A 134,457-nucleotide genomic window follows, 5' to 3' on the forward strand; every position below is an offset into this window, starting at 1 on the left:
CTCCAGCTCTGGGGGATCCAGTGCTTTCTTCTGGCTTCTGAGTGGATTCCCAAGTGTGCTCCCCTGGAAGGAACTCATGTTTGGAGCTGAAAAGCAGGGCAGGTCACAGGCACAGAGGGTGACCACTGCTCTGATTTTGTGATGGGCCTGTACAACTGCCCTCTGAAGTGTTTATTCCAAAGATGACTGGTGAGCTCCAGCCAGACAAGCTCCTGAGAGACTTGCTGAGGCACAGTGGAACAACGTCCAGTCATAAACCAACATCCACAGAGCCCTGGAAGGCTCAAGAAACACCAGGAAAGGGGTGTGGAAAGAATGAGAGTTGGTAAAGGGGTGGAGCACTGTGTAGCCTCTTCCTCTGAACTCCAGCTTCCTAGAGGAAGCTCCCGTGTAACCTGCTGTGCTCGGAGGCCCCTCCTCAAGGTTACACAGCAGCAACAACAGCTGGAACAGGGGGCTGGCCAGCTGGGCTGCCTCTAAGTTATGCAGGGGCTCCAGAGATGCAGCTTTTGACAGTCACTACTGGGGAGTGAGGGTGGGGGTGGGTGGGCTTTTTAGCATCTTTGGGTATCCATGCTCCAGTGGGTGAGCCCCCAAAACTCACACATTCTATAAGTTAAGTCTCAGGTAAGACCATTTGGTCTGTCATCCCCAGGAAATAACACAAAGTACTTTCCACTTTATTACAGAAATGAAGAGACAGTAGTTTTGTTGTGTGCCACAGACATTTTGTTTATGTTGTTATGGGGGAGCCCAGGCTCTCAGCATGTGAGGCACAAATTGAGCCCTGCTGCATCCCACAGTTGTGTATCCTGCCTTTAAAATGAGTGTTTTCACATGAACTAGGAAAGCTGGGTGCCCTAAACCATTTTCAGGTCCTTCACATTTTGCAAAGTAGACAAAGCGTACAAGTGTTGAGCCACTCTGCCCTCCAGGCACACAGAACACATAGATGCTGTGCCAGCCTGTGACGCTTCTTGCCCAGCTGTGTTCTGAGTGAGCTGAGTAGGCAGCGTGATGCTTTGGTTTAGGATATGGAGGAAGGAAGACAATGATAGTGAGAACAGGCAATATTATACACCAGCCAAGTATTCAGAAGTGACAAAGGAGCAGTTAACGTCCATGAACAAACCAAAGAACCCAGGTTCTTGTGTTTCCTGTTTCTGAATGCCAGGCATATAGCCCACCTCCACCAACAGGCAGTGTTGTGGAACTGCATGGTAGGCCGGTCAGTGGGTCTGAGACTAGCCCAGCCTAAGGCATGTTCCTGCACACCCATCAAGTGCTTTTACTGATCCACCTTCTCAAGTGTCTACAGAGTACAGAGACCTGGAGGGAACTAGGCCAGCTTCAGGCACTGTGTGTTGAAGCTGTCCCCTTCTTTGCTGGCAACGGCCTCAAGTAGGCTCTGCTTCTTCTGCATGCTCCTTGAGGATTCCAGCTCATACATGGTGGTCAGGTTGAAGAGCACGCTCTCGTGCAGGTAGTGCCTGGGGTCCTGCTGCACCATGGCCTCCAGCTGCCGCAGGGAGTCCTTGAGCTTCCCCAGGTAAAGCAGACACACAGCAGCATTGTTGTTGGCCTGGAGCAAAGGACATGGGCTCAGGGTGCCACAGACACAAGCCTGCCTGCTCTCTGTCCCTGGTCCCCATGTTTCACCAGACCCTTTGCAGACCTCTTTAGCTGCTGCAGACCAGGCAGGCCAGGCCAGAGCAGGAATCTGGGTTTACTGGTCTGCAAGAGGTAGAGGGGCCTGGGGGTACCCAGTCTGCATATCTTACCACTGCATTTGTCGGGTCCATCCTCAAAATCTCTGTGAAGAACTTGTGAGCTTCTGCAAAGTTATTCTGGCCAAGGTACAGAAAGGCTCTGCAATGTACACAACAGATAAAGCAGTGAGCACAGGAAAGCCAAGGGTACCCAGCAGCCAGGATAAGGTTCACCATGCACCATGGACATATCAGAGTGAGTCGTGTGCTCTCAGATGGAGCCAGTGGCTTTATTGCTGACTGAAACATCAGAGTCATTGGCAAGTCTGCCATCTAGGTTCCAGTCCAGACACAGTAGCTCCAACCAAGGTTACTTCCTGTCTTATAAACTGACCCCTGTACCATGTTCACTTTCTGGTGTGGTTAGAGGGGGTAGCAGGTTTGTCCTGATGGCCACACACTCATGTTCTTGAGATATGCGACCCAGGAAAGCTAATCGGAGACCAGCACTACCGGGAGCCCCTGACGGCAGGTCTGACATCCTGGTGTACGTCTATACTGAAAACAAGCTCATGTTCTGAAGATTGCGTCTTAGGCGTGAGGAGTAGGGCTGTGATTCTAGAAGAACAGCATGCTCCCTGGCCTGAGGGTCTGGGTCTCAGACTTGAGGACAGGGACAGTCAGACAAACTGTGGGCCAATGAGATGGCTCAGCAGGTTGGGTCTTCTGCTGTCCCTGGAACCCTGAGTTCAGCTGCTGGAGCTCATGCGTGTCGGACCGAGTCGGAGCCAACTCTCCACAGTGGTTGTGTGAGCTCAGCATGCATGTTAATATGCACACACACAAATAATTCGAAGATATTTACCTGTTCATTAAAACCATTATTTTACCCTGTAGTCCATCCAACTTCTGAGTTACTTTCTCAACGTCTTGAAAATATTTTTCAGCTGTTTTTATGTCTCCAATCTGCTTTAACAAAGTTATTCAGTCAGTTTAGCTAGCAGGTTAAAAGAGATGTCAATGTAAAATCACAGTTGTTTCCAGTATCATATCCGAATAGGAAGTGCCTTGTATGTCATACGGGAGATCCCAGAGCCCACCCGGTGAGCAGGAGACATTTAAGGACAGTCTCAAGTTAACATCCAGCAATAAAATCAAAACGACCCACCCAAAGTACCTGGTGCTTCTGTCTCTGACAGGGAATTATGTTAACATGAATGCCTGGCTCGTCTTACAACTTAGTGGCTGTGCCCCCAAGTATAAACTCCCGGTGTAGTGCTCAGTAAAAACAAACTCTGATAAAGCACAACAGGCCTGAGTCAATTTCTGAGACGTTTCTGGCTGAGGTCAGAGTAGATACCACCAGCTTGCTAACTTCAAAGTAATAAATACAGAGTCCTACTATAAAAATAAGTGAACAGACCTACTGCTATCCTTCGTGAGGATACCAGGGCCCCTTGGGATAGGCACCCAGGGAGAGGAAGGGAACTCCTATTCTGAGGTAAGTGAAGTTGGACTCTTACAACTCTATCAGTGATGGGGAAGTGTCAGGAAGACATGGAGCCGACTGAGATGGGTGTCTGTGCTCTTCTGCTGCCTTGGAGTAGGGAGGGAACCCAGTGCTCTAAGTTAGGCTTGCAATGAGAAGTGGAAGACAAAGGGTCCTGTATACAGCAACTTCACACACCAGTAGAGGCTGACCAATGACCCATGTGTTTACGGCCTGCCTGAAGGACACCCTAACAAAAGCCACACAAAACACCATCTTTTGAGTGTATTGTACCTTATAATAAGCACCCCGTTTGCCTCCTACTCCCTGGAGGATCTCTGAGGGATGGAGCTATATGAGTTACTGATTTTGGTAAAGTCACTTTATGTATTGGGAGGCTTGTTGTGGCTTTCTCAGCCTGGTGGCACTCCCCTTTGGCAGCCCCTTGTCACTGGGAACGCTCTTGGGTTGACTTCCGCCTTATGCTGTATGTAGGGAGTCAGTGCTCAGGGAAGCAGATCACCAGCTATTTATCTGAGGTCTGTTTTTGGAACTAGAGCGATTCTAGAGTAGACGGGAGAACAGCACAGTGGAGACAGAGCCTGAGGTCCTATACTGTTTTACTAAGCATCAGGGGGTAAAGGGCAATTAGTGTGACCACTATCCTAGCCTGAGGAGGCAGAGTCCCTTGGCTGTCTACACTGACCTGGACTCCACTCAGCAACGGGCATGGGGGAGGAGCTAAGTGGAAGTGGAAAGAGCTCTCCCTAGCTTGGGCTCATCACACTGGCTGAGTTGGGGATGGGTGCCAGCCCTGGTTGATACTTCAGCCTTCTCACGGATGTTCTTGAATAGACATCTCCCCTTTGCTATTTGTCCTTATCACTTCTAGCTACTCAGTGGCTCAGAAAATAAACGAAAGTTTTGTATTTCCTGGGGAGGGGTTGACATCTTTGCAAGCTGGAAGCCAATCCCTTCTAAGCAGTTTTCTTGAGGTCTGACTGCTGGTTAACAAGCTGCATGTATATAATACAGGTATTTAAGATGTATCAGGGTGTACAGCGCCATCTGTCAGGTATCCTTGGGCCACTGTGTGCCACTATGCCCCACCTGCTGCTATTCATGGCTGCACTTTGAATGGGCCACCCCCATCTGCCATGTTCAGGCCTCCGCTGCTCCTCCCCATTGTGTTCCAGTAGTCACTCCCTTGCTCCCTGCAGTCCCCTGCGGTCTGCCACCTTCCTGGCTCTCCAGTGAACTCTGACAGCCATGGGTCTCTGGCTCTGAAGGTACGTGGTCACGAGTATCTTCTTTTCCTGCCCTGGACAGCAGAGCTGCTCTCACACAGCGGCTTCCATGGGCTACTGCACTTCCATGGTGGTTCAAAAGCTATCTTGCTAGTGTGAGTGATGACCTCCCAAGACCCATGTGAAAAGATCTGGAGGGGCAGAGTCTGAGCCAGAGAGAAGTGACTTCAAAGGACGAATGCTCCAGGTGTCCAGACTGGATTACTCGGCTCTGCCTTGGGACTGTCTGAGAAGCTCCCGGATACAGGCACCTCCAGCCTTCTGTGAACAGGCTTCCTCAATGTGGAAACGTCATGTCCACTTCCCTCCCCTAAGCCACTGTCCACCTGCTTTCTGAGCAGAAGGCACACATGGTCTGCAGGATGCTGTGTGTGACGGTGACATCCGCAGGCCTGAGAGTTTCAAATACGCAGATGCCACCTAGCACCTCTGAAGGCTGGTAGGGAGTGTGGGGAGGAGGTAGTCAAGCCTGTGGGGACAGGCAAAGGCATTAAGAGTTCCTGAATAAAACGTAGTAAGAACTAGCCCTTTACTGTGCTGCATTCCCGAGTTGGGCTCCCAGCTGTCACGTGAATGGCACAGTCAACACAGGTGACCCTGCTCACAGCCAGACTTGCTCTATGTCCATCTCAGAAAGAATGAAGACTGCTCTTCAGAATAAAACACCCTGAAGAATGACAACAGGGGGTTTGTGGCCAGGAGATGTAGCATAGGCTGGGGAGGGCCATGTGCCTCTGTGGCACTCATTTGTCAAAGCTGTCTCCCTCTGTTGTCCAGCCATTGCAGGGGTGATAAAATGACCCCTATTCTTAGGTCACATGGCATTTTAGAAAACAAAAACCTTAAAAACAAATGTAAATACAAGTGAAGCCCACAGAGAAGGGGCGTGGCAGTATTCAAATCCACCTGTGTGAGGTCATCTAGGAACCCACTGTCGGTCATTTACTTCATCCTGGTTGGTGTAGTCCATCCGTGACGTCACCAGACTTCCCACAGCCCCCTGCACTTTGTCTGCAGTAAAGCACTTCTAGTCCCCCACTTTAGCACTGTATTCAAAGTGCCTCGCTCTGTTTGATCAGTGTCTACTTTTCAGCGTGTAGGTATCCTTTCCCAGACAGAAGCCAGTTACAGCCACCGACAATGTGGTGTTCATTCACATTTGGCTTCACTCACTCAGAGTGACTGAAATGGCCGCAGAGGGGCTCACTCTTCTGACTCATCAGAGTGGGATGACCATGTCATGCTGGGATGGCTGCAGAGGGAGGCTGCTCCTCTTTCTCACTGAAGACTGGCCAGTTACTCTCGTCACTGAGGGCGAGAGAACAGGTGCAACTTGCTGATGCCAGCACCACACTGCTCACAGGCCAAACTCAGCAGTGCCCAGGACTCTTGGCCTTGAAGATCTGCTTTCCTTGGGCTGGTTCCTTGGCCCGGTGGGTACTACATCTCTCGTTTGGAGCAGTATGACCCGAGGATTGTACCTCTCCTTTGCACTGGACCCTGAGATGGAGCACTGACCTGTAGCAGTCCCCGAGGATGAACAGCCCACAGCAAGGAGGCCAACATACTAGTCTTGTGTTTTGCCCTTTCTCTAGCTACCGAGGACACTCCCGGGGGCAGCAGTGGTGGAAACCTGCCATGCCCCGGCATTAATGAGCCAGGGGCCTCCTCTGATTTGTAGATCACATTCAAGATGGAGCCAGGCACCGTTTCCTAAGATCTTCCCATGCACTCAGCATTAAACAGCTTCAGTTCAGTAATGAAGTCAGTCTCCTCCCATAAGCATTCCTTATGTAGTGTGGCTTTCACTGTGGAAATGTGCTCTGTGTGGGACACTTACCCTTGGGGCCACTTTGGCCTCCAAAATATCAGATTTCCCACTCTGCATTGTAGCTTCAGTGTTCCTAGATATGTATGCAGATGGCCTCCTCCTGTGTTCTGTCTGGGTTCTCCAAGCAGGAAAGCCCCGCTATGGAGTCAGGGAATATAGGACCCCAGTACCCATAAGTTCCAGATTCCCACATGCTAGGAAGGCATTCTAGCTACAAGTGCTATTAAGGCGTGGTGGCCAAGCAGGCTGCAGAGCACTGGGAAGTGTAGCAGTGCTTGACTTCTGTGGCCATGTGCCTGTGTGGGTGGGCTCATTCTCCTCCTACCATTAGCTGTTCTTCACCCACCCACTTCTCCCATATTTAAAGCCTCTCAAGGGACAAGGCCTGTCCTGGGCAGCCTGCAGTGGGAGATCATGATCCTGGGTGACAAGAAGATGTACCAAATATTAGAGAGCCTTGCTGAGGGTGGCCAGGCCTCGGCATTACTGCAGCCCCTGTGTCAGGGTCCACTTGAGTGTTCCGTCAACACAGCAGCTGCAGTTAGCAGATGACCCTAACTGCCACAGGACAGCACACAACAGAAACATTGCAGAGAACACCTTAGCAGCCACATTAATTTGAACTGAAATATTCCTTACTACTGCCCATTTGTGTAAGTTCTGAGGGACAGAATTCCCAGGCAACCTTGCTGGGTTGCAGCTGCTGCACTCAGCTGTTGGTTTCTATGCAGTGTGGCCAGTACCTGGAGGAGAATGCGGCCAATTCCACTCAGCAGCTGTGGCTCCTGCTCCGGGTAGTACTTGATTACTGTGAGGTAAGCGTCTACAGCCAGCACATAGTCCTGTGGTAAGAGAACAAAAGCATGCAGTGAGCTGGAGAAGCTATGCAGCTGTTCGCAGTGCATTATGGACCAAGGATACACACACAGAGCGGTGGATACAACAGACCAGCGTAGGACCTCCCAGCAACCGTGGTGGGACTGAAGACTCCAACTTCTGGGACATATATCCTTTTGTTAGCACGGGCCTCGGGACCTAGATTCAGGCCTGAAGGCTGCTTTTTGCTCCTGCTTCCTAAGCAGACACCAGAGGTCCCCACACTTGGTGCCCGCCTCCCTCTTTTCCGGCAGCGTTGTTGTAAGGACTTGTACTTCTGTACCATCTCATCCTCCAAACACATAAGCCACACTTTGAAAGCGTCTCAAACATTTTTCTGTGCCCCATATCGAGGTGAAATACCTGTATTGAAACAACCCACCAATCAACTTTGCTATGACAGTGAAGGCATAGGATGTCACCACATCCTATAATGTCACACGGTTACTGCTGCTCTACAGAGACAAGTGTACAGAGGTGCTGAAGGTGCTGTGGGCTTGGTGTCCACATCCTGCAGAGCTGTCTTCAGTGACCAGCTCTGTGCACCTTCCTAGTGGTAGCCTCGCACCACCCCTGCCTGCAGCCCCTTCTCGAGGCAGTCTGTCTACTCCCCACCTAGTGTCCATTTCCCATTTGTGGTCCATAGTATAAAAAGGCATGGGAGTTGGTGTCAGTGAGATGTGTATTGTCTGTCACAGGGTTCAGAGGTCAGCTCCTCCTACATCCTCTGTAGCGAGTAGGTGAGCAAGCTTTGTGGCAAGAGCCAGGCCAAGGCTTGTTACTTCTCAGTTACAGCACATGGTGACCAGTCCAGGGCCAGCACTGCTGATTTCCTCCTAACCATAAAATTCTGGAAGGTATTTCATTTCTCTTTGCTAAACTTTCAGTTTCCTCCAAACTGGGACTACAGCTACTGAGCTTGCTAATTGGGAGGTTATAAAGACAGACGACAAGTAAAATTCCAGTTTGGCAGGGGAAAAAAAATGAAGACTCTCCAGTCTGGTACCTTCAAGTGCAGCTCGTTAAAACTAATTTTATTCAAGGCCTGATGCTCACAAGGAGCCAGACCACACATGCCTTGATTTCCTCTCCCACCACGTTTTGCTGCCTGTCACTGCTGCCCCAGGCCAGCCTGCCGTATTTCTCATTGTGCCAGCAGGTGCACGTGTGAGTGTGTGCAGGTGCACGTGTGTATGTTGTGCATGTACTGTGAGGTGTCAGAAGAGAAGGCTTTTGACAGCTCCTCTGCCTTTGGGAAGTCAGGGTCATGGCTGAGAGGACACAGGATCCCAGTGCAGCTTGTGGACCTGCTCTCAGACCACTGTCCTGGGGTCAAGGTCGCTGCACAGAGGAGCAGCAGCCAGTCTTACTTCCCTCCAAAAGGTCATGGCCCCTAAGATCCATCCTGGTATCCCCTCTAACCTGGTATGTACCCTTACATTTGACTTCAGTGAGCAAAGGGCAGACTGCCACACCCCAGTGCTGTACCTGAGTACAGGCCATCTTGACCTGGGCTCCGTTCTGTTCACGATGCTTCTGACAGACAGCTGTGGACAGAGCCAGGGTAGGAGCATGGGGGCCGGTATGCCTCAGTAGAAGCCTGCTAGGATCCTAGGCTTTTTGATTGGCACTTTTGCCTTTCAAACTTGCCCAGGGTCAGGGGTACTTGCTACTGAGGATAGCCCAACAGAAAAGAAACAGGCCATAAATATACCCATTACATATAATTTTTTTTTGAGACTGAGTCTTACTGTATAGTTCTGTACTAACTATAATTATACAGACTCAGTTGGTCTTGAACTCCAAGAGATCCATCTGCTTCGGTCTCCCATATTGGGATTAAAGGTGGGTACCACCATGCCCAGCTTTGATAGGATTTTACAGCTCTCCTAGGAGGCAGGTTAGATCCATAGGGTTCAGACTGATCAGAGAAAGCAGCAGCAGAGAAGGGATTGTCACGTAGGTGCCAGCAGCATCTGCACTAGCATTTATCAACAAGCTTGAGAGGTCGGGGTGAGCTTGTTAGAAGGCATATTTAGGGCTGCTGAGGACTTCTAGTTGGTTACTATTCAGTGAAATCATTCATTCTGGGAACCTGGAGGGCAGCTGACAACAGCTTCTTGGGGAGTGCCACTCTACTCTTCTGACTACACCCACCTGCCCTACAGACACTCATATGTGGGCAAGAGCATCCTTGCCTGACTTGTACCTAAAAACTGCATTGGCTGAGTGACTGCTAAATCACATTAATGGCTGCTTTGTTGCCAACAAAGGCTTTATGAGGTGTGACCTAAGCAAACAGGAGGCACCCTGTGTGTGGCAGGTTCTTTCCCACAGAACAGAAGCCACAGCAGTCAGAATGTTGTGTGGGAGGTCAGGGGATGTGAAGCTGAAGAGTGTCCTGGTTCACTCTAGTGGCACAGGTATCTTAAGGCTCCTGTGAGACCCAAGGATATCACATGCAAGAACAGAGGGCTTTGTCTTGCAAGTGAGTATTCCTGGAAATATATTGTGGGACACTCAGAACTGGAACACATGAGCAGCTTTCTTATCATTAAAAGACTGATTAATTAGGTCATTGTTAGCTAGCACAGGCCCCGCTATGCAGCCCAGCGACTGTGGTAATACTGATTATGTCCACTAGATGGCAGCAGAACGCATGTGCTCGCATCCACTTTACTCAGAACATTTCTTTCACTCCTTTAACTCATGAAAAATCAAGATTAAACCAAACTTTTAATTTAAATTACATCCACTGTGGAAGTATTTTTGAGACATGATAATCTGTCCCGTACTGAGTCTTGGGTGACAGGATGCCACAGGCAGACGTTTGGTGCCTGCCTGTGCCTACACTGCTGATGGTATCACTACTGCAGTAAAACAAAGAAACGCATTTTTATTACACTACTTTCTAACATAGCATCTCAGAAATGCAAGCTGAGTGCCCTGCAGCAGAGCAGTGACTTCCTCCCTGAGGAGCTTCAGCTTGTGGTTGGGTACCACCAGTGCTGTAAGCCTAAGCAGGCTTGGCAACCAAGACTCAGAGGTGCCCAGGAGACACTGGATGCTCACTGTGTTTTCTAAGGTTGCCACTGGCCACAGCAGTGCTGAGAGGCAGGCCTGTACAGGGGGCAGTGGGACAGAAAAAAGCAGGCCCCTCTTGGCTGAGGGCGGCAGCACATGGGGAGGTGGGGCAGGCTCTGCAATGATGTCACCAGGGAGGCAGAGGAGAGAAGAGACCAGAACAAAGTGGCCCTGCAGGCAACAGACCATGTGCAAATGTCTCAGGCACAGAACTCCAAAATCTGTAATGTGTTCAGAAGTGGGAAAGAGCTATGAGGACGAGAGCTGGGAGAGATGCTAGGAAACCTGTTCTTCCTGTGTCAAGGTCACCTATCAGATGAGCCTGTCTACACCCAATGTCACACATCACACGTCTGCAGAGGTGCAGAGGATGCACACTGTCCTATGGCTGGGCTGTGTCCACCCACACACTTTCCTGCCAAATGCAAGGAGATGGCCGCGTGGAGGGCTGCCAGTCGGGCGAAAGCGAGGGGCACGTCTTTCCACTTGGTAAGCTGCCCGCTGGCGGACGCTCAGTCAGAGCAGGATGACCTTGGCTGTGGGAGGAGTGATGAGCTGTCTCACCACAGCTCGGAAGGTGTTAAAGGCACTGCTCTGGGCGTCTGCTGCTGACAGATTCTGTGGCGGCTTCAGTGCCTGCAGCTGGCAGCAAGGCCGCCAGCTCTGTGGCAGGCCCCCCGTGCCCAGGGCGGGAGGCAAGCCAGGCATGGGACGTATTCAAAATGAGAGAGAAGCCTGAAGACACGGCTGCCTGCGCTGGCAGGGCCTGTGTGGAGAATAGACTGGAAATACAGTGACTGACAGCCCGGCTGGGCTCCCTGATTCACACTGGCTCCTCAGGTGCAAAGCTCAGAGTGAGCTTCTCACAAGTGGGTCTGGTGGGAAAGCCTGCCGTCAGATGTCAAAGCCATCAATCATTAAAAAAAAAAATGACCCTCACACTAAAACAAGCAGAACAGAGGACACTTTTCTGGATGGAGTTCAGAGGAAAAGGGGGTGGAATGAGCAGTTTTAATTAGACCACTCAGACCTGGGCCCGTGCAATTAAATTCAGTAACATAAACTGTTTTCTGTGGAAATTTTAAAATGACAAGTTGGGCCCCCAAGTGAGAGTTAACTCTACTGAGCAATCTAGGCCACGGTGAGCACTGCCGAGGCCCACGGCTCACTTCCTTGTCAGGCCTGTCGGAACACACAGCACCCCTTGCAGCCTCCAGCTGACACTGTCTGCTAGAACAAGGTGCGCTACAGCTCAGCCGCCCACATACCTTCATCAGGAGCAGACAGTTTGCCATGGAGTACAGCACGCGGCCCAGACGAGACCTCCACAGCTGAACAGAGGCTGCAGGAGAGAGAGGTGTGAGTGTGCACAAGCAGGCGTGCTCCTGCGAGCGAGCTGGCAACTGCCGCACCCCATGTGCTGGAACGAAGCCCCCGCCTCCCAGCCTATCCTCACCACGTCTCACCGTATGCTTCTCTGGACACAGGAGACAGTGTTCTCAGTGGGATGCCCAGAGTGGGCTCCCATAAGAGACCGTCTGCACAGACGCAGCAGGAAATACAGCCCAGCTTAGACAGAGGCCAAGCAATAATCGGGAGCCCACAGCCCTAACCCTGTGAGCATGTCTGATGCAGACACAGCATGTCTGCTGCCCAGGGTCGAGGCTGACCCATGCACACAGCCCGCCTGTGTCCAGCAGCTGCATGGAAGCTGGGTTTAGTGGCAGTTTTGTCCCTGCAGCCTGGAACAGACTACTTTCCTAGTTTCAGATGGGAACGACATTGGTCTGCCTTTTTCACAGGCTTTACTGAGGATGGACACCGGTAGTGGCCACAAAAATGCTCCATGGGTAGAAGGATAGAAGCACTCCCACTCGAAGACAGGATATGTCTGGTAGCCACAGTTATGGATGCAGCAGACAGTGCACCTCTCTGCTCAGGTCTGATACCAGCCATCTCCTGGTTCAGAATCTTCTCTGACCATCTCTTCTTTGGTTCTCAAACTGGCTCTGTGAACTTACTGTGCTTGGAATGATCCCTTCACAGACATTTGATGTGAGGGGGATCATCAGGAGTAAGAGCTGAGGTGCACTGCCTGCATCAACTCGGGCAAACAGATACGTCTCAGGGTCTAGTTATCAGCAGGACATACTCATGTAAATGCACACGCACACGCACGCACGCACGCACACACACCCACACCCATGCCCACATGCATACATTACATATCAATTACCCACGCAGTACACATACACACCTGACCCTTCACACCCAGGGAATCATAAACTGAAAGGGACTGGCTGGCTCCTTGCTGGGGTATTCAGCATACTGTAGCCAGAATAACTGCTATGGTAGAAATGTACTGGGGACATAATCCCTAAAGCCACATGTTGATGGTTTATTTATGTATTAATTATCACTATTACTACTATTGTTGTTGTTTCTGGAGATGGGGTTTGTCTGTGTAGCCCTGCCTGTCCTGGAACTCGCTTTGTAGACCAGGCTGGCCTTAAACTTACAGAAATCTGCTTACCTCTGTCTCTCAAGTGCTGGGATTAAAAATGTGTGGCACCATGCCTGGCCTCACTGGTTTTATAACAGAGCTAAGAAGATGCTTCCTTGTCTCATCGTGTGCTGCCTACTTCCTGTTACAATGCAGAAGACCTCCCCACATGCCAGCACCACCTCATGGGCATCCCAGACTCCAGAACTGTAAGCCAGATACAACTCTCTTCTTTATAAATTAACCAGAGCTGGGTACTTCATTACAGCAAACGGAATCCTCTTAGCGGCTGATCTGCCCCTGCAGTCCACCATGTGTCCACAGGGACTGTCAGTCAAGGTACCATGACAGATTGGGATGTTCAGCCACTGACATTCACACTGTGGCTCCCTTCCCCTCCTGTCATGCAGATCTGCCCAGACAAATGGAAAGTCCCAGTGCACCAAGGAGCTGGGCTGGGCCATCCTCAGCCTGTTTGTATTTCTCATCATTAGGTAAAACCCCTCGTTCTTCCTTTCGTCTACCCAGAGTAGATGCTACCTGGGAAACGGGGGAAGGGATCATTCACTGTTGGGTAAGAGTGGGAACCAATTGTACTGTTGAGCCTTGCAAACCTGAGTGATCAGTGTTCAGCTACCAGAAGGGCAATGCTCACCTTGCCTGCTTTCCTGGGTGACACTGCTCAGACCACCGTCTTCAGCTAAGCCTTGCTCCAAGTTGGCCAGGATCTGCAGTCATTTCAAACAAGGACAACAAAACTGTAAGTGGATTTGTGGCTGCACTGTCATCATAAGTTTCAGACACAGCAAATTTCTCTGGGTGAAAACCAATCAGGCAGGGAATGTTCGCAGAGACTCGTCTTTTGCGTTGTGATGTCGCCCAGTTACCAGGAGGTGACGAGAAGAGTGGAGCCCTATTCTCTGGTGGAATTTAGGCTTGTGAGACTCGCAGAGCCTTCTCGGACATGGAACACAGTGGGCGTCCAGCTTTTCTTTTCATGAAAAGCATCACATGTGCTGCACACAAGAGTGGATAACTTCTGTGGGAACATCAGCCCCGCCCTCCTCCAGGGTGCCACCCGGCCTCCAGCCTTTCCTTTAGCACTGGGTCCATTCTGTGAAGTCGTCACTTTGCATAGTTTTTATTGTTTGGTTAAAACCTTCCATTGTTTCATCTGTATTTGGGTTTTCCCTGAAAGAAAAGCTGCTATGGTCCCTGTGGTGTGAGGAAAAGATTTATTATTATTGTTATTGTTATTATTATTACTTTGAAGGGTAGAGTGAGAATATGTGTTAAGAATAGTCTATGTGTAGGAGAACCCTGCTTCCCTCCCCCACCTGCTTGGTGACATCACACCAGCGGTTACCCCAGGAGGCAGGTAGGCAGTGGCAGACACCACTGAGTGTCATCTTTCCATTCATGCTGCCACATTGGGCACCTCCTTTGTAAAATCATTATTCTGTATGAGCAAGAGAACAATTAGCTGTGGACTGTGACTTGGGAAACACGTGGGGCTCAGGACTGTGACCTCTGAGAGATTCAGGAAACAGACACGGGGTTAAAGACTGTGACCTTGGAGAGAAGGAAGCCAGATCCAACCAGGTCAAATGACTTTTCCATCTAATTTGTCTTCTGATGAGTAATCATGACGGCAGAAACTGACAAGGGAATAAAGCCTTAATCCCCCTAGGCTGGAGTGGAGAGAGCCAGGAAGAAAGGGAAGGGATCCGGGACAGCAGAGGGCACCACTATTCAGGACTGAGTCTGAGAGCTCAGTGAACTAGGACAAAGGCTGGCATTTACATCTAGGGAAACACACTTTGCACACACACACACACACACACACACACACACACACACACACACACACACACACACACACACACACACACACCAGGAAAGGGGACAGTTCTCTGGGTCTCAGGGCTGTAGAGGATCTATGTGCACAACTGTGTTCCAGGCTACCACACCATGTATCTCAGAACATACTCTTTCTCTGTACTAGGCCTTCAGGGCTGGGGGAAGGCGGCATCCGCATCCGTGGAGCCCTGGAGAGCTTAGCCAGCACCCACTGGGAGGGTGGAACCTGCCTGCTGTTCTGGCTCTGAGAAGTGGGGCACTTCAGAGGATCAGCAGCAGAGAATCAGGGAACATGGAGGGGCTTCCCACTGCCGTGTATGAGGCGGTGCAAATGGAAGCTACTGGCAGTGGAGGTGGGAAAGGCAGAGCCACCGAGGATCTACTGCTTGCTCTGGGCTCTCCTGGCCTTGTGACAGTCTGGGGAATCCCCCCCCCCCAATATGGTTATGGCTTGGATGTGAAATGATACCTCCCCACCCCCGCGCTTAATGCCCATGTCCTAAACTGGTGGCACTACTGGGAGGTTCTAGAAATCTCACAAAGTGAGTCTTAGCTGGTGGAAGCAGGTACCAGGAAAAGGTCCTTGGGACCATATGGTTCCCCAGCATTTATGTTAAGTGCCTGCTTGTGCCATACAATCTTCCTGTGATGTTCTGCCAATGCACATGAGGTCCAGTGACTAGTGTGAAACCACGAATCAAAATGACCTCTGTACCTTAAAGTGGTTTGTGTTGGGCATGGGTCGCAGCACTTTTTAAGAATAGTAGCAACTAACACAGTGGTGTCCACACAGCACGAGGGGCTCGAGCAGATTACCGCCTTTCTCAACCCTTGTAAGTTGGGTATGGAGTATGTGCAGAGCTCCAGGGTCTGCAGTGTCCCAGGCCACTAAGGGCTTGAGCACCAGTGGGAAGGACACCCACCCAAGGTTCTGAACACAGACGTGAGAAAGGCATGTCCAGTGCAGGTTTCTGACCCTTAGTGGCTGTATCTGCATCATTAAGAAAATGTAGATATTGCAGGGAAAGGCTGAGCTTGTGAATACGGTGTGCCTGCACCTCCACTCATGGGTCCATCTTGCTCTGGAAACAAGAACCAGAGATCAAGTATCAGCTAGACCCCACTCAGCAGGCACAACGTGCCACGGTGTTCTGGAACATGCGCTGAAGGCAGAGGCCCCACTAAGCACAGACGGCAGAATGATATTGCCTTGAATCAGGTCTACAGGAGGATGGCTGGCACTTCTGTGTTTTGGATAAAGGATCTCTTTCACCTCTACCAGATTTAGATAAAGAGTGTATTGTATATTGTAGTGTATTGTAGCCAACACCCCCTTAGCGGGGATGAGACAGGAGGGTCTGCAGTTGTGTGGCTCTCACTTGCTCCTTCACCTCCCACTTTCCCTGCTCCCCTGCCCCCAGAATCAGGTGATGACACTGAGGCTTTGGTTCAGCCAAGGCGCTGGCAAGCACTACCACAGAAGCAGGCAATCTGCTAACCAGGTCATGGCTCTCCAGTGGGAGACTGAAGCTATGACCACAGGTCAGTAGATAGCTTATTCTGTAATAAGAAAGGGGGGATAGCACCCGCAACCCCCGAGTTGGTCTCACGACATGTCTTAGGCTGGTTTTGAATTCATGGGTTCAAGTGTTCCTCTTCCTTTGGTCACCCAAGTAGTTAGGACTTTGTAGCATACCACATATGGCCCAAATCTGTTCTGAGACAACACCTTATAAAGAGCAAAATGCAGGGTGAAATGACAACACGGGACAGTGACCTCACAGCACTAGGCACTGCCCAGTGCAGAGTGACTACATGAGACTGAGTGACCCCACAGGCCACACAAAGCACACTGCCGAGTGAACACCAAGGAGAGCCTGTGTTCCCATGATGACTGGGGTATCTGTGCACAAAGGGCTGCACACCTCACCCTCACCTCGGGGAGCTGTCCTGTAAATACAGGAATCACGGATATGACACTGTCAATCCAGAACACAGATGGCTCCTCCTTCCCCAGCCCTTGCCCTTGGTGGGCTGAGGCACAGCCACAGTGGTAACTCCAGGCTCTGAGATGCTGCTTCAGGTCCAGGATGCCTTGAGCTTATCCTCTCTAATGTCTACTTCTCACCTGGACGCCCCGACACTGTTCTCGTCTGTATTACAGACTTTGGGGCTCCATGGAGAATGTGCTTAGAGTGTTTTGTAAACTTTAAAAGTGCTGAGGGAAAATTAATTACACGGAGCAGCAACAAGAAATTAAAAAAAATTAAAACTGCTCCACTGCCTCAGATTTTTCCTGTGGTCTTTTTCTCTGCCTCCATCCCTGTAACAAATATAAAAGGTTTGGAAATGCGTGATCTGGGAGCAATGAGGCTAATGCTTGCTGCCTGCTAAATAGTGAGTGGGTCTCGGAAACCTCCGGGAGCTCTCTCAGCAGGCTGCGCAGGATGCTGTGCGGGAAGGTGAGGGCTGCAACCTACACTGAGCCACAGGGAGCGGTTCCTCCTGGAGTCATGGGCTCGCACCAGGGTTTGAGGCACAAACTGGAGAAGGAATGGATGGCAGGTTTCCTCTGAAGCAGGCCAATGAAATACTCATCCTGGCCAACTAGGCAGGGTGTAACACTTAAAAACACCTTCTCAAACACGTGGAGGTGACACTGGGACCTCCAAGACAGGCCATGCTCTGGGCTTCTTCCTCTCTTTTGGTAGGGAGTTGGGTGCCACATGAGGACTTGCGAGCAGGGAATGGGGGCTTCTTTTGAACAAACGGCAGTACTCGGCGGATGTGAGGGAGCTGCCTGGTAGCCCATTCTAGGTGCGGTGGAGCCGGTGGAAAACCTGAGGGTGCAGTGACACCTCAGGGCTGTTACCGTCTTACAGACCAGGAGGGAACGGAGTGACACATTCCCAGCTCTGAGAGAAAAGAGCCACCACCAACAGATGCTGTTGACAAACTTCAGACAAAGGACAAAGATTCCCCTTTGACAGGGAACGTCTCGGTGCCCAGCCATACACGGGACACTGACCCCAGGTGATACCAAGAGGGCCACCGACCACTGACCACATGGGCTGACGCTATGGAATCACAGTGCTTGCCTTGGCTTCTCTATGCTGCTAACAGGGGCCACTTGAGGACAGACTTGAGGACATGAACCCTGCTCCTCCTGGGATGGTCACAGTGTTAATAAGGCTCCATTTCTGACTTTATCACTAGTTTCTTTGAGTGGCTTTCCAGGAAGGGTGTCTGAGCCCAGTCCCTTGGCAGTGCCTGCCCTAAACCCATTATCATGACGACTGAAAAACAAGAGTTTAAGTCCTTTAAAACCCTGACAACAGAACCATGGCGCTGAACGTCACAGGTGGAAATGCCTAGAATGACAAGCTTGTTCTGCAGGAGACACCCTTCCGGGGGCACTGGTTTCACTTCTGTCCTCCATCTTTCTCCTCGTTTGCCTTACTTTTGCTTCTCTCCACATCCAATCTCTTCTTTTCTAAGGGCTCTGTAAGGCTCTCAGTTCGCAGGATCATCTCACAGAGAAATGACTGCTTTGACCTGAGTGGAAAATGCAGACTCTGGCCTTAGATCAAGACCCAGGAGAACTTTCAGGATCAAAGGTCTCTGGAGAGGCCACAGCATGGGCAGTGGGATCTCAAAGTTGGCTCTAGGTACCCAAGACCAAGTTCTCTGTATCAAGGAAATTTATTTACTCCTGAGGGAAAGAGAGCAGGGATAAGGGAGATAGAGGACAAGGGAGAAGGGGAAGAAACAGGGGAGACAGGATAAAAGAGGCAAGGGAGAGGGGGGAGGGGTGTTTGTCCTGGAGGACGAAGGACTGCCTCTGGATAGAGGACATAGTTGTGGCCCACAGGCAAATGGTAGTTTATAAAGGGAAAAGGGAAAACTCCATGTTAGGATGAGGTGTTTAATTTTAATTGGTCATGTTAATCAAGGTGGCCAAAAGGGAGTTTGATTGCTGGACTTCAGTACTTTGATAGCTAGACCCTTGGTAGTCAGTCTTAGGAGAAGGAAGTGGCCAAAAAAGGGAACAGACCTTGGTGGCCGGGTTTTAGGAATGTAGCCTAAGGTTTTTAGCAAGGCAGAGGGGATGGAGGAAGGGCAAAGCCTGCCAGAGACAAGCGCCTCATGCCCTAGATGCCTGAGTCCCTTAAGGCTCTTGCAACCCACTGGCTTCTCCCTATGGCCCTTCCCACCTATTGAGAGACCTGAAGTCTCTGTCTCCTTCGGGCCTACCCTGAACAAGCTGGTTTCCTCTCAACAATTTCTGTCTCCTGTGTTTTCATGGTAACACACAATCCAGCAATTCTACAGCCAAAGGGAAGGAGATCTGTCTGCCCCACAGGGGCCATGTTGCTGCAGCGCTGCCTACTCAAAGATGGGTGGACAGGGGATACTGTGGCAGCTGCACACAGCTGAGTGGTGTGGGGGAGGAGAGAACGGAGTCCCGTCACCCGTGGCAACGTCAGTGGAATTGGGGGGCAGGATGACCTGTCTGCTCCCCAGGTGGAAGTCAGAAGCCGATCTGAATGCAGAGGTGTTAGAGGAGGGGAAGGGTTGGTAAAGGAGGCTGCATTCGCATGCATCAAAATACAGTGCCCAGACCCAGCAACAGGTGCAATTAACCCACTAATCAAAACGAAAGAAACTGCTTTAAGCCATGGACTAATTTGCTCGGCAGCAGATGATCACAGACGTGCAGAGGAGTCAAGGTTACCTTGTACCGCTTTCAATTTAGAGCTTCCCATGAGGAGCAGTGAGCTGAAACACTTTAGAATTTCAGTTCATTCAATCTGCACAGCCTGAAATGTATCCCTCATTGGGTGTCTTACGAGCTTGCCAATGTAATCATGTTCAGTCGTGGAGAGAGGTACTTGGAACTGAGTGGGCAGGCCTTGGGAGCAAACAATGAAGGGGAAGCATGGGGCTGGAAGAGAGGGCTCCTAACTTGGCAGTTTCTTTGCGAAGAGGCTCCCTAAAGCAGAGGGGTTGGTTCTTCCCTGGGCACAGACTGGATTGGATCAGAATAACAGACTCCACTCCTAAAATGCAGACAATTCTCACTACACACCCACAGCACAGGAAGGCTATGTGTCCAATGATGTCTGAAGTGACTTTGGCACCTCGCTTCACTGTGTACAGTCACTATGACTGGCTTGGCATGGTATTTCAAAAGGCCCGGATGCCTGCTGTGAGTTTTACAGTTACCAGAGGAGGTCCTAACTCACTGAAGTGTCCTAGCACACTTCTCTGGGCTAGGGCCTTGGCCTGCAGGAGCTGTCATGGGCGAGCCATCATGTGGTTCATGATGAGGCTTCAGCACACACATGTGAGACTGACACAGACTCAAGGACCTTCTTTGGTTCTGATCAACTGGTTTGATTCTGACCAACAAGTAGGCCTTCCTGTCTTTACCATTGCCACCTGGGGGCCTTCTGGAAGGTCGGCTTCCCACAGGGAAGAGGGTTTCAGAGGGTGTTCTTGGGCACTTGAAGAATTATTAACACCCACACTGCTCTAGCACTGAGTGGTCACTAGCGTGGGTCACTAGCAGTGTGCTGGGCAGAGCAGGCCACATCTGGTCAGGATGTATAGCTGGGTGTTTGCACCAGTTGGTGTGACTCCAGATTCCTTATATCAATGCCTCTAAAACCTCCGCACCTTGAAAAGGGGTGTATGTGTGCTTTTCTTTCCACTCAGTCTGAGGGGCAAAGAGGACTGAACGGAAGACATTTTTAGTACCCAGAAAGTCTGGTTTTCTCTGGACTCTCATATGTTCCTCTTTAGCCCCTTGGTACCAAGATTCTGCACTGCTGCGGCAGTGCCCAATGGCTTTATTGTCCATGCTCTGGGATTTATAATGGTGCCAGTCAGAGGCTTCTGCCTGTGAGCCCCACCAGTCACAGGGCAGGTGTGTGAGCCTGAAGGGCAGGGTGCAAGTCTGCAGCCCGGAGGAATGAAGCGGTCCTCATTCCCTTTTCTACTTCTTTAAGTGGCTTACTGAATGCCCCATCTTCTCTGATTAAGTCACAATTAATTTGTTCTCTGCAGGAGCAGTAGGAAAGTGGAGCGAGTGAAGCATCTGGATCAGGGGAGCGCCAGCAGCAGGCAGAAGCCATCAGGGGGTTGACGGCTGGCCTGCCTGAGCCCACAATGAGAGGATGGTGTGGCTGTTGTCCTGTATTTCTAACTTTGTCTACCGTAAAGCAGCAGACCCAAGTGCGCCCATCTGTCAGAAACCCCTTTTAGCAAAGACACCAACCCTCCCTGGAACAGAGCTCTCACGCTGTCTTGTCAGCCATCAGCAGAGAAGCGGGCCACATTCACAGCCCACGCACCTCTTTTTCTGAGTGCATGAGACAGAGCCTCATGGTGCAGCAGAGGCTCTAAGGAAACCTCTCTACCTGGCACCCCAAAGCCAAATCTACCTGGGACTGCAGAGTAGGGGCGGTTCATCTGCATCGGCAGACGAAATTAACCTCAAGCTGACTGTAGCTGACTGTTTCTGGGTTACACCTATTTAGAAGTGTCTCTGCTGTGTGGGTTCTTTCCCAATCAGTTTACAAGACTCTGGTGAGACCCGGGGAACAGACAGCCTGCAGAGCCAGGAAGGGAGGCGTAGAAGGCAGAAGACAGGCATCTGCAGACAGTGACAGACAAGGACTTCAGTGTCATGGCAGCATGGCGCACACGATTCCGTTTAAACCAGACACAAGGAGTCACCAAATGATTCAAAGGCAATGAACAAAGCCAACATTGAACTCCTCGATGAAAAGTAAGTGATGTCGTGGTATAAGAGGATGCTGCAAAAGCATCCTGATCTGAGCCAGGCATGTGGAACACACACAGCCTGCCCACCCTGTGAGTCTTCCAGATAGGAAAGGTTCATCTGGGCAAACTGGCTTACAGATGCTCTGCCCCAAACCAGTCTCTAGCCTTTGGAAAAAAAAAAACAAAACCTTGGTGTGAATACCATGGTGACACTGCTTCAGAACCTTGTGTGTGAGGAAGTGAGACACTCTCCCTGGGGGACAGTGTGAATGCTGAGAGGAAGAGGACTGAATACCATGACAGTTACCTTGCTGCAGACGGTCTTGACCCTGTGTAATCGGTCCAGGGACTCCTGTGGGTTCCCCAGATACTGCTGCAGTTCTGCATGCAGAATACGCATCGAAAAGGGGACCATGGAGCCTAGAGTAGAAACCAGAGTTAATGAGCTTGCAGTAGATGTGTGTGTTTTCTGACTGTGTAGAGGAAGGAGGCATACAGGGTGTCTTAGTTATGGTTTCTATGGCTGTGATGAAACACCATGACCAAAAACTAGGGAAAAAGCTTATTACACCTTATAGCTCACAGCCCATCATCCAGGGAAGTCAGAACAGGAACTCAAGCAGGAACTTGGAGGCAGGCACTGATGCAGAGGCCATGGACGAGTGCTACTTACTGGCTTGCTTCTTACATCATCCAGGACCACCTGCCCAGGGGTGGCACAGGCCCCAACAACCTGGGTCCTCCCAAATCAAGTATCAATCCAGAAAGTGCTTCACAGACTTGCTCACAGGCTGGCCTGGTAGGATCATTTCTAGGTTGTATATCTGAGGAACCGCTAGCCAGCACGCAGGTGTTATAGCGGAAGCAAGAACAGAAGAAACCTTTGCCGTTTGGTTAGCTGTAGAACACGAGCTAGTTCTCTCTGCTAACCCACACCTTACATGTCCAGCCAGCTACCAGAGGAGGCAGATGTCACCACTATTGCCACAGCTCTGCAGCAACCACAGAGGTTCTCAGGGGTGAACTCATAGCATATCTGACCCCAACGAAAGCTGCAACAGAGTTCTTTACAGCAGCAGGCTAGACTGAGTGTGAGCAGAGAGTGAATGTGGTGGTCTGAGTGAGAATGTCCCCCACAGGCTCCTACATTTGAATGTTAGTCACCAGGGAGTGACTTTAAAGGATTACAAGGATGAGGGCATGTGGCCTTGTTGGAGGAAGGGTGGACTTTGATGTTTCAAGAGCTCAGTCAGGCCCATCTCCCCCTCCCCCGAATCAGGATGAGGTTCTCAGTCTTCCCACATGGCCATGGTCCTCTCCATGAGAATGAATTAACCCTCTGGAACTGTAAGCCAGCCCCCAATTGAGTGCTTTTATAAGAGTTGCCTTGGTCATGGTATCAAACATTGACCAAGACAGTGGGTCAGCTTGTGTCTCCCAGAAGGGAAGACTGCAAAGAAAGCAACTGGCTCTGGAGGTGCTCCTGCCGATGCCAGAGAGGGGCAGGTAGCTCAGTGAGAGGACCTCTGTGTCCTGGGCTCAGAGTACAGGGTTTAAGAGGTGTTCCTGAGGATGCCAGAGAGGGGCCAGACATCTCAGCAAGGCCATCTCTCCATCTTGGGCTCCTGCCAGCTTGGCTGGAGGAGCTGGAGCAGGAAAGCTCATGGGTTTGCTTGCACAGAGGAGGGCTCTCCAGGTTAGAGTCTTCAGGGTTGCCAATCAGGAGAATGGCATGTGGCTGCATGTGAAAGAAGAAACTGATGGGAACTAACCAGGAGAACAGGAGGTTCTAGAACAGAGTTAGGACAAGAACAGCTGGGGGACTACCATGCTATGCACATGGATTTAACTTACAAGTTACGTGGGAAGTTGTAAGAGCTAAGTAGAGGCCAGGCCCTGGTCATAGCATGAGACAGACATAGCCTTCTGTCTCTTCAAGTGTGGCACAGTTCCCTCAAAAAGGCCACACCCCCTAGCAGCACCACTACCTGAGCACCAGGCGTTCAAATGCCCAGATCAAACCACCATACTCCCCAAGTATGGATGAGCATGCCTGCCTGAGCTGCTGGGAGTTTTGTGTTCTTCATGTGCAGTTTGGCTAACCGGTACAACAAAGCATGGCCAGTCAAAATCTGTAAGAAGACACGTTTCCTAGTCAGCCTGTGTGTGTATGTGACTCCCATATATGGTCGGGACCTGTCTAAATCTAGGTTGACATGACTACTATAGAAGTATTCTCATTAATTGTTTAGAAAATATTAAATGAGGCTGGGGTGGTGGTGGTGGAAAAAGAAAGAAGAAAACATTAAATAAAAATACCACTTCACAATGTATTTTGGACAGTTCCCTGCAGTGCTGAAGATCTACACCACCATTGTGGAAAGGCAGAGAGGAATGTGCTAGAAATCTGCCAGGCCGTGATGTGTGCACTGAAAAATGAAAGCAGAGAGCCACCTCGGCGTGACCTCCACAGGTCACTGCTGTTCTCAGAGGGAGGCAGCTCCTGGCAGCGTGAGGCAGAGGCACAGCTGGACTTGGGGCCATGTACTCAATGCTATGTGTATGGTTGCCACTGGCAACAGAGAACATGTGGGGAAAGTCCCACTGTAGCTTCTTCCCTAAGGCACAGGCCCAGAGGTTGGTCTCCGTCTTCCTCTTTCATTCTCGTAACTGCGACACTTGACTAGACTCAGTGGTCCATCACTTGACCCTGGACACCCTCTCCTGGTATCCTCCTCACCATCACCACAGGGAGCTGATGGGGACATTGATCATTCCATCTGTCTCCTTGAGATGAGACACTGCTGAGACACTGCTGGGTGTGAGTGTTCAAGGACACACGCTACTCTCAACCCTATGAAGACATCTTCCGCCTAACTCATACACAAACAAAAATACCCTAGATCAAATATTCAGTATTTAAGTGGTCAACTTGATCAAGGTTTTTAGATGGAGGTAGGGTGATAAAAAAACATGGACTAGGTCGCCCAGCCCAGGCAGCGCTCCAGCTGGCTTCTCAACTGTAGCAAGGGCTGGGGAAACAGAAGAGTGCATCCTTCCTCCTCTAGCTGCAGGAAGCAGGAGGAGGACATCCTTCTGGGTGCTCAGGAGTTCAGGCAGAGTAACGTGAACTGCAAATCTAAATCTAATGCCAGTGTAACACGCTAGCTGTGGGAGGTGAACTGATTTCGCAGTAAAGAATGAAGTTCCAGATGTTTGCAGTATTATGCTGCACATTTAACTGAGCAGCCATGTCAGGTTTTGCGTGGATATAAAAGAGATTCAGAATTTAGCTTGAGAAGGAGACCTGTGAGCTGCAGACACTGGAGGGAGCAGAGGAAGACTGAAGACTGGGTGAGAATTTCAAGGAGCAGATGGCTGCAGGGAGGACAGAAACTTAGCACTCAGTTAATTCAAGAGTCTGTACATCTGGCTCGATGATGTGAGGGTGGTCCGTCCTCAGGACTAAGTTCGGAAGTGAGTTTCCACAGCAACACTGCAGCTACTGCAACCCTAACCAAACACACAGACCACAGCCTGTCAGGGGTGCTATTGGCAGGGTGCACTGAGGATAATCAAAAACGTGGATTCTTTCCAGTGTGAGCTCTTTTACCTCATCCTCCCAAGCACTGAAAGGGAAGGGACTGTGCAAACATAAGCAGTGCCATGAAACCCCAAACTCAAGCCGTGGCGAGTCTTTCCTTCCCATGGAGGGTCCTGAACTGGCTGGAAGTGGTGGTGTACAGGCATCTGCTTGGAAGACAGAACACAGCAAATGCACACAGCAGGGTGAGCTCACCGGAGATCGTGACTGACTGTTAATCACGAGCCAGTGGCAGGTCATCAGTTACAACTGTGCCACATACACTACACCACACCAGCACGCAGTGTTAATTCAAGAATGCAGTGAGCAAGCTACTGATATTATCTAGGGACACAGCTCCTGTCAACACCTGAACACAAACCCTGTGTTTGAAGAAACAGCCTGCTTTAGTGTATCACAAAACAAAAACCAAGTTAATTAAAAGAACTAAAACCCAGAAGGTCGCCAGAAGGTACCAGGAAGGTTCTTAAAAGCCACAGAGAACGGGGTTGGAAAGGAGCTTAAGTCCCTATGAGCAGTTGTTCTGTCCTGAACATTACAGACAAATGGACAAAATTAAACTAATCCCTACTGTCCAGTATATAACTTGACCCCGTTGTTTCATCCTTCCAAGCTGGGCGTGGGGTGACAGATGTCTCTTGGGGTGGGTAGGACACCCCTGGGAGTACAGAAGCAGCAATGGATGGCTGAGACATATCTGGGGTCACAGAGTTGTCTGACTCTGGGCTCACAACATTCTGAAGCAGAAGATTCCATGGGAACATGTGCCAAGCTAATTGTACTTCCTGCTTCCTTTTGTTGGAGAAGGAAAAAGTGGTAAGTGGACCTGAGGGAGGGAGAACAGCAGAGCTCCACAGAGAACAGGGCACCTGGGCAGCTGTCAACAGCTGTCTGTAGCTGTTAGGGAATACTATTCATGTACTTAGAGCTATGTATGTCACTGTCTGGTTGACAGCCAGGGCAGCAGGGTGCTGTGGCTTAGTTAAGAACATATTCCAGAAAGTTCTCTGGTACATGTCTCCATGTGACTCAATTCCTAGTCTGATCCCAACAATGAGCCAGTTTGTCTGTGGTTATGATTTGGGTAGAGTGTACATGAGGTTACCAGGAGTTGCTACCAAATAAAACGGCTAGGTTGGGCCTCTGAAATCAGAGAGCTTCTTCAGGCTTAGGAATTCTCCTTCCTCGAATGGGAGAGGCTACCTTTAAATTACTAACAGAGGATTAAATGCCCATCACACGGAAAGAACAAGCCTGTGTGAGAGTGAGCCCGGGGAGGAAGCCCGCAGAGCAGGAGACAGAAGGAGAGAGTAAGACTAACGGGGGCTGCAGGCCCAGAGGCTGCTGACTCGAGTAAGGAAAGAAAACCACATATTGCTGCTGGGAGGGAAAGGAGGGCACAGGGCTGTTTTGACAGCAATCTGGCTTCTGACTAAACTGAGAACTCTGGCATAACAGGCTTTAGTAAAACCACTTTTAACTCAGACTTTGGAGAATACCATGGATGTTCACTCAGAGAAACGTGCAACGATGCCGACACCAGCCTTGGTAGGAACCCACACTGAAAGGCTGAACTGCGCTTGAGGCAGGGCTATGCTGTGGCTATGCCCTTATCGCCATCTTGGGAGAGTTTCAGAAGGATCGTCCTGTTGGACTTGTTGACTGTTTACATCCCACCATGAAGGGTGAGGTCAGGAGACCCTTCCTGAATATCCAGACAATCACTCCCCACCACCCGTTAAATAAACTCCCGGCTGAGGAAAGGCTTTCTGTGCAGCCTGTTGGGCAGGGGAGCATCTGTGCCCTTGTAAGTAACCCTCACCTATGCTCTGAGAACTGCAGTAAACTCACTGGTTCCCCAGGGAGAACTGTGGTGTGTCCTTGGGACCTTAGGAGGAGGGACACATAGTTACATCTCCTCCTGGGAAGGAACTTAAGCAACCCAGGGAAAGTGGTTTTCCCAAACCAAGGAGACAAACTCCTGACACAGACAGCAAGTATGTTCACTGAATACTTGTTAACATGTAACACTTGGATCTGGAAGTACAGGAGCTCCTGGTTGGAATGGGTTTTAGGAGGGGGCAGGAGCTGAATTCATGGGTCCTCAGTGCAGGGGAGGGACCTGCAGCCTTAGCAGGGAAAGGGCAATGAGTGTGATGGGAGAGCAGGCTCAGAAGGCAGAGGGCAAAGGGCAGAGGGCAAAGAACAGAAGGTGGGACAATGTGAATACTTGGGGCTGTTTGCCTGTCCTTCTTGCTGCTCCCATGAGCAAGAGGACTCTGCACAGAGGACCAGGTAGGGCTGAGGGTCAGTAGACGACCCTAACTGTGCTTGCAGAGCAATTGAACATTGGATAGAAACTGCTTAAACATCCTAGAAATTTATCAAACACAGCACTGTTCCTTTTATGAATGAAAGACAAACAAACAAACAAACAAAAAACACCCTCAACCTCATTACCTCCATACACAGTTCAAGTCTTGTTATGAATATCATGAACTGCTACAAATTATACCCAATCTTAAATGAAATATATTAAAGCTTGTTCATAAAAGTTATTTATTTGTCTGTATTACTATAACCTCCTTTTAAATGCATATTTTAATGGTTTGCTTTGCTTATATATTGTGAGCTAAAATGAAATGAATGAATCAAATCCTTACATTTATGCTTGTAATGCCATAGAATGATAAGCAGCATTAGCCAGCATCCAGCCTATCACTGTGAATGCATGCTAACACTTGAGCATGCATGATATATGCCCATTTCATTATTCGAATTAGCTGCTTAATGATGCACAGCTCCTGTCTTCTCTTCATCCACATCCAGGTGCCATTAATTTCAGACAGAAGTAGAATATAGGCTGCACACTTGCATGTACATGCTCTACAGGCTGCAGATCTGCATGCTCTTCAGGCTGCAGATCTGCATGCTCTACAGGCTGCACATCTGCCTGATCTTCAGGCAGCTGCACATCTGCATGCTCTACAGGCTGCACATCTGCCTGATCTTCAGGCAGCTGCACACCTGCCTGATATTCAGGCAGCTGCACATCTGCATGCTGTGTGTCCGCTAGGGAGATAAGGCCTCAGACTGTACAGTGACAATAGGTCCCTCTGCGCCTATTTTCCAAGGAAGCTTCTCCTCTGGTGCAGAGGCCTCTGCGTTACTGACTAGGAGACCTGATGACACCGAGCAGCAGGACAGTGGTGGCCAAAACCCTAGGGGAGCTGAGCTTTCGATCACTCCCACAGGAAACGGCTCATTTTTAGACTGTCCCCAACAGCTGCCAAGTGCTCAGAAGCCACTGGTATGAAATAGTAATTTTGCATCCACATTTCTCATGAATGTCACCAGGAAGAGCCCAGAGTGCACACCCTTTGTGCAGCTATGTGCTCATTGGTAGCCTGGTGCCCGTGAGGAATGAGCCTCTGTGGTTTGCATTCTATGCTTTGTTTGGTCACAGACAAAGCCTCATTGAAACTAGATGCGAACCTTGAGGCTAAGGCAGAGAGTGGCAGAGATGGACCAAGGAAATGTTTCTTATGCTTTAAGAGAATAGCTATTCTTCATGAGAACAATCAGTTGTCTCCTGATATCTCAGCAATCAAGCAAAAGAGACTAGCTAGAACTTGTCTTCCCAGTCCCCTTACATAGTGAAGCCTTTAACCTGTCAGACCTCTCTGCATATGACAGGGGTCATTACTCTTCATTAACCACTTGACTGGATTTGGAATCATCTAGGAGATACACCTCTGGGCCTGTTTGTAAAGATATCTCAGAAATGCTTAACTGACACAGGAGGACCTACCTATGGGCTGGCGTTCAGGAATGAATTCAGAGACTGAGTGGAGCACCAGCAATCTGTTCCTCTCTTTGCATGCAACTGCGGATGAGCTGTGACCAGCTGCCTCACCCTCCTCACCACCATACTTCCCATCCGTGATGGACGGTGTCCCTTCTGATACCGTGAATCAAAATAACCTGTCCTTCCTTAAGTTAACTTCTCAGGGATTTTAACACAGTAATTAGTGAAGTACGGTGTGCTGGTTTGAATGAGAATGGCCTCAAGTCTCATATGTTTGAATGTTTGGTCCCAAGTTGGTGGAACTGTTTGGGAAGGATTAAGAGGTGTGACCTTATTGGAGGAGATGTATCACTAGGGATGGGCTTTGACGTTTCAAAAGCCCTCTATGCTTTGGGCTGTGGATCAAGATGTGAGTTCTCAGTGGCTGTTCCAGTTGCCTACTTTGGTGCTCTCACTATGCCATCATCAACTAACCCTCTGGAACCTTATGCCCAAACTCTTTATAAGTTGCTTTAGTTGCAGTGTTTTGTCAAAGTGACAGAAAATTAACTGATACATATGGTGAAAAAAATAGCATTACTAGTGATTAAATGCAAGATGTCACATATGCTGAGGCACTGAAGTCTAACCTCCAGCGCTTACTACCCAGGACCTCACATGTTCTACTATTGATGACGTCTCCAGTGCTCTCCGCCTTACATGGAGAGACCCTCAAGTGGTGCAGACCTATGGATGACATAGGGAAGACATGGGTGATGTAGTCACAGAGAAAGCAAACTAACAGCTCTGATGGCGCTCAGGACACAGCAGGTAACTCTCTAGCTGCAGTGTAGGGGTGGGACATCAGTGTGTGGTGTTCCAGGATAGTCTCATATAGGGGAGCATCTGTCCTATCTCCTTCAGCTGCTGATAGGGTGAGGGAGGGACATGGCTTCTAGATGCCACCTTGAAGAGCCAGGCTGTGGTTCTTCTCCTGGCTGCGCTGCTTGTGCAGAGGCTAACAGGGCTCGAATGGCCCTGGCTGAATGAACAGTTACCCATTAAGGACTGGAGAGTCCCTACCTCTGAGGCCAGTCTATCTGATATGAAGTCTGTCTGGCATGCTGGTTCACCTCCTCTGACTCGTAAGCCTATTTCTGAATAAGGGCTTGGATTTATGCTCTATTTTAGGTATTTTCCTGATAAGCTGATTCCTCTCGTCAGAAAAAATACTACCAGTGCAGATGAAGCTCAACACTCACCGTGAACCACATGGTTAGGAGCCTGTCTTGGGTTAGGAAGGATGAGCTCCTCCCGGCTATTTGTGAAGTCAAGGGGACAGAACAAGCAAACCCAGAGCCACCTTTTCCATTCATCTCACATCCCTCTCAAGCCTCGGGATCTGAGCTTAAGAACAACTCAGAGTAGTGAAACACTTTCTTAGTGTATTTGATAACAACTAGAATGCAGACATGAATGTAAGGTTCTGTCACTTGTCACCAGTCTGGTCTTTACATCCTTGGTTCTTTCTCACACCTCAAGCTGCATTTCCTGACACCCAGGGCCTCTTTATGTAGAGCTTCTAAGGACAACAGATGCTGGCCACAAATTTTCAGGAACATAGCATACGTCACTAATGAACTCAAAATAGCGTAGAATGGAAGATTTACTACCTGCTGTGCTAGCTGCAGTAAAGCCACTTACACAAATGTCAAAGTCTCTACACACCAGGTGAGGATTTCCCACCCTGGTTGGCTAATGAGGGTGTTGGAGCACACAGACACCAGTGAGCTTGCCCAGGGAACTGGCTACCATTGGAAGTCAGCCTTGGTCAGGTATGTACAAATAAAGGGTCCAGCTCCCGGCAGCCAGTTCCAAGCTGCTCAGGGGATGTCCTTCTAAGACAGCTTTCTCATGTGACACAGAGTTGATGTCTCCATAAGGCCCCCCACCTGTGTTTAGCTCTCTATTGCTGTGATAAAGCACCACGACCAAAGCAACTTACAAAAGAAAGGGGTTAACTTAATTTGGCTTACGGTTTCAGAGGGTTAGAGTCCATGATGGTGGAGCAAAGGAACAGCAAAGAGCTCATATCCTGATCCACAACCACAAGGCAGAGCAAGTGCTGAGAGGCATTGAGGCTTTTGAAACCTAGAAGCCCACTTCCAGTGACACACCTTCTCCAACAAGGCCATACCCCTTACCTCTTCCCAGTCAGCCCCACCAAACGGGGACTAAGCCTTCTCATCCAAACCACTGCGCTTAGACAAAAGGCTCTACGGTTTTCATCGCCTTTTCTTGAGCTTTGATTTTGCCCTGTCCTACAACAGTTCATGCTATGGCCTTGTGTTTCCAAACAGTGGCAGAGACTGTGATGCTCTCTGTTGCTATAACCACAATTTTAAAACAAATTAAGAAGAGACTCCCAGCAGCTGCCAACATAGACATTTCAGCGACATACACTTTAGCTAGGCCGTGGCGTGATGGCAGTGTTCACTTGAAGAACACTGGGTAACAGGTTCTGGCAGGTGCTGGCCAGCCTCTAAGAGACCCAGAAAACACCAGGTACTTCCAAGTGAGCATGTTCACAAAACTGCATGAATGTTCGTAGCTTTAGGCTTTGTGCTCGGCCACTGATTTTTGGTAGGTAAAGAAAGGCCAGTGTTTCGAAGTTTGTGTAAACCACAGAAAAGCAGAGTAGAACACACACAATTATTGGCGTGAAGCAGCACTGCCTTACCCCTGCGTCCTGGGTACACGTGTGGGTAGTATTCATAATAGAGGTCTGGCTGATCCAGATTTCCAAAGGGTTCAAATTCCATCTCGGCATTCTGGAAAAGGCCCAACTTCACCAGCAGCGCCAGCCTCACAAACCAGAGCTGAAATGCAGGATTGGACACCCCATGTTAGCCCGACTTGTCCTAGTGGCCTTGTGTGGGCTCTACCTCTAATACGGGAAAGCCAGGGCTCAGGGCTACGATTACTGCTGCCCTCCCAAGTTTACACAGTTCCACATTTACAAACACTGCCGAGTTCCACAGCAGCAGTGTGAAGAATTTCATTAACTGAACCTAATCCAATAACACAAGGTATGTGCCTAAGCAGCACATCAGCTAATGAAGAGGACACATTCCCTCTCACTGCAGGGACCAGTGTGGACAGCAGAGAGCAGGGCCAGGTGGGGTACTCAGGCTGTGTGAGGACGGCCCTTCAGAATGGAAGGGCTGACTGTGGGAGGACCTGCAAGCTTGGGAAGGGTTCAAACACAGGCTTGGAGGGTTGTCTGTGAGATGTGAGCAAGGTGAGCGCCTAAGGCTATACTGCTGAAGGCCTAGCAGAGACAGGGCTCAGGTTAGAATGACGTCCTAACTGAAGGCTGGTCTTCTCTTACTGACAGGACAGGGAGGTGCTTACTGGTGTGTGAGGCAAACACAGTGTATGGGCTTTGGTGGAACACTTGTCACACTAAGAACAGAAAATCCTGTTGTGAGACCACCTGGGGGACATTATGCCAAGTGAGATACTGGAGGCACAAAGAGGCAAACACTGCAGGATCTCACTTGTGCAAGCATCATACATTGAGTATGAGATGACATCCATGTTAGAATGCTCTGCTCATCCCACAATGGATGTGCATGCCAAAAATTTTTGTTGTATGTCAAAACAAAACACCCAAGACAAGGAAAATGAGGCCTCCAGGAAGCACTGCCAGGGTCAGTGGGCAATGGGCTTTACCCTGACCCCCTCCTCCTGCCTTCCTGAGAATGCTGACCCACAGATGGGGAGAGTCCCTGAGCATGGTGTGGGAGGAAGCTGTCATGGTCAGGACAGTGAGAGGACTCTTATCTGAGAAGAGCACATTGGTCATGACTTTACAAATGAGAGCACAGGCATGAAAGGGTGCTAGGCACCATTCCCATGAGTATGGCTCTAGACGTAGAGGCAGAAGGCACGAGGACAGTGGGGCTCACAGTACCCCTGCTCTCCAAGTGTGTAAGCCCTTGGTAGGAAGGCACCTGAGATCAAGGAGTCCACCATAGGCTGCTCCACAGATAGGCCTCTGGAAGCGCTTCTCAGTGGTGCAGAGTGTTGGGGGCATGGACCATTCTGGGACTCCTGGGGACATTAGAATTGAACTTAAAAACTCCACAGGGAAGGGTGAGTCCTGAAGGATTCCCAAGGCTGTTCCTCATTAGAGGAGGTGCCTTCCATGCACATCTCTCTTTCCACATGCCTCGTTTTAGAACAGGTGAGCTCTACGCTTGCTGGAGACAGATTCTCAAGTCTTTCAGGAAGGACTAAACAGGAGGTTAATTTGGGAAGCACCAGTGGAAATCCTTGTTCAAGTCACCTTACATAAAAGGCCACAGTCCCTATATGTCCCCAAGTGGTGATGAACCAGGTAACAACACAACAGGAGTGCTCACCTGCAAGGAGTCTGTGGTGTGGTTGGTAGGCAGCCCACTCTTGCCATAGCCTTGTCCGTGGGCTGTGAGCAGGCGTCCACACAGGTCGACTGCCGCCCTCCAGTTCCTGCAGCTCTGTAAGAATAGGAGCAGGCAGTGTTAGCTGCACACACACTTTGCTTTGTGGGAGTAGCACCATCCAGATCTTAGCTAACAGGGCGAGGGCATCTGACTGGCTGGCACAGAGGCTAGTTTTTACTTGACAACATGGCCACTGTGACTTGGCAGTAAAAGTTCAAGGAACAGGTGTGTCAGGACATTCAGACCCCAACATTAGAAGTGAATGATACCTACAACATGGGGAGGTCCTACTGGACAGCTCCCGAACCCCTAATAAGACCGACTTCCTCTGTACCAGAAAGGGCTAGACTATGATTTCTGTCAATGCATAATCAGTTCAATGTTGTGCTAATGTGTCTGTAGGAGCAGCCCATGAAGAGTCAGTGAACTAGGCGAAGGCAGGACTGCCCACCAACACATAGCACATTTCCTTCATGCTACATCCAGTCAAAACCTGAGGCATGCAAAGGCTGGTAACAAGGGCAAATGACTCGTTTGCTCGGGCTCCTTCCTGTACAGTAACAAAGGAATCATGAAGGAGAACTGCAGGACATCAGTGCTTCAACCTTTGTAGGAACTAAAAGATCCTCAAACATGGTTTCTCAACACAACTGGAACTATACTGTGTCTGAGGCCGCCTGAGTCAGTCAGCAAACAGGCTGCAACAGCTGCAATGGACAAAGTGGTGTGTGACCTCCTTACTGCTAGGACCTCACAAGGACAGGCATTCAGTGCCTTTCGGGGATGGATGGAATGACCATGTGCATGGTGAGTGGCTCTCCAACAAGAAGTTTAGTGTGCGGGTGAGGTGGGTGTGCACAGCTGGGTGGCCAGACTGAACCTCAGATGTGATGCAGAGAAGAGGAAGGACAAGGAGGGAAGGGACAGGACACTTAGGGATCAGGCAGGGAAAGAAAAGGGAGGGAAGCCTTTAGGCACAGCAAGCACCAGAAACCATGTGTGGGTTCCACCAGAAAGGGCTGCTTGAGGAAGAAGAGTCAGGCCAGCAGGGACAGGCAAGTGAGCATGGAAAGGCCTTCTGGGCCTAATCTAACGGGCTATAGGAAGTCTCTGAGGAATTCGAAGTAGGAGTGATTTGACCTGCTTTTAAAGACATTTGAGTCTAGCGTACATTTTTTCTATGCATGAACTTGTGTACCTAACCCTCTTCTGGTACCCAAAACCAGTGAGGAAGCAGAACATCAGGCCGTGCTCATGGGAAGCGCCTGCATGGACAGTAGGTCTCAGTTTTCACCTGGGATTCCTAGTAATGTGCATGCTCCAGCTTCACGAGGTAGCTGAGGCAGGGGGCTGAGACAGAGGCCTCACTGCTGAAGGCTAAAGCATGCATTTAACCTCTCAGGTTCAGGGTTGGTGTGAATTACAAGCCGAGGCCATGGAGTGTGCCTCATGGATGAAGTATTAACTGAGAGGCTGTTATGGAGTCTTTCCATGGGGAGACCGACACAGTACCCCTCTTTATAGTCACCATGACAAAGTCCAACCTGGGGAGCCCATGAGTTTACTGTTTTCCTTAGAGAGCATCGGGGGGCTCAGGGAACCTCAAAGCAGTCACACCATCAGAACACCCCACCCTGGCATGGGTGACAACTTCTCCACAGCTGCACAGATGGGGCGCTCCTTTCAGTAAACCTTCAACAGTCTGTGTGCTCTACCACCTCCCTGATATTAAGAGGCTGCTTGCAAGCGGCCACGGCTGTTCTGACGAAGATGCTGAGAGGTAGTGGTTGATAACAGCATACAGGGAAATACCCTGAGTGTCTGGCAGCACTCTAGCCAGCCCCACCCGCTGGGAGCCCTTTCCTTCCATTTTGGATGACAGTGTGCACACCAACTAAGCTTTCTCAGCTTCAATTCCTCCTTTTTGCGACAGCAGAGGTGACAGACTGTTCTGGCCCAAACATCCAGGAAACTCCAAGTGCTAGCTGGAGGATCAGAACACCCTGGAGCTTTGCCTCTTTCTGGTGAGAAGGACACTGTTCAGCCAGGATTCTAGACACTGGGAGGAGTCTATGGCTTTCCTCAGAGCAGGTCACACACAGTCCTTCAGTCTGAGAAGCAGCAGTCAGCTGCTTGGATGAACCTGGTGCTGTATTTCTCTGTCCTATCTAAACCCCATCACCAGTTTCTATGTGGGACTTCTGCTCTGACTCATAGCTCAGAGATATCTTTAGATTAGTTACAATAATTTACCCAAATGCTCTCTCCAAACTCGGCAATGCTCACACCATGCAACAAGAGCCGATGTATACTTGCTCTGAATTACAAACAGGAGAGAGTAAGAGGGGGAATGAGCTGTCAAGCAGGAGCCAGCTCTGGTCTGTGTTGGAGAAGACCCCAGTGCTCCCTTCCTATGCTCCGGCTCAGGCATACTGGCCCTGCCTACTAGTGGCACTTGATGTAAGCAGTTGGGCAGTCTTCCCTCAGGAAGTGACCTGTCTTGTAGGCAGGTAAGAGCATCCTAGTGAGCAGGAGAGGTAGGGACTCCAGAGGAAGACACACGCAAAGCTGTGGAGAGTGGTGGGAGTAAGGGGATGGGGTGAGTGAGGGTGAGGGCACAAAGGCTCCTGAGGGTGGGCTGCAAAGGTGAGGCTGAGGTAGGGTGAGACAGGGAGGCAGACTGGGAGGCAGGTGAGGCCACGCCTCGGCAGTATCTACAAACTTCCAAGAGTGTTGGCTTAAAGGCTTCTTGAGTGCAATTATAAGGCCTGAGTAGATGCAATGAGGTAATGAGGAGAACTTTACAGCCAAGGCTGGCACCGATCTGTGTGCACTTGACTGGGGTGTGTGGAGAGGCTCCCAGCCTTCTCTGAGTATTGTCACAGTGAAATCGTGGATTGTGCTTAGCTGTTAGAGAGATGCGTAGCTGCAACAGATACGGCATAGCCGCAAAGCCTTGTCAATCCACCCTGTGGCTGTCTATAGCAAATCCTGCTGTTATTTCAGGGCGGCTGTGACACGAAGGCAGACCTGACTGGACTGGCACAGAGAATAAGACAGGCATCTTATTGGGCTAAGGCAACGATGACGAAAGAGACCTGAATGTCTACACTTTCTGCTTCTTCTCCCTTATCACCAACTCACAGTGATTACCAAACAGCTGCAGTATGGCAGAGGTGAGGAGTGAAACATTAAAAATCCAACCATCAGCCAGGTGGTGGTAGTGCATGCCTCTAATCTCAATACTCAGGAGGCAGAGGCAGGTGGATCTGAGTTCGAGGCCAGTCTGGTTCAGAGTGAGTTCCTGGACAGCCAGGGCTATACTGTTTCAAAAAACAAAAAAACCCAACCTAACCCAACCCAACCCAAACCGAAAAAAGAGAGAAAAACACAACAACAACAAAACAAAAATATCCCTTTCATGAAAACTTGTGGAATCTGAGGGAAGAGGGCTTGTGTCACAGGACTGTACAGAAGGGTGGGGAACCAGGCCAGTGATGACACACTAGGGGGTTGGGTGCAATGAATTTTAGTTCAGAATGTGGATCCAGGGAAATAGGAGGGAGAGACAGGGAGAAGGGAAGGGGCATGATTCAACAACGTGACATTTGGTTCAGCTTAACTCTAGATAACGGAAGAATCTGTTGGATATGCATCAAGTGTGCACATGTGTAGGAAGAAGTGAGAAGATACACACTTGCTCACATGCATTATTTCCAAGACCAGTCCCTCAGATGGGAAAAACCGCCCCAGGCTGCTGGGACCATGGTGCATGAAGTCTCAGGAGATAGCAAGCAGCCAGAGTGGATGGTGAACCCAGCCATTGTGGTCGGGAAACCTGTGGAGCTTGGGAACACACTGAGCTCAGGAAGCTACAAAGCAACAGGGAGGCAGGATAGGAGTCAGAGGATGACCAGGGTGTTGGGCACCCTGGTGACAGTGGGGACTCAGAGCTGACCAGAGTGCAGCAATAGCTGCAGGCCCAAACTGGCCTGTGCATCCAGATTCCAAGCAGGGGTGTGGAGCTGGGTGAGGTGGCCTATGCCTGCAGCCTTACACAGTTTGAGGTTACATACTGAACATGAGGCATGGTGGCTTGAAAGAAAATGGCTCCTGTAGGCCCAATAGAGAGTGGTACCATTAGGAGGTGTGACCTTGCTGCAGTAGGTGTGGCCTTGTTGGAAGAAGTGTGTCACTCGGGGTGGACATTGAAGCCAGTCCCACTGTATCTTACTCTCTTCCGGCTGCCTGCCGATCTGGATGCAGAACTCCCAGCTACCTCTCCAGCACCATATCTGCCACCATGGGAGCATATATGCTCCCATGCTCACCATGACAACAACGGACTGTCCTCTGAACTGTAAGCCCGCCCCAATTAAATGTTTTCCTTTATAAGAGTTGCTGTGATCATGGTTTCTCTTCACAGCGATAGAAACCCTAACTGAAAAAAACAGAACAAACCAGAAACAACAAAAAAGTTCCATGAACAAACAAATAACAACAATAAAATTCTAAACTCCAATATAAAATGGTGTGGTGGTGCTAAGATAATGTGTACCTGAGTAAGGCTTAGTTGTTCTTGGATAAAAAATTATCCACATCTTTCTCCATTGAGGACAAGGATTCAACTTCTCATCGTGACAAATGGAGGAAGGGTGAAAAAAACTGAAAATGTTTTGAGATGGACACACAGGTTAGAGGCCGCAGACCACTTATTTGCTCATGAAACTGAGAATGGGAGTTAACGATTGTTGCAGAGTGGCCTGGGGCAGCCCCAGGGGATGTGGGTGCCACAGACAGCTATGGGTGTCTTGTGGACCAGTTCTGGTGCAACGGTGATTGCTTACTTGGTAATGACGCACAGTACCCTCCTCTGTACACAGCAGGCACTAAGTACGTGTCTCATACACTTTCCTTATTCTTGTCATTCTTTAATTGTCGGGAGCCCACAGCTGGGTAGGGCCCTTTCCCTCGTCTGCCTCTGTAAGCACACACCTGCATCAGCAGTGAGCTGCCCTGGGCTAATGCAACCCTTAGGGGACACATAATTATATCAATTATTCAAAAGAGTGTCACCTGACTCCTACTGGCCACCTCTGAGAACTGCCATTGTCTGTCCTGGTCTCTAACCCCTCCCAGCCTGCTCTAGTGCTGACTCACCTGTGGCATCTTCCTCTAATCGAGCCGACAGAGCTGGGGTGCGGGCTCACCTTCCAGCCCTTGGTAAACTTCCTGTTCTTCATTGCCTCGTGCACATGCTCAGCATGGCTGCACTGAGAGAGTGGGACTCCACTCTTGGGGATCAAAGTATCTTGGGTCTCAATGGTCAGTGGCCACCAAAGACCAACAGTGTCTAACAGTTTCATTCCTTAGCACTTAACTTCACATGGTGCTAAGGTGGAAATGAGTTTGGTGCGTTGGTACAAGCTGTGGAAGTCAGAGGACAACCTTGGCTATCATTCCTCAGATGTGCTCCATCTTGTTTTCTTGAGACAGGGTCTCTCGCTAACCAAGTACTCCAGACTGGCTGAGCAGTGAGTCCTGAAGGTCCATCGCCCTGTTTCCTCAGTGTGAGGATTACATGTGTGTGATGACAAAGGTGTAAAAGTGTGCCTGGTGTTTTAACACACGTTCTGGTGATCAAACTCAGGACCACCTAGTTGCACAGTTAAGTGATTTATTAGCTGACCCATCGCCCAGCCTAGAAAAGTATTATTTATTGTAGCATTTCTGATAAACAGACATTCAAAGAATTGGGAGCAGACAGTAAACTCACTGCAAAATAAAATGACAAAAGTGTTTACTTATACTAACAAAGAAACACAAATTATAAAAAAAAAAGCAGATGCCTTTGTTTGCCTAAGAAATCAGGAAAAAGTTTCAAAAGCCAGAAGTGGGGTCAAATAAGCAGGTACTGAAGTGACAGGGAGATAAAGGAAACAGAGCCACCGACAGGTCTTCATGTTCTGCCTCTGTAAGGGCGCTGTGATGAGGACCTCCCACTGGCTGCTATGTATGCCAGGGCTTTAAAAGTCCACGGTGGCGTTCCTGGGAGAAATGCTCAGCACATTTCCATGCCTGGCCTGCTCAGCTTGCTGCTCACCTGACCCCACCATGGCCACCACTCGCAGGCTGGAAGGATTGTGGTAACTACTGGAGAACCAAGCAAGACTGTGGTGGCCAGCCGCTGGAAGCAGAGAGGAGCAGGAGCAGCTCCATGGAAAGTGCACTTGAGAGCCAGCCCACTGTGTCATCACTCAGGCAGGCCACCACCGCCTTTCCTATACTCTGGGAGAGAAGGCTGAGCAACCTAGTTGTTGGTGGAGACACAGACTGCTTCACACTGGTTCTGCACCAGGGAAGGAGAGCAGAATAACAGGAAAACTGAAGGGTGGAGGTGGTGGAGGTGTGGTGGCAACGTCATTGAGTTCCAGTGAAAGCTCCACCATTACCCAGCACAGGGACAACGGGGTGGGGTCAACAAGCAGCCTCCAAATATATTCTTTCAATGCCGCCCAGTTTTCTTAGCATCAACGTTTCACATGTAGCTACTTCAAGGGTTAGATTAAGTAGGGCCACACTTGGGTCAGTAAATATGGCTGCTAAAACAGGGACTCTCTAATGTAAGGAAAACATACCTTATATATAAAACTATAGAGAAGTATCATGTGAAATTTGAGTAGCATTTTGTAAATACACCTAAAATTACCTTCATATGTGTGTGTGTGTGTGTGTGTGTGTGTGTGTGTGTGTGTGTGTGTGTGTGTGTGTAATATGGAGGAGGCCTTGTACGTATCCAGATCTACACTAATACAAACACCCATTTGCAAGCTCAGGCACATTGGGAATGAAAGCCTCCCTGCACCCTCTCTGGGACGGCTCCCCCTTTCTGGCCCTCTAGAAATGGGCATGTCCATTACTCTCCTCCCACTGCAGTGGTGGCTCCAACCACACCCTACCCAGTGATGGCCTTTCAATCAGTCCTTCAGAACCAGAGAATACAGGAGCTGCAGGTGACTAATGAGCTCTCCTGTTTGCTTCCTGTGACCACACAGCCTGCCTGACTCTTCAGCAGTCACACCACTCCTTCCAGCTGCCACATGGTGGCCATGGTAGGAACCACAGGCAGCAAGCTGAGGTCAGGTGTGGGGGTGTGTTGAAAAGTTTAAGGATTTAGACCCAGGAGCTCTCTGTACCCTCGCTATCAGCAGGCGCAAATCTAGCCAATGGACACTGTTAGAAAACCACATGTAGGCTGTTTTCATGCCAGACTTCCTCCAACGCAGCCTACAGCTGCACACACACAGTTGAGGGCACTGGAGTTAGAATGCAGTGAGGACAACTACATTGGAGGTTGTGTAAGAAAGAAAGACCCCGTGATGGTAAACAAAGGATCTGAAAACCTACAGCTTTTGGTAACCCCCTGGGTTCCTGAAAACCATCTCCTTGGATACCAAGGGATGACTGTAATAGATACTGAATCTCCTAATGTTAAGTTTTATGATGCCACATTGTATGTTGGTATCTGTTTAACACATTAGAAAGTCAATTAGAATTTGTATGTAGGCAAAAATACGTAATGAGAAAAATCTGTGCACATATTTTAGAAACAATTCTTATACAGTAAAGGCTATTTTATAACCACTCTGTATAGATATCTACCACAAGTAAAACACTTAAATGTGCAATAAAATTATTTGTAAGGAATTTACAGATATGAAGTGATCCATAAATGATTAAAAATAATAAATGTCCCCTTCCAATTTCCATCTGTGCCCAGAACTGACCCTGTGCCAGCGCTCTTTGTACCCAGATCCTGCCGGGAGAGAGCTGGACTCCCAGGAGTGCTGACATTCCTGAGAGCACAGGTGAGACCACCATTTCTGCTCTGAGGGACCAGCCTGGAGCCCTCAAGACACAGGCACCTAGGAGCAGTTTGGGATAGGATCCTTTTGGTTTCCATCTGTGCTTGGAGCTGACCATGTGCCATAGCTCTAAGTACCCAAGTCCCAATGGGAGAGAGCTGGTCTCCTAGGAGGGTTGACACACAGGCTTATAGGAGGGTCAAACCACTGTCAGAGACAGCAAGACCAGCTAACAGCAGAGATAACCAGATCGTGAGAGGCAAGTGCAAGAACCTAAGCAACAGAAACTAAGGCAACTTTGCATCATCAGAACCCAGTTCTCCTACCACAGCAAGTTCTGGGTACCCCAACATACCAGAAAAGCAAGATTCTGATTTAAAATCATATCTCATAATGATATTAGAGGTCTTTAAGAAGGACATAAATAACTCCCTTAAAGAAATACAGGACAACACAGGTAAACAAACTGAAGCCCTTAAAGAGAAAAAACAAAAACAAAAACAAAATCCCTAAAAGAATTACAGGAAACCAATCAAACGGGTGAAGGAATTGAGCAAAACCATCCAGGATTTAAAAATGGAAATAGAAACAAGAAAGAAATCACAAAGGGAGACAATCAAGGAGGTAGAAAACCTAGGAAAGAGATCAGGAGTCATAGATATAAGCATCACCAATAGAATACAAGAGATAGAAGAGAGAATCTCAGGGGCAGAAGATACCAAAGAAAACACTGACACAACCTTCAAAGATAATGTAAAACACAAAAAGTTCCTAACCCCAAACATCCAGGAAATTCAGGACACAATGAGAAGATCAAATCTAAGAATAAAAGGTATAGAAGAAAAGAAAGCTTCCCAACTTAAAGGGTCAGTAAATATAGTCAACAAAATTATAGAAGAAAACTTCTCTAACCTAAAGAAAGAGATACCCATAAGCATAAAAGAAGCCTACAGAACTCCAAATAGATTGGACCAGAAAAGAAATTCCTCCCATCACGTAATAGTCAAAACACCAAAGGCAAAGAACAAAGAAAGAACATTAAAAGCAGTAAGGGAAAAAGGTCAAGTAACATATAAAGGCAGATCTATCATAATTACAACAGACTTCTCACCAGAGACTATGAAAGCCAGAAGATCCTGGACAGATGTTATATAGACACCAAGAGAACACAAATGCTAGGCCAGGCTACTATATCCAGCAAAATTTTCAATTAACATAGAAGGAAAAAACAAGATATTCCATGACAAAACCAAATTTACACAATTATCTTTCCACAAATCCAGCCCTGCAAAGGATAATAGATAGAAAACTCCAACACGAGGAGGGAAACTACACCCTAGAAAAAGCAAGAAAGTAATCTTCTTTCAACTAACCCAAAAGAAGATAGCCAAACAAACATAATTCCACCTCTAACAACAAAAATAATAGGAAACAACAATCATTGGTCTCTGACATCACTCAACATTAATTAATTAATTAATTAATTAATTAAGGGACTCAATTCCCCAATAAAAAGACACAGACTAACAGACTGGATACATAAACAGGACCTACCATTTTGCTGCATACAGGAAATGCACCTCTATGACAGAGACACACATTTCCTCAGAGTAAAAGGGTGGAAAAATTTTTCCAAGCAAAAGGTCCCAAGAAACAAGCTGGAGTAGTCATTCTAATATCAAATAAAATAGACTTTCAACCAAAAGTCATCAAAAAAGATAAGGCAGCATATTTCACACTTGTCAAAGGAAAAATGAACCAAGATGAACTCTCAATCTTATCAATGCTCCAAATGCAAGAGCACCTACATTCATAAAAGAAACAAAGCACTTGTTGCACCTCACACGATAATAGTAGGAGACTTCAACACCCCACTTTCATCAATAGACAGATCATGGAAACAGAAACTAAACAGAGACACAGTGAAACTAACAAAAGTTATGAAAGAAATGGATTTAACAGACATCTATAAAACATTTCATTCTAAAACAAAAGAGTATACCTTCTGCTCAGCACCTCATGGTACCTTCTCTAAAACTAACCATATAATCGGCCACAAAACAAACCTCAACAGATAAAAGAAGGTAGAAATGATCCCATGCATCCTATCAGATCACCATGGACTAAGGCTGGTCTTCAAAACCAACAAAAACAACAGAAAGCCCACATATACATGGAAGCTGAACAATGCTCTACTCAATGATAATTTGGTCAAGGAAGAAATAAACAAAAAATTAAAGACATTTTAGAATTTAATGAAAATGAAGGCACAACATACTCAACTTATGGGACACAATGAAAGCAGTGCTAAAAGGCAAACTCATAGCTCTGAGTGCTTCCAAAAAGAAACTGGAGAGAGCATACACTAACAGCTGGACAGCACACCTGAAAGCTCTAGAACAAAAAGAAGCAAATACACCCAAGAGGAGTGGACAGCAGAAAATAATCAAACTCAGGGCTGAAATCAACCAAGTAGAGACAAAGAATCAACAAAACCAGAATCTGGTTCTTTGAGAAAAATCAACTAGATAAACCCTTAGCCAGAGTAACCAGTGGGCACAGAGAGCGTATCCAAATTAACAAAATCAGAAATGAAAAGGGAGATATAACAGAAACTGAGGAAATTCAAAAAAATCATCAGATCCTACTACAAAAGCCTAGACTCAACAAAACTGGAAAATCTGGAGGAAATGGACAATTTTCTAGACAAATACCAGGTACCAAAGTTAAGTCAGGATCAGATAAACCATCTACACAGTCCCATAACCCCTAAAGAAATAGAAGCAGTCATTAAAAGTCTCCCAACCAAAAAGCCCAGGATGAAATGGGTTTAGTGCAGAATTCTATCAGATCTTCATAGATGTCCTCATACCAATACTCTCCAAACTATTCCACAAAACAAAAAAAAGGAAGGAGCACTACCCAATTTATTCTACAAATCCACAATTATGCTTATACCTAAACCACACAAAGACCCAACAAAGAATGAGAACTTCAGACCAATTTCCCTTAAGAATATTGATGCCAAAATACTCAATAAAATTCTCTCAAACCGAATCCAAGAACATATCAAAACGATCATCTATCATGATCAAGTAGGCTTTATCCCAGGGATGCAGGGATGTTTCAAAATACAGAAATCCATCAATGTAATCCACTATATGAACAAACTCAAAGAAAAAAAAACCCCACACGATCATCTCATTAAATGCTGAGAAAGCATTTGACAAAATTCAACACTCCTTCATGATAAAAGTCCTGTAAAGAATAGGAATCAAGGCCCATACCTAAACATAGCAAAAGCAATATAAAGAAAACAGTAGCCATCATCAAACTAAATGGAGAGAAACTGGAAGCAATCCCACTAAAACCAGGGACTAGACAAGGCTGCCCACTCTCTCCCTACCTATTCAATATAGTACTCAAAGTCCTAGCCAGAGTAATCAGACAACAAAAGGAGGTCAAAGGGATACAAATTGGAAAGGAAGAAATCAAAATATCATTATTTGCAGATGATGATAGTATAGTTAAGTGACCCCAAAAATTCCACCACAGAACTCATACAGCTGATAAACACCTTCAGCTGGATATAAAATTAATTCAAACAAATCAGTAGCCTTCCTCTATTCAAAGGATAAACAGGCTGAGTAAAAAATTAGGGAAATGACATCGTTCACAATAGTCATGAATAACATAAAATACCTTGGTGTGACCCTGACAAAGCAAGTGAAAGATCTGTATGACAAGAACTTCAAGTCTTTGAAGAAAGATGTTGAAGAAGATCTCAGAAGAGGGAAAGACCTCCCATGCTCACGGCAGGGATTAATATAGTAAAAATGGTGATCTTGCTGAAAGCAATCTATAGATTCAACGCAATCTCCATCAAAATTCCAACTCAATTCTTTACTGAGTTAGAAAGAGCAATTTGCAAATTCATTTGGAATAATAAAAAACCCAGGATAGTGGAACTATTCTCAAAAATAAAAGAACTTCTGGGGGAAATCACTGTATGGTATTGGTACAAAGACAGGCAGGTAAATCAATGGAATAGAATTGAAGACCCAGGGGCTGTAGAGATGGCTCAGTGGTTAAGAGCACTGACTGCTCTTCCTGAGTTCAAATCCCAGCAACCACATGGTGGCTCACAACCATCTGTAATGAGGTCTGATGCCCTCTTCTGGTGTGTCTGAAGACAGCTGCAGTGTACTCACATATAATAAATAAATAAATCTTAAAAAAAAAAAAAAGAATTGAAGACCCAGAGATGAACCCACACATCTATGGTCACTTGATCTTTGACAAAGGAGCTAAAACCGTCCAGTGGAAAAAAGACAGCATTTTTAACACATGGTGCTGGTTCAACTGGAGGTCAGCATGTAGAAGAATGCAAATTGACCCACTCTTATCTCCTTGTATAAAGCTCAAGTCCAAGTGGATCAAGGACCTCCACATAAAACCAGATACACTCAACCTATTAGAAGAAAAAGTAGGGAAGAGTCTAAGGGCTAATATCCAATACATACAAAGAACTCAAGAAGTTAGACTCCAGAGAGCCAAATAGCCCTATTAAAAATGGGGTACAGAGCCAAACAAAGATTTCTCAACTGAGGAATATCAAGTGTCCGAGAATCACCTAAAGAAATGTTCAACATCCTTACTCAGCAGGGAAATACAAAACAAAACAACCCTGAGACTCCACTTCACATCAGCCAGAATGGCTAAGATCAAAAACTCAGGTGACAGCAGATGCTGGCATGTATATAGAGACCAGAGGAGAAAGCTGAGCGTCTTCCTTTCTTGTTCTCTGCTTTATTCCTGGAAACAGCATCTCTCACTGTACCAGAGCCTTGCTCTTTTGGTTTTGCTGGCTGGCCAGTGAGGTTCTGGGGCTCATCTGTTTCTTCCCCAATGCTACAATGACAGGAGTAAATATGCAACCAGGCCTGCCTTTTATGTGGGTGCTGGGGATTTGAACCCAGGTCCCATGCATAAGCACTCTTATCCAGTGTTCCATCGATCAGCTGTCAGCCCTTGTAATGTTTTAGCCTTGACTGCCCTGAAACTTGATTTGCAAACCTGGCTGTAGACTCAGAGGTGTGCCTGCCTCTGCCTCCCCAGTACTGAGATTGAAGACGTTCCTCACCATACCTGGTTGTAAGCGATATTTTTGGCATATCTTTCTATACCTGCACACAGGAGGTTTTTACTGTTGGCTGATTTCTTGTTTTGAGGTATTTCTGAGAGCGCAGCTCAGGCCTAGAAGCAATCCTCCTGCTTCTCCTAGGGCTGTGTGTTCTTTTCTTTTTGTCTTGCCTTTTTTGAAATCCTGTCTTTACTGTCAATCAAAATCCCGTTGGCCTCTGCTCTCCCTTTTCTGTGGTGTTGAAAACAAGCTCAGGGCCTTGTGCATACTAAACCAGTGCTCTGCTACTAAGCTATGACCTTATCCTTTCTGCAGGAACTTCTGGAGTGTATTTTGGATCTCTAAGTCAGGATCTGACATAGATTAGACTGGCCTTAACCTTCTTCACAGCTGAGGCTGGCCTAGAACTTGGGATCCTTCTGCTTCCCTCTCCCAATCTCCTGCTGGGGTTGCAGGTGTGGGCCACCACAACTGGTCTTCCAAGAAGTTTTGCAAAGCCTAACATTGGAAGTGGGGTCAAAGGTTATCAAGCATCCATGTGAAGGATGATTTTTATGTAAACTTGATACCTACTATAGTCATTTAGAAAGAGGCGACTTTAATTGAGAAAATGGTCCTTTCCATTATATTGGCCAGGGGGAAAACCTGTAGTGCATTTTCTTGACTGATGATTGTGTGGGTGAACTCAGCTCAAACTGGAGAAATGCCACCTCTGGGCTGGTGGGCCTGGGGCCTATAAGAAAGCAGGCTGAGCAAGCCAGAGGGAGCAAGCCAGGAAGCAGCACTCCTCCATGGCCTCTGCATCAGCTCCTGCCTCCAGGTTCCTGCTTGAGTTCCTGTCTTGGCTTCTCTCAATGGAGCCCTTCTGCCTCAGGCTGCTTTTGTTAACGGTGTTTCACCACAGCAGCAGAGACCTGCCTAGGACCATCCATGTCAGCGGCTGCCCTCAGGCTCCTCTGTAGGTGGTTTATGGACTCCTAGCTCCAGCTCTGGCTGTGGTGCTGACTTCTGCTAAGCCACTGGGGTTGGGATGCTCCTGCTCTGTTTTTGCATTTGTGACCTCTGATGGAGTTGAGCACGTCCATATTTACTGGCCACCTATCTCTAGGAGCCTCTTCATGTCTTTTACCTCTTTTCCTACCAGCCCATTTCTTCTTCACAGTCTGAGAAGTTCTCTTTATGTCTTGAATGTGGGTCTTCTGTCATTTCCACATATTCAAAGCTTTAGATTTATTCAGTCTTTTTCGTCCTTTTCCTTCAATGTTTAGGTTTTTGTGGTGGTGTTGGTGGTGCTGGAACTGACCCTGTACACACTGGGCAATCACTCCACCACTGAGGTACCCTCCCTGCCCAGAGCTACTTCTCAGGATCTCTCACCCACTTCTTGCTGTTTGACGTGATAATTATTTTCTTAGTGTATTTTTGCTATTCTCAGCATCTTCTAACTTCTCGTTTCCCTTCTATTTTCAATGTTAGATACTGGAAATGTTTGGTAAAGAAATCTTTTTTAAATATTTAAAGTTAGAATTTGAAGCATGCCACATAATGTGTTAGGCTCCAAGGAATCTTACAGAAAGTCTGTCTCTATTGGATAGGCCACGCAGCACTCTGATGATGACCTTAGTTTGGAAGGAGAAAAATTTCTAAATTTAAATAAATATTACTTTCTAAAAACTAGGAAATAAGGCTCTGAAAACTGAACACAGGCATTCTCTGATTTCCAGTGTTAGGGCAAATCGCCCAGTGTGAAGTATCCGAGTGATTAGAGCAAGTGCGCTGCTCGCCCACATGCACTCAGAACACCACGGGAGTGACTAGAATGGCCTTCTCTCCAGGCAGTGACATTCGCTTCTCTGTAAATTACAGTCTGAGAACACTCTGACAGTGTGACTTAGGAAAATATATTCAGAAGCTCTTTCCTGTCCTTAAAGATGGCAGGAATTACTTAGGACACAAGTAAACACCATGGTCTTTCTATAAACACACCTGTCTTGAGCTGCTCCCTGGGTCCCTGCAGTGGGATCTCAAATGGCCTCGAGCATTTTCAGTGTATGGGAGCACGATAAAAGCATGCATTAACATAGGGAAAAACTACAGACGGTAGAAACACACCAGGCAGATAGATTACAATCAGTATCAGGCCCGTGAGTACATTAGAGATGTACGGGGACATGAATCCTGCACTTTTTTTTTTTAAAGTCCAAATTGAGGAGGGGGAACGGCCGCCCCTTGCCATGGAAAGGTCTGCTCGATTACCAGCTCACATGGGCAAGGAGATGGTCACCTACAACCTCACCAGCAATGACAGACACTTAAAGTAGCTGTCCCTGCTTTTCTTTTTTTTTAAACCAGCAACTTCCTTTTTTTTTTTTTTTCTCAATAAAGTCTTATTTTCTTAAAAATCTTGCTACAATCCCCAGTCTGGTCTCAACTCATAGTCCTCCTACCTCAGCCTCAGACTGCTCAAATTACAGGAACCTGTTGACCTGCAGAGCAACATAAAGCCTTAATCACAGGAATAACCACAGAATCATTTGAGTAAGGGAACCAATGGGACACTAGATTGACATTTACTAAAAATTAAGCCCTAATTGTTAGGTATATAATACACCCCAGCATGTGAGTCACTGACCTTTCTGAGAACACATCGGTAGTGTAGTGAAAGATGCTGAGAGGAATAGTAACTCTGGGGGCACACTGTTGTTGGCAGACCCTGGGTTGGCCTGCCATGGTGACAGCTGCCTGCTTCTGTCATCGGACAAAGTCTCTACTGGGGTCCAGTACTCTTCCAAGTTATCCAGTGAAGACCTGTGTGTGTTTCTGGTGACCACACAATTGTTCTAGAACAGTGGTAGAGAAGGGGAGACATGGAGAGTTTGACCTCCCAGACTCTGGAAGGATCCCTCAGTGCTCTCAAGTGGAAAAGCTGGGACTCTACCCTGGACACAAAAAGCCCAATGGATTCCTGGTGCTGACTGGACTCAGGGAACGGTTACTCAGGCACTGAACAAGCAGCTATGTGTGAAGGCACAGTGGCGAGAGAGAAGAAGCAAGCCAACATTCACTACCAGGGTCAGGAAAGCTGGGGTGTCTCTCAGGGCTAGGCTGCTGATGAAGAGTCCCCTCAGGCCAGCGAGTCTGGGGTGTGAGGTTTTAGGAAATAGTATCACATCTCTAAATCAGCGTCCACTACACAAGTGACTGGGAAGTCACCTTCAGAGAGTCAGGCCAGCCACAGGCTTTTGCTATCAGTTTTCAGAGCCAAAAGCCTGACATGTATTTGCTGAATAAACACATAAACTGAGATAACAGAATATGAAATTTGTTTCAAGTCCATCAGACACAGACACACGGAGACACACAAATACATACAGAGACACGCAAACAGATACATACACAGGCACACTGTTATATACATAGACACACAGAAAGACAGACACTCCAGTTTTAGTCACTACTCTGTAAAGTACCCCAGTGCACACAGTCAGTGGTTCAGAAATACTATGTCCTGCGGCAGGGAATGACAAAGGTCCATCAGAAAGCACGTCTTCTGGGGCTGTGCAGTACCTACGTAGGCACCGCTGGGATACATAGAACATTGCCGCAGGTTCTTGTTTTCTAATCTGCAAAGTGAGGACTTTTGGGTGGGAATAGTTCCCCCAAACATGCCCCTCCCCACTTTTGGGAACAGGTTTATTTAGTGTCATGGTTTCAAGTTACAGTCCATCACAGTGAAAAAGGCAAGAAGGCAGGGTAATTTTGTCCTTTGTGTTAGACCACTCCCCCTCCCCACCTTATTTTGCTGATTAGGAAGCAGACAGTTTTAAAAACAAAAATAACCCTCCCAAATTCCCAGCTTCTGACACAAGTCTCCCGCTGCCTAGGCTGGCCTTGAACTTACTGTGTAGCTCAAGATGACCCTGAACTCTGACCTTCACCTCTTCAGTGCTGGCATTGCGTATGTGCACCACAACATCTGCCTTAGTTTTCCACTGATTTTTTAAAAAATGAAAAGCTCATACACTTCCCTCTTTTTACTCCCACAAAAGATTCAAAAGCAAGACTTCCACACAGAACGGACTTGGTGGGAGAGCTATGCCTAGGCTGGCCTGCAGCTTTCCAAGTCCATCCCCTTTGAGGCCCCTCTGGTGATGCTCAGGGTCCTGGAGGCAGCATGGGCGTATGTTCCATCTGTCCTTCTGTGTGAACTTCACGCCAATCTGTGGTGGTCTGGATGAGAATAGGCCCACAGGCTCAGACACTCGAATGTTTGGTCCTCAGTTGGTGGAACTGTTTGGGAAGGATTAGGAGGTGTGGCCTTCTTTAAACAGGAATGTCGCTGGGGCAGGGCTTAGATGTTTTAAAACCCATGGCACTCTCACTGTGCTCTGTTTCCTTCTCGTAGTTCTTGCTCCAGCTGTTTGCCACTACTTCCTTTCTACTATCAAGTCTTACCCCGTTGGACTTTGTGTGGCAAGCCCCACACAAAACCTCCTTCTACAAAGGAGTTTTATCATAGCAATAGAAGAGAAACTAAAGTCAGTCAGTCAGTCAGTCAGTCAGTCAGTCAGTCAGTCAGTCAGCAGTCAGTCTGTCTCTCTCTCTCTTTGTCTGCTACCTAGACAAAACTCATCTCAAGCTAGTGACCCTCCTGTATACTGGAAGCATGTGACCACCTTGCCTGGCTTATTCTCTATTTCTCTTTTCAAAGCATACTCTTTATTTATTTATTATGCATGTATTGTGTGGGTGGATGTGAATGTCATGAACATTTCTGGATGTAGGAGATAACATACAGAAATTGGTTCTCTCTTTTCACCATGTGGGGATCAAACTCATGTTATCAAGCATGGCAGTGAGCCTTTACCCACTGAGTCATTTACTAGCCCCTCTTCTTCCATTTTTTCCAAACCAGCATTCTGACTCTACTGTTTCAGCTTCCTGCCCAGAGCCAACGCTCTACAGGTCTCTATACACAGTTCTTCTGTGTACAGATTCTGTCAGTGGGATAGCTGGTTCCCGACTGTCAGGATGCTTGTTATAGGGCTAAGTTTTCATGATATGGTTCTGCTGCACCCTAAGTGTCAGACTTGCCCACTGACACTGAAGTCAATATTGTCTGAGGACAGAGTGCTAGAAAGGCTCAGTATATTACCAAAAAATTGGCTTTTTTAGGTGTGTGTGTGAGCAAGATCAAAAAGGTTTTCTGGGCAAAAGACCAGAGATAAAAAGACAATTAAAAACAGATACTGAAGAGTAAGAAGGAAATCTTTAGGTGACAGGAGAAAATTTCAGTTATTTTTCCTTTGGCCTTTGGAGAACACAGGTGTCATATATGCAGCTAAGAAGACACTGGGGCCAAAACTGCTGCTTTAAGCAGGAAGCAGTGGGGCAGAAATCAAGCCCCAAGGGCAGAAGTCCTAGCTGATGCCACCATGGAGGATGTTTCGGCACAGCTTCCTGAAAGGCCTGCGTCTATGCTCTGGAACAAGGTTTCCATTGCTGGTCGTGGCTCAATTACAGAGGCAGCCTGACTCCTTCTGAACCATGGAAGACAGATGTCAAAACGATATGTAGGGGCTGGAGAGATGGTTCAGAAGTTAAGAGCGATGGTCTCTTTTCTAGAGCTTCTGGGTTTGAATCCCAGCACCCACATGGTGGCTACCACCCAGCTGTAACTCCAGCCCCAGGGCACTGGATGTGGTTGCTACTCTGTAGAGGGACTGTGGACACACATGGTACACAGACATGCACGCAGGCAAAACACCCACATATACATACAAACTTAAAATTTATAAATAATAAATTTTTTAATTAAAAAGTTAATCCTTCATGTGGCTTGGGCATCTGAGTTCAAGACAACCTGTCAATGAAGGAGAAAATCCACTCTGATCTTCTATCCCCAGCTGTGACTGAGGACACCTCTCAAACCTCTGTAACCTCTGCCAGGCAAGACCATGTGAGGTTTACTTGCTGTTCACATCTGCGTTAAACGTGGAACTGATGTCAGTATGAGACTGGGCTTACCTTACTCCGCACTGACTGTAAACTGCTTACATAGCTAAGGCCTTTACCTGAGGTGAAGGGTGTAATCCCAGCCTTGAGTGCTGACACTCCACAGTGGGGGTCTCCAACATAAACCCAGAAAGCTTTTTTGTTTTTAGTTCAAATGCTAACCTTCACTTGACGGAAAAACATTTTTTTTTTAAATTTCATTTTCTTTATGTATTGTGTGCATGCAAGCTCGTGTGCCTGCATAGCATGTGGAAGTTAGAGGACCTCTTTGTCAAATTTGGGGATTAAACTCAGGTCCCTGGGCTTTACTCTCTGAGCCTCCTCACCTGCTCCCTTTACCTTATTTAGATGATCTGCAGTTACTCCTTAATCAAAGTGTAAGCCTCTCACATAGTTTATTTTTAGGTCCTACTCAACTATTACACCTTTAGCTTCTAAAACTTGCTTGAAACAGAAAACTAGTTATGACAGGGAAAAAAACAAAACAAGCAAAATAAACCTAAACCCAAGACACAACTCCTGAAAAAATGAGTGGTATAAAGCAGAAACCAAGTGAATCCTTGGGTCTGTTCATCACAATCAGGAGTGACTGGATGGCCAGAGCGGCGGCTGGACCTCCCATTGCTTTAGTCAAACACATGGCTTCCCAGATCCCTTTCACGAGGCATGCCCACTGACTGTACTCAGACATGGACATCATGATGGGGGAGGGGGGCAACACCAGAGTTCATGAGCGAGGTCAGGGGAAGGGGAGGTGCAGTCTGAGTCTGACATAAAGCTACCATTTAAGAGCATTCCTTTATCAGAAGGCTGCCTGAGGATTCCTTCAGGAGACACAGACAATCCATCTCTAGGACTTTCTCCTAATAATCCAGAGGAGCACCAACACTGCTGAAGCTCTCCCACAATCCAGAATTCACTGGAAAGAAGTCAGCCAGTGTGGTGCTAGCGGAGTAGAGAGACCTGTTCATAGAAGAGAGTGAAATTTGACAGTGTTCAGGAATTCACCAGTTACACAGTAAGCTCAGACTAGATGAAATGACCATCAAGGCAAGAAGAGAGCGAGGAGGGTCCCTCAAATCTGTGAAAACGAGGCCAGTCTGGGTGACAAAGTGAGACTCCATCTCAAAAAATATAAATGAACAAACAAACAAAACAAACAATCTGTATTTGTTCTAGCGAATGGGAGTCTCCGCTACCTGGCTGCCTGTAGTCCTTAGACTGTTCAAAGTAACCAGATGAACGTCAAATGATCCGCATGCTAATTCTGTGCTCTTTGCTTCCCAGGACTGACATCAAACACTACAACGCATTCCCTGCAACCGCTTCTTGTGCTGTATTTAGAGCAATTAGCTTCCAGGGAGGGACTGTGAAGGAAGCCAGGCCGTAGCAAAGACAGTTGAAATCGGTGAGTGGTTACTTACAATGAGCTGCTTCAGCCCCACAAAGGACTGTTCCACCGAGCTGGCATTTAAGACTTGCCTCTTTGCTGCAGCCTTCTCACCCAGGAAGCGAAGCATCAAGTCTTTAACTGCATCTCCCTGGTAAGAATGTGGGAGAGAGAGGCAGAGGTAATGAAATGTTTACAGCTTTGCACAAGAAAACCGCAATCAGCCAGAAGCTAAGCTATAACTTCTACAAGATTCCTAGCTTTATGACTATTCTTTATTTTGAGAAAAAAAAAAGTAGTATATCACTACTGCATCAGGTGTTCAGTACAGACCACAGGCGAGAACCCCTATGAGGTGACACACTCAGAGACGCGCCATGTGGAAGACTAGACAGGCTTGTGTCACACCAGCTCCTCAAGCTTACTGGGATGCCTTGTGTGTGTGACATTACCTCCACCAGCATGCTGGTGGCCCCTTCTTAAGGATAAGTCCACTAGCCAAGTCCAGTCTGAACAAGACTCCTGTTGCAGTCTTGGACCCACGACTTATACTTGCTGGAGTTGGAGGACGCACTTTAAAACCGTCTCTGCCCTGGGCCATTTTTGCCTCCTAACTTCATTCTTTTTGCTTTGTCCATCTGGAAGCAAGATGGAAGACATTGTGTTACGTCAAGCATTTTGTTTACAGACGAGCGGAGGAGGAGGAAAGGCCCATGTGAGTCAGTCGATGGGGAGAAAGTCCTAAGGCCTGGAATGATGGAGCAATCAGACATGAAGCATGGGACACACCAAACAAGGAGTTCACAAGCTCCCAATTGAGGTGGTTGATGTACCAAGTCGGTGACAAATGGGGACAAGTATTCAGTATGCTCACACACAGGAGATGTGACAGCACAGAGCACTGTCCTGCCTACATCAGCAGAAGGTCATCTGGGCTCTGTGCTGTTTCTGGCTCTGTGGTGGTTGAGCCTGGTGTTTAAAGAGGCCAGACCATGTATCCTACTACACTGGGTCAAATATTTAGTAGCACATTTTTGTAACTTCTGCTTTTGGAGAATAAGGTTAAAATACTCCCACTATCACAGCCACGAGAGTAGCTGAGTGAATTATAAGCAACATTTAAAGAGCAAATAAAAAAGGGCTAAAAAAGTGTGATCCCATGAACTACAAAAATCCTACCTGTGCCAAATTCAGAGAATTTCTGGAGCTGTGGGGGCAGAGAGCTCGGCAAAAACCAAACTCAAATTTGGATCTCCTGTATCCCAGTGATACTCTCCACTAATGAGATCACACTGTAAACATATTTTATCCTTAAAATTCTTTTCCTTAAAGTTTAGTTTCAGGAAAGATGGCTCAGCAGGTAACAGTGCTTCCCTCGCACCATACAAGCCTGGCAACCCGCACTCAGTCCTGGGAATCCAGGCAAAGATGGAGGGGAGAACCAACTCTATCAAGTTGTCTCTGACCTCCTGACCTCCACATATACTCTGTACAACATGTACACACACACACACACACACACACACACACACACACACACACACACACACACGCACACACATGTAAACACACATGCACACATACACACTGCACAGACTAATAATGTAAAAATTAAAAAAGGATGTTCTAATAGCAGACTCTTTGGGTAGAAGGTATGGTTGACTAATCAATGTCGCATTTAAGACAGCCCAAAGCTGTCACCACACATCTTATGACATATCTTGTGTCTGCTGTGTTCCGAAACTGAAGGTGAAGATGGCAAGAAAGATGCTGGAGTTGTCTACTTTCCATCCCTCATGGCCACTAGAATGAGGAGAGGAAGCTGTGCTGCTGCAATGGGCTGGGATTCGACTGCAACCTCAGGTCCACTCTAGCCCAGGAGAGGATGGGGATTGTGGGGGTGGGGGGGGGAGGCGAGTTCATCACACCCTTCTCCTGAGGGGCATGAGTAGTTCTTGAAGGTCAGAGTGCTGCGATCTGAACTTGGGTCCTCTGAAAGCAGCAAGCACTCTTGATTGCTCAACTATCTCTCCAGTCCAGCCCAGGACTGATTAAATCTTTACATTTTCTCCTGTTTAGATGTATTTATTTTATATGTTCCAGTGTGTTGCCTGCATGTGTGCATGTGCATGGCTGAAACCTGAAGAGGTCAGAAGGAGGTCTCAGAACCCTTGGAACTGGAGTTATGGGTGGCTGTGAGCTGCCATGTAGGTGCTGGGAAATGAATCTGAGTCCTCAGAAGAATATCAAGTGCTCTTAACCACCAAGCCATCTTTCCACCCCAGAGAGGTTAAATCTTAAGAGCATCCTGGGAGGAAGCACATGTGAGCTACAGAAGACAAGGTGTCCCTGTGCCTTTAGAAATGCAGATGTAGTAAGTTTTCAAACTGACAACAGCTGGGGGAATACAGATGGACTAATAGGCCTATGATTAAAAAAAAAAAAAAAAGAGGGTTTTGGCTTCAACAGATAGCATAAGACTATGTACTAGCAAGGCCCAAAATAGGGAAAATCTCTGCTATAGATATTACTCACTTACATTAATGAGTTAAAGAGTTTTTAAAGCCAGGCAGTAAATAGATACAAGGGAAAAAAGATTTAAAAAGTAGCATAGATAGCAAAAGGTGCTTGATATTGAAAGCAACAAAGAATGCAGATTCAGTTTCCAAGGAAGTAGCATGACATGGCCACCGGGACTGTAAAGTAAAGCAACGGCAGCAACAGCATGTCCCCAAATGTACTGGGACAAGCTCACGGTGCTGGACACAATGTAAACTGACATGTCCGTTTTGGAAGCCTGCTCTGCTACTTACCACAGAGTTAAGCACACATTTTCCATAGACAAGCTAAGGAAACCAATGGCTCACATCCTCACACAGGACTGCACAAATGTCTGGAGCTGGAGTTACAGGAGGTTGTGAGCTCCTGACCTGGGTGCCAGGAACAAAACTTGGGTCTTTGGCAACAGCAAAAAGCACTTTTAACCACAGAGCTACTTCTCTAGCCCTCTAATTCTACTTTAAAAAGGAATTGGTTAAGGATAAAACTAATGCATGCATGTATGTATGTATGTATGTATGTATGTATGTATGTATGTATGTATGTTAGTTATAGGTCTTTTGAAGCAAGGTCTCATATAGCCCAGTGTCTTAGGATTACTATTGCTGCGATGAAACACCATTCATCATTGAAGGAAGTCAGGACAGGAACTAAACAGGGCAGGAGCTGATGCAGAGGCCATGGAAGAGTACTGCTTACTGGCTTGCTCTCCGTGGCTTGCTCAGCCCAGGATTACCAGTGCAGGGATGGCCCCATGAATCGCTGTTAACAACTGTTCTACGGCGAGATCTAATGGAAGCATTTTCCCAATTGGGGTTCCTTCCTTTCAGATGCCTCTAGCTCCTGTCAAGTTGACATGAGTCAGCATTCCTAGTTTGAGTATAACCTTGGTACTTAGGTTGACCCTGAACTCCTGATCCTCTTGCCTCCACTTTGCAAACACAGGGATATAGGTGTGCACTAACTATGCCTGGTTTTATCTGTCCTCAAAAAGATATTTAACTGACACAAAAAATTATGTGTATTCAGTGTCAACATGCTGATTTATTATTTGGATAGGGTGTACTGAATAACACAAATTAATCAAATACCACTACTACCATAGTTACAGTGTGTGTGTGAGTGTGTGAGTGTGTGAGTGTGTGTATGATATTTAAAACCTGCTCTCATAAACTCTAAGTTCACTATAGAGTACTCTAACTGGGTCATCATACTCATATTAGATCTCACTCACCCAGCTTACCTTAAATGTGGTTTCTACAAATTTCTACTGTACTCTCGGCCTGGAGTTCAGGTTTTTTTGTTTGTTTGTTTTTTGATTCTATAAGAAAGAATATGTAGTATCTGTGTTTCTTTGCTTGAGTTATTTCTTTTACTGTTACATCCTTCAAAGACTAGATAACCATCAGCTACATGAACCAAATGTAGCAAAACTGTTTCAAAAACAAACACAACAATCAAAAGTACTATGGCATTCTGCCACGCCATTCCAGGTTTACCCTCAAAGGAAGTCAAACACATTCTCTTTATGTCTGTACCCAAAATGGATACTCAGGCTGACTGCATGGCTCTATTATGAACAAGGCTTTACTGAACGTGGGAGTCTGGCGTTTTCTAAGATACTGACTTTGACTTCAGTTGGATCATGTGGTAATTCCAGTGTCTTGAAGCACCTCTATGCTGCTTTCCATAATGGCTCACTAATTTACATTTACTGTGATTACTACTCTCACCCGTCTTTTTGCTAACAGTCATCCTAACAGGAATGAGGTGACACTCTCTTTGACTTCCATTTTCTAGATAATTAGAGGCAACTTCTAGTTCTTCAGCTCAGACATAGATCTGAAACCTAACTTGTCGTCTTTATGGTAGATATACACAGCACAACGTAAGTCAGAGGGCCTGGAACCTCGGTGAGAGCCCTGAGAATGTCAGCTGGTGCAGACACTATAGGAGATCCTTATGGAAAGTCTATAAAAAAAGAACTATTATGGGGTGGGTGTGGTGGCTCAGGATTGACCCCACACTCAGAAGGCTAAGGCAGGGGGACTATGAGTTTGATGTTAGCCTGAGTTACACTCAAATTCAAGGACAACCTGGGTTATGTAGAAAAACTGTCTCAAAAACAAACAGAACAAATGAAACCACCATATAATTCAGCTATGCCATTTTAGGTTTACCCTCAAAGGAAGTCAGCACACCACAGGGGTACCTGACCATCCACGGGTACTGCAGCACTGGGCCTACAACAGTCGAAACGCAGAACCAGCCTACATGCCATCAACAGATGACTGGATAAAGACAAGAGGGCCTAGACAAACAATGGAACTTTATGCACCTATAAAGAAGAATGGAGTTTTGTCATTTTCAGGGAAATATATTCCAGTAGACACTGTTTTAAATGAAATAAAGCAGAACCTGAAGACAAATATTACATGTTTCCTGTCCAGTGAGGACTCTACGTTAAAACTACAGGATGTGAAAGTAAAAGGGGACTCTATTGGGGGAGGGAAGGACCCAAGGTGGGAAGCAAGAGAGTACACAATAAAAGGGAAAAGAGAAAGACAAATATCTTACGCTCTTTTTCACATGTGGCGCTTAGATTAAAACACGAATGCATGCACACACCATGACAAGCCGAACGCCCTCTGGAGGAAAGAAGCTGGCCAGTGACAGCGAGGACAAAGGAACGTGATGGGAGGTGAGTGTGAGCAAAGGACACGCTATCTGTGTATGGAAATGTCACAGTGAAAATCTGTGATACTCTGTGCCTGCTACCCATGATGAAAAGGAATGGATACCGTCTATGTGGGCGAGCTTTATGTGAACGTGACACAGGCTAGAGTCACCAAAAGGGAAGGAGCCTCAATTAGAAAAATGCTCCCATAAGACGGGGCTGCAGGCAGACCTATAAGGCATGAGTGTAGATGGCAGAGGGCCCGGACCATTGTGGGTGGGGCCATTCCTGGGCTGTGGTCCTGGGTTCCATAAGAAAGCAGGCTGAGAAAGCCATGGGGAGCAAGCCAGTAAGCAGCGCTCCTCCACGGCCTCTGCATCAGCTCCTGCCTCCAAGTTTGTGCCCTGCTTGATGATGATGAGCTGTTATATGGAACTGTAGCAGAAATAAATCCTTTTTTCCCCAAGTTGCTTTTGGTCTTTTTTTTTTTTTTTTTTTGGTCACAGCAACAGTAACCCTAACTAAGACACCATCCAGCAAAGCACTTGGATAAAAATGTGCATGTCCTTGCGGGATGCTACTATAGCTGAATACAGCTTTCCAAACATAACTCTAAGGATTCTCTAACTTAATTTGATTGCCACCAGAGTTGCTGAATAAATAAGTTTAAAAAAAACCATAAAAAAGAGACCCTTAGATACTAAGATAAGCCAGTTGGAAAACAAACATCAAATGTGAGTATTTATGGAGCTGACTTAGAACAAAGGACACTGCCCACACCAGTGTCAGAGGGAGAACATCTGATTGGCATCTTCACAGAAGAGAGCCACATTCACACTGACGGCTCTGCAGGACTGACAACCGATTAGAACTTCTTGACTGTAACTCTGGAGAGTTACGGACCCACATCTAGACTCTTCCGCTTAGCCAGTCTCCATCATCCTGCTCTGGGTCTGACCTAGTCTACTGACTCTCAGCTAGCACCATTGAAACACACTCTTTCATAAAGACGTGTGTGTGTGTGTGTGTGTGTGTGTGTGTGTGTGTGTGTGTGTGTGTGTCTATCTGGGGGTATGCAAGCCTGAGTACAATGTCTTCAGAAGCTGCAATTGTGTTGCCTCCTTTGGAGCTGTAGTTACAGGCAGCTGTGAGCTGTCGGATGTTGGCGCTGGACCAAACTCTAGTGCTCTTGAAGAGCAGCAAGCACTGAGCCATCTCTCCAGCCCTGGAATGTATTCTTTAATTCTTTAATTTTTTTCAAAATATTATTTTCTTTTATGTCTATGAGTGTTTTGCCTGCATGAATGAGAGTGTAAACTACCACGTGGGTTCTGGGAATTGAACCCAGGCCCTCTCTCAAAGAGTAGCCAGTGCTCTTAACCACTGAGCTCTAGAATGCATTGGTGGTATTTTTTGGGGCAGGGAGGGCAGGAAGGGCAGGGAATACACAATGGGGTCCTGGAACACATTCTGTAGACCAGGCTGGCCTTGAACTCAGAAGTCCAATTGCCTCTGCTTCCAGAGTGCTGGGATTAAAAGCACTCTTACACAGCCCCACCTTAGAATGCAGTCTCTTTTTTTTCCCATTAATTTATTCACTTTACATCCTGATTGCAGCCCCTCCTCCTCTCAGTCCCCTCTCACATGGCCTCTTTCCTAAACCCCCTCTCCTTCACCTCTGAGAAGGGGAAGGGCCCCTCTGGGTACCAACCCACCCTGGCATCTCAAGTTACTGCTGGACTAGGTACATACTCTCCCACTAAGGCCAGACAAGACAGCCCAGTTAGGGGAACAGGATTCACAATTCAGGCAAAAAAATCAGGGAAAGGTCCCACTCCAGTTGTTGGGGGAACCTAACAGACTACTAGGCCCTAGCAACACAAATCTAAACATGTCACCAGACAGCATCGGAGACCTATGGCAAGTGCTCCCTCCTTCCTACTTCGCTGCAACAGCCTACCTCATGTCCCCACACATGTATCTGCTAAGTGACTTGATCATGACTTTCTTTTGTTCTATGACTGTAGAGGTACATATACAAGTGCTTCTGTGTTAGAACATGTTATTCAAGGTGACTTAAGTCCACATTCCCAGGTCATGGTCACTCACACTTGACTCTGAATAAACTATCTTTTATTTTATTCCCTTTGCAGTAAGAGCTGCATTTTGCATGATGATTGTAAAAACCTGGTTTGCATGGAAAGCCAAGAGGAAGAATTCTTTGTCAAACCAATCTCAAAGCCGTTGGCAAAAATACTCTACAGCATTTCAAAGTGAAGTGCAATCATTTTTCTTTTCTACCCCAGGAACACAAAGATTTTCCAGCATAATGTAGAACTGACGAGAAATGGAGCAGGGGAACATCCAGCACACGTGCCGCTCTGAGGTGTGGGTGTGTTAGTTCAAACTCCACTTCCCATAAAGTAGAGGTGAGGAGGACAGGGTAACTTAGAGGAGGCAGAAAGAAAACAACAGCATCATAGTTGACCCTGGGAAGGGGCTCTACGTGTTGTGGGTGCTCCCAAACCCAGCTGGCAAATCAATGCACTACTACTCCATGGGGGCTTCAGGAAAGGGCCGGAGTAACTAAAGCCGGGATGAGGAGGGCGGATCATAGAGCCTCCAGATTTGACCTCATTGAAGGTAGCCCTGCTCAGTCATGTTTCGAGACAGGATTTCTCTGTTTAGTCCTAGCTGTCCTGGAGCTCCCTCTGTAGACCAGGCTGGCCTCAAACTTACAAGATCCTCCTGCCTCTGCCTCCTGGGTGCTGGGATTAAAGGTATGTACCACCAGGCCTGGCCTTGGCCAATTTCTTAATGGCCTACATCTGGAGAAGATACTCTTTCATTATATAACACTCCCCAGACCCTTCAGACACTTAGCAATTTGCTAACCTCCCAGTGCTTTTGAGAACTAGGGTAAACCAACCATTGCCTCAAGTTGACCCTCTGGGGAACTATTAGGTTAAGGCCTCCTGACCCGCCCTCCCCTGCATTCCATGGGCTAGAGGAAGGGAGCAGGGTAAACAACAGACACTGGAAGGCACTGAAGGCCACCTTGCTGCTCCAGGAAGTAAGAAGTAGGTAGGACCTACATGCCTAAGAAGCACACTCAGTATGCTCTGCTTAGGAGGCTGCAGTTATAGCTGCTGTCAAGCTTAGTAACTAGGACAGCCAGAGTTAATACAGGTCTCCCTGTTATACACGTTTCTAGAAAGAGATTACATCCAGTGACAACATATGGACATAGAAATATGCCTTGTCTTACCTGAATGTTGTCAAACTTGAGGCCGGGCATAGTGAGGTTCTCCTTGTCTATGAACACGGTGCCATACTGCTGGGTTGCTACTGACATCAGGACTTCTCTGGTCGCCTGATTGGGAAGCCATGCGTCATTCCTCCGGTCCATCTCGCTCATGCTCAGGGCTGTGGCGAAGGGGTCATCGCTCCCAGCAAACACAGCCTGGATCTGTGAGAATGGCTTTGGAGATTCAGGGACATCCAGAGCGGCCCGAGAGACACCGGATTCCGATCTATCCATCCTTGTAGAGTAAGATGGGCTGGTGGAATCGGGTGACTTTTCCCCTACAGGGGCAGTGAGTGAAGACAGCTTTTCTGGAACCGGGGAACCAGCGTTGGGATTACTGACCGAAATGAAAGTAGAAGTTGTGAAGGAATCAAAGAAGTCAGAGGCCAAGGAATTAGAGCTCATTGTATCTCCGAAAAATGTACTCAGGCTGGGACTGGGCTGGACCATGGGAGGAGGGGTCTTGGCTGATGTCTCGCTGGTGCTACTGAAACTGGGCGATTTCACCATCTGGGACTCGAAGCCATCTTGTAGAAACAAGTGTGGCTGGGAGGAAGTGGAGGTGGCCTGGCTGAAGATGGTGCAGACAGGCAAGGGCTCGTCTTTGGAGGAGGACTGACTGGAGGACACTTCTGAGGTCTGCTCTTCTCGGGGCACAAGGCTGTCTTTAGGCCCCACTTCCTCCGTGCCAGCATTCTCCAGTGCAGGCATGGCCGGCACATCTTCCTGGGTTGAGTCTTCCTTCAGGGAGGCTCTGCTATCAGGGGTCATGTCTGAGATGTCTCTGGGAGTATCGTCTCCATCGGTCTCACTGCCATTACTCAGGGTGTCCACCACTTCTTTGTCCGTGCTATCGGGCGGTCTGTGGTCGGTGGCACCTCTGGGCGGCTCCCCGACATCCTGCAGACAGCCGAGGTCGCCCACATCACCCTCGCTGTTGTTCGGAGAGTCAGAGATGAGCACGCTCTCCATCATGTGTTCATTAAGCTTATCTCCGAAGTTGTGAGAACCTTCGGATGTGGGCTCTGTCTCTTCAGACGCAAAGTCATCTCCACCGAGATCAATGGTCTCCTCATGGTACAGCGGCTGACCCTCCTCCTCCCGAGGCACAGGCTCTGAGATGGTTTCAGGACCGGCCTGGGCTGGAGGAGATGCCTCACTTGGGCTCTGCTCACCATCCTTAGCTGTTTCCATGTTGTCTAAAAATAGAGACAGTCGTGACTCACACCTCTGTTTATTTCATGTTTTGGTAAGTAACTTGCTTTTCTTTTCTGAGAGGCTCTCACGTAACCTGGGTGGACTTGAACTCACAACCTCTGCAGTTCCGAGATATAGGCTGTGCTTTTTATCTTGTCTCTCAATGAAACAAATGTTTAACAGTTCCGCATGTAAATGGCACACAATTAAAAGTTTTTCTAGTTTACTTATTTTTAATTAGGATAAAATACACATAAAATTTACTAGCCACCATTTTTAAGCATTCAGTTTAGTAACATTTAGTACATTCTCATTATTGTCCAATTTATCTCCAGAATTTTGGTCATCTTGCCAAACGAAGAGTTCTATACCCATTTAATGACCCCCTGAACTCACACACAGGCAAACACCATCCTATTTCCCATCTTTTATTTTTCCTAGGGACCTCAAGTAAGTAGAATCATAAAGCATTCATCATGGCACCCTTGGTCCACTGCGATATATAGTGTAGCAGTGAGCAAGTGCTGTCTGCCCTTACTGTGAGGCTGGAATTTACCCCTCTCCCTCCCCCCATTTCAGGCCCAACCATGCCTATCTCATATTGTCCTCTAAGGGCCCCTGTCTGGGTACTGAGAACAGCAACACATCTTGACAGTAAAAACAAGCTCTTGACAACAGCTAGAAGGTAACCATTGGCAACAGACTATGAAGCTCATCCATGGAAGCTGCTCTCTCTGCCCAGGACCCTCCACTCAGAACTCCAGCAGGACTACTGCTCCGCCAGCAGACTCATGGGGGATGTTGTGAGCACCAACTTGATGCCTTTTGCTCCCTCTTTCAATCAGGCTGCAGTAGTCGTCTCTCTTGGCTATTGTGAACCCTGACTGGATGAGCTTTTGCTGTCTACAGGTTGCTTCAGTCTGCTGTGTGCTCTCTCTCTTTGCCTCCTAAATGCCCACTCATCAGAACTGGAAAGCACAGCCACCATAGTTCATTCTTCACTGTGCAGAACACCCATGCTGCAGCACGAACAGGCTTCCCTTCCCTCTGACAGGTGAATAGCAAAGGCACTGCAGGCGTGTGGCATTTACCTGTTAAGTGCATACTTGGGCTTCTTCTAGCCTCTAGCAATTGTGCCCAGTGCTTTTGTGAACAGGATGTGTAGGTTTACTTTTGAGCCTCTGGTTTGAATTCTTTGGTACAGCAAATTACTATTTCAATGCCCAGAGACCAACACGCTAGATCATGGCCATCACATTTTGATTGTTTGCTTTTAAAGACAGTGTTTCTCTGAGTACCCCTGCCTGACCTGGAACTCACTCTGTAGACCAGGCTGGCCTCGAACTCAGAGATCCGTCTGCCTCTGTCTCCTCAGTGCTGAGAGCAAAGGTGTGAGCCACCACTGTCAATAGTAATCACTTCTTTATTTTCAGAAGGAACTGCAGTTTTTCTACTGCAGCTTCCCCATCTCCTGCAACAGCAGTATGCACACTCCAATTTCACTACACACTGGCTGATACTTTTTTTTTTGCATTTACTTAGCTTTTTAATATGTATGAGAATTTGTTTCTATACATCAAGGTCTTAGGTAACCTAAACTGGCCTTAAATTTGTTCCTGAACTTCCTGCCTCTACCTCCCAAATGCTGACAGGCTCAGCACCAACGCCTTGTCTTTACTGTATTTATTCATTTGTGTATTTATGGTCAGAAGACAATCACCTGGAAGCAATCCTCTTCTCCCATCATGTGGGCCCTGTGCCAACTCAGGCTATGACACTGAGACATCCTGTCAACCCTTCTTTCGGTTTTTAGACTTTATTCTTTCTTTTTTCTTTTGAGGAGTAGGGGTATCTCCTTATTTAGTCCAGACTTAAAATCTTTCCCATTGCAATCTCCTGAACGATGGGCTTACAGGATTGAATCACTTTGCCCACACAACACCACTCATTCTCTAAGGCAACCCATCCTCTATCTCTTCGCCCCGACTTTGGCTTACTGCAGTGCTTAATTGTGGGGACATGACAGACCGAGGACGGCAGGAGCAAAAGTTGGGGCAATACAAAAACATAGCATGGGAACTGGTGATATAACACGGGGATCTACTAAGCATGCTCACGACCCCGCACTTTGTACACATAAAACCTAGGCCAGGAGGGTGTGTGCCTTGTCCAAAACCACAGGGAGCATTCAGAATTGGCTAAAGCCCAAAGAAATCAACCCCTGCTGGGGCTGCTCTACGTGGCCGAGAGCGGTGATTACGCGAGGACGCCGCCCTCAGCGGGAAGGTCGAGGGTCCCGGCGACCCTCCTCACTGCGACCCGCTCCTCACCTGCCACCCGCCCCTGAGGTCGGTTCACCCACAGGCGAAAAGGGTCCGAAGAGCTGACGGAAGACAGGAAATAAACTAAAGATCCAAGGTCCCGCGCTTGTGCGCCTGCGTATTCTAGCCACTGAGACCCGACTTCCGCACATGCTCAGTGCGGGAGCTGCTAGCTCTCCAATGGAAACCGGGTGCATTTCCGGCCCAAGAGCTGTGGGCGGGGCCTAGGACCAAAATGTGTAGAGGATGGTCCTGAGATTGAAGAAAGTCATCTGTCCTTGGGCCTGCCACCCACCAAGAATGCTTTTTCCTAGAACTTTGTCTTTGTGCTTGCTGATTCTCCACATTTCCTACCTTGTGTCTATGGCAATGTGTGCTAACATCTGTAAAGTGGGGAGGAGTAAGGAGTGTCAAAAGTCAGCCTGGCTTGCTAAACTCGTGGTTGAGAACTGTTCTCAGCTCAAGGACCTTGCTTTCTTGATTTTTTTTTTTTTGTGTCACTTTTTTTTTCTGACAATGTAAAAAGACAGCTCTCATCTCAAAGGGGAGAAGAATTTATTCTGGAGCCAATGTTGAGTGATTATAGTTTGGGAACATTGATTCAGGTTCCTTGGAACCTTAAATTATGCCCAACACGATAACAATTTGATGACGTTTTACAATAACAATAAAAAAAAGTACACTTCTCAAGCACACTTTGGAAGCTGTGGGTAGGTGGGTTACCACACAGCAGGGACCACTCTGCTGTAGGCCTCAGGTGCTATCTCATAACTTCATAGTTTTGGGATTGGTAGGAACTAGTGGCGAGAGGTTTTTATCAGAAAGTCAATGTGAGACACAGGTGGGCAGTGGATGACTACTAATGGGGCTAATGGTAGCATCACAGAAACTACTGTCATGCTGTCAAGAGATACTGGCAACAGTCACAGACACAGAAGAAACGCGAGCATAAGATTCAGAACTTCATAGAACCAGGCCAGTTAATTTCCTATGTTCATTCTTATCTTGCAGTGTTTTCCATGCCAGGACATATAGCTTTCCATCTTGGAATGCTCTGGATAGTGTAGATTGTGGGCTTAGCTGTGTTGCTGTGCACAACTGCGTAGTCGTGTGACGACGTGCACACCGCTCGCTGTACCTCCCTGCTCACCTACATTATCACCATCGTCTTGACTCAAGCTTGCAGCTGCTTATCTTTAAATGGCCTTGCAAGAGCTTGCTTCTGAGGCTGGATCAAAGGTCCTGGCAGTAGGTTGGGCAGTGCCCTGGTGCCCAGGACCACGGTTTAGGAGTAAAGCACTGCCAACCATAATGCCAATTTAACTGCTCTCCTTAGAGCTCAGGATCTGAGAACTCCAGGGAGCATCTCACAGCTTAAGAGCGCCGCCCTGATGGCCATACAGCCCCGCAGCATTTGTTCCTGGCCCCGCCCTCCAACCCAGGACCTCAAGGGGCAGCAGGCCCTCATGAGAGCCCCAAATGAGCATGCGCAGAACAGAGGCACAGCTGCTATTGGCCACCGGGGAGGAGAGTATTGATGACGCGGCAAAGAAAACAGGAAGTGAGCCGTCAGGGAGCCGGTCTCGGGCTCGTAGTCCATTTTTAGGCCGGGAATGAATGGGTTCTGGCCGATCCCTGGTGAGGCGGTACTCGGGCTCTGAGGCTTGAGTAGTTCGGCAGGCAGAGTATCATGGAAGACGACGCCCCGGTGATCTACGGGCTGGAATTTCAGGTGAGCATGGCGGAGTTTGAGGGTCGGTGCCGCCAGAGCCTGGCCCTCACCAGCGAGCGCGCTCACTCAAGTCTGATTCCAAGGATTCTGGGCTTCAAGGCCGGGATTTGGGGAGAGAGTATGTGCGGGGAGTGTAGCCGAGTGAGGCCCAGGGCTGGCATGGATGGCAGAGGGTGAGCACTCGGCTCCTCAGGTAACTTCATTACACTCGTACTTCTGGGGCCTTGAGTAGCAATTATTGAGCATTGAGGTGTGTGTTGGATACTGCTCAATACAAGAGCGTCAGAGAGGGACCTCGGGGGAGGGGAGTGCTGTCTGGCTGGGTGTTATGAAGCATTTTGTTCACTCAGGTTGGGAATATACTTGCGTTTTTTCCTTATGAATTTTTTATTTCAGTAGCTATTAAACTCTTTACAGATTCGGGTCAATAGTGGGATGGGGTTTCCATCTCCCAAGGGAGTTCTTCAGACCTAGACCATGATTTGCTAAGAATTCTTAGAGACTTCTGCTATTCTCAGCGCCTTTCTGTATACCCAGAGCTCCCATGCTAAGAATCAGGATGCCTAATCTACACTCCCTGCCTTCGACTCTTGTCTATTCCGATCATTTTCTTTGTTGTCCTGGGAATTACATCTGACATCTAGATGGGATCAAATCCAGTGTAGCCTCATTGCCCCCACTCCTTTCTTTTGTGATCCTTCCATAAAAATAAAATCCTTGAATATTGTGTGTTTTTGAACACAGATTTGTAATGATTACTTTGTGGGGTTGCCCTTGACTTCTGATGGGAGGAGAAAGTCAGCTCTATGCAGGTGATTCTATATACCCATTTTATAGATTAAAGAATGAGGATATGGATGCATAGAGGGATCCTATGGGTAAGGCTAAGGTCAGACAATAAAGAATAGAATGAGGATATGCCTAGATAATGTACTGAGTCTGTTGAGGGTGTTTATCCTATCTGGGACATCAGTGTATTTACTTACAGAATGAGAAGAAATGTGTGGAATATGTTCAGAGTCAATTTTTAGTGTTCCTGTTGAAACCTAAGTACAAGTGGAAGTTACTGGAAGATGTTTCAGTTTATCTCAAGGATGCCTGTCCATGAACTGTGATGGTTTATAAATGAGATGTATAGCCCCAGTAATCAGTGTAAACCTCTAGGCTCAAAGTGGGCAGGCAAGCCTGACTTAACTGAGACAGCACACACACATGTTCAATGAACTGTGTTCAGATTGCTCTGTATACTACCAACAGACAGGCTCCAAGCTCAGGCATGCCTGATGTATGGGTGCAGAATGGCAGAAGTGGACAGGGGGAGGTTGACTTAAAATCTGCGCAAAGAAGTGACACTCAAAGTCAGGGTGCAGCAATCTTTTGCCAGGGAAAAGCTCAGTGGGAGTTTCAGAAACACTGCTGGGAGGATTCAGGAAATGCTACAGGGCCTGTGCCAGAATCAGCCTGCTGCTTCCTGAGGAAACCCGTGTGCTTATGACTTCCCACAGATGTATGCTTTTCAGGTTTTTTTTTTAAAGATTTATTTTTATTGTGTGCATATGAGCATTTTCCCTGGATGCATGCATGTGCCCCACATGTGTGCCTGGTGCCCAGGAAGGTGAGAAGAGGGCTTTGGGTTCCCTAGAATTGGAGTTACAGATGGCCATGAGCCACCTGATGTGGGTGCTGGATCCTCTCCATGAGCAGCAAGTCCTCCTAGCTGCTGACCTGGCTTTCAGTACATTGTTTTTCCATCTTTATGGCTACTTACAGGAACAGTTTTCTAGATTTTGGGTAATCCCTGAACACTGGGAAGGGATTCCCGTGCTCGATCCAGCTTACTTACTGACACTTCTCTAGAAGCTTCTTGTTCTTGTCAGCATGTGATTGTCTCGGTAGGATGGCTTCATCAGACCGGGGAGGTCCCATGTGTCAGGCTTTGGAGTAGCCGGAACAGCATGGTGCTACTTTCCCGGCTTTCTACTCTCACGTCATCATGGTTTTAGTGTAGTTCCTGGTAGTAGCTGTTCAGGCTTCTTACTTCTTTTCTTTCTTTCTTCCTTTTTTAGATTTATTTTTATTTTCTGCAGATTTTGCTTGCTTGTATGTCTGTGCACTACATGTGCTCACAGAAGCCAGAAGGGCACCTCAGATCCCTTGGAACTGGAGTCACAGATGGTTGTGAGCTACCATTTGGGTGCTAGGAATTGAACCTAGGTTCTCTGTGAGTGCGACAAGTATTCTTCACCCCCGAGCATCTCTCCAGGCCTTCTTTCTTTTGAGATAAGTTTTGGTGACATGTTTTCCTGGTGGATCTAGTCACTATTCAGTTGACAAATGTCTTAGCTAGGCTGTTGTCCTCCCTTCTCCGCCATCTTCCCCCAACCCATGACAGGGTTTCTCTGTGTAGTCCTGGCTGTTCTGGAACCCACCTCTGTAGACCAGACAGCCTTAAACTCAGAGAAACGCCTGCCTCTGTCCCCTAAGTGCTGGGATTAAAGGCACACGCCGCCACCACCCAGCTTAGCGTGCTTTTCTATTGCTGTGATAAACACCACAACCAAAGGGGACATGGGGAGGACAGGCTTAATTTCATCTCATGGGTGCATTATGAAGGGAAGTCGGAGTGGAACTCAAGGCAGGACGGTGTAGGCAGGAACTGAAACAGAGACTGAAATAGTGGCGCTTACTGGCTTACTCTCAAATTCATGGCCAGCTGCCTTTCCTGTATCACCCAGGACCACCTGTCCAAGGGTGGCACTGCCACAGCAATCGTTAATCAAGGAAATGCACCCCAGGCTTGCCTGAAGGCAGATCTGATTGAAGCATTTTGTCAGTTGAAGTTCTTCCTAGGTAGTTTTAGCTTGCGTCTAGTTGACCAGAAACTGGTTAGGACATCAAGTAACTACTTAGTGCCTACTGTGTGCCAGGCTTTCTGTGTGCCCTGGATCACAGCAGAAGTGGAAACAGACAAGTTGCAGCTTTTGTGCACTCCACACATCATGCCCAGGGCAGAGGTGTTTCTGTGGACTGGACTTGTGGGTTCAGTTGGTGAGTTGATTTCTGTGTGCTGGAATGGAATATGGAGCCTCCTGCATGGTAGTCAAGTACTCCTCCACCGAGGCACGACTTTATTCAGGTGGCTCCTTAATATATGCATTTTACTCTTCTTTTCTTCCTTCTTTTCTTTCTCTGCTCCTTCAGTCACCTGTGCTCCATTGTTTTTTCTGACTTGCTGCCCTGCTGCTTTGGCAAGGGGGCTGCTCAGAGTCTGCTGTATGCAGGAAAAGGCTAGCCTGGCCCTGTTCTTTGGTACAGCACAACTCCTACCTGGCCGTTTGTCTAAGTTAGCATTACCCTTTCAAGACTACTGCTTTTAGCTGCAGTTGGCTGTCTGCTGTGTAGTTAACCATGCATTTCAAACTTTAGTAAGTAGCCGGATAAAATGCCAAGTTTCCCGAGTGAATGCTGTGCACGCCTGTAGGTCCTGGTGACTGTTGTCTGCCATTGTCTTGATTCTTCCTCGGTTCCAGTTTCTGTTATTGGCTTGATTTACTTCATGGAGACCAATGACTGGAAATCTCATAAGAAACATGCCAAAGCCTGTCTACATAAGAATGAGAGGACACATGGAATTAAGAAAGGTAACTGTAGGGGTTGTATTTAGCTCAGTGGTAAAGCTGGCCTAGGAAGCATGGCCCTCCCCCAGTGGAAAAAAAAAAAAAAAAAAAAAAAAAAAAAAAAAAAGGCAACTGACTGGAGATGGCTTCAGTGGGAAAAGATCTGCTCTTCCAGAGATCCAGAGTTCAGTTCCCATCAATCACATGGTGGCTCACAACTGTCTGTTGTGGGATCTGATACCCTCTTCTGGTGTGTCTGAAGAGTGTACTCACAGATATTAAATAAATAAATAAATAAATAAATAAATAAATAAATAAATAAATAAATAAATAAATCTGGAAAGAAAGAAAGAAGGCTGCTATTCTAACTACAGACACGTATGTTACCTGTTCTAGACCTCTAGAGACAGCTGGACCTAGGAATGAAAGTTTGGGTTTTGTTATTGTTGTTATTTTTTCTTTTATAGCTTTGGGGCAGAAGCTAATTAATTTAATGTCTTTAGTATCTTTATCTATTGAATGGCAATGACATCCATACCGTCTTCTCATCTCCATCACAGAAGCAGGAGAGTGGGCCAAGACTCAGCTTGTGGAAATGCCTGTGACCCATTATAAGGACTTGATCTTGGGACTGGAAAGATGGCTCAGTGGTTAGAAGTACTTATACCAGCTTGGTTCCTAGCACCATGTTGAGTAACTCTCAGTGCCTGTAACTCCAGGGAATCTGATGCCTTGTTCTGGTGACATAGGCACTCCTTCATATTTGGTTTCCTCTCACACAGACACACTCACATATATGAATAAACATTTGAAAATAACTTGGACTTAGAATGGGCTCAGTGGACCTGTGAGACTATCTTTCCAACCAGACCAGAGGGTGATTTTGTTAAGTGCTAACTTGTTACTACTGTGTTCTGGGCCAGTGTCTTTGACATTTAATCCTATACCAGTTTGTCTTTTGATCTTGCAAAGTTTTTATCTTCTCTCTGCTAATGAAAAGTCTGGGCCACAGATGGCAAGAGATCTGACACCAGAATGGCTAGAATGAAACGATCTTAGTAATTCTGCTTAACAAATAACCTCTCCTGAAAGGGAGAGAGAGGGTCTTACTTTAAATATGCTCGAGACTTTTGTAGACACATTTCACATTTGTTTGTGACAATGATTTCACTTCTCTGTTTTTCTAAAAACAAAACAAACAAACAAAAACAACCATGCATTGTATGAGATTGAAGAAAATACCCCCAGGTCAGTAATGCCATTTGGAATTCTGTCTGCTCGATCCCTGAACTCCATTTTCTGTCCCCTCTGGGACACCTTTCCAGTGCACCACTAGTAGCTTGTGTGATGTGAGAGGAGACCTGTGTGCCTGCCTATTGTCTTCACCCAGGAATGTCTGCACGCTGGGATTGCTCTTCTTTTTTACAATGGCTGCTACTGGAGGTCACGTAATTTTGATTTCCTTCTTTTGTAAAATGATGGTATTTGGGTATCTTCTTTTCTGCTTTATGTTGAGCCAGAGGGTGATTTTGTTAAATGTTTACCTGTTACTGTGGTCTATGCCAATGTCTTTGATAATTAGTACAACATCAGTCTGTCTTTCGATCTTTCTAGCTGTTTGTCTTCTATAGTGATGCCTTTAGACCTCGCACTTCTTGGACACTTTGATGGCACCTGTAGAGAAGGAGACACAGACATACATCAGCCTGTTGTGGTCAACTTGAAATGCAGAAAAGATGTTTAATGTGAAATAGGCATTCCCTCTCAGTTGGGTCCTCTCCCTGCCTATTTTTGAGTACTCTAGGCCTTGTATCATTTGTGTGACCTCAAGTTGCATCTGAAGGTCTTTGTGTACTAATCTGTACACAATGTGTACTAAAGGTGGAGTCCATCCCCTGTTTTCTTCCCACCAGGGTGAGCCTGAGTTCTAGCTTTGGTAACTGCCTTCTTCCTTTCAACGGTCAGTGTGACCTAAACTAGGTTTTTAAAAGGTACATAAAGCTCAAAGGTTCTGGGGTGTTACTGATAGGCCCCAGTTTTGGTACATGTCTGTGCAGATTTCTAGATCTACAAAGGATTAACCGTTTCGTAAACTTGTTTAAGGCTGTCCAAATGTCCCTCCAAGTGTGCAGAAGGGGAGGCAAGAGTGGACATGCATCCTTAGCCTGCTTTGCCTGTTGAGTGGACGATCACCTTTTCCAGATGTTAGAGTGTGTGTGTGTCACCCTGAACAGGTAGTTCCTCCATTTTATTTAAATACACTATCAGTTGAGTTTTGTGTTGTTGTCCCTGGGGAAGGGTGGGGACACAGAGGCAGTGTGGTTGATTTTCTAAAATCTAAAATTTGTACCAATTGTGAAAACAGTACAGACTAAATGATCAAGACAGCTGTTAAGCTCTTTCTCTTGCTGGTTTAAAAAAAAAGGAGGAAAAAACTAACGAGCTAACTAACTACATATATAGTAAGTCAGGAAGCAGGCTACTGTGAGAGAGCTGCCATGGACAGTGGTGAGCTTGGTGAGGGAGGGCCTTCTTGTTACTGCTGTGACAAATTACAGAAATGTAGAGGCTTCCACCTTTCCCAATGTGAGAATCCTGATACAGGCCTCTGTCAACTAAAACCTATTTGCTGGGGTCTTTGTCATTTTGGGGTGATTCCGTGTGAGTGTCTGTAGCCCCGTTTTTCCAGCATCCAGTTGTACCCTCATACTTGGGCCCATGGCTCCTTCCTCCATCTTTGGAGCTGCCCAAGTCCTTGCAATTACCTAGGTCCTTCCTAAGCTACTGTCAGTGTTATTGGAGGCTCATCCTATGAAAACCCAGTGTCTGAGAGAAGTGTTAAGGGGAAAGAACATAAAAGGAAAGGAGGGAGGGAGCTTTGTTCATAAATCACATCTCTTGTCTAAAAGGACCATAATGTGAATGATGAGGAGAAGCTGAGACACGCAGGAATATCCATTTTTTTTTTCCTCTGAGAATGGGGAGATCTTCCAGGAACACAGGGTGTCTCCTCTCTTCCCTCCTTCCATGGCCTGGAGTATCCAGTCACAGTCAATGGTTGCTTAAGAATCTTTAACGTTGAAGTGGGAGGAGAGAGACTTAAGTTTAGGTCAAATAAACCTCACATTACAGTTTGGACAAAATACTTACCAGTGACCAATGTGTCTATGCAGAGCATAATAGAATCTGGCCTAAAGGCAAGGCTGCCCAGGAGACTGACCCAAACCCCTTTCTCTGCTCTAATCACCCATGGAAAGCTGTACTTGAAGTAAAGAGTAACATCTCAGTGTGGTGGGAGAGGAAACTTGTAATCCCACACCCCAGAGCTGTCTGGCAAACTAATAATGTGTGGTTTAGCTGCGTGACCTCCAGGTTGGCTGGTCCCTTCTTCTCGATATCCAAGGGAGGGTCTCATTATGTAGCCCAGGATGGCCTTGAACTCATGACCCCTATGCCTGGGATCATGGGCACTCAGTGCCACATGCAAGTAGGAGCAAATGAAACTGGAGGGTTGATAGAGGTCCCCTCTGTAGCTTGCCTCTGACTCTGCTTTCTAAGCGTCTGTGACTGCAGCCACAAGAGCTGTCCTGGTTTTGAGCATGTGTGAATAACAACCTGGACTTTCTCCCTCCCCTAGTCCTTGACTTAGTCCTTATATATCTAGGAATCAGGATGTAGACATTTTAATGGGCCATTATTGTACCTACAGCAGGAAATAAGGTATAAGTTCCAGAGCCTTGGCCTGGGTCCTGGTAATGATTACACAGGAAGACTGAGTTAGTTTCTAAGCTCGAGGCACCAGTCAGAGTTGGGTAATCTTTTTTTTTTTTTTTCTCAAAGTGTAAAACTTAAAATGTTGTCTTTTTATTATGAATGCTCTAAGCACAGTTGCTGCAGTTTATGCTGTCCCAAGTTTCCTAGACTTCACCTTCAGGAGGGCTGGCAGCTTCTGAGCTTGGTGGTGGCTGGTAGCTCTTAGCTGGGTCCTGTAGCTGGAGGTGGCTTCACCTGCAGAGGCACCTTGCCCACGGCCATTCCACTCTCCAGAGACAACTTGCAGCTCTAGTTGCTCAACTGGGGTGTGTGGTATAAAGCCTAGGCCCTTGAATGACAGGCCTGTAGCAGATGCCCGAGTTCCACCTTTCCAGGTACACACACCGTAAGATTAGAGAATGGGCCATTTGGACTTCCTGTCCTTTTCCATTTTCTCTTCTTATTCTGCCCCTGTGGTTTTGTCTTACTGTGAAATGACTTAGTTTAATTGAAGGTTAGGTTTCTGCATGGTAGCTGTGGATGTTCCCTTCCTGTGGAGGTCTCACTGCCGGCAGTTTTCCCTCGCTTGGCAGTAGTGGTCTGTTTGTTAGATCACGGATTGAGAGCATGCACTTTCAATGTGTGCCAGGCCTCTTGTTACAATTCTGCTCCCCACTACTGTGTCCCCGTGTGGTGAGATCTGTTCCAGCGTTTTGGTGGTGGGCCCTGCCCCTGCACGTTTGTATTCTAAGCCTCCTATCCTGTCACAGCTTCCCTCAGACTTAAACCTGCAGGAGCAGAGTAGCCAGATCCTGTGCTTCTTGACACACTTTGGAGGCCTTGAGGCAGACTGTATTTTTGTGTTGCTTTTCTAGTTCTCTGCAGGGAACTTGGCTTAAACTACCTGCATTGCATTGCTGGAAGCCTTCTCTGCTGTGTTGTTTTGATGAAGTATAATTTGTTGAACCAATCTATTTATTGCTGACATGGTGGTTTTATTGCACAACTTAACTATCACTGTGTAAATAATTTGTATCTTTATTGCTTAGATTAGTGCCCACTTAGAGTTATTTCACGTACAGATTTGAAGTGCAATTGTGTTAGGAGTGTGCAGTCGCCTCTAGACACTGCTGATTTATCCTTCATCTCAGCAGATGAGATAAGCCGACTTTTCTGTGTCTATTAAGCCTAACTTCATAAATGTGTATGCATTTCCTCCCTCCTCAGGCACGTGCTCTAACACCTCAAACTGCAGAAACAGATGCCATTCGCTTCTTGGTTGGGACGCAGTCTCTTAAATATGATAATCAGGTAACTATTTTTGACAAATGTATACATGTTAATTACGAAGCTTATTCTTAGTTTCATATCCATCTTGCTCTTGATTTTTTCAAACAACATTTAAAAAAATTTAATGCCACACAAACAAAATTTTCATTAGGTTTAAATATATATTTCCAACTATGTATAATGATTGATTACAATAATTTAAACACTCTGTTTATTGTTTTTTCTTTATGTGTGTGCATGGTGTATGTATGTGTGTGTGTGTGTGTGTGTGTATGTGTGTGTGTACATGCATAGGTGTATGTGTATGTGGAGGTCAGAGGTTGACTTTGGTATTTTCTTCAATTGTATTTTCTTCGTGTTGCTGTCTCTGTCTCTCTGTCTCTCTGTCTCTCTGTCCCTCTTGTCTGTATTTTTCTTCCTCTCCCTCTCTCTTCCACCCTCTTCCTTCCCACCTGTCTCTCTCTATGTGTATAAATAACTAACAGAGTAAGACATCTTACTCTGTAGTCTGGCTGGCCTGGAACTGTGTACATCAAAGTGGTTTCAAACTCAAAAGAGATCTGCCTGTCTCTGCCTCTTGAGTGTTGAGATTAGAGATGCACCGCCATGCCAGGCAGTACCTTGTATGCTGAGCTCCTTAAACCTAGAGCTCATTGATTTGGTCAGCTTCATGACTCCAGAGATCTGTTTGTGTCTCTACCTCTCTAGTGCTAGGATCATAGGTTTGTGCCATCACTGCTGGCTTTTATGTGGGTGTGGGCAACCCAAACTCAGGTCTTCATGATCATGCAGCAAACAGTTTTAGGACTGTGCCATCTTCCTAGCCCTGTTAAGTTGTTTCTGCAGTTTGCTTTGTTTCTGTGGTGATACAGGTTTTACTGTATGAGTGATTAAGAAGCAGTCTGGGGACTTGATCATTGGGCCGTTTCTCACTGCTCCTAGTACTATGTGTAATTAAGCCTGGATTAGGTCATGATCCCATCTCAACAAGGAGAAACCCATTTGCTTCTGTGGACACTGCAGTGAACGCATAGGGTATCTGAAGTCAGTTTGTGGCTTAGTACTAACCATATGACCTTTAACAAATGGATTAACTTTGCTGGACTTCATTTTCTTCATTATAAAAATGGAAATAAACAGGCCTGCTCTATGAACCTCACAGAGAGACCACAAATATCATGAAAATTTCATTATCTTTGACACTGGGAAAAGGTTTGTAAGGCCACGTTAGTCGTGGTAGAAGGCCTCTGCCCATTTGATATTTTCACCCAGGAGGTAGCATTAACAGCTGTTGACAAACAGTGGTGCTGGGTAGGCATGGTGAAATTCTCACTCTTGCATGCTGCTGAGGCGTTTAAAAATGGCACAGTCATTTCTAAAAAGAGCTTCTGTAAGTGAACATTTCTGTTACTTAACCTGCAATTTCTGTATCCAAAACCTAGAAAAAGTTTTGTAAATAAATAACAATAACTACAATGGTACTCAGGAAAAGTCAGAAGCAGTCAGAATATAAAAATATGCAAATGTTAGGTTGGAAGTAACAAAATGTTTATTTTGAGTGGTGACCTCCCCGGCCCCCATCACCCTAGTGGGCTAGTATTCATTCTCTGTGCTCACATGTACATACTCACACTCACACACATGTATGTACACACATACTTATAATGTATAAATAGGGGACTGACAAAATATAGTTAAAACATTTTCTAAAGTGCGTGGGTGGGAGATATGGAGAGATGGCTTAGAGTTTTAGATCACTGGCTGCTTTTCCAGAGAACCTGGGTTTGGTTCATAGCACTCATATAGTAGCTTACAACCATGGGTAGCTCTCATTCCAGGGAATCTGACACCCCTTTCTGACTGCTTTGGGCATTAGAAACATACAGAAACACATTCAGGCAAAAACACTCATATGTACAAAATAGAGTTTCTTCCAAAAAAAAAAAAAGTGTGTTTGTGGTCTCTGAATCTGACATGAAAAGACTATGTGAACACTCTCAGCGTCCTTCCTTCCCAGGGTTTCTGAGCCTTCATCCTTCCCAGCTGTGCCCATGTGACCCCTTCCCCTTCCTTCTTCCCTAGCTTGGAAGCAGCTGTTGACTCTGCTCTTATCCGTTCTCTGGGATGTGTCCCTTCAGTGGTAGGGCTCCTACTCTAGAGTTCTCGTTGGTTGTTTTCTGTGTCTGTTTTTCTCTGCTTCATTCTTCTCTACTGTGATGTTCACTGGGCATTTTCCGAGGACTAAGGACCATTTAATGCCTGTCACCCTGTCACTAAACAGTTGTCACAGATGACTTTATGTTGAGGAAGGTCAGACAACTTGGCAACAATTTTATTTTTTTGGATTTATTTTTAATGACTTATATGTGTATGTATCTGTGTGTGTGTATGTGCCTGTGAATGCAAGAGCCCGAGAAGCCCAGAGATGCCCAGGTCTTTTGCAAGCGCAGTGCACACTCTTAATGACTGAGCTCTTTCTAGTTCCCATGATTATTTCTAATATAAAAAATACATTTGTTTACTTTACAAGGAAATCTTATAACGACCTAGATTTTCTTTGGCATGTGTTTTATTTCTAGGCCATCAAATCAGATATTCGTTTCTCCTATGGAAATGACAATATCCGGGCTCTTGTGCCTGGAGCTCATTGTGTGACTTACCATAGTGGATCCCTTGGGCTTGTTGGGCTAGATATCAGGGAGGTCTGGCTCAAAACCCATTGCAAATTTGTCTCCTAGAGAACTTGAGGCCAATACCCCAGAGCTTTCCATAGGCTTTTGTGTCACTGTCTTAGGGTTTCCGTTGCTGTGAAGAGACACCATGACCAAAGCAACTCTTGTAAAGGACAACATTTAATTGTAGCTGGCTTACGGGCTTAGAGTTTGAGTCTGTTATCAAGGCAGGAAACATGGCAGCATCTAGGCAGACATGGCACTGGAGAAGAAGTTGAGAGTTCCCTATCTTGCTCTGAAGGCAAACAGGAGAAGACTGGCTTCCAGGCAGCTAGGAGAAGGTCTCTTAAAGCTCAGTGATACACTTCCTCCAACAAGGCCACACCTACCCTAACAAGACCACACCTCCTAATAGTGCCTGCCAGTCACTCCCTGGCCCAAGCAAATCCAAACCACCATAGTCACCTTGTTTTGCAATTGCACCACAGCCCACAGTGGGGATGCAGTGGAGCATGATGGGTCTGCTTATGCTTCTGGTGGGCTTAGGTCAAGGATTTCCCACAGTCTGTTTCATCAGGACTGCTAGAGCACCCCAGGATTGGCTGCTGCTTACTTTTCCTGGGATTGTGTACCTGGTGCAGTCTGAAAGTGTGATCCCCTATCGGGAGAGACAGAGACCAAGATAGCCAGTCCCCTGCCATGCCTACCTTGCTTTCTTGCCTCTGTGAGTCCTGCTCTTTGCTGTCTGAGAACGTTGATCTCATCTGATGTATATTGATTATGTACCCGCCTCCCCCCATAATGTCTTTCTTCTTTATAGAAGTGATTTATTTTTATTTTATGTATGTTGATGTTTTGCATAATTTCTTTTTAAAATGCTCTATTTGGGGTTGGAGAGGTGGCTCAATGATAAAGAGTACTGGCTGCTCTTGGAGAGAGCCCAGGTTTGATCCCCAGCAACCAGTGTTGCTGGCTTTAATTGGGATTGAGAAAATTAGTGAGACATGACTATGAAATGGCCTGTCTTTCCAACCATATCCCAGAAGGGCTGTCATTCTCACTGAACTGTGAGTTGAGAGCTGGCTGTGGTAAGGGCTTCAGGCAAGGGAAGCTAGTGAGGGGCTGGAGGGGTCACACTCTGCAGCTGGGGCAGTTCTGTGAAAGACTGGGAAAGTCAGCACTGGTGAGGGAGGATCCCCAGGGTACACCACTGGAGTCTAGCCGCTCTTAAGAGGGTAGCTTTTGGTGGGTGTGGGTGTGGGTGTGGGTGTGGGTGCTGTACCTGTGTATACATGTGGAGGAAGCAGTGGACGTTGAGTGACTAATCACCCTCCACCCTATTGAGACAGGATCTACTGTACTTAGCACACTTCCCCCATTGGCCAGCAAGTTGTGGGGTTCCTGTCTCCACCCCACTGTGTTGGTTACAGGCTCATGTAGTCATACCTGACTTTTTTTTAAATTAATTTTTTTTAAAGATTTATTTATTATATATAGGTACACTGTAGCTGTCTTTAAACACACCAGAAGAGGGCATCAGATCTCATTACAGATGATTATGAGCCATCACGTGGTTGCTAGGAATTGAACTCAGGACCTCTGGAAGAGCAGTCAGTGCTCTTAATCACTGAGCCATCTTTCTAGTCCGTCATACCTGGCTTTGTAGTGGGTTCTAGGGATCTGAACTCAGGTCCTCATGCTTGTCTAGCAGGCACTTCTATTACCAAGCCATCTTCCCAACCCTGCTTTTATTTATTTATTGTATGTGTGGATGTCAAGGACAACCATAGGAGTCTAATCTTTCCTTCCCCCATCTCAGTTCCAGGGATCAAATTCAGGTCATCAGGTGTGGTGAAATCTATGAACTGTCTTGTGTGACCCTGCTTTTGACTTTTAACTTTTTGAGACAGGATCTCACTTTATAGCCCTGGCTGGCTTAGAACTTGCTATATAGACCAGGCTGTCTTTGAACTCACAAAGTACTGCTCCTATCTCCCAAGTGCTGTGGATTAAAGGCATATGCATGGCTGAAAAAAATTTTATTGCATTATTACTCAAAAATTTTGTGAGTATTGAGGTGGGAGAGATAAACATGCTACCCACTTTTGGTTTGTTGTTTTGTCCAATATCCACAGCCCTCAGCAGCCGTACTGTGTCCAGTCTATTACCTTGCATTTCTCATCTGCTTTTGAACTGAGCTTGAGAGTAGAGAGAAACTCACAGACACTGTGTAAAAGGGTGGTTATGGCCTAGTCTCCCCCAGGGATGGGGACTGTACCCATGTGTGCTGGGTTTGTTTGTGCTAACTGACCTGGTTAGCATTGTATGTGGCTGGCACTGACTATCTTAGGATTCTGCCCTGATGAGTTTAGAGGTCTCCTGAAGAGGAGGAAGAATCCTGGTTAAACAACAGACCTTCTGAAGCTGCACCACACAAACCTGTTAGCTATTGTGTAAACGCTTTACTGTTGCTCTGGTAGCCACAGTAACACATAGTAGTCATGAGGAAAACCATTAAAAATACAGAGCACAGAGATTCAAAGGCAAAGGCTGTGGCGCCCACCTCAGGAATGAGTCCTTTTGTTCCCACTTGGCTGGGGACACTTGTACTTTTTAAAACAAGAGTGGGTGTCATGTTTATGTAGTTCTTTTTATGTTCCTTTTCCTTAAATCTATGTTATGGACAACTTTCCATGTTGCTAAATAGTCTACCAGGTACTAAATAGCTTCATGGGGTTCTGCCACAGCCAAGTACTGGCTGAATTTGTCCCAGGCATCGAGGTGGCTTTGACTCTTTCATTACAGTAATCAGTGCCACTGGAGAGCTTTCTTGGAAGAAATCTGTGCAGATCCATGTTATTTTCATAGAATATGTATATTTTAAAAATAAGTGTTCTCTACTGGCTTGCGTATAGAACAGAGAGATTGAGTATGAAAACCATTTCAGTTTCTCTAATTTTTTTTCCCAGAAAAGCGTGGAGATGGCATCATTAACTTTCTCCCTCAGAGACCTAAATTTAACTCTGTTGTAATTAATAGGGTAGAGCCATAGGTGCTGATATGTTGGCCTCATTTTTAAATAAATCAAAAATGTGCTAAAATACAGTCTCATCCCACCTCAGTCTCTGCTCCCTTGAGTAGAGTCTTGCCCAACATAGAGGGACTAGGTGTAGTTCACCTGGTGCCCATTGGACAGCAGCCCCCATGGTTACCCAGTCCTGTTGGGCAGCAGCCCCATGGTCACTCTGGACCTCACTGGGTAGTAGCCCCATGGTCACTCTGGACCTCACTGGGTAGCACAGCAGCCCCCATGGTTACCCAGTCCCATTGGGCAGCAGCCCCATGGTCACTCTGGACCACACTGGGCAGCAGCCCCATGGTCACTCTGGACTGTTCCGCTTCCCATCTTCGTCACACCCATAGACCAGATCTGGGAATCTGACAGGTCTCGCCCCCAAGCCTCTTGAGAGTAGAGGTTTTAGCACCTTAGGAATTTAGACTGGAGAAGATCCGCTGGCAGCATACTGCAGCTTGGTACTGTGGAAGCACTGCATGGGGACTTGTCACTCCGCCTTTGGGAAGGGGCTCAGTGAGAACTAAGCCACAGGGGTGTGTACTGTTCAAAGGTGTAGGTGCCATGAAGTTTGCACTTGGTTCTTTATAGTCATGGTACTTATTAAGGTGCCAAGAAAGCCATTTGAGCTGCTGATTGTCCCTTGCTTGCTTTTGTAGATCCACATCATAGACTTTGATGACGAAAATAACATTATAAATAAAAATGTCCTCCTCCATCAAGCGGGTGAGATCTGGCACATCAGCGCCAGCCCAGCAGATAAAGGTGTGCTGGCCACCTGCTACAACAAAAGTAAGTGCTGTGCTTATTGTTCTGTGTGTGTTAGCTGGGGGAGGGGGGTCATGTGACAGTGGCTTTATATTGCTAATGGGTCTATATGTAGAAGATGTGACCATTCACCAGGTGCTATCTGAACACACTGTGGCACTGGGAGTAGATGTTTGTGAGTCAGGGGTGGGTGCTGTTCCAGGAGCACTGCACCCGAGGGGTCCTGAGAGGGAGTGGGGGTCTCTGCTCTGGTATAAGTCACACTACCACAGCATGGGAGCGACTTGCCTCCTTCCTACTGTCTGATGTTGGGGACATAGAATGTCATCAGCTGCCACGCAGTTCTCTCTGGCAGCAGTGATGCTTTGTATGCATGTTCGATGTATACCCATGTGCCTGGCAGGCCTCCACCTGCCAGCCTAGTGCTCCAGTCTCTGGGGCCGTCAACATTTCTGTCAGTCCGTCAGTGAGTTGACCTCACTTCTCCCTCAATTCGCCTTGCTGTCTTGGACTTTCCTGATGGTGGTTTCAGGGGAAAAGCTCATCCCATATCACAGAGTGTATCACTTTCTGATAGGTGGTTCCCAGGAAGCCTACTTCTAGAACCTTTTGATTAGCCTCCATAGGATTCTCTTTGTTCACTTGTTTCTGTCTCACTTCAAGCCAATCTGTCTTTATTTTAAATATAGTCTCTTATTCCCAGTTTTAAAAAATGTTTGATGAGGGGCTGGAGAGATGGCTCAGTGGTTAAGAGCACTGACAACTCTTCCAGAGGTCCTGAGTTCAAATCCCAGCAACCACATGGTGGCTCACAACCATCTGTAATGAGATCTGATGCCCTCTTCTGGTGTGTCTGAAGACAGCTACAGTGTATAATAAATCTTTGAAAAAAAAACTTAAAAAAAAAATGTTTGATGAAAGGTCTTTTCCTGCCATAATTCACTGAAACTTTTCTCCTTCCTCCCTCCCTCCGTCCGTCTGTTTCTCCCTCCCTCTCTCCTTCTCTCCCCCTCTCTCTTCCTCCCTCCCTCCCTTCCTTCCTTTCTTGATAGGAATGTGTATATAGTTCAAGTTGGTCTTGAATCTTAACCTTCTTGACTAAAACTCCCATATGCTTTGGTTATAGATGCCTGCCAACACACCTCTCTTACTTTTAGCTTTTTACATGGTGTTACTCCATTTGTTTAAGACATTCGCATTGGATTTTCCTGTCTTAGTTTCTGTTCTATTGCTGTGATGAGACACCTTGGCCAAGACAACTTATAAAAAGGAAATGTGGGAGTGTGCTTGCAGTTTCAGAGGGTGAATCCGTGACCACTGTGTCAGCAAGCATGGCAGCAGGCAGGCAAGCATGGCACTGGAGCAGTAGCTGAGAGCTTACCTCTTGAAACAGTGACCATGAGGCAGAGGCAGAGAGGGAGAGAGGGAGAGAGAGGGAGAGAGAGGGAGAGAGAGACAGAGAGAGACAGAGAGACAGAGAGAGACAGAGAGAGACAGAGACAGAGAGACAGAGAGACAGTCAGAGAAACTGAGAGGTAGACAGGCAGACAGAGAGGCAGAGGCAGAGGACTATCTGGGAATGGTGTAGGCTTTTGAAGCTTCAAACCCCAATTCCAATGACATATTTCCTTCAGTAAGGCCACTCCTTCTAATCCTTTTCAATCAGTTCCACGAACTGTGGACAAGCAGTCATATGGATGACCCTATGGGAATATTCTTATTCAAACCATCACAACCAGCCTCTCCCATCTTCACTGAGTTGCTCTAGGAGGTGTTAGTCTGTCTGCTGCTCTGTCTCTAGGGACACAGTTCTCCCATATGTCTTCACATTGGTGTGTGTGAGGTGGTGAATGTGTTATATTCCTTCCCTGATGCTGGATCAAATAGTAATGTAAATACTGACTCATGTCACTTGAGCGGACTCTACTTACCTCTGAAGGCAACCTGTTCTAGTCACCTCACTATGACTGCTGCCTCTGTTCCATGGCTGCCACATCCATTTCAGCATTCTGCCTCCACTTTCTCTCCTTATAGGTGCTTGGTTTCCGACAAGGGACTGAAGTGCATATATTATATATCAAAGCAGACCTGTCCTCCAGGTTCTTTCTCAGGAATCCCTCAGACCCTACCTGGCATGGCAGGTCTGATCCCTTTCTATATAATCCAGACATTTTGCAATCTCTCTCTTCTCCCTTCTTCTCCTTCTCTTTTTCTCTTTTCTGCATATATCCACCCCACTCCCCCAACCTCCTAACCCCCATGATTCCTGTGGCCTCAATCCTTGGGGTCAGTGAACTTGCCCAAGAGCAGCTTCCCAATAAGCCTGCCTTTAATATAATATAATATGGCTTGGATTGGCTCATTCCATTGGTGGAGAAATAACCTATCAACAGGGAGATTGCAGCCATTCGTGCGCGAAGAGAGCCAAGTTTCTGTGCATGAAGGCCGTGATCTCAGGAAAGTAACATTCACACAGGTGAGCTTTGTGATTAGCACAAGTCAGTTGACCTTTGGAACCTTCTTCAGCTTTGACAGGTCCCGCTGAACTCTGGGTTGCATAAAGGTGACTCCTGGTCCATGTGCAGAGTCAGTTCTTGACCTCAGAGGCTCAGCCACAGGGCCTGCTGGTTATCCAGGGTGCACCATCTGAGGTGGTGGGTGCAGAGCTTACTCTGATGGTATTGTCAGCACAGCTCCTTGGGCACAGCGTTTCTCCAGCTGGTGGCCTGGAGCACCAGATGACTTGCCTGCTGCACATACTGTACATAGTGGTGCCCAGGCATGGTCACTATGGGCATTCCATTCAGAAAAGGCAGATGGAAGGCAACCAAGAGCCATGCATAGTCCATGGTGATCTCAGGGGTCTCTGGGTGTCTGTCTAGAGTCCTCAGGACGAGGGTCTCCTGGGTTTTAGTCTCACCTTACGGCCATCTTTCCTCTCAGGTGCACTCTACTCCCAGGCACACTGTCCTGTATCAACTTACTTTCCTCCACAGACTCACTGTCCTCCAAGGACTCACTGTCCTCTCTAGGTTCACTTTCCTCCATAGATTCACCATCCTGCGTAGACTCACCATCCTGCATAATCTCACCTTCTTCCACAGTCTCACCTTCCTCCCTAGACTCACTGTCCTCCATAGGCTCACCGTCTTCCATAGACTCTCTCTCCTAGCCACACTTCCATGCCATTCTCCAAGCTGTCCTGAGGTCAGCCTCTTTAGCTTTCAGTGTGTAGAGCTGAGCTTTTCCAGTTGTCATTGTTGTTCCCTCTCTCAACAGCTCTTTTCTCAAATTATTTCTCTCTCCTCACATTTCCACAGTAACCCATCTGTTGGCGACCAGTGTTGAGGGACTAGCTTCACACCGTAGGCCAAGGCAGAGACAGCCTGGCTGTGTCTTCTGCCAGCATGTCAGCACTTCTCAGTTCCCGCTCGGCCTTGGTGCTGGGTGTAGACTAACACCTGCGGAATCTATTCCATTTCAGTTTACCTACATTTCTTTTTTACTTTCTTCCTTAAGTTTCCTAATTGCTGGGATCCGGAGCAGCTGCCCACTGGAGGGGTTTGCTACCACAGCACTCACTGTACCATTTCATACACTCACTGCTAAAGAGATGGGCTTTGGGACTGCACTGTCAGCTCCCAGGCTCCAGGTACATGCTGGTGGCTTAGTGGCTATTCTCCTGAGTCCCTGGCAAGTGTTAGGTGGATTTGGAATCTTGTTGTGAGCCCTGATTGTGGGTGTAATTTGGTTTCTAGGGCTTCTGGATTTGAATGTCAGATTATCTGGCTCTCCACTTGGGCCTTACCAGCTCCTCAGGCTTTATGGGGCTGATGTTATTTGAGCTGCTCACCTGGCAGTAGCAAATTGGTCTGACAAGGAAGTCTTAGTGCTGACTGGTTGCCATGGGCATCACTTCCTTCCATTTATGTCGAGTCTTTGAGAGGTTAGCTCTTCCACTAAATGTTGAAGGCAGTCTGGCCCACCATGCAGTGTTATCCTCATCTGTCACTGTCTCTAGGAAGGAGGCAGTTTGACAGCATGTAAGTCAGACTTCCAGGAATGCTGTTTGCAGGTTTGGTCTGCAGGCAGCACTGTTTTCTAGAATGCTAAGTTCTTCTCAGTGCAGCCAGCAGGAGCTGGAGAACTTGAGCTCCTTAGACCTTTGCTCTTTGAAGCCATGCTTTGTGGTGTACCCAGTCTACTCAAATGATCTGTGGTAACAGTCACCATCATGGGGGTAGGTGCCTCTAGAAAACCTTGGCTTTACAGGTCATAGCTCTGCCATGTGTGACTGCATATAGACAGCCTCCTCAGTGAGAACTGCCAATTGTACTTTGCAAGTGAATGCAAGTGTCTTTTTTTTTTTTTTGTATATGCTCATTACCCATGAACTACTAGGTTTCCACGTGATCATTTGTTAGTGTGTATGTTTGTAGAGAAGCCCAGCCCTTGTGCTCTCCAGCGTGATGTGGGAGGGGTAGCATCTTTGAGTGAAGGCTGAGGCCTTAGATGTGTCTCAGAGTACACAGCTGGTAGGGCGGACCGGTCTGAGAAGTAGATCAAAAGGCTGAAGACAGCAAGCTTTGTGTCCTCAGGTCTGTGCCTGTGTCCCCTTTCACTTGTGTGCTAGATTTTGAGTGGATCTGACTGAGAAGATCGAGAGAGAACCATGGGAAGGGAGTTAAGAAGAGAGTTAGACATGGAATGCCCATGGAGAAGCATGTCCTTGTGTAGGAATCTTGGTGTGGATACTGCTGTCAGCAGCAGTCGGTGCTCAGGTTGTGTATTGTCCCAGGTTATCCAGAGCGGTTTGGGTACTGGGTCTGTGTTTAGCCATTGCTTGTAAAGACCAAAACAGATGTTTTAAACTTAGGGTGCTGCTTGGGGCTGCCTTGTGAAGATATAAAAGGTCAGCCCTACCTTTTTGCTCTAATCAGGTTTTTTTTTTTTTAGCAGTCCTGGGGACTGAACTCAGGATCTCACCCATACAAAGCAAATCCTCTTCCTTTTTAGCTGTGTCCCCAGCCCTGAAGGAGCATGTGTCCCTATGAGCAAAGTGGAGATATTTCCATAGTAGAAGATACATAGAATTTATGACTACTTAGCACATGGTATCAAATTGATGGTGGACCATGAGGACAGTGGGGACAGATGACAGGCATTGATTGATTGATCATCCTAAAGGTGGCATTACTGTCATCTGGAAAGAGTTCAGGCACTCAAGTAAAGGCAGAGGTGATATGCACTCATGGATCATTGCCTTTGGTCTGCCAGGCCTTCTTGTAGTCTGCCTCTTTCAAAACATGTTTCCACTTAAGCCTTATGAGGATTTTGCTTCTTGGGTTGACTTCATGTTCACTTACAAGGTTTGTGTTTACTTAAAAGATTTTCATACAGTTCACGGGACAAGGAAAGCACATGTGTCAGTGAAAAGACTGCTGTTTTATGTGTTTATTTAAGATTTATCTTTGTATGTACATGCGTGTGTCTCTGAATGTCTGCCACATGTGTGTGGGTGTCCTCAGAAACCAGAAGAGGACCCCAGAGCCTCTGGAGCTGGAGTTACATGCAGTTATGAGCTCTCAAGATAGGTGGGAATTGAACTCCAGTTCTTTGAAAGAGCAGCAAGTGCTCTCTTAACTGCTGTGCCATATCTGCAGCCCCAACTATCTATCCTGCTTTAAAAGCATTTTTATTTTTCTGAATTAGAATGTATTGTGTGTGTTCATACTGTCCCTGTGTGAACTGTGTGTAGTATTCGTGTTTACGGTGTTCTTTTACACATGTGCACCCATACCATTGACACAAGCGAGAGCACGCGCACGTGTGTGTGTGTGTGTGTGTGTGTGTGTGTGTGTGTGTGTGTGTGTGTGTGTGGTGTGTGTGTGTTCTGCCCCTGCTGACACTGTCCTTGCTGATACCCATGTAGCAGCGATCTCACAGTCAGTAGAGGGCACCCTTGTCCTGACACTGTGTCCTAGTTTGTGGCCCATCACAGGGTCTCCACATTATGTGTGCTGGTGGCCTCAGTCTTTACTGCTGCTCTGAATGGCCATGTGCCATTCCTGAAACCTTTTCTTCTGACCCTTCTAGAAGTATGCACTGACTCTTCAGAACTTGCATGGAAGACGTGTCTAAGACCTGAATTGACTCCTGCCATCTGTGTTCTTGTGACCAGTGTGCATTCACGGGTTGCCACAGATCTGCAGAGAATTTGATTCCTGACTCCTAAATCACAGGAATTCATAGATGGTTTCTCAATACTAGGGGACTGTTCGTATTTGGGATGGCTAGAATATGGTAGGTGGACTGTCAAGAACCTGGAATATGGTGTACCTTCGCCCTCTAGGTCACCATGTGGATACCTTATTCTTTCTGTGATAGTAACAAGAATGTCTAAAGGTGGGCACAGAACTCTTGGGGCAGCTGCAGAGTGGGGGCTAGATCCATAGGGTAGATCTGGTATAGCTTTTTCTAATTCCAACTGTATTGATTTTAAGCAACGAAAGGATTATTTATAGTATAAAATGCATTTATATATGTTAGCAAGCAGAGGCAGAATTCACAGGAATCTCATGAATAAAACACAAGACTACTGAGGACTACTCAGATCTGTTAGGTAAATACCTCATAGTTTGTAAAGACATAGTCTTGTCAAGATGCATTTTGTTCATTATTCCCTCCTCTCCCCCCTCCCCTCCCCTCCCCTCCCCTCCCATCCTCCTTTCCTTTCTTCCTTCCTGTTGGTGAGCTCCAGAGAATAGGCTGGCTGCTGTGTTCTGGATAGGATGGGGGAGGACATAGTCATGAAAGAACTTCAAGTGTGAGCGGAAGATTTGCTATGTGACTGTTTTCCTGCACTTCCTCAGATTTGGGAGTCCTGGTTCCTCTGCATATCAGTGCCAGAGTTGTCATTAGAGTGCCCCTCCTTTTGTGACCTCCCTGGCTTGCTGGAACAGCTACAGTAACAAGTGGCTAGCAGAAGTCTTCCCCACTGTCTGGCACTCTGAGGAGTACATGTGACCAGGGGCCTAGGGCTTTGAGCCCATAATCTCTCCTGGTGGAGCAGTGTCATCCACCAGTATCAGAAGTGCTTGGCACCTTGTCCCCTGGAACAGTGCAGCTGTGATGTTGGGCCTGCCTGTGCTTGTGAATGGAACCTGAGTTCAGAGTCTGAAGATGAGCATTTAAGCATCTACACTCAGCAGACTGTTATAGAAATGATACCCCATGGTCACCATCCCTCAAAGAGAAGATGAAGTTGGAGTTGGTTCTAAGAATAGCTGTGAAGATTCCTGATCTGGCTTGAGATATCCGCTCTGTCATTCTCAGGTGGTATCAACCATGTTCCCAAAGGCAGCAGCCAGTTATAAGAAGGGTTCAGGCCGGAAGGGAAGGATACCATTTTACATATTAGCACAACTCTGAGGGTAGGTTCTTGCTGCCTCTGAGCCCCAGTTCTCTTGCCTGTAAGACAGGGAGGACCATCTTGACTATTTGTAGCTGCTGAGATCAGGGATAGCTGTCCGCATGGGGTGTTTTGAGAACCCCAGTGGTGACCGGGGCAGTTTGTTGTGCTAGGCAATGTTTTCACAGTCCTGGCATTATTTTAACATCAGTACTGTCAAGTTAATTTTTGTACCTTTGCCTGCTCTTCAAATCTGGTGAGAGTTTAAAGTTGTCCTTGGTGAGCATTGCACACAAACCAGCACCAGGAGCACCTCAGTTCCAGCACCAGGAGCACCTCAGTTCCAGCACCAGGGGCACCTCAGTCCCAGCACCAGGGGCACTTCTGTTCCAGCACCAGGAGCACCTCAGTCCCAGCACCAGGAGCACCTTAGTCCTAGCACCAGGTACTCAGTGCAGCACTGTGCTTATATATGCCTTGCTCTTCACAGAGGGGTAGCCATTTGACAAGTTAAATAGTTCCTATTTTCCAGAGGAAGGACAGGTATGTATTAGAAGGGATGACAGTCTGAAGCCTGAGCTGCTCTCCCAGGATGGCATCCTGCATCTTCAGTTCCCCAGCTACATCCCAGTACCCCTGCTCTGTTAGGATGAATGGAATATAGTCCTTGTGGAGGAGCTGAGTCTTCGTGGAACACCACATGGCTGTCTGTATAGTCAGCAAAGGTAAACGGAGTTGCTTGGGTGTAAGCCCTGTGACAGATCTGTGAGGAAGGTGTAGTTGAAATGTCTAGGACAGAGAGAGGAGGACACACAGTCCCAGTACAGGGTTCCAGACTGTGTGGTCCACAGGGGCAGACAGATGTGGCCGGCAGCAATGCCAGTTGCTTGGTCTGGTTAAAATGCTCTATCTTCTCACGGGATAAGGTAACTACCCACTCTGAGTCAGAGGCGGTGAAACGTTTTTCAAATCAGCTGCTATCACTTGAGCTTGTGTGTGGATCCATGAAATGCGTGCTCCTGCAGTGCTGGGGAGGGAAGTTAACCCATGACTAGTACATCTGTGTCTCCTGCTGTTGAGCTTGTGGCTTCTTCAGAGGAGTGTTGGAGGGACATCCCAGGGGCTTTCCTGCGTGAGTGTCCCTGGCTCAGTTTGTTTATCTGTAGCATGGAGTTGCTGAGGCAGGTGGTCCATGAGACCCTGCTGACCCCAGTACCCTAGGTGCTTTGATTATAGTAATGGACACATTTATGGGCCAGGGTGTAGCTGCCTGTTAAAAGCCACCATTTCCTCTTTATCTCTATGCCACATTAGAAAGGAATTACATTTTTCAATTTAAATGATTGCTTGGTGAAAATGAGCTAAGAGAAGAAGGGTTTCCTGGGTAGAGAGTATCTTAAGACTTCTCTTTATAAAACCAGAATTCTAAGATGAAATGATCAAGAGTCCTTTGAGAATGGCACCCGGGAGAGGTAGGGAGAACAATTAGAGTCCATGAGGATCACTGTCGAGGGGATGCTAATTAAATGTGGGACCAGAGGATGCCTGGCTGCACGCAGGGCTCTGCTGCATATCTCTGAAGCTCGCTGGCTTCTGTCTTTGCTTACTTCCCTTCCTGCTTGCTGAGCAGATATTAAGACTGAATACCAACTTTGTTTTAAGGTAGTATATACTTGGAAATGGCAGGGCTAGCTTTTCTCATGATCTTGGGCCAAGAAAGAGTTCTTTGAAAAAGAGAGAAGAATCAATAGCTTACTGCTGAGGACCTGTCTCTCTGGAGACCCTTGGTGCTCCTCACATGCTGGGGCTTCCAGGCACCCTTCCGACTAGTCTGTGGTGGCAGGCTTCTTTTCAGAGTCCCTTCCTTCTTCAGATGTTGAATGTGAGTGTCTCAGCGCTGCCAGACCTTGTCTGCAATTTCATACTAGTTTTCCCAGTACAATATGTTTTGAAATGAAACATTTTGTATTTAAGCTTAAACTTAAATGCAGCATGTTACTTAATAACACGGCACATTCTGAGAATTGTGTGGCTAGGTAAGTTTGTCATAGCATCATAGAAAGTGCTTAGATACACTAGATGGTGTGGCCTGACAGATCTCATATAGGCTGCTTCTGTTAGGACCAAGTACAGAAAACCTTAAGGCTAACTCTAGCTCAAGAAAGAATGGTGTAATCCAAATGCTACTGCCCACTAACATGTGTAGGTTGTTTAACACTGTATCTGTTTCCTTGGTAAGTAGATCAAAGCTTAGTGAGGTAAATACGTAAACCAGTAACAGTTAATTATCACTAGAGTATGTAGTTGTATGTGGCATGCTCTCCCAGACCAGCAGCAGTACTCACATAATTAATGTGTTGTGCTGTGACATCACTAGGTGATGAAGACTTTGAGCCATTTTAATGTTCATCTTATCCCTGACTGAATTAGCATGAATTTCATTACCTTATCTAATGAGTTTTAGTTTTTCTGGGATGAGCAAATGTCACATTGGTTGAGCTGCATCCTCTGGCATAGCTGTGTGCTGAAGATGACTGCTCTGGGAGACACTGAGATGGATGGCGAGTTAAATGAGTCCATGTGTGAACATTGGAAGATTGTTCTTAGACTTCTTTTGGTTTGGAGTTTGTATAGTATTGATTCATTGACATCACTTTGTTGTGGTGAGAGATAAGCCTTCCACATGACGGCACACCGTGTGAACTTACTCAGGCTCCTGTGACTGATTTGGGAAGCAGTTATTGTGTCATCATGTTAATTGGATGATGCTTCGTTTTGGGTACGAATAGCCTACATTTTATTCTCTTTAAAATTTCAATGCTGCCTATTTTAATCAATAGTTAGTGGTAAACAGAGCAAAAGAAGTAAATTCCCTATCTCTAGTTCATTTCCTTGTCTCTTGATGTTTGTGGACAAAAAGTCTAAATGGCTCTGTGACCCCACCTAGAGTGGATAGCATTGTTTGGCGAAGGGAGGAAGACTACAGAGTGGCCTGACTGAAGCAGCTTTGAGAGGCACAGACAGTGAGCAGGAGTCTATGGATACTTGGGGCTCAGCTCATGGTTACTTGGACAAGTCACATGACTTTCATCATTTCTATCATTCTTTTACACACCAGAAAGCCTCACAATGACAGTGAAAATGGTGGTGGCAACAAGGACACAATGATACTTTTCAGTTCTGCAGTGTCAGATATGAAGACAAGTGCTTTATCTGATCACAAATTTTGGAGTGTGTGTGTGTGTGTGCGCGTGTGTGCATGCTATGCTCACACGTGCATGGAAATCAGGACAATATAGTGGAGTTAGTTCTCCCCTACCGCGTGGGTCTGTGAGATGCAAATCAGGTCATCAGGATTGGCAGCAAGTACCTTAACTGAGCTATCTTGTTGGCCCTGTTTTTGGTTTTGATGGTACTGTGGAAAGAACCCAGGGCCTTGTGCGTGCTAGGTGAATACTCTTTCACCAAGCTACATGTCTAGCCAGTGGACTATTTTTCGGAAGAGAGTTTGTCTTGTGGACCGAGCTGGCCTCACATGGGCAATCTTCCTGCCTGTGCCTTCTGAAGGCTGGGATTACATACATGTGTCTTGCTTAGCTGTTCCTGTGTTCTCATTTCTGTTTCCCCACTGAAGAATCACTAGTGACTTTTAAGCAAGCAGCACAAGATAGCTTAGCTTTAGGTCAGGTGCCGTCAGGCAGGAGGCTGGTACTGATTACAGTTATGTGCTGCGGTCTTGAAGATGGAGATCCTGAGTACTAACTATCCCAATCCTGCATTACACTGGAAAAGGCTATGCAGCAGGAGTAGGTGTAGCAGGATTAGAAAGCATCTGGGTGTGTCTGTGAGCTTGTCCACAGAAGTTCCTGTGTAGATGGCAAGGGTGCTGGGGTTGGGATCCAAGTCTGCCAGGCAGAAAAATGCAAGAGAGTGTGTGCTTTGAAGGTGCCAGGCCCTGAGGATGGCAGACTTTCCATCACTGTGAGAATCAGATTAGAGCTCCCGCTCTGGTGGGTCAGCTAGGTCTCATGGCCCGCACTCGAGTGGCTGCCTACTGCCTTCCCTGAAACATTGTATTTTGTACATTGTCTTCACAGCCTTGCCCTGGTGGGAGTGCAGGTGGTGTGAGGACCGTAAGACAGGTCTCACTTGCTTTATACTTTCTTGACAGTCTGACTCAGAAAGGTTCACTGTGCAGCATTGCTCCGTGCGCTCTGTGTGCACGGCTTTTCGACATGTGCATTTGTGAAGGCGACTTACTGTGTGGCTGGTCTGTTTCCTCTGAGGACGGAGCTGTCATGGCTTTCATGGTGTCTGTTGTTGCACAGCTCTGTACATAGTCACCAGCTCTTCCCTTTGTGCCTTTCTCTAGGAGTGCCCTATTTCACTCGTCACTGCTGTTATCCCAGAGGGTTTATGCTTTGCACAAATATGTGACTTTATTGTCACAGTGTGACTGATGTCGTATTTTCCATGATTTCCTTTTCTACCAATAAATCTCTTTTAACATGTAAATAAATGTCTTCTGAAAAGTAATTTTATAATTTTTTCCAGAGTAGTATGTTTGTGATTTTGGTCCTTCTGAATTTGTTGTTCCAGGAGAACAGCATTTGGCACAATGGCACAGGCCTCAAGGATTTGCTTCTGGGATGCACCTTTTGTAAATAGACATTGTATTTCTTACTGTTTTTGTGGGCCTGTGGAATTGAGCTGTAACTGTTACTTCATGTTTTATTTGTAGTAACTTTTACATATTGGAGTTCAGAGGTCATGAGTTCAAAGGTATTAGACATGTGTCTTTTTATATCTTTAGGATGGAATAAAATTCTAGGGACTCAAGTATTGTCTTTCTGACTAAATCCAAAGAGTCCTAATTATTCTCTTCCTGGGTGCTCACCTTGGCACCTGGGTATCACAGTGAACTCAGCTTAGTGTGGATCTCACACAAGCTTGGAGATTCTGTGTTGCAGGAGACCTGAGTCTTTTGAGTAACACCAGTCAAGGAGACTTCTGACTGTAGCATTTGTTTAAGTGCTGGTGTTTTTTACTGTTTAGTTGTGGGTAGGGAAGGCTTGACCTGCATCTGCCCAGACAATGCTACTTGGACAGTAGATGTTGACTCAGAGCACAGAGTGTTCTTATCATTCTCTTTTATGTGAGCCTGAGCCCCGGATACTAACTATGCTTCTCGCAAAGGCCTCTGGGTCCCACTTGCGTCATTTCTCTGTCCTCATTGACTTTCTGCAGCACCTCCAAATTCAGAATCATCTGGATGTGTAATTAATGTGCTGTTTACTGCTCCTTCCAGATCACTAATGAAGATGTTAAATAAGGCCTGGTCCCAGAGCACCCCGGACGCCCCTCAAAGCTCGGTGTTCTGCCATTTATCAGTGTGCTTTGTTTATAGTCCTTCCTCCTGGTCTCAGCCCATGGGGGTGCTTTGACAAAACCCAATCTGAATTAATTTTTCCAGTAAGACCATAAAAAACACTGTGCCTGTTCCTCCTGTTTCCTCCCTCCACTCCAGATGGGTCATTTGCTGTGCTTGCCCACAGCCTGGTACTTGTTCTCTGCCTTGGCCTTCACCTCTCCCAAGCATCTGCACTTCTGCTTTGGTGATACAGAGTAGGAGCATGCAGTCTTCCTGACTTTTAGAGGCCTGGCTCTGCATTAGGAAGGTGGCCTTGAGGTGGTTCCTTTCCCCAAGTATTGTGTACCCTTTCACAAAGGTGCTGGTCCTCTCTGCTGTACAGCAGGCCCTCCATGGATGGGGTTTAAACAACAGAGACTTACTCCCTGATGGGTCTGCAGATTGGAAGTCCAAGAGGACAGTCTAGCAGATCATGTCTTCCATGGCCTTCTCTGGCTTGTGTGTTCAGCACTCTTGCCTCTGTATTCTCGTTTGCCTGTCTTTTATAAGGATACCAGTCATGTCATGTCAGGGCACAGCTCTACCCTGTGACTTTATTTAACCTTAATTCTTCCTAGAAGCTTGTCTCCATACATGGTCACCTGGGACTTGGGGCTTTAACATATGTACATCTGTAACAGCCGTGATGTCTTTTTTATTTGTTATTTATGGGGAGCTTTGGGAAGGGGCCTTCTGTCCTCATTAGGTTCTCACACCAGCGGTGAGGCGGTCTACCTATCACCACTTCTGCATTCCGTGGTTCTGTGATCCATACCCTGTGCAGAGCACACATGGGTCCCCAGGTTGCACACATTCTGCTCTGTGTTTCTGATTAGAAGTGACATCCTGCAGGCCACACTGTATTTACTCGGGGCATTTTGATCTGCTCACTGTAGGTTCTCTCTTGAGTATGGCAAGGTGTTGTGACCAGAAAAGGTGGGGCCGCGTGGGTGAAGTGGGTTCCAGAGTGAAGGAGCCTGGCTGAACAGCCAGTGTCTGCTGTGAAGCTTCCTCTGTGCTCTTTGGCTTGAAGTTATTTCTGTAATAGCTCTTGAGGGAGAAAACAGTTATTAAAAGACTTTCTTGTGAAAAGGAAACCCCAATTAAGACAGAAAAACTTGAAACTGATGAGCAGTTACCTTGAGGAAGGGATCTCTGTTCATGAACCATGCTGTGCAGGCTATGAGAAGTGAGTAAGGTTCAGTCCAGAACTTCAGACATTGCAAGAAGGTGGGATGTACTCTGAGAAAATCTGAGAAACAAGTTGTTCGGGCTGTCTTTCTGCACAAAGGGCATAGAGCTTATGTACATAGACCTGGGTGGTGAGGGTCATCACTCCTAATACAAAGAGAGACAGACCTCATAATACCAAGGGAGCAAGTCTGAGAGCACTGCATGCTGATATGGGATTTTTGTCTAGTTTAGTTTAGTTTAGTTTAGTTTAGTTTAGTTTAGTTTAGTTTAGTTTGTTTGAGACAGGATCTCCTTAGGTAGTTCATGGTGACCTGTAACAGAACTCACTAATACAGCCCTGGCTGAAGCCAGGCTGGTTTCAAACTCAGAATCTTCTTGCCTCAGCCTCCTGATTGCTGGATTACAGGTATATAAAAACAAAAACTCCACAGCTCTAAAGTTGGCTCTGAATTTTAAGGAAAAAAATAAAAGAAGGAGCACACTAAAAAATAACAGTAGAAACTGAGTAAAGTAAGTTTAGAATCCAGTACCATAATTGATAGTTATCCAGTGCTGTGCACTCTATATGGGTTTATGTGCTGTGATTTTTTATAGACTGGCTTTTCAGTGGCTTCATTCACACCGGTACCACTGCAAATATGTAATGTATTTTGTTGTGACATTATGGTGGAAATAGTAATCACTAGGTGGCAGAAACTCTTCAGTTCTAGTAGAAACTTATGGGACCACTTTTGTATTCAAAGTACACTGTTGACTGAATCATGCATTTGACTCATGACTTAGTTTCTGAGTCTGAAAAATCAGGTATGACTGTTGTCTGTGAGTTCACATTGTGCTTGGCCTCATTGTTAGTTTGAAGCGTGTTGAGGTTTGGGTGGGAATGATGGTAGCGATGGTGTAAATGGTGGTTATGGGGCAGGGTGAGATGGTGAGGATTGGGTAATGTCATAGTAGTGATGATGTGGGATAATGTGAGAATGGTGGTGGTAATTGCCAGTGATGATGGAGTAGTGGTGTTTGTAGGGATGGTGGTGGTAATGATGGTAGCAGGGATAGTAGTGAGGATGGTGGGAGGTGATGGTTGTAGTGAAGACATGGGGATGGTGGGAAATGATGGGGAGGTGTATATGTTCTTGTCTGTATGGTCTGTGCCATACAGCTGACTGCTGTGTGGACATGCTTGGGCAACTTGCCAGGGAAGTTGTGAGTGAGTGTCAGACTGCACTGTCCTGTGGATAGAAGGAGGTTGACTGGCAGTTTGGTGAACACCTCAAGTTGGGCCTCCAGGGCAGTATAAGGTGAGATAGTGTGAAGGGAGCTAGGGTAGGCAATACAGGGTTGAAGGCTTTCACAGTGTGAGGCTGGGCATGATAAGGTGACCCAGGACAGGCACTATGGGTGTTGTGAGATCATTATAGTAACCTTATCAGAACACAAAGCCAGGGCCTTTGGGATCAGGCTTGTTCCCAGGGGACTGGAGAGGAACAGGAAAGGTTCAGGAATAGAAACAGTAGCAGGCCCAAGACAACCTAAACAAGTCCCCAGTCTGAAGTTAGGGTTGCCTAGCCTCCTCCCCAGTCTCTCTTCTGCCTGTCACTCTGGACCCTTATCTCAACACAAAGTGGCAGAAATAGAATAGGCAATGCCTTGAAGCTAGGGAATCTCAACAACTGGACTTCAGGAAGACCAAAAGATGGGTTGGTTATGTCCTTTAAATTAACACCTATCAATAGAGAGCTATGGCACATGGTTGGTAAATTAGAAGCGTCTGAGCGCCATCTATGGCTGCAGAAGGGCAGCAAGTGGCAGCAGATATGAGGTGGTCAGCATCCATCCCTGCCTTATACTTGGGCAAGAGCATCCCACCCGAGGACCAGCATGAATTTTTCAGCAGAGGAAGGTGAAATGTCAGAAAGAGCGTAGATCATGTCAGCACTACATCCTCAGGAAATTAGAACCACAGGAGCTGACAGCACGCTGTGAAGATGAAATACTGACTGTGTTCAGTGCTCCTGCTGGGGCCTCCTGGGCTGGTGGAGAGTGGGATTGTGTGCAACAGGGATAGGCAGGATGCCCTGCTTGGAGCTGTGGATGGGGACCACTCAAGCTCTTGGTGTGGCACCTGATAATTGAGACCCTAGGGTTATGCATGCTAGCAAGGTCTGCCTTTTCCTCATCTCCCTACCCTACCAGGAGCACATTATCTCCCAATTTCCTCCAAGGCCCCTGCTTGGCCCCTTGACACTCACCTGAAATTGAGCTGCACACCAGATCAATGTGATCCAGTCGGAGTCCTTGGTGCACATCAGAGGTGGTAAAAGAAGGTGGTAAATGTAAGCTTTACTCTAGCTTGTTGGCTCTCTATCTCTGTACCCCAGGCAAGGGCTTGGCCCTCTCTTGGATGGCTCATCTACAGTGGATGACACATGCTCTGTCTTGTGAGGACCATACCATCTCTCCTTCCTTTACTTTCCTCCATAGAGCTCCACAGTTCTCGGCTCATATTTTACAAATTATTGCTGAAAGTGAAAAGTATATTCAACATCAGGCTTTGTAAGATCGATCCCCAAATTAGCCTTCTATAAAGTTGTGGTGAGGCAGACAGCAGCCAGACTGACTGAGACTCTCTTCATAGCACTTCATGGGGGAAGGAGCCGGGTCACAGGGCCTAAGTCCCTTGCTGTGGCTCCTCAGAGCCTCCTCCTACTTTGCTTTTGGCTATTAAGTCTGTCCTACTTTCTATGCATTGTGCTACAGGCACAGCCATATTGGAACATCCGTAGGCTAGCCAGTGTGAAGTCCTGGCCTCCCATGAAATTGTGTGGGAAAGGCAGGCAGCAGGCAGCTGTTCACCAGAGTAACCTTGGTGCAGGGTCATGTGCAGGGGTATGGTGGTGCTGGAGGGTGGTGGGAAGAATCAGCCAGGATGGGTACTTAGAGAAGGCTGAAGGGTGACTCAGAGCCAAGGCCTGTGAATCCCCCTAGTGGCCATCATGATGAATTCAATAGGCTTCCAGGGAGCTGAGAAGTAGAGAAAAGAGAAGCTAGTGCCAGTAGAAAGGTGGTGGTGCGATAAAACTGTTGAATTTGGAGCAGCACCTTGAAGCAGGTCATCCTGCAATAGCACGTGAAGCTCACTGTGTGACTGACTGGGAAGACAGTCTTCTACAAACAACTCAGGGAGATTCAACAATCGAGTTTCAAGTTCTGTTTTCTGCTTTTAAAGTCAGCTCTCTGCTCTAGCGTGGCCTTGTGTGAGCTCTGTCATCAGTGTAGAAGTCAGCAGGGCCTGTGATCTTTCTACTAGGTACTGCCAGGGATGCCCTTTTCACACTAGAGCTAGGAGTTCAGGAAGTGGTTTCTCTTGCTGTGTACTGAGAGGCTTTCAAATGGCTGGAAACCTCAGGCCGCCCAGGGAGTATTCTGCACGCAGTGTCTTGAGTTCATTACACTCTGGAGATTTTGCTGCAGTGTGTGCAGGCTCAGGAGTCCCATTAAAAAGTCTTCTACATTCTGCCTCACTGCATCTGGCAGCTACCTCTCCCCAAGTCTTCCTGTGGTCCTGTCACATCCTAATTAATGTGTAGCCCCACCTCCTGGCCTCTTGACCCGTTTGTTCCTATCCCCTTGTGTTCTAATGCAAACACCTGCCACAGCTGAGGCCTGGGTAATGTAAATGGAATCAAACACGGGGGGGATACCTGATTATCCCCTCCCTTGGCGCTGAGACTGTGTCTATATTGCACCTCTCAGTTTGTCACCTGATCCAGCATTTAGTCGGTCTGAATTGGGAGGAAAAACTTTGAACTGTTAGACCAATGTTGCAAGGCCACATATGTCTTCTCAGAGTTGTTTGTTTCTAACACAGTTCTGGTCTATTAGGCAGGTGACAGTCGGGCCCCTGGTCAGTTCCCAACTGTTACCCTCCACTTGCTGATCAGTCTGGCCTCCCTGGAAAGGCGAGAAAGATTCTCAGGTTTAGCAGCCTGGGTTGAGAAGTCCCAGCATTCATACAGATCCCATGGCTTGCTCATGGGTGAAGCCCTGTGCCTTGTTAATGAGATGGGAAAGAGATGGATGTCTATTGTCATGTATCTCATGGAAACAAACCCGGAAGGTTGATCTGCACCTAGGCTCCCTAGACTATCCTAAACCGACTTGGTGGTCCTAGCCCCCCAAGTGAGAACAGGCCTCAGTACTTTTCTTATTCCTAAGACAGATTTCTCTGCCTCTCTTTTCCTTTCCTTTCCTTTCCTTTCCTTTCCTTTCCTTTCCTTTCCTTTCCTTTCCTTTCCTTTCCTTTCCTTTCCTTTCCCTTCCCTTCCCTTCCCCTCCCTTCCCTTCCCTTCCCTTCCCTTCCCTTTCCCTCCCCCCCCCTTTCTGGTAGAAATTGGTAGTGGCAAGAAAGAATTTGGATGGAATCACTGGAGCCCATTCAGTGTGATCTCTAGGGGCTAGTTAGAAAATGGCATGTAACAGTGCCTGGGGGGTGGGAACAGGGACATTGCAAGGCCTCAGGGTCACAGAAAGAGAGTCCCACAAGGCTCTCAAGCCCTTTTAGGAACCAGTTATGACAAAGCCTCTGAGAGTTAGTGATCGTACATTGATGCAGGGGGGTGGCAGGTGGTAGGCGCCTATGTAGGGAAGGAAGCCTGATAAGGACCTGAGGCTGGCTTCACACCTACCACTACCTAAGGGTAGGAAGCACACCTACTAGATGAAGCTGTTGTTTTAGCAGACTTTTGGTGTCCTGAAAAGATATGGTAACCCAGGGCCTTCGTTTTGCTTATGGGTAAATTGAGAGGTAAAAAGCTTTGGTTGAGCTTTCACAGGTAGAACTGCAGAAATGGCAGACTTTTGAGTGCTTCTGCCCTGAAGTAGAAGGGGCCTATTTCTTACGGTCTTTGTACAGTGATCTGCCCAGAGCCACCAGTTCACTGGAGTGTCCTGTGCCCTACTGCCTGGATCACTGAGTATCGTGTGGCTTCAAGGTTTTGTTGAAGAGTGTGTTGGAAACTGAGTGGTCTGAACTATTCATTGTGTTTGTCACCCTGTGCTCTGAGTGCTTCTGCAGTTGGTCCACATTGCTGGGTGCAGACCGGTGGTGGTGATGCTAAGCCTAGAACAGAGTCAGTCTTTTGTCTTTACTGCCCAGACCACTCCCCTACCTGTGCTGTTAGGATGGAGACTGCTAGGTTGGGGTGACATCTTACAGGTGTCTGTCCTTCATGATTTGACCAAACCTAAGAAGTGGTACTATTCTGTACACATGGCAGTGTATTTGGGTGTGTGCACCTGTGAGCATGTGTGTGCACCTGTGAGAGTGTGTGTGTGTGTGTGTGTGTGTGTGTGTGTGTGTGTATGTGTGTGTGTGTAAGGGAGGGCTATCCCCTGGGTAGAGCCAGCACTGAAGTGCCAGTGCTCTGGTTGAGGTGAGGTGGGTAGATGCTCACATTATCTGTGGTGATAATGTGACAGAGCTGAGGCACAGCTGCATGGATAAATAGTTGCTACTAGCTGTATTGAGAAATGTTTGCTGTACCATGGATGAGTAGGAGAGCCTGTGTTCCCCATGTAGCAAGGCTGCCTATGAAGTTGGGCCTAGTAATATAATAGGCACGAATATCCCAGACCTACCTCATTACAAAGCCTCAGATACAGAAGGGGCTGCACCCTTCATTCCTTGTTGGGGGCTGGGCACTGAGATTTCTCAGACACCTATTGTTCACTGAGCTCTGCTGTACTGCCTCATAAGTGTGTGATGTGAACAGTGCTGTCTCATTCTGGTTAGGTGTGGTTAAGAAGCCTGACTCCATCTGTAGCTGACATCTAAGAGCTAAGTCTTCACCTGCAGCATGTTAAGAGAACACAGCCCCATTCCCAAACCTGTTCCCACTCATTAGCTTACGTGTCTTGGACATGGGCAGGCACAGAGTAGTAGATACAGGTTAGGATGCATATAAGCCATATAAGTTATGGCTGACTGTCAGGCTGTGAAACAGGGGGCTGTGTGTTCCAGTCCACTCTGGCCTCTGATGTTAGTATCTGATAGGCTGGCTGTCCCGTGGGCATTTCTGATCTACATATGACCTTTTCTTCCCAATATGTCCCGTTTAGTGCTGCCCTTTACCAGCACTTCTGAAATCCACCTAGAGCCAGGCTCTGGACAAACGTTCATTACCTCTTTCCTTCTGGACCATCCTCTGGTCCTGGGAGTGTGGAGGAAGCATGTGGAGAGCTGGAGTGGTACAAAGATGTTGAGGTTAGCCTTTGGCAGATCAAGTCAGTCCAGAGTGTTGGGGTATGATAATGATTCCTCAAAGGAGGCTCTTTGGGGGAGTGAAGGGAAACAGAGGGCCCCTGGGAAAGGGAATGAGGTGTACTGTGGCAGAAGAGTATGGCTGCTTTGAGCTTGAAAAACCAGTGCTTCAGGTGGACATCTGGTAAGATTGGTTTAAGATAACTTGTCTTGTTTAATGTGGAAAATCAGCTTATTTTATTCCAAGTAATCATTTTTGTCTTCTAGATCAAGCCAATAATGTAATGTCTATTTTGATTTTTTTTTGGGTGGCGGGCAAACTATTCCCTTCTCTGTCTTAAACATTAAGTTTTTCTGGAGTATTAGAATTATAATGATATTGGCACTGTTTTCTTCTGTTCTGTGCTGTTGTGGAGGGATTGAGGGTACTTGCTTGGCTGTTTAATTCATCACAGGGCTGCTAGAATCAGAGAAAGTACAAGTATTAGTCACTTTTGGATTTGGGTGACAGTTTTAACCTGAGACTCAATACCCTGGGGGACATTTCTTAGCCTCTTTAAGAAGTACACATATATAGAAAGCATTATATACTGAAAACATAGGAAGTGGAAGGGCATGAATCAGGGTTAGGTTGCTGTCCCTTATAGCCTGGTCAGTGCACTAGAAGAACTAGATCCAGAAGGCACCAGATACGTATATACATTTAAGATGATGAACCTTTAACAGAAATGTACAACTAACCACCTGCTTGCTGGACTGGTCTTACTCACAGGGGTCCTGTGGACCCTATGTGCTGGCTTCATCTCAATCGGAATACTTCCCAGGTAGACCTACTTATTGGGAGAATAGCCTTTTCCAGTGTTCCTAGCATGTAGCCGGAAGGGACAAGTCTTGATGTAAGGCATCCTTTCCAGGATGGGGCTGCAGGACAATGTGGGCTTCACGGCCTTAGTGCAGCCCACAATCAGGTCTGGGGCAGCAGAAGAACGCTGTGTGATATTGCCTGAGGGCATGCGTATTTGTCTGGCTTACTTTCTATTTGGTAACCGGTTGTGTCTTTGAATGTGATAACTTCTGTTCTAGAAGGATCATGATCTACACATTTGTTGTACAGATTGCAGGAAGAGCACAGACAGGATTTGGGACCATTCTTCTTCCATAGACCCATCGTATAACTTCACATGTGTTTTAAGCATGTTTCTTGCTAAAGATGAATAGATGGAAAATTCTGGTTGCTTTTTAAACCATTATCTTAGGAGCCACGCATTGCATTAGATAAAGGATTTTTGAAACATACAGCATCACTTTTGTAATGAGGTTTGATCTACATCATAATGCATTCAGCACCTAGCACATCCTAGATGACTCTTGAAACAGACAGCATAGGCACTATAGATATTCTGTGCCCAGCACACGGGTACACAGAGGCATTCAGGTATGTAATGAACTTTTAAATAGTCACATAGTACAGCATCCCATTTTGCACTGGTGTGCATTCTAATTATAAAAACTTAAGCTCTCATCCTCTAAGTGTGTGTAGTGATGCTGGGTGGGGCTGTGGCTCTGCTCTGAGCTCTCACCCGATCCTGCATTGTCTCTACAGTTGTGAGTAATAGCATTTGGTGTATGAGCTTCACTCATTAGGTGGGCACTGGCTTTCCAGTGTCCAGTACCAGATAAAGGCCCTCTCAGAAGTGTAAGCTGAAGTTACCCTGCTCATCCCTGGTTTGTAGCCCAAGCAGATAGGCAGGCTCCTGCACAGCTATAGGAACACTTGCCACACCCATGAATACGTGGAACTTGCTGTCAGGGGGTCTGGTGGGTTAGACCAGTGCTCTTCAAACTTCCCACTCACAACCTTTTCACATGAGCTTGGGTATATGTACATAAGACAAACATATAAATCAAACATTTGCTGGTATTAAATTAAAGCTTTATTATATACAGGGTTTTTTGGTATACATACTGCCTTACCATTTATTAAAGATTAAATTTGCATGCTAATGAGTGTGTTTATTTTTACAAAGAATTCATCTTGGCCGCATTTTACTTTTCATAAGCCAAAACTTTATCCACATCACAATTAAAGTACTTAATAGAAAGTCAGGCAGACAGATTTTTCTGAGTAAAGGCTAGCCTGGGTCTATCTATCAAGTGTCAAGTCAGCCAGGGATATACAGAAAGACCCTGCCTCAAAAAAGAAAAAAATCCTTAGCAGAAAGGGAAAAGTAGTAGAACCAGTGCACAGAGCACCACATTTTCTTTTTGGACTCTAGGAGTCCGCAGTACTCCTGACATTGTACCAGGGCCTCTGCCTTCTATGGTAGACCCCTGGGCTTGGGACACCAGTTCTCAAGTCTACAAGGTCACCTCCCACTGCTGTTTCATTGTAGCCTGCTGAGTATTTGACACTGCAGGATGTGGAGTGTCTTCAGTTTGTCAGAGTTGATGGGTCCTCTGACTTTGTGCTGAGCAAGCAGTCACCAGCAAGAATGTGAGTCTGGAGGGCAGGTCCTGGAGGGCTCAGGCTCCTGTGTCTCTTTCCAGGAAGTTTACACAGATGCATGTGGGTTCCAGGAAGGGGCTTGGGTGTGTTCCACATCTCCCCTGTGGTCTGGCTTCAGAAGGGAGGGAAGGTGCAAAACGAGTTCTGTCACGCACATGGTTGCCTGCCTCTCCCAGGATTGTATAACTTGGGTCTTTGGAACTTGCTACCTTAATGAGGAAAGTGAAAGTGGGGTGCAGAAGTGGGGTGTGAGGCTCTGCCTTTCACATGCCAATCCCTGGGACTCCCTCCTCATTTTATTGTCCATTGATGTGTGTGTGTGTGTGTGTGTGTGTGTGTGTGTGTGTGTGTGTATACATGCATGTGAGTGGAGGCCAGATGTCAGATCCCCTGGAGCTGGCAGTTATGAGCCACCTAACTCAAAGGTGCTGGGCCTTTGACTCCGGTCTTCTTCACCAACACTGTGTGCTCCTGTTCACTGATCCATCTTATCAGCCCCTCTGTTTCTATTTTCCTGCCTCATTTTAAACTCCACTTTGTATAAGTACATAGTACAAGTATGTTTGGCCTCAGTTCAGAAATTGTTGGAACTTCTGCCCTAATCCTAAGCCAGAATTCATTGAATAATTTTTTGTCACAAAACTCAAATCAGCAACTCAAACATCAATTAAAAAATAATCAAGCACTGTAACACACTTTAATCCATGCATGTTGAGGAATGGCAGTAGGAAAGTGCTAAAAGACTCCTCACCCCGTAATTAAACCATCATGCCTTTGGAAGAACAGAAGGCTTTGCCTGTGGAATACATGAACTGCAACCATGATTGTGGGCTCATGTGTTTGAGGCACCTTTCCTTGATGTTTTTGTTCAGAGTCAAGGCTGTGGTAATGCTGTTCTGTGTAGCATGGATGAGTGCTGGCAGAAACACCTTAGATCCAGGACACTTTTGACTTTGAAGGAATTTGTGATGTGTGTTTAGAACCGTCTACTGTTGCTAAAGTAGATTCAGTCGAATGACCTTAGATGGAGGCTGTAACCCACAGTTTGAGAAGCTGGCTATTGGAAAACACTGACTGTGCTTCTCCCTTAGTTACTTAGTCCTGCTGAGGTCAGCCACATGTGCTGTACCACACCGCCTTAAGAGACCAACACAATGTGTCCAGGACAGACGGTCAAAGGCAAGGACTGCTGGGAACACTCAATCCCAATGACCTCTAGGAAAGGATCTTAAAGACCACCTTGCTGTCAACATACAGCTTTGGTGCCTGGGATCATTTGACAGCCCCAATTCCAACGTCCCACACCCAACCCACCACAGGATCTAGGAATGAAATATCTTTACAAAGAAATCATCAGTTTTGAGATTTTTTGTTTTTAAGGTATTTTGCATATCTTCAGTCTGTCTGTGTGAATCTCGTTTGTCAGCATCATGCATTCACCAACAACTGAGGATTTGCTGAGAGTTGGGGAGTTGGGCAGTGTTCTAGAACTGAGGACCAGGCCCTGAACTGGCCAGGCTCATGGAGCTTCATTGGGGTGAGGACCAGTGGCATGCTTTACCACTGCCAAGCAGGTAGCAACAACAGGCAAGGCCTTGCTGTGCCACACACACGATGAAATACTCTGTATATTCTGAGGACAGAGAGGATGCGTGGTCAGGACATGGCGTTTCAGGTTGAGCAGAGTGAGCAGGGCCATTGTGACTGCCTGTGAGTGGGGTTGGAGGCTTCATCCAGAGTGGTAGCCACGGAGGCAAAGAGGAAATGGCACAACTGATGATATGTTTAATGTCTGATGTGAGAGAACTTGAGGATCAAGACAAGGTCAAGATCTCAAGTGCTGCGTGAGCCATGTTTCCTAGTAGTGGGGCCTGGGTATGAGTTGCGTATGGCACCTCTCACTGCGCTCAAGGTTATATGAGCCCAGCTGGGGAGTTGAAGAGAATGCCTTGTGCATGATGTGTAGAGAAGAGCCTTGAACTCAACCTAGTGTGTATGGAGAGGAACACAGATAAAGCACTGGCAGAGCTGAGGAGGAACCTGAGGAAGCCAGTGAGAATTGAGGCACTAGGAGAACCTGGAACAAGAGGCTTCTAGGGTCAGAAGTGCTGGAGTTGAGTGACTGAGTAATGAGGGCTTTGGACCTGCTGCTTGTCCCTCTTCATGTTGTTATGCTTTAGTCCGGGTCACTAAAAGTGTGGTCACCTACTCCAGGTCTTTGACTCACTATCCTTCTGTCATCAGGACAGAGAGAAAGGATGCTCTGAAATTGGCTTTCTTTGTTTGAAACCACAATCCTGAAGGTGATGAAAAGCCAGCAGAGTGACTGAGAAAGAAAGAGACCATAAGCCCTGAGAGGTAGATGATAGAGAAGCAGTAATTTGCCTCTTACCTTGAAGATAGGGCTCCCCGCAGCCAGAGTCAGGGAAGAAGAGAGTAAAGCCCTTGCTGGGAAAGAGCAAAAGGACAAGTTAGTTTCTAGAACACTCTACAGGGCTTGGGTGTCATCCTGGAGAGGAAAGGACAAGTTAGTCCCTAGAACACTCTACAAAGCTCGGGTGTCAGCCTGGAGAGGAAGGATGACATGTCTGTCAGATGAGGTGATGGTGGGCAGGGTCCTGGAGAAACATTTGGTACTCCAGAGCAGATGACGTGGAGTTGCTGTGCATTCCTGTCCTGTCCTGGAGAGGTTCAGAGTGGCTGCTGGGATAGGCTGTGTTGGATGTGTGCAAGAACCGATCTGAGGGTGACTGCATCTCATTTGAAATAGTATTCTTCCAACCTTATATGCACATCTCCCAGTGCAGCTTTTGTATGAAATGTCTACTTTCTGAGGTTAGTATTTGAAGCTGACATGTGCTTCCCTGTGTCACAGTGTCTGACTGTGTTCTCAAAAAAAGCCTTTTCTCTCAGACAGTAAAAGGTCATCCCATCTGCGATCTGCACATTTGGGCCCAAGTCAGGTCGCTGCCACCTTCTGACATGAGCTGGCAGGCCACACAGCAGATACCTGAGCCCACTGGAGGGTAGCAGAGCTGTTGCCTAGCAACAACTTCATTCTGCCTCTTTAAGGACCACAGTGATGTCTGACTTTGTCATTGGAACTACTTCCTCCCTACATTATTGCCTTCTTGATAACTTGTTTACTTGACACCAACAGAGAAGCAAGGAAACCCTGCAAGCACCATGGCAGACTGGGGACAGACCTCTTTAGCATTGACATTTGGTGTTTCACAGTCATTCTTTTTTCTGTCCTGTGGTAACTTTCAAAGGACTGGGAGAGTTGGGATGAAATGTGCTGGAACTGTGAGAGCCATCCCAGCATGCATTTCAAACTCAGTGTGGGTGTCACATATATGCTCCTGTCCCCTCATCTAAGATTTTTTTCTTCTCTCATGGTCTCCTTTATAACTTCATGATCCATATCCAGTAGGGGGGCAGAGAAAGTTGAGTCAGTTAGAGGATCAGTAAGAACAGTATGTATTAAAATGCAGAGTGAAACCCATTACTTTGTATATTAATTTACAGAACTATTAGTAAAAGAAAATTACTCTGTTTGGGGAGGGGAGATCACTATTGAGTTGCTTTCAAATTTTGAGGTCCAAAAGCAATCTGTATTTTTTTTTCTTTTTTCTTTTTTTTCGGAGCTGGGGACCGAACCCAGGGCCTTGCGCTTGCTAGGCAAGCGCTCTTCCGCTGAGCTAAATCCCCAGCCTCAGCAATCTGTATTTTAGAGGACCTCTGAACGAGTAAACAGCATTTGAGAACAAATCCTTTCTACCAAGTCACAGGTTGCCTTTGCCACCTGTTGTTCTCACCTTAGGCTCAGCTGTTCCCTGTGGCACCCACCACCTGCCAGTATCTTATCCACATCTGAGAGGAAGGGTTACAGTCCTGGAGGGTGGGCACAGGCTTCGAATGTTGGGGAGTCTCTTTCAAGAATGGGGAGAAGAGCTCTGAGCAAAGTCTTGAGAATGAAGAGGAGAGGAGAAGGAGGAGCTGGTGGAACAGTGTTGGGGAGGAGAGAAGTCTTCAGGCCCAGGCCTGGGGGCCTCTTTCCTTTGGTTTCTTCTAGGAAAGCATGAAGCAGTTGGTTCGGCTTCTGCAACAAGTGTGGGGTTATGGAGGCTACAGCATGCCTTCACTCACTCAAGGGATGCTGCTGAGGCAGGCTGCCTTCTCAGCAAGTCTCTGTGTGTGAGTAGCATCGTCATTAGCACAGGCGCTACCTTCCTGAAGCCTGGAGCTAGATCTAGAATGTAGCCCGATGTTCTCTTCCTCTAAATCTCTAGTACACATTCACTGCTCCACTATAGCCTGGGTCCAGAGGAAGAGGGGGTAGACCCTGGCAACGGGGCATGTTATAGAGTCATGGTGGCCTCAGCCTGCTCCTTCCTAGTGGGTTGCTGCCAAGCCTGGCATGGTCCTGGTGGGGACAGAATGACATGGTGACATGGTTCCTGTCCATAAGACATGTTCCTGTTGTGAGCCTCCACTAGTGTCAATGGCTGCTGTAGGTATAAGGCTTCTTTGTTTAATAATGTACATGCTTTCACATTTCTCTGAGGAGTGTCCTCTCTGTTAACATTAATGACTCTCCATTATAATCTGACAGCATGAGTCTAGGAGGTAAAGGTATAGCTAATGTCTTAGTAAAAGTAAACGCTAGGACCTTCAAGACAGCCCTTAAGTCTGTGGAAGGAGCTCTAGATACATGAGTTTAGAAATATATAATTTCTCAACTTTGAAAAATATAAGGATACAATATGAATCATGAGGGGCTTCTTGAATCTAAAGAAACAAACAGCCAGCTTGTCTGAGATATGAAGACAGACAGATTCTCGAGTTCCAGGTCAACCTAGAACAGATTGAGGAAGTTAGGTGTGGTAGAAATGGTAGTTTCAGGTCAGGGTCCCACCTATCTAGCTTATTGTTTGTGCTTAAAAAAGGCAGACCAATCTCTGAATTCTTTTACAATGTTAAGAAAAAAAAAATGTATGCTTGTTGTCTCTTAAGAATTAGAGTGAATGACTGTATTGAACCTGTGTTCTGTAGGAGATGAGCTAACTATACAGAGATTTCTTTTTTTGAATAAAAAGAGAACTGCTTGGAGAATTGACAGACATAGAGACATGCACACACAGATACAGAGACAAACACACACACTCAGACACACACACACACACACACATGCGCACGCACACACAAGCAGGACATGGACAGAGAGATCTCTTAGACTAGTAAGCAAGCAGAATACAGAGAAATCTTCAGAGAGAAAGCAGAACATAGAGAGAAGCAGACTGGAAAAGCTGTATCAAGTAGAACGCAGGTCATCAGCTTGGATCCACAATTTGACTTCGGATCTATGATTTGACTTTGTCATTCTTTTTGCTGTTCTCTGACACCCTTCTCTCAGAATCCCTCTCCATGCCGAGGCTGGGCCTTGGCAGGCTGTCATCAAATTGCACTGTGACCTGGATGTGTTTATGTAAGATTGGGCTCTGTCTTAGATACTATTGTGTTGCTGTGGAGAGAGATGTGATCAAGGTCAAGACAACTCTTTTTTCTTTTAACTTCTCTTCTTCTTTCATATAGTATGTCTTGACTGCAGTTTCTTCTCTCTTTATTCCTCCCAGTCCCTCCTCCAATCTTCCCTCTCCCTGATATTAACTTCTCTGTTGAGAAGGGGTGTGGTGTTTTCCCATGGACATCCACTGAACAGGGCATACCAAGATGCAGTAAGACTGGGCAGAAACCCTTATGTCATGGACTTGGAGACTCAGGCAGAAGAAAAGGGTCCTAAGCACAGACAAAACAGTCTGAGACAGCCCCCACTCCCATTCTTGGGAGTCCCACAAGAACAGTGTTTTAGTTTGGGTCTGATTGCTCTGAAGAGACACAATGACCAAGGCACATTTTATAAAGGACAGTATTTAGTGAGGGTTGGCTTACAGGTTCTGAGGTTCAGTCTATTATCACCATGGTGGGAAGCATGGCAGTATCCAGGCAGACATGGTGCTGGCAGACATGAGAATTCTACATCTTGATATGAAGGCAGTCAAGAGAAGACTGCTATCTTCCAGGCAGCTAGGAGGAGGCTCTCAAAGCCTACCCCAAAGTTACCCACTTGTTCAGACAATGCCACACCTATTCTAACAAGGCCACACCCTAATCATGCCACTCCTTGCGCCAAGCATATTCAAACCTCCCCAAACACTGAACTACATAACCATAAAGTATATGCAGAGGACCTAGCTCAGACCCACACCTGCCGGGTCTGTGCGAGCCTCTATGAACCTTGCTTAGTTGAGTCTGGGGCATGTTCTCATGTTGTTCTCTACCCTCTATGGCTCCTACAGTCCTTCCTTCCCCTCTCCTATGGGGTTTCCCTGTTTGGCTTTTTGATTCTATATCTGATCTCACAGTTGCTGGATGATACCCTTCTGATGACATTTGGGCTAGGCACTAATCTATTAGTATAGCATAATATCATTAAGAATCATTTTATTGACTTTTTTATTTTTTTGCCAGTCATGTTTGGTTCTATCTTAGGTTTCTGGGTTGTCCTGATTCTGGTTCCTGGCCATCCAGGTAGTGGCAGGTGTGGAGAAGTGTCATGGCGTGGATCTCAGGTTGGACCAGTCAGTGTTTGGCCATTCCCACAAGTTCTGCACCATCCTAATTACTTCAGCTCATCTTACAGTCAGGACAGATCATAGGTCAAAGGTTTTGTGGCTGAGTGATGTCCCCATCCTACTGCTTGGAACCTTATCTGATTATAGAAGATGGACAGTTTGGGCTCCATATCCCCCCTATTAGGAGACTTCACTGGGCTACCTCTTGTAGATTCCAGGGACTTTCCACTACACCAGTTTCTACAATTATTTGCCAATTCCACTTGTCTTTTCAGTTCTCTCTCTCCCATTCCTTCAACCTTCATCTGCACTTACCCTAGTCTACCCACAGAATCTATTCTATTTCCCCCAAGACAATTTATATATATAAAAAAAGCATTTGATTGGGGGCTGGCTTACAGTTTCAGAGGGTTATTCTGTTGTCGTCATGGTGGGGGCATGGCAGCTTGCAGGCAAGTACTGGAGGAGCTGAGATTGCTACATCATGATCTATAAGTAGAAAGCCTAGGCCTGGCATGGGCCTTTGAAACCTCATAGGCCATCCCCAGTGAGGCCATACCTTATAGTCCTTCTAATCCTTTCAGAGAGTTCCACTCCCTGTTGACTAACTACAGATTCAAATATATGAGCCTATGGGGGCCATTCTTATTCAAACTACCACAGGCACTGAGCCTCAAGGGAACTCTAGGGCAACTTTATGACAACACGTGGATACAGTGTCTGGTAGTCACTGGTTTATGTGTATTGAGGTCTCTGACTAAAAGGTACCCCACCCTCCAGAGAACTGCCCTTATGTTTGCTCAGAAAAATGCCCAGGTGCTTTTGAGATAAAATAGACATCCTTGGATACAGACTAGAACATCATTAAACACAGTGTGCCCACTCCTGGTTTTCTGTATGTTCAGGCTGTTTCTCATAGGAAGCCAGCTCTGGTGGTGTATGTCCTGCATCTTCTGGGCTGTGTCCTATAGCTTTCTGAAGTGTAGACTCTGATAGCTGGAGGTACATGGAAGTTCTTAACAACATCCCCACAATGTGTACATGAAGGCAGGCATTTAAAACTGTAAGGGTCCATGATTCTTCAAAGAATGATACCCCAGATTCAAATAGTGTGTAAATGCAAAAATGTTTTATTCTGCAGAAGTCCAGCATGCTGGGGTCTCCGATTACTAAGATAGAGAGACAACTAAGTGAGTTTGCAGGTTCAATTTAAAGCATTTTGGAATTCTGGGGTAGATGAGTTTTATTTTACTCTATCTCTAGATATTCTGGAACCATTATCAGGCTTGGAGGCGTGGGGTTTTTTCTATTAGTGATTGACTTGCCTGGGCTTTCCTGGACTTGCCCACTTCTTAGGCCTAGTCTCCTTAACTGCCAACTTGAAGGCTGCTGTGGAATCAGCCTAGCCTTCTCAAAACCACTTTTGGCTTTTATATGAATTTGACTTTTTTTTTTTTTGGCTATCTTAGAACTAGAATTCCCCTGCCCCTGCCTCCTGAGATTAAAAGCATGTGCCGCCACTGCTTAGCTAGGTTTTATTACTATTATATGTGTATAAATGTTTTGCCTGTATGTATGTATGTATGTATGTATGTATGTATGTATGTATGTATATGTATGTATATATGTATGTATGTATACTACATGCTTGCCTGGTGCCCTTGGAGGACATAAGAGGATGTCAGAGCCTCTGGGACTACAGTTACAAATCTTATGAGTTACTTTGTGGGTAGTAGGAATTGGAACCTGAGTCCTCTATGAGAACAAGTGCTCTTAATTTCAGAGCCAACTCTCCACCCCTGAAGTTGATATTCTTAAAACAGAAGAAAAACTTTTATAGTGTCTGTTGGGAATCAGGTGGCTGTTGCCTTTTGTCATGGGCTGTGGCTCCTAATTTTAGCCCTTTCTGTGGCTAGAGCATCCCTCCTGCCCCCGTATCCATTTCCCCTTCTTCTAGGCTAGGGTCTCTGGTACATGTGGTTACAGAATCCCTGGATGGCTGGACTGCCCTGCTCATTCCACAATGACCAGGTCCTCTGGTAGTGCGAGATACGCTATAATGTAACTAGTGCTCTTTTGGTGAATGGATAGAGTTGTGACTCAGTGCTAAAGAGCTTGTCTTGCAGGTATGCAGCTCAGGATTCCATCTCTAGTAACACCCCCCCCACACATATACATATACACATATACATGCATGCATGCACATATACACAGAGACACACACAGAAACAATCATTTATAGACACAGACACACAGAGAGACTCACAAACACAGACTCATACACACACTGCTCCAGAACCAGCAGCTTCACGGGTGATAGAATGAAGAGACAGGAGTGTGAGTGTGCCAGTCTATAGGGGTGTGAAAGTTAGGTGTTCCTAGGTAGCTATTCTGACTGGCCCAGTGCACCTCAGGAGGTAGGGACAGAATAAGCCTCTGCCCAGGTAGACCTCTCCTAGTTACCTTCCTGATACCGAGGAAAGCAGGGAGCACAGGTCAGGGGCAGCTGGGCTCCTTACTGCACACAATGGCGCGGCTTGTGTGTTTTGTATGCTTCTGAGTGAGGACTGCAGACATGGCGGAAGACTAATCGGGGTGGATTGGCTGTAAAGTGCAGTAAATAACCGCAATAATGGAAAGCCCTGGAAGGGCTGATCAGGCTGTGGGTGTGCTGGCTACTTCTGTTGTTTCATTGAACAGGCCTGGCGGTGATTATTTCTTCATACCTCTGCATGTGGCCAGGGGGGCGGGGCGGGCGACACTGGGCTCATTAGTGGGCAGCCACACAGCCTTTTTGTCAGTGGGAAGGGTGGGGCCCCTGCAGGTCCCCTTGTTCCTGTGCGGGAAAGCGTTAATGGGCACCAGCTGGCTCTTCCTGGCTTCTCTGAGAACAGCGGAGGTGCCCAGTGGAGCACGGCCCTGGGGCTCACACTTGAGCAGCTGTTCCCTGGGCAGCATGGCTTCTGGCTCTGCCCTGTCAGAGTGCACACCAGTCAGTCTGCACCACCCTGTGGGGTGGGTGGTAGGCACCTTAGTTGTCATCTCCAAGGTTAAACTGGAGGGAATCGAGGTGCAGTTCTGTTTTTGGTTAGATGTGCACAGTGGGAGGGAGGAGAGAAGAGGAAATGCCATTTAATGGGAGCCTGTGACAGGTCTCTCTGCTCCAGACCACAGTCCAGAGGACAGAGTTCATTGCCTGTCAGCTGTGCCCAACTACAGTTATCGGGGGTCTCCCGTGTGAGCACTACTGCTGTGAGGGAGAGATGACCCACCAGAGCACGCTCCTGATCAACACAGGCACTCTTGACGGCATAGAAGGATGGGAGTGGGTGGCCAGGGGTTCTGGTGGGGGTGTTACATGAACCTTGGTGTTTGCGCGGTCTCACCTGGAGTTTTCGTAGACCAGATCCTTACTGCCATTTGTTCTTTCCAGTGCAGCTCTCCTAGGCATGTTTTGCTGCCCAGCAGCCGCTGGATCCTGACTGGATTATCACTTACAGCCCTGACAAGGGGCCTTTTTTTGGGGGGGAGGGCTAACATGGATCTTTGGCTTAATTCCTTTTTAAAAAAATGTGTAACTTTTTTCTCTTTCTTTTTGATTCATCTATACAGATTTGAAATAAACACAATATATTTGAAAAGAATATGGAAAATTTAAATGGTTTATTTTGGAATCAAATTGCAGCATAAAATTTCAGTTTGGGGGTATTGAGATAGACAAGGATGAATATTACTCAGTGACAGTTGAGGGAATCAGCAGTGTTTTGGAATTGGCTATAGGAAGGGAACTTGTAAAACTGTGCTGTGTTCTAGGCTTTGTCCCACACGACTGGTACACCAGTGCTGAGCTTTTGCAGTGTGGCTGTCTCTGAAGAGGGATGCCCTGATTCCTTCTCGTGCTTTCTGTCCTCCTTCATAAGGCTGTAGACCTCCTGTAAGTGCATACACACACACACACACACACACACACACACACACACACACACACACACACACACACATAAGCCAAGCCATCTCAGAACTGCCTGTGACCTGGCCTTTTCAAGAATGTGTGCTCTGGTTGGTGATGTCTAGCAGTACTAATACTGCTGTGAGAGTGGGTGTGGGGACCTAAACCAGAGGCACCTTTGTATAAAAAGAGAAATGCAATTTTCTTCCCTTTCCAGTTACGATGTAGAATTCTATCATGAGTATGAGCCATATTGTGATTTCACATGGGCCAAAGTAGATATAAGTAGTGTAACTAGTTGTGGTCATAGGGGCAAAGATAGGGTCATTGTCTCCAGTGACCAATGTCACACTTTGGTGACAGTTTGCTTTTGAGACGATTCCAAGCTCACCTATCACAGGTATGGTCCCAGCTGGCTGAGGAGGCTGAATCCTGAGTTCACTAACATCTAGAATTCATAGCTTAAGTGAACTATTGGGGCTGGGTCTGTTTGGAGGAAACTAGGGCTTTGGAGGTGTGTCTTTGCAGGAACTGTTTGTCTCTGGCCCTTTTCTCTGTGTGCCCCCTTGAGGTGAGAACCTCCAGTACCGTGCACTGCACCATCTTGCTTTTTTAATCCTTGTCTTTCACCTTGTCTCAGGCCCACAGAGAAAGACCAGTGACCTTGGCCTGAAACCAAGGTAAATCAGTTCTTTCTCTAGGTTTTAGCCAGGCATTTGGACACCAAGGTACAAAGCTAATTTAGGTATCTGTGGGGCCCAGGCAGCCTTCTTTCTCTGCTTGGTCCTAGGAGGCAGTTTGATAGTGCTTAGTCCCTGATAAAAGACTGGCTTAAGGAACAATGTTCAGTAGGGTCAGGAGGATGATTCATAGAAATAACCATGGGACATGAGCAGGATCCCTGCAGTGGTGCCGGTCATACCCCTGCAGAACCCAGACCCTGAGTGTGTATAGGTGACTGGAGATGAGAGGAACCATTTCTGTAACTGCAGAACCCAGACCCTGGGTGCATAGCTGAGACAGATGAATGGTAGTAAGAGGCACCATCTGCCCTAGAGTGCCCTTGAACACAGGCCTACTATCTCTCTTTCTGTGTCTCAGTGGGTGTTGCCACATTGCAGCTGTGTGTGTGGAGACCTTTGATGGAATTGAAGAAAAGCATCCCTAAAGCAGAAGGACTTGCTTGTTACTGCTAGAATTGGAGCAAGGCTAGCCTAGGTCAGAGAGCAGCCAGTCTGCCTACCCAGGAGCTTTTTCCTTCTGTGGCCATGCTAATGGGAGTGAGCCAGGTAGGCTGGTTGCTGTCAGCTCCCCCCTTTCAGTGAGGGAGACAGGTCATTCAGGGCACAAAAGCATCTGCCCAAGTGGATCTTGGAGATGTGGGAATGCCATATCCTTCCAGTGCGATTTATTTGATGACACGAATGTTCCCTTTCTCAGAATCCTAGGGTCAGAAGAATCCTTTGCAAGCTGTCACCTAATGCAGTTCTTCCAAAGTGAACCAATCCTCCCTGAGGCAGCAGGAGGAGGGAAGAGCCACATGGACGATAACCTAGTCCCCCAGTCCCTCCCAGGGAGTCAGTGTCCATATATAACTTCTTTGCAGTTTTCTTGACCCATTAGAGGATGCGGATAACAATATAAAATGCGTGAAGAGAAAGGATGACATGAACAGACTTTGCCAATGTGCTAAACAGGCTTAACAGGATTTTGAAGCATAAGATTGGCCATATGGGGTGTCTCCTCTCCCCACCAACTTGAAAATCCACAGAGTAATCAGCCACATCACTTCCCCTTTCTATTTTATTTAAAAAAATTTACATTTATTTATTTCGTGCGTGTGAATGTGTGTGATTGCTGGTGTGTGTGTGCAGAGGTCAGAGGACAACCTGTGGGAATCAGCACTCTTCTTCCACCATGTGGGGCCTAGAGATTGAACTCCGGTCACCAGACTTGGTGGCAAGTGTCTTTACTTAGCTTTGTTATTATTGTTTTTATTTTAGGGAGATTACAAAAGGAAAAAAAGTGACGATCCATGGATTATATGGAAAGTTGAGTTTATACTGCTTTTCTCTCCCTTTACCAAAAGACATTTGTGAAAGTTTAGCTAATGAGTTACCGGCCGCAGCAGGACACAGTCAGCATGAGGCCCCCTTTCCAGGTGCTGCTGTGAGCTGTCATCTTGTGACCTCCAGTCTGTTCCCATCAGTGGGGATTGTTGTGCGTGGAGCCACGCTCCCTACCTCCATGTAAGGCTGGCCCGCTGGTTCCCTTCTTTGGTGGTTTGATGTGTTTGGCCCAGGGATGTGGCCTTATTAGGAGGTGAGGCCTTGTTGGAGTAGATGTGGCCTTTTTGGAAGAATTGTGTACTGTGGTGTGCGTTTTTGAGGTCCTATGCTTAAGCTCCACTCAGGGCAGAAGAGACCTTTCTTCTTCTGCCTGTAGAAGATAGACTCTTTTTGGTTGCCTTTGGATCAGGATGCATAACTCTAAGCTCCTTCTGTGGCACCAAGTTTGCCTAGATGATGCTATGTTTCCTGCCATGATGATAATGGACTACATCTTTGAAAACCATAAGCCAGCTCCAATTAAATGTTGTCCCCTAAGAGTAGTCGTGGTCATGGTGTCCCTTCACACAGTGGAAACCCTAACTAAGACACCTTCCATGATGTTCTCTGCCATGGTGAGTTTGCTTGCACAGGCTTGGTAGAGCTGTTCTCACACTGACTGCTTGTGTTAGTTACTGGTCCTTCCTATGACCTATTTCTTTTGCCTGTCTCAAGCATGGGGCAAGGATGCTCATTTTTCCTTTTTCTTTTCTAAAGTTCCCAAAGATCGAGACTTGTCTACATTTTATAGGCAAAGGCACCAAAGGCTATGAACTTCCCGGAGTCGCTTGCTTGTGGTCAGACAGCTGATGAGCAGAAGCCAGAAATATAATGTGCTTCCTTTGATGGCCAAGTGGACTTTCTTGATGGCTGCCCTGCACACCTTCTTTGTACTGGGTGGAACAATGTTCCTCGTATTTACTGAGAAAACTAAGATTTTTAGGTGTAAATTGTATCAAGTGGATATTTTTGTAAGAGAGTGTTTTTTGGTATTTCAGCCCAAGGAAAAATAGTAGAAACCTAAACATGACAGTCTGCAAATCGTTAGATTTTCAAAGAATGAAGGTGTGATTTTTTTTTGCAAGGGTGTTAATTAATGTCTGACATGGCTGAGTGCCGGAGTAGTGCTCTGATCAGTGTAAAACCCCATCTCTCAGCTCTGATGCTTCAGCTCATGCTGTGGAACCACCATTTCTCTGTAACAAGAATGCTCTCCAGAGAGCAAATAGTTTGACATTTTGTGGGTGCCACTGCCCTTTTTTTAGTTATGGAGGTTTGCTCTAGAGAGCAGGCAGATGTATGCATCAACCATGTGTCAATCTCTTCTGCCTCACGTACCAGACTGCCTCATTTGGCTTGGGTGGAGACTGGTTAGTTCCTGTCCTGGGCATGGCATCTTCATCAGGCCAGGCCAGGTATCAGGGTGTCAGGTGCAAGTGAAACACTCACATTCTTGTCTGCTCCATCCTCTGGAGACATTTGATATATTCTGTTTCTAGAAGAGCAAACCTTTCCAATAGCCAGGGCTCCTTGAATCAGGCTCAGCCCAGGGAGAGAGCCACCAGCTATCTTCCCTCCAGCTTCATTAAAGAGGTGGTTGGGAGAGATATCTATGGGAATAGGTCAACCTGTACATGAAACATTAGAAGGGAACAGCAGAGCCAGGATTTTGACATTGCTACTTGATGTCCAAGAGGATGCACCCATAGAGGATCCAGGTTCCGTTCTCAGTACCCATGTCAGCAGGCTCACAACAGCCTCTAACTGTAGTTCCAGGGGAAGGAGTTGTTGGGGGAACATCTCTTATAGGCCAGGCCTAGAGCTTGCCAAGTAGACCAAGACCAGCAAGCCCCAGTGTTTCTTTATCTGTCTCTGCCTCCCCAGCTCTGGGAGCCTTTTACCTGATTCTAAGACTCAGGTCGTCGTGTTGCAACATAAGCACTTTACTGACTGAGATGTTTCACCATCCCTGAGAGAACACTCTTGGCTGCTAGCCTGTGCTGCTTTGTGGTTGAATCCGGCTAAATCTTGACCTATTCCCTTCCAGATGTCCTGCAGGTCTAGGGAATTAGTGAAATAGGAGCTGTGATAAAAGAAGACAGGGCTCCGGGCGCTGCAACTCTGTTAGAGGGCATTCTCAGAGCCTGTGTGGGTGGAAACATGTTCACGTGGCTCAGGTAGGAACTCAGAAGTCTGGAGAGGCAGGGCAGCCTGGGTTGGAGAGGAGTGGCTGTAGATGGCTGTGCTGTCAGGCTGCTTACTGCCCTTGTTTGACTCCTCCAGACCTCCAGGGTTTCTCACTAGAAAGTACTTGGAGTCAAGCTTTAGACATGTCCTGAGGCATACTGCAGCTGCAGGTGCATTCCTGATAATCTCAGGAATGACTCAGGATGCAGTTTCAGGAAAGGATGTGTGTGTGGGTGGGAGAGCGGGGGGAGAGCAATGGTTATAATGGTTTTCCTTTGTTCCATTCAGCTGATATGCTAGGCAGTGATGCTCCAGCTCAGAGCCAGAGCAGTGAAAGAGAGGAAGGACTCTTGGTGGTGTACTTTTTACTTCTCCGTCTTCTGTGTAGTCCTTGGGGCTCACACACAAGATAACTGCCTTCACAGATACTGCACAACTGAGCCAAGGTTTTACAAGATATTAGCGGGATTAGATGGAGCACCACTTGAATGACCCCATACACTTAGGAGACACATAGCCCCTCACTCATCAACCGAGGCTGGTCTACTTAAGAAGAGACAGCAAACCATGGGTAGGTTGTCCCTTTTCCCATAAGCCTTAGTTTTTGCTAAGTATTTATTTGGTGACTCACTTAAAGCCACTGTTTTAGGTAAATGTGTGTTATGACATTGGTTATTTACTTATTTATTTTTAAATTTTGCGTATGTGTGTGTGCCTGTGTATGGCTTTGTACATGGAGGCTGGGCATTGGGTTTTCCTTAGAGCTAGGGTTAGAGGCTGTTGAGAGCCTGCTGATATGGGTCCTGGGAACGGAACCTGGATCCTCTACAAGTGCACTACACATACACACTCTTAACTGTGGAGTCATTTCTTCAGCCCCGGTTGTCGTAATGTTTACGATGTCTGTCTGTGGTAGAGATCGAGACACTCTACTGTCTCCTGCATCTGTATTCCCTTTTCCCATAACTCCCATAACCCCCTCTCTGGGTTTCCAGTTTTAGTTGTAGACCATCAAGGAGGGAACACACAGCCTGAACGTAGAGCTACGTTGTTGTGACTCCTGCCCCTGCATGTGTTTTCCTTTTGTTTTCTTTTGTTTTTGTTTTTGTCTTCTAAGTAGGCAGGATTTTTTAATAGCTTGCTATTACTGAGGCTTTTAAGAACATTGTATATCGTTTTCACAGAAACTTCTCTTTAGAATTGTAAGTCAGTATTTAAGCAAGACAACACACAGCTGGAATAAGTGGGTCTTGCCAGTTGAGCAGAAGCCCAGGTTGACTGAGGACTTGGGCTGGGATATTCATGGGATTCATCTTCTCAGAGCATCAGAGCGCTCTGTTGGGGTATCGATACAGGACTCTACTACTGCAAAAGATTGTAATGTGTAACCACAGTGTCTCTGTCATAATTTTGTTGTCATCTTGCTCCCCAGGTGACTCTTCATTGTATAGCTAGAAGTATAAAATATAAGTTTTTATTGTCAATGGCAATGTCAGTATCTGAAGTCTGATAATATAGTTGCAGTTGCTGGTCCTTTCCCCTGTATTCAGGCTGCTGTTTTTAACATTAACTATGTTTTTGTTAAGACAGGGATTTATTTTTACTTACTATTTTTTGAAGAAAAAATATGCACACGCATGTACACACACACACACACACACACACACACACACACACACACACGTATATTTCCTTGGAAGCTAGAAAAGGGGATCAGATTCTCTGACATCACAGGTAGTTGTGAGAAGTCCTGTGTGGGTACTGGGAGCTTAGGTCCTTCAAGAGCAGCGGGTCTCTACTCGTTGAGCCATATTTCCAGCATTGAACAGTTGGAATTCGTAGGAAGCTGTCCACCTAGGATGTACCAGCAGAGAGCATCGTCTGTGAGGTCCTCAAGTGTTAACCACAGCACCCAGCACAGTTGCAGAGACCCACAAGCACAGCTGTCCCGGGCAGTTTGGAGCAGTCAGTGTGAAGCAGGGATTGGGGGTATCCGTCACAGCTTTGGACCAGGTGGCAAACTCAAGTGGAGAAGACGGTTTTGCCGATGCTGATAGACCCAAGGCTATGGATTACTGGAGGAAATGAGGTAGTGGCCCGGGCTCCTCCCACTTTAGAAAAACAGTCCTTGAGAGTAGCAGGAAGATGGCTTTCCATTCCTGTGGGCTGCCTTTTAGGTTCCTTGGGAAGCATCATTTCCTATGGAGGAGAGGCCCATGCACTGCCTACCTGTCATCACAGGACCTTAGCACACTCACTATGGATGACTGGAGTCTGTCAGAGAAGGTACTATATCTCCAGTAAATCACAAAGGAAGCATCTTATAAATCCCACGTATACCATTTGCAACAACAAGAAAGTAAACAGTCAATCCTCACCCTAAATGGCCATTTTGAAAACAGATTGCATTTGTCTTGAAACTATGTCTGTAAGTTCTAGTGTTGTCTACTAGCCGAGTGGCTTCCTTAGTCTAGTGTGCTCCTTTCACTGCCTGCCCTGATATTTTGGGACAGGTCATCGGCAGTTGTGGATACTGTGGTATCTCAGCTAACATCTGGCTAGAGCCCTGAGCCCAGCTCTGTGTGTGCTCTGTCCTTGCATGCAGCTGCCTTGTCTGCAGTTGTGTTGCTGGCATTAGGTGTTTAAGGATGGCAGGCATCACACTGCAAGATAATGGCTTCTTTCTGGCTTCCATGGTTGCTGGGGCCTTTTAGAGGAAGGTGTATCTTTGAAGATAAAAGATTTCCCCAGTCTCTTAATCTTTCCTGGTGGTTTTCAGACATTACAATGTGATGTAGAGTCTGTTTCCCATGGTAGAGACATTCATGAAAAATAAAATGCGATTGTCTGCCAAGCGTTTGAAGTTTTTGGTGCTTTATTTATGACTCTTTGTATGTCATATTTATGTTTGAGAAAGTTGTGTTTAATTCTTGTAAAGCCTTAAGTTTTCCTATCAAATCTCAATTAATGAAAGGGGATTCTTAATGACTCTCTCATTTCCTGTGACATATTTGGTTACAGTTTTATCAAACTAAGGTTAAGTTCAGAGACACACACCTGTAATCCCAGTATGTGGGAGGCAGAGGAAAAGGGATGGCCTGAGAACATGGGGGCTTGAGATCATTCATGATGCCGTCTCACAATTAAACGAAATAAGAATCATCCTAAAAGGATTTCTGTGTATTTCTAGTGGATTGAAACTTTAATTATGCCTTAAAACATCCTGGCTGTTCCCAATGCTTTATCATTTTCTGTTTGCTGTCTGTGTCCTTAAGTTTTAGGGTTATTTCTCGAAAAGAATGTTTCACCGACTTTTTAAAAATATATTTATTTATTTACTGGGAGTGTGTTGGTCGGGGGTCCAAAGGGCAGCTTTCAGGAGTCATTCATCTCCTCCCAAGTCTGTGGACTCTGGGGACTGACTCAGGAAGTTAGGCTTGGAGGCAAGTGCCTTTCCCTCAGAGGTAGCTCCTGGACTAGTGCTGTGCTAGATTTACAAACTGTCTGGCAGTCTGTGGCTGATGAATTAGCTCATTACAGCATGGTGATCGTGGAATCTCTCATCTGATGTTATGTAAGCTGTGTTATTCTGCTTTCTTGAATGGTTGTGAGCCTTAAGTCGCCCTTTGCTGCTTTACAGTTACTTGGCGCTTTTGTCTCTGTAAGTGGTTATTCTTGAAGGTTATTGTTCACATTGAACATTAAGCTTATGTTAAATAGCTCCTACCTTCCTTCCCACAGTGAAGAAGCGAGAATGCCTCTGTGCCCACACTCCATACATTGTTGGACAGATTTTAAATCTCACCTTCGTCAACCACAGAATTAAAATTACTTTCCTTATCACAATCCTCCATGTCTAGATGCTATCACAGTTGTTGCCATTGGTTTTTCTTAGCTGTAACCTTCCTTCTTGGTCATGATGACTCTTTTTTGGGCGTCTTAGAAGCTGCCTTGAGAGGGTCTTTGAGGAGCTTTGGGGAGCAGTCCTATTGCTTCCGATAACCTGAGAAAGCCTGCTGTTCTCTTTTGGGTGGGGAAGGTTGAGACAGTGTCTCCCTATGGAGTCTAGACTGTCTGAGAACTCCTCTGTCTTTGTCTCACATGTGCTGGGATTGTGGGCATAGGTAAAGCCCATGTTTCTTCAATGTCTTTCTCTGCTGACTGGGCACCCTCAGTGCAACCCAGAATGCACTGCTCTGGACTCCCTGGTTCCTCCAGAGAAACTAGCTTCAGGCTGCTCATAGGTCTGCATTTTTAGATTTTGTCTTTTCTTAGAAGTTCTGTACTTTTCTATAGCTAGTCCAGGAGTGGATTTGCTTTCAGTTATGCTGATTGGAAATTGTCGTACTCTCTGACCACGAGAATTTATATCTCTCTCTTACTTAAGATTCTGTAAAGCTTTCAGGCCTTAGCATCACTGATTTTCTCTTATACCCCACTTGATTGTGGGGCAGCTGTCATAGCACCCTGTCTCTTCTTTACCGCCCCCTCGGTTTCCTGTGCTATGTCCAATGCTTTCTTGACATCTTTATTCCAATCAGTTTCAATCACAGGGATTTTCTGAACTGCTGTTAAATTGCCAAGTGAGATTTTTAAAATAACTGTCATTTTTATTTCTAGATACTTCATTTAATTCTATAAAACAAACAAAAATCCCAAAAGGCTTCTTTTAAAATTTGGCAGTACTGTTGTTCACTCATATCTATATTCCATCACTCACTTAAACATCTTTAAGATTATGGTGTTTTGAGGTCATTGGAGCTGCAGGTCTGTTCTGTCCTTTCTTTGGCCAACTCTCACTCCAGCTCAGTCTCGTTTGTGAGTTTTATCACATTTTCAATAAGCTCCCAACAGACTGCTCTACCTATACAGGATTGAGGATGACTAGTGGGTGTGTTCCTTCAGCCACAGTGAGTTCTGGGTTCTGGAAAATGCCTGGGGCTACCTATAGCCTAGGGTGTTTCTGTCTCTCTCCCAGCTAACCCCCTTCCTTCCCTCTCACCTTCTTTTATGTGAAGCACAGTTATTACTTCTACATAAGCAGCAAGGGCAACAGCAGCTCCTGATCTGTTGTGCACAGGTCTCCCCAGACTCAGGAAAGCTGCCAGGGCCTGGGGCTGCAGTTCATTGGAAGACACTTCAGAAGGCACTGGCTTCAGTTCTCTGCCGAGGGAGGGAGACTGATGGGAGGGAAAGGAGGAGGAGGATGGGGGGGAGCGGGAAAGGGGCTTGAGAGGTTGAGAGAGGATTGTGTGAGTATGGGGCCTTGTTGGGTGTGCCTCTTGCACTACGGCTGAAAGTAGAACAGCGTCTGTCCATCCAGGAATGCGTTACTCGGGTCAGGATTCCTCAGCAGTTCCTCCCAACCCAAGACACTACATTTCCAGCACATTCTTTTTTTTTTTAAGTTATTTAAAAGGCCAATAGATTGCATCAAACACTAAATATGAAGATAAATATGCTAATGTTCTTAGAAACAGTGTAGGACCCCAGGCAAGCACATTTCCCGGAGAACTAGGTGAGCAGAAGAGGCAGGAGCTCAGTCTTGTTTTTTCGTTTGTGGTTTGGGGTGCTCTACTTTTTTTTCTCAGATCTATCATTTTATTTTATAGAAATGACGAAAAACATCTAAGATGGTGGACTTGTAAACTTAGGACTGGCAAGACCTAAGTTGTTAAGAGCATGTACTGCTTGCCCTTGCAGAGGAGCCATGTTGGGAAGCTCACAACCACCTCTAACTTCAGGAGCATCCGACGCTTCTGGTCTCAGTGGACGCCTGTGTTCATGTACACTCCTCCCCTACACATAGTAAAAAGAAGAAAATTTAAACTTTTAACTCAGCTTTTGGGAAGTTTCTGCTCTAATTTAATTGAATATATTTTATATGCCTTTAGTTTTTATCTCCGCTACTTCTTAGGATTGGGTTCTTAGGTCTGGTGGCCTGACCATACCCCAGAGTTTTTAGCTGCTCTGGTCATGCTTCCACGTGACTGCTTTACTCATTACTGTAGCATCCAGTAGATTTGTAAAATTCAAATTTAACCGGGCATTCTTGCTTGTGTTTTGATACCTGAGTTTAGTATTTCCTTGTCCCTGTTTTCCACTCAGTAATCTCTTCTTGGTGTTTTATTGATGCCACTTCTCACCACACCTTTTTTTCTATTGAGATCTTGACTCCCTTATCAGTTGCTGTTCCTGTTGTTTTGACAAAATACTCATCTTCCCCAAAGAAAGTCCCCTGACCTACAGTGGAGAAAACCAACTGCTGCAATAGCAGTAACCCCCAAACAAAAGACTCTTACAGTTGGAGGAACAGCCCTTTGTGGTGAGGAAGGCATGGTGGCAGTATGAGGCATGCAGTTGGAAAGCAGAATGATGAGAGCTGGTACTCAGCTCATGTGGTATGAATGAGAGTGGCTCCCATACACTCATGTTTAATACTTGATTCTCAGTTGGTGGAATGGTTTGGGAAGGATTGGGAAGTGTGGTCTTGTTAGAGACCATTGAAGGCAGGCTTTGAGGTTTTAAAATGTGTTGTTCCTAGTGTCTCTTTCTCAGCCTCTTACTTGCAGAGTTAAGATGTAAGTGACCAGATATTCCTGCCCTCATTCCTTTGTTCTTCTACCACGGACTCTAACCCTTGAAACTATAAACTCTAGATAAACTCTTCTATAAGTTGTCTTGGTCATCATGTTTTAGAAAAGGAAACTCTCCTTTTTGGTTCAGTCTAGGGTCTTAGTCTATGGAATGGCACTGCCAGTCTGGGCCAACCAACCCGGTGCAGAGATTCCTTTACAGACATCCTCCAGGGCTTATCTTTTAGGCCCTGTAGATCCTGCCAGGCTGACAGTCAGTGGTCACCACCTGTCCTATTGCTTCTGTCACTGTCACAAACACGTGACCAAACGCAATCTGGGGAGGAGTGCGCTTATTTCATCTTGTAGGTCACGGTCTGTCACTGAGGGAGCCAGGGCAGAAGCTCATGGGAGGAGCCTAACGGAAGAAGCCTAACGGAAGGAGCCTAGAGGCAGAAGCTGAAGCAGAGACCATGCTGCTTACTGTTTTTCTTCCGTGGCTTGTTAGCTAGCTTGCTTTCTCATACCACCCCAAACTACCTGCCCAGTGGTGACACCAGCCACAGTGGCCCTTCCACATCAGTCTGATCAAGACAGTGCCCGCAGACTTGCCCACAGGCCCTAACTTACGATTGCGTCTCTCCTCAGGCTCTCAGAGTAGCTCGCCTATTCTCCCTCTTTAGATGGTGCTCCACCACAGCCTCAGACATGGACGTCAAGACAAAATTCTTCTCCACTGCTGACCACTCATGAAGTAGAAGTTAACAGTTCATCGCAACCCTCAGCATCTTAGGCTTGCAAGAGCTGTGCTCATGTCCTAGGGGTAGACTGCCAGCCTCTTCCCCAGGGATGCCTGATTACCTTTGCCTTTTCTTGCTGGGAAGTGGCACTGGGGCCCTAGACTGCTTGCTCCTCTTCACTCTGCCACTCTTCTCCTTGACTCTGAGTTCCTGCCTTAGAATTCTGAAAACAAACTCAAAGAAAATAAGTATTGATTTGTATTGTGCTGGTGGGGTGTGTGGATTGTACACACATGCCATGGTGTGCTTCCACTCTATGCATGGCACAGAGGTGTGCAGAGGGCAGAGGACAGCTTGTAGGAGTCAGTGATCTTCTGCCACATGGGTTTCAGGTTGCCAAGTTTGGTAGCAACCACTTTTACTCACTGAGCCATCTTTATGTGCACCCCTTCCCCCTCCTTCCCCCCATCAGACTTTTAAAGGACCCATATAAGTTACACTTCCTCAGAACAGAAAATAGTGTCTATGTAGGGGATAAACATGTTCTTAATGGTTCCAATAGCAGCTGAGAGCCATCTTTCCTCGCTCAGGCTTTAATCCAGGAGCCTTGGTCGTCACACAGAGGTCTCAGTCCCAACTGTCTCTGTATGTCTACAGGCTTAGTTTCCTCTCCTTGTGAGACTGGGGTCTCCGAGGGCCCAGTACTCATAGGGAAGCTGTGTTCACACTTGGCTCCTCTGGTTAGTCTTTGCTCTTGGTTGTGTTCTTCGTGTCTTTTGAAAGTAAGCTGTGTATTTAATTCAGTGTCTAGTAACTTTATGGACAGTGCACAGTGACTTTATGTCTAGTAACTTTATAGCAAATTGTTGTCAGTGTTGCTAACATCAGAAGTCCTTGGCTCTATTGCCAGTTGATAACTAAAATGAACTGTTGAACACACTAAGATAAAATTAATTTCAATCCTTTGCATCTGTCACTAGCCTTCAGTTGTAGATGTCAAGCTGCTTAGTGTCATTTTCACCTGGACATGTCTCGATCTCTTAGACACAACCCAGTCTAACCATTCTCTGAATTACTCATGTCTGTGAAGGCCCACCTTCTGCTTAAGAGATCAAGCTTGATCACTGGCGTCTAGAAACCATACTCTTTCAGAAAGAAGGGCCTCATCCAGGACGTTGGGACTCCTTCATTCTGGCAGATACTGGGACAACACAGGTCTTAGTCACCGAGAGTCACCGTGGAGCATAGGCAGTGCACATCAGGCCTTAGGCACAGCTGGCAACAGCGGAGCAGGGCTTCCTGGGCCTGATGGGTAGTCACATATGTTCCGAATGGGGCCAGGCCTGTATAGTCCATGTCTTAGTCAAATAGCCTGCCTATCAATGGGTGAAGGGCATTGTTTCCGACTGTCTCCTTCTCTGGAGAGTGTGGGTGTCCAGGTTGTCTCCTAGGATTCCCTCCAGTCTCTTTGAGCAGCCCTCCTATGTAGTAGCTGCTAGAGCCGTGTTTGAGACAGAGCTCTGAAAGCTGAGGGTGGCTTCATTCTTAGTCCCAGGCTCCAGGATGCCCTGGTAAGCAGAGACACAGAGCATTGTGTAGGAGAGTCCCAATTGAGCACACTCCTTCGCTACCTTCTTGAAGTGATAGTACTTACAGAGCATGAGAATTCCTCTGGGGAACAGGTGGCTGCATTTACCTGTCTGTGGCCCACGCTCACGATGTGACACAGTCCTCCTTGGGTCGTGGAGTTTCTTCTCTTTCAGGAGGACCAGGGTTAGATCTTCCAATAGCTTCCCATGTACTAGAGTTGCAGGCCTCCACTGCCATGTCTGGCTTGGGCTGTTTCTTGACAGGAGAAGGCGTGTGTAAAGGGCACTCACTACTTGGCTTTCAGAGACCTCAGCATCTAGCTGTGTTTATTCCATTGAATATGTCCAGGGTTGTTCCCTGACTCTGTGGATGCCAGTGTGATGCTGCATGCTAAGATTTAAGCATAACTACCAGCTTTGAAGGTCAGTGGGTGGAGCCCCACTAACAGCAAGTGAAGTGGTACCTTCTAGACCCCAAAAGGCCATAAGTAATTGGCTTTTTAGTGGCAAAAAAAGCCCCCTGCTGCTCCAGGCCACTGGTCCTAGAAGCATCACTGTAATAGTGCTGGGAACTGCATGGGGCCTACTTACCACCACTGTGTACCTGCTTTCCTTGGGCATCTAAGGAAGCCCCCCCTCTCCCAGTGGCTGCTGTTAACCAGGCACTATGAGGTCTTTGGCAGCCTGCTGGTCTGTGCATTCTGGTTTGGGTGTAAAGCAGCAAACAGCAAAGTTAAACAGCGAAACAGCGAAGTTCAGTGAAGGATTACTAGAGAGGAAAGTAGCTGACCTCGTGCAGAGGGAGACTTGGTGCAGTGCCAGGATACCTACGGAAAAGAGACCTTGAAACAGTGCTGGGCCTGTGGAGTAGTGTCGTCCAGGTCCAGGAGGGCAAAAAAAACCTGGGGCCAGAACTTGTCTGACTCTTCTGGGCAAGCCATTGAGCGCTTTTTCAAAAGTGCACGGGGTGCAGAGGTTTGGGAGCCTCCTGGCAGCCTTCAGTGGGAATGGGAACTCAGGCATGGGTACAAGGCCTTCTAGGACTGCTGTGGGCAAGAAGTGATCCACACTGTCTCTGTGTAGAGAGACTTGGGAAATAGCTGACCAGACCAAAGCAGAGGGTACAAGAGACCCAGGATAGAGACCCACTTAAAGGCTTGCATTGTGCTAGCCTTTCTCCCTGCAGTCTCCTTCCAGTGTCTTTCCTAGGAGCAGTGTGCACAGAACAGAGGGTGCTAGTGAGGTTAGTACCAACAATTGGAAGTTGGTAACAGGATGTGGATACAGAAGCTAGAGAGGACCAAAGAGGCGAGGCTCTGAAGGCCACATGGTCCCACATTCTTCCTCCTGTCCTTTTATGCCAATCTTAGCTTATGGACACACAAAACAGGCAATTGGCCAGACTTGGCCAGTACTTACTGCTTCAGCCCCTGGCCAGCTTCCGTGGAGAACTCAAGGAATGATACAGGCCTATAGCAGGACAGTGTGTGTGTACCTGGCCCCGCTAGATAATAATAGGTGGCTCTGAGGACCCTTTCCAATTGCTGTGGTGAAAATGAAAGGCTGCGGCAATCTCAGTGTTAAATGGCCTGTGCTCTTTTGTGTGGCAGTGGCACACCTGGACTGCACCCCCTGCTGGAGAACCTGGCTATTTGCATCTTTCTCTACAAGCTTTATGCTCCAATCTGACCAACAGATTCCACTTTGGAGCTGGGAAAAAAGGTAGCAGCCAACTCCTGATTTATGGAGACTTTGCTCTGAGCCATCCATGATGTAGTGGTTGGTGCCTTTGACCGGCTGTTTTCTAAGCTAAACCTCTTGGGACTTTCCTGTCCCCCTGAATATGACTGACTCTCCTGCGTACCAAAGGTGGGGTGCTGCCAGGGAGAAAGGATTGGCTTGCAAGTGTCTGGGCCGTCTTTTCTGATATACACTCAGGAATTAGGGAAGTAAGTGCTGGTTGGACTAAGCCTCTGTGAGCTGGATTTGAGACAGAGCACTGCAGTCCCACGTTAGCACAGATCTATGTGTCCAGTCTGTAGGAATTGGCAGAGTCCACTCTAGAGACAATGCCTACAGGTCTAGCTCCTTCCTTTCTTTGAGAGGGCTGGGGTCATCCTGAGACTGAGGGCTTGGTCTGTGACTTGTCTTAGGTGAAGAATGGAGCAAAAGGCCATGACTGTTCCTGATCACTTAGGACAGTGCTCTGCTGGGACCTGCAGTGAATCATGTGGTGCTTGAGTGCTCCAGAGCTGCTGGGTAGAACTCTTGTCTTGCTGATGACATCCTTTCTCTCTCACACCCACTTTGCAGCCAGTCTTTCCACTGTAAGCAGGAACTTGTGCACCTGTCACCTGCACAGAAACTTCAGAGTTGCCTGTGCCCTATTACATCTGCCTGGAAGGGGACAACAAGTGCCAAACAAGGGGACAGACCTAATGCTATGCTGGGATACCTACAACCCTGTCCTTCCACTGTAGTCGGGCTACATGTGACCACATGTCTGAAGCACCCTGGAGGCCGCTGGAGAAGGTATTTTTAGTGTTAGGTGCCAAGGTACAGCGGGAGCTATGCCTGTGTCAGGTGATTGCCTCGGCTGGATTTCGTCTCACTCACCTGCCTGGTCTGCACCAGATGCTGAGGTGGCTGTAGTCTCTAAAAATAGCCCTTAGACTCTGAATATGCTCATTATGCAGCAGCCCGTGGAAGCCTCCTCCTCCTCCTCCAGCTGGGGATCACACCACGTCCCCCAGCCAGGGCATTGTTAGCCCTTTAGCAAGCTGGCTGCAGCTGCTATTCAGCCCACAAAGGCTCTAATCTCCTTTGAATTCCTCTAAGCCTTTTGACTCTAATCCCTTACAGCACGCAGCACACTCCATGGATACAGTTGGCGCCTCAAGTATGCCTCTTCCATTCATTTTGCCCTGATTATCTTTTTATCTCATTAAGTGCTTTTAGCTCTTGTGTTTCATATAAAAAAAAATAGAAGCGTCAAATTGGTCTTAAAGACATAACTTAGTATTTTCTCTTTTAAAGCAGTGGACTTTTCTGAGGCAAGGGGCTCTATTTTATTCCTGATGCTGGTAATATCATGAACCTCATGAACTTGGAAGAGTCGGTTACCTTCATCCAGCCTCAGTTTCCTCGTCCCTAAAATAGAGAGGTCACATTATTGGGTGACAATTGGATTGCTTTCGAGCTTAGCTGTGCTGTGACTCTCTGGCTCTGTATCAACATGCACAGGGCTGCTGTGTGCAGCAGTGCTTATTTGTTTGTGTCCAGAGGCTGTGCCTGCCCCTCGGCTTCACTGTATATAGGGCCCATGCCTAGTGCCCTGGCTTGGTTGTATGCAGATCCTGTCTCTTGTGGTGGCCTGCTTCTGTCCAGAGGCTGTGCCTGGTATGCTGTGTTGTTTGCGCACAAACCTTATCTCTTGTGCTGTGCCAAGGCTTTGTTTTATAGAGGGTCTGTGCCTGGTACCCTCTGTAAGCTCCTGGTCATGGTCATATTAATCCTGGCCAGGTGTTTACATCATAGGACCTTGTTTCAGGCAGGCGTTACTATAGAGATGAAAGCCCAATCAATGCCTCCCTGCTTATTAGAGCCCATCGCTTCTGAAGGTGGGCTTTCCTCCTTGAAAGTGCGTCTGCTTCTTTGATACCCACTGGATGTGCACTGACTGCTCTGCTGAGAAGCATGCAGCTATGGAAATCCTCTGAGTTTCAGAACCAATTTGTGTGTCTCTGTGGCATACCTCCTGTATTCCTTGCTTAGCTCTGTTTACCTTAAATTTCATCTGCTTCTGAGGACGCAGAGTTTCCTGTAGTGCCTACTGTTCCCTTGGACTGACACCACAGTTCTTATTAAGCTGCTTTATCTCTAGGGCCACGGTGCTGGCAGTTGCTGCCAGAGTGAGACACCTGCAGCTTTCTTGTCTCCCTGGTGTATTTGTGTGTTAACATCTTTCTGTGAGTAATTTTGGACATTCTTGAACCCATTAAAATTTCAGTATCAGCTTTGGAACAGAAGTTGTAATTTTTCAAAATAAATTTACATACACTTGACAGTCCTTTTTGCCTTTTTACTTACTAATTTTTAGAGAAATGTATTGATTCACAACATTTTCCTTTATTTTCGAGATTATAATATAATCATATCACTTCTCCCTTCCCTTTCCTGCCTCCAAACCATTCCATATACCCCCTTCCTTGCTCTCTTTCAAATTTATGTCCTTTTTTATTCTTGTTGCATGCATATTCATACACGCTAAATACTCCCTGCTCAGTCTGTACAGCGTTGCTCCTGTGTACGTTTTCAGGGCTGACAGTTTGGTGCTGGGACTGATAAAGGATGATTTGCAACATTTTGCCAAGTGTCTGATAAGGTTTGTTCACTGCACAAACTGGTCAGACCCTGGGATGGGGACACTAGTGTCGCCTTCCACCCCTAGGCACTGCCAGCAGTATATTTATGTTACCTGAGGTATATAAAGTAGTTATGCATACCAAGCATTTCACATTCATAAAGAAATTGCTTTTAAAACAATTCCCTGGTATACATACAATTTAGCTATGTTAAAGACGAAAAACCCCATGCATGAGGTGGATGTGCTTATTTATTTTCACACAGAATTGAGTATCGGCTGAATACTTGTTACTGGAGGATGTAATGCATCTTCAACATTATTCCAAAGTTGATCACTGTTTTGATTTCATGTTCATCATGATCAATGCTGAGAAGACAGCTTTGAAAAAAATACATAGTTCAAAACAGCAGAAGCACATTCAGGACTTTTCTAAAATTGTTGTAAACCCTATCCTAATCCCCAGCCAAAATACATTGAATGATTTATTTTCTTTCTTTCTTTCTTTCTTTCTTTCTTTCTTTCTTTCTTTCTTTCTTTCTTTCTTTCTTTCTTCAGTTTATTTGGGGGGTAGGGGTAGTGGGGCAACATGTGTGCCTGCCTGCCTGTGTGTCCAGTGTCTGTGTATGTCTATGTTATGCCATGTGTGTACTAGGCCAGAAGAGGGTGTCAGATTCCCTAGAGCTGGAGTGGTTGTAAGCTGCGTGATGTGGGTCGCAAACCAAATCAGGTCCTCTGCAAGAACAGCAAGTACCCTAACCGCAGAGCTGTCTCTCCAGCTCCACTTTGAATGATTTTGGTTGAGACTCCATCAGTAACTCAAGCA

At 46.8% G+C, this 134,457-nt stretch overlaps 1 protein-coding gene across 2 annotated transcripts; it reads right to left on the reverse strand.

Annotated features, from left to right (window-relative positions):
* Positions 1 to 659: 659 nt before the first annotated feature.
* Trappc12 (trafficking protein particle complex 12) lies at positions 660 to 65,944 on the reverse strand. Of its 2 annotated transcripts, none has more exons than XM_032907563.1 (12): positions 65,810 to 65,944; positions 62,244 to 63,481; positions 53,774 to 53,890; positions 33,267 to 33,380; positions 31,580 to 31,718; positions 21,756 to 21,868; positions 13,455 to 13,527; positions 11,565 to 11,638; positions 7,080 to 7,178; positions 2,575 to 2,675; positions 1,782 to 1,869; positions 660 to 1,582 (listed from the first exon to the last, which is right to left on the reverse strand). In XM_032907563.1, exons 2-12 carry the CDS (start codon positions 63,474 to 63,476, stop codon positions 1,340 to 1,342), a joined length of 2,394 nt encoding a protein of 797 aa, XP_032763454.1. In that variant the 5' UTR covers positions 63,477 to 63,481; positions 65,810 to 65,944; the 3' UTR covers positions 660 to 1,339. The 2 variants fall into 2 exon arrangements, with proteins under 2 accessions (XP_032763454.1, XP_032763455.1); XM_032907564.1 differs by having other exon boundaries at positions 65,842 to 65,942.
* Between the last annotated feature and the right edge of the window lie 68,513 nt (positions 65,945 to 134,457).

This window comes from Rattus rattus, chromosome 7, assembly GCF_011064425.1.
Source record: "Rattus rattus isolate New Zealand chromosome 7, Rrattus_CSIRO_v1, whole genome shotgun sequence".
In the NCBI taxonomy this organism is placed as follows: Eukaryota; Metazoa; Chordata; class Mammalia; order Rodentia; family Muridae; genus Rattus; species Rattus rattus.

Coding starts and splice junctions, on each gene's coding strand:
- Trappc12 (XM_032907563.1), bottom strand. CDS start 63,476: ATGGAAACAGCTAAGGATGGTGAGCAGAGCCCAAGTGAGGCATCTCCT. Junction 31,719..33,266: donor ACACCACAGACTCCTTGCAG/GTGAGCACTCCT, acceptor CCTGCATTTCAG/CTCTGGTTTGTGAGGCTGGC. Junction 21,869..31,579: donor CGTGTACCCAGGACGCAGGG/GTAAGGCAGTGC, acceptor TTTCTACTCTAG/GCTCCATGGTCCCCTTTTCG.